The sequence below is a fragment of the Camellia sinensis genome, chromosome 8 (genome assembly GCF_055761805.1).
Source record: "Camellia sinensis isolate YWXY chromosome 8, ASM5576180v1, whole genome shotgun sequence".
NCBI classification, from domain to species: Eukaryota; Viridiplantae; Streptophyta; class Magnoliopsida; order Ericales; family Theaceae; genus Camellia; species Camellia sinensis.
The window spans coordinates 5,960,097-6,104,275 of NC_138968.1; positions in this window are offsets into that span (position 1 = coordinate 5,960,097).

Below are 144,179 nucleotides of genomic sequence, written 5' to 3' on the forward strand. Positions count from 1 at the left end.
GGCGTTTACTTACAATTTCTCGCGCGTTACGTTTCGAACACTCGAACACCTATACGGATTCTCTTACACAGTGGCAGAGATGTAAATACGGCGTTTACTTATAATTTCTCCCGTGTTACGGTTCGAACATTCGAACGCCCATACGCATTCTCCTGCACAGTGGCAGATATGTAAATACGGCGTTTACTTAAAATTTCTCGCGCGTTACGTTTCGAACACTCGAACACCTATACGGATTCTCCTGCTCAGTGGCAGATATGTAAATACGGCGTTTACTTACAATTTCTCGCGCGTTATGTTTCGCACACTCGAACACCTATACGGATTCTCCTGCACAGTGGCAAATACGTAAATACGGTGTTTACTTACAATTTCTCGCGCGTTACGTTTCGAACACTCGAACACCTATACGGATTCTGCTGCACAGTGGCAGAAATGTAAATACGGCGTTTACTTACAATTTCTCGCGCGTTACATTTCGAACACTCGAACACCTATACGGATTCTCCTGCATAGTGGCAGATATGTAAATACGGCGTTTAATTACAATTTCTCACGCGTTACGTTTCGAACACTCGAACACCTATACGGATTCTCCTGCACAGTGGCAGATATGTAAATACGGCGTTTACTTACAATTTCTCGCGCGTTACGGTTCGAACACTCGAACACCTATACGGATTCTCCTGCACAGTGGCAGATATGTAAATACGGCGTTTACTTATAATTTCTCCCGCGTTACGGTTCGAACATTCGAACACCCATACGCATTCTCCTGCACAGTGGCAGATATGTAAATACGGCGTTTACTTAAAATTTCTCGCGCGTTACGTTTCGAACACTCGAACACCTATAAGGATTCTCCTGCTCAGTGGCAGATATGTAAATACGGCGTTTACTTACAATTTCTCGCGCGTTATGTTTCGCACACTCGAACACCTATACGGATTCTCCTGCATAGTGGCAGATACGTAAATACGGTGTTTACTTACAATTTCTCGCGCGTTACGTTTCGAACACTCGAACACCTATACGGATTCTCCTGCATAGTGGCAGATATGTAAATACGGCGTTTACTTACAATGTCTCGCGCGTTATGTTTCGAACACTCGAACACCTATACGGATTCTCCTGCACAGTGGCAGATATGTAAATACGGCGTTTACATACAATTTCTCGCGCGTTACGGTTCGAACACTCGAACACCTATTCGGATTCTCCTGTACAGTGGCAGATATGTAAATACGGCGTTTACTTACAATTTCTTGCGCGTTACGTTTCGAATACTCGAACACCTATACGGATTCTCCTGCACAGTGGCAGATATGTAAATACGGCGGTTACTTACAATTTCTCGCGCGTTACGTTTCGAACACTGGAACACCTATACGGATTCTCCTGTACAGTGGCAGATATGTAAATACGGCGTTTACTTAAAATTTCTCGCGCGTTACGTTTCGCACACTCGAACAGGTGTACGGATTCTCCTGCACAGTGGCAGATATGTAAATACGGCATTTACTTTCAATTTCTCGCGCGTTACGCTTCGAACACTCGAACACCTATACGGATTCTCCTGTAGAGTGGCAGATATGTAAATACGGCGTTTACTTACAATTTCTTACGCGTTACGTTTCGAACACTCGAACACCTATACGGATTCTCCTGCACAGTGGCAGATAGGTAAATACGGCGTTTACTTACAATTTCTCGCGCGTTACGTTTCGCACACTCGAACAGGTGTACGGATTCTCCTGCATAGTGGCAGATATGTAAATACGGCGTTTAATTACAATTTCTCACGCGTTACGTTTCGAACACTCGAACACCTATACGGATTCTCCTGCACAGTGGCAGATATGTAAATACGGCGTTTACTTACAATTTCTCGCGCGTTACGGTTCGAACACTCGAACACCTATACGGATTCTCCTGCACAGTGGCAGATATGTAAATACGGCGTTTACTTATAATTTCTCCCGCGTTACGGTTCGAACATTCGAACACCCATACGCATTCTCCTGCACAGTGGCAGATATGTAAATACGGCGTTTACTTAAAATTTCTCGCGCGTTACGTTTCGAACACTCGAACACCTATACGGATTCTCCTGCACAGTGGCAGATATGTAAATACGGCGTTTACTTACAATTTCTCGCGCGTTATGTTTCGCACACTCGAACACCTATACGGATTCTCCTGCACAGTGGCAGATACGTAAATACGGTGTTTACTTACAATTTCTCGCGCGTTACGTTTCGAACACTCGAACACCTATACGGATTCTCCTGCACTGTGGCAGATATGTAAATACGGCGTTTACTTACAATGTCTCGCGCGTTACGTTTCGCACACTCGAACAGGTGTACGGATTCTCCTGCACAGTGGCAGATAGGTAAATACGGCGTTTACTTACAATTTCTCGCGCGTTACGTTTCGCACACTCGAACAGGTGTACGGATTCTCCTGCATAGTGGCAGATATGTAAATACGGCGTTTAATTACAATTTCTCACGCGTTACGTTTCGAACACTCGAACACCTATACGGATTCTCCTGCACAGTGGCAGATATGTAAATACGGCGTTTACTTACAATTTCTCGCGCGTTACGGTTCGAACACTCGAACACCTATATGGATTCTCCTGCACAGTGGCAGATATGTAAATACGGCGTTTACTTATAATTTCTCCCGCGTTACGGTTCGAACATTCGAACACCCATACGCATTCTCCTGCACAATGGCAGATATGTAAATACGGCGTTTACTTAAAATTTCTCGCGCGTTACGTTTCGAACACTCGAACACCTATACGGATTCTCCTGCTTAGTGGCAGATATGTAAATACGGCGTTTACTTACAATTTCTCGCGCGTTATGTTTCGCACACTCGAACACCTATACGGATTCTCCTGCACAGTGGCAGATACGTAAATACGGTGTTTACTTACAATTTCTCGCGCGTTACGTTTCGAACACTCGAACACCTATACGGATTCTCCTGCACAGTGGCAGAAATGTAAATACGGCGTTTACTTACAATTTCTCGCGCGTTACATTTCGAACACTCGAACACCTATACGGATTGTCCTGCATAGTGGCAGATATGTAAATACGGCGTTTACTTACAATTTCTCGTGCGTTACGGCTTGAACACTCGAACACCTATACGGATTCTCCTGCACAGTGGCAGATATGTAAATACGGCGTTTAAATACAATTTCTCGTGCGTTACGGCTTGAACACTCGAACACCTATACGGATTCTCCTGCACAGTGGCAGATATGTAAATACGGCGTTTAAATACAATTTCTCACGCGTTACGTTTCGAACACTCGAACACCTATACGGATTCTCCTGCACAGTGGCAGATATGTAAATACGGCGTTTACGTACAATTTCTCGCGCGTTACGGTTCGAACACTCGAACACCTATACGGATTCTCCTGCACAGTGGCAGATATGTAAATACGGCGTTTACTTATAATTTCTCCCGCGTTACGGTTCGAACATTCGAACACCCATACGCATTCTCCTGCACAGTGGCAGATATGTAAATACGGCGTTTACTTAAAATTTCTCGCGCGTTACGTTTCGAACACTCGAACACCTATAAGGATTCTCCTGCTCAGTGGCAGATATGTAAATATGGCGTTTACTTACAATTTCTCGCGCGTTACGTTTCGAACACTCGAACACCTATACGGATTCTCCTGCATAGTGGCAGATACGTAAATACGGCGTTTACTTACAATTTCTCGCGCGTTATGTTTCGAACACTCGAACACCTACATGGATTCTCCTGCACAGTGGCAGATATGTAAATACGGCGTTTACTTACAATTTCTCGCGCGTTACGGTTCGAACACTCGAACACCTTTACGGATTCTCCTGCACAGTGGCAGATATGTAAATACGGCGTTTACTTACAATTTCTCGCGCGTTACGCTTCGAACACTCGAACACCTATACGGATTCTCCTGTACAGTGGCAGATATGTAAATACGGCGTTTACTTACAATTTCTTACGCGTTACGTTTCGAACACTCGAACACCTATACGGATTCTCCTGCACAGTGGCAGATATGTAAATACGGCGTTTACTTACAATTTCTCGCGCGTTACGTTTCGCACACTCGAACAGGTGTACGGATTCTCCTACATAGTGGCAGATATGTAAATACGGCGTTTACTTACAATTTCTCACGCGTTACGTTTCGAACACTCGAACACCTATACGGATTCTCCTGCACAGTGGCAGATATGTAATTACGGCGTTTACTTACAATTTCTCGCGCGTTACGGTTCGAACACTCGAACACCTATACGGATTCTCCTGCACAGTGGCAGATATGTAAATACGGCGTTTACTTACCATTTCTCCCGCGTTACGGTTCGAACATTCAACACCCATACGGATTCTCCTGCACAGTGGCAGACATGTAACTACGGCGTTTACTTAAAATTTCTCGCGCGTTACGTTCCGAACACTCGAACACCTATACGGATTCTCCTGCACAGTGGCAGATATGTAAATACGGCGTTTAATTACAATTTCTCGCGCGTTACGGTTCGAACACTCGAACACCTATACGGATTCTCCTGCACAGTGGCAGATATGTAAATACGGCGTTTACTTACAATTTCTACCGTGTTACGGTTCGAACACTCGAACACGTATACGGATTCTCCTGCACAGTGGCAGATATGTAAATACGGCGTTTACTTACAATTTCTCGCGCGTTATGTTTCGAACACTCGAACACCTATACGGATTCTCCTACACAGTGGCAGATATGTAAATACGGCGTTTACTTACAATTTCTCGCGCGTTACGGTTCGAACACTCGAACACCTATACGGATTCTCCTGCACAGTGGCAGATATGTAAATACGGCGTTTACTTACAATTTCTCGCGCGTTACGTTTCGAACACTCGAACACCTATACGGATTCTCCTGCACAGTGGCAGATATGTAAATACGGCGTTTACTTACAATTTCTCGCGCGTTACCTTTCGAACACTCGAACACCTATACGGATTCTCCTGCATAGTGGCAGATATGTAAATACGGCGTTTACTTACAATTTCTCGTGCGTTACGGCTTGAACACTCGAACACCTACACGGATTCTCCTGCATAGTGGCAGATATGTAAATACGGCGTTTAATTACAATTTCTCACGCGTTACGTTTCGAACACTCGAACACCTATACGGATTCTCCTGCACAGTGGCAGATATGTAAATACGGCGTTTACTTACAATTTCTCGCGCGTTACGTTTCGAACACTCGAACACCTATACGGATTCTCCTACACAGTGGCAGATATGTAAATACGGCGTTTACTTATAATTTCTCCCGTGTTACGGTTCGAACATTCGAACACCCATACGCATTCTCCTGCACAGTGGCAGATATGTAAATACGGCGTTTACTTAAAATTTCTCGCGCGTTACGTTTCGAACACTCGAACACCTATACGGATTCTCCTGCTCAGTGGCAGATATGTAAATACGGCGTTTACTTACAATTTCTCGCGCGTTATGTTTTGCACACTCGAACACCTATACGGATTCTCCTGCACAGTGGCAAATACGTAACTACGGTGTTTACTTACAATTTCTCGCGCGTTACGTTTCGAACACTCGAACACCTATACGGATTCTGCTGCACACTGGCAGAAATGTAAATACGGCGTTTACTTACAATTTCTCGCGCGTTACATTTCGAACACTCGAACACCTATACGGATTCTCCTGCACAGTGGCAGATATGTAAATATGGCGTTTACTTACAATTTCTCACGCGTTACGTTTCGAACACTCGAACACCTATACGGATTCTCCTGCACAGTGGCAGATATGTAATTACGGCGTTTACTTACAATTTCTCGCGCGTTACGGTTCGAACACTCGAACACCTATACGGATTCTCCTGCACAGTGGCAGATATGTAAATACGGCGTTTACTTACCATTTCTCCCGCGTTACGGTTCGAACATTCAACACCCATACGGATTCTCCTGCATAGTGGCAGACATGTAAATACGGCGTTTACTTAAAATTTCTCGCGCGTCACGTTCCGAACACTCGAACACCTATACGGATTCTCCTGCACAGTGGCAGATATGTAAATACGGCGTTTAATTACAATTTCTCGCGCGTTACGGTTCGAACACTCGAACACCTATACGGATTCTCCTGCACAGTGGCAGATATGTAAATACGGCGTTTACTTACAATTTCTACCGCGTTACGGTTCGAACACTCGAACACGTATACGGATTCTCCTGCACAGTGGCAGATATGTAAATACGGCGTTTACTTACAATTTCTCGCGCGTTATGTTTCGAACACTCGAACACCTATACGGATTCTCCTACACAGTGGCAGATATGTAAATACGGCGTTTACTTACAATTTCTCGCGCGTTACGGTTCGAACACTCGAACACCTATACGGATTCTCCTGCACAGTGGCAGATATGTAAATACGGCGTTTACTTACAATTTCTCGCGCGTTACGTTTCGAACACTCGAACACCTATACGGATTCTCCTGCACAGTGGCAGATATGTAAATACGGCGTTTACTTACAATTTCTCGCGCGTTACCTTTCGAACACTCGAACACCTATACGGATTCTCCTGCATAGTGGCAGATATGTAAATACGGCGTTTACTTACAATTTCTCGTGCGTTACGGCTTGAACACTCGAACACCTACACGGATTCTCCTGCATAGTGGCAGATATGTAAATACAGCGTTTAATTACAATTTCTCACGCGTTACGTTTCGAACACTCGAACACCTATACGGATTCTCCTGCACAGTGGCAGATATGTAAATACGGCGTTTACTTACAATTTCTCGCGCGTTACGTTTCGAACACTCGAACACCTATACGGATTCTCCTACACAGTGGGAGATATGTAAATACGGCGTTTACTTATAATTTCTCCCGTGTTACGGTTCGAACATTCGAACGCCCATACGCATTCTCCTGCACAGTGGCAGATATGTAAATACGACGTTTACTTAAAATTTCTCGCGCGTTACGTTTCGAACACTCGAACACCTATACGGATTCTCCTGCTCAGTGGCAGATATGTAAATACGGCGTTTACTTACAATTTCTCGCGCGTTATGTTTCGCACACTCGAACACCTATACGGATTCTCCTGCACAGTGGCAAATACGTAAATACGGTGTTTACTTACAATTTCTCGCGCGTTACGTTTCGAACACTCGAACACCTATACGGATTCTGCTGCACAGTGGCAGAAATGTAAATACGGCGTTTACTTACAATTTCTCGCGCATTACATTTCGAACACTCGAACACCTATACGGATTCTCCTGCAGAGTGACAGATATGTAAATACGGCGTTTAATTACAATTTCTCACGCGTTACGTTTCGAACACTCGAACACCTATACGGATTCTCCTGCACAGTGGCAGATATGTAAATACGGCGTTTACTTACAATTTCTCGCGCGTTACGGTTCGAACACTCGAACACCTATACGGATTCTCCTGCACAGTGGCAGATATGTAAATACGGCGTTTACTTATAATTTCTCCCGCGTTACGGTTCGAACATTCGAACACCCATACGCATTATCCTGCACAGTGGCAGATATGTAAATACGGCGTTTACTTAAAATTTCTCGCGCGTTACGTTTCGAACACTCGAACACCTATAAGGATTCTCCTGCTCAGTGGCAGATATGTAAATACGGCGTTTACTTACAATTTCTCGCGCGTTATGTTTCGCACACTCGAACACCTATACGGATTCTCCTGCATAGTGGCAGATACGTAAATACGGTGTTTACTTACAATTTCTCGCGCGTTACGTTTCGAACACTCGAACACCTATACGGATTCTCCTGCATAGTGGCAGATATGTAAATACGGCGTTTACTTACAATGTCTCGCGCGTTATGTTTCGAACACTCGAACACCTATACGGATTCTCCTGCACAGTGGCAGATATGTAAATACGGCGTTTACATACAATTTCTCGCGCGTTACGGTTCGAACAGTCGAACACCTATTCGGATTCTCCTGTACAGTGGCAGATATGTAAATACGGCGTTTACTTACAATTTCTTGCGCGTTACGTTTCGAACACTCGAACACCTATACGGATTCTCCTGCACAGTGGCAGATATGTAAATACGGCGGTTACTTACAATTTCTCGCGCGTTACGTTTCGAACACTGGAACACCTATACGGATTCTCCTGTACAGTGGCAGATATGTAAATACGGCGTTTACTTAAAATTTCTCGCGCGTTACGTTTCGCACACTCGAACAGGTGTACGGATTCTCCTGCACAGTGGCAGATATGTAAATACGGCATTTACTTTCAATTTCTCGCGCGTTACGCTTCGAACACTCGAACACCTATACGGATTCTCCTGTAGAGTGGCAGATATGTAAATACGGCGTTTACTTACAATTTCTTACGCGTTACGTTTCGAACACTCGAACACCTATACGGATTCTCCTGCACAGTGGCAGATAGGTAAATACGGCGTTTACTTACAATTTCTCGCGCGTTACGTTTCGCACACTCGAACAGGTGTACGGATTCTCCTGCATAGTGGCAGATATGTAAATACGGCGTTTAATTACAATTTCACACGCGTTACGTTTCGAACACTCGAACACCTATACGGATTCTCCTGCACAGTGGCAGATATGTAAATACGGCGTTTACTTACAATTTCTCGCGCGTTACGGTTCGAACACTCGAACACCTATACGGATTCTCCTGCACAGTGGCAGATATGTAAATACGGCGTTTACTTATAATTTCTCCCGCGTTACGGTTCGAACATTCGAACACCCATACGCATTCTCCTGCACAGTGGCAGATATGTAAATACGGCGTTTACTTAAAATTTCTCGCGCGTTACGTTTCGAACACTCGAACACCTATACGGATTCTCCTGCACAGTGGCAGATATGTAAATACGGCGTTTACTTACAATTTCTCGCGCGTTATGTTTCGCACACTCGAACACCTATACGGATTCTCCTGCATAGTGGCAGATACGTAAATACGGTGTTTACTTACAATTTCTCGCGCGTTACGTTTCGAACACTCGAACACCTATACGGATTCTCCTGCACAGTGGCAGATATGTAAATACGGCGTTTACTTACAATGTCTCGCGCGTTATGTTTCGAACACTCGAACACCTATACGGATTCTCCTGCACAGTGGCAGATATGTAAATACGGCGTTTACATACAATTTCTCGCGCGTTACGGTTCGAACACTCGAACACCTATTCGGATTCTCCTGTACAGTGGCAGATATGTAAATACGGCGTTTACTTACAATTTCTGGCGCGTTACGTTTCGAACACTCGAACACCTATACGGATTCTCCTGCACAGTGGCAGATATGTAAATACGGCGGTTACTTACAATTTCTCGCGCGTTACGTTTCGAACACTGGAACACCTATACGGATTCTCCTGTACAGTGGCAGATATGTAAATACGGCGTTTACTTAAAATTTCTCGCGCGTTACGTTTCGCACACTCGAACAGGTGTACGGATTCTCCTGCACAGTGGCAGATATGTAAATACGGCATTTACTTTCAATTTCTCGCGCGTTACGCTTCGAACACTCGAACACCTATACGGATTCTCCTGTAGAGTGGCAGATATGTAAATACGGCGTTTACTTACAATTTCTTACGCGTTACGTTTCGAACACTCGAACACCTATACGGATTCTCCTGCACAGTGGCAGATAGGTAAATACGGCGTTTACTTACAATTTCTCGCGCGTTACGTTTCGCACACTCGAACAGGTGTACGGATTCTCCTGCATAGTGGCAGATATGTAAATACGGCGTTTAATTACAATTTCTCACGCGTTACGTTTCGAACACTCGAACACCTATACGGATTCTCCTGCACAGTGGCAGATATGTAAATACGGCGTTTACTTACAATTTCTCGCGCGTTACGGTTCGAACACTCGAACACCTATACGGATTCTCCTGCACAGTGGCAGATATGTAAATACGGCGTTTACTTATAATTTCTCCCGCGTTACGGTTCGAACATTCGAACACCCATACGCATTATCCTGCACAGTGGCAGATATGTAAATACGGCGTTTACTTAAAATTTCTCGCGCGTTACGTTTCGAACACTCGAACACCTATAAGGATTCTCCTGCTCAGTGGCAGATATGTAAATACGGCGTTTACTTACAATTTCTCGCGCGTTATGTTTCGCACACTCGAACACCTATACGGATTCTCCTGCATAGTGGCAGATACGTAAATACGGTGTTTACTTACAATTTCTCGCGCGTTACGTTTCGAACACTCGAACACCTATACGGATTCTCCTGCATAGTGGCAGATATGTAAATACGGCGTTTACTTACAATGTCTCGCGCGTTATGTTTCGAACACTCGAACACCTATACGGATTCTCCTGCACAGTGGCAGATATGTAAATACGGCGTTTACATACAATTTCTCGCGCGTTACGGTTCGAACAGTCGAACACCTATTCGGATTCTCCTGTACAGTGGCAGATATGTAAATACGGCGTTTACTTACAATTTCTTGCGCGTTACGTTTCGAACACTCGAACACCTATACGGATTCTCCTGCACAGTGGCAGATATGTAAATACGGCGGTTACTTACAATTTCTCGCGCGTTACGTTTCGAACACTGGAACACCTATACGGATTCTCCTGTACAGTGGCAGATATGTAAATACGGCGTTTACTTAAAATTTCTCGCGCGTTACGTTTCGCACACTCGAACAGGTGTACGGATTCTCCTGCACAGTGGCAGATATGTAAATACGGCATTTACTTTCAATTTCTCGCGCGTTACGCTTCGAACACTCGAACACCTATACGGATTCTCCTGTAGAGTGGCAGATATGTAAATACGGCGTTTACTTACAATTTCTTACGCGTTACGTTTCGAACACTCGAACACCTATACGGATTCTCCTGCACAGTGGCAGATAGGTAAATACGGCGTTTACTTACAATTTCTCGCGCGTTACGTTTCGCACACTCGAACAGGTGTACGGATTCTCCTGCATAGTGGCAGATATGTAAATACGGCGTTTAATTACAATTTCACACGCGTTACGTTTCGAACACTCGAACACCTATACGGATTCTCCTGCACAGTGGCAGATATGTAAATACGGCGTTTACTTACAATTTCTCGCGCGTTACGGTTCGAACACTCGAACACCTATACGGATTCTCCTGCACAGTGGCAGATATGTAAATACGGCGTTTACTTATAATTTCTCCCGCGTTACGGTTCGAACATTCGAACACCCATACGCATTCTCCTGCACAGTGGCAGATATGTAAATACGGCGTTTACTTAAAATTTCTCGCGCGTTACGTTTCGAACACTCGAACACCTATACGGATTCTCCTGCACAGTGGCAGATATGTAAATACGGCGTTTACTTACAATTTCTCGCGCGTTATGTTTCGCACACTCGAACACCTATACGGATTCTCCTGCATAGTGGCAGATACGTAAATACGGTGTTTACTTACAATTTCTCGCGCGTTACGTTTCGAACACTCGAACACCTATACGGATTCTCCTGCACAGTGGCAGATATGTAAATACGGCGTTTACTTACAATGTCTCGCGCGTTATGTTTCGAACACTCGAACACCTATACGGATTCTCCTGCACAGTGGCAGATATGTAAATACGGCGTTTACATACAATTTCTCGCGCGTTACGGTTCGAACACTCGAACACCTATTCGGATTCTCCTGTACAGTGGCAGATATGTAAATACGGCGTTTACTTACAATTTCTGGCGCGTTACGTTTCGAACACTCGAACACCTATACGGATTCTCCTGCACAGTGGCAGATATGTAAATACGGCGGTTACTTACAATTTCTCGCGCGTTACGTTTCGAACACTGGAACACCTATACGGATTCTCCTGTACAGTGGCAGATATGTAAATACGGCGTTTACTTAAAATTTCTCGCGCGTTACGTTTCGCACACTCGAACAGGTGTACGGATTCTCCTGCACAGTGGCAGATATGTAAATACGGCATTTACTTTCAATTTCTCGCGCGTTACGCTTCGAACACTCGAACACCTATACGGATTCTCCTGTAGAGTGGCAGATATGTAAATACGGCGTTTACTTACAATTTCTTACGCGTTACGTTTCGAACACTCGAACACCTATACGGATTCTCCTGCACAGTGGCAGATAGGTAAATACGGCGTTTACTTACAATTTCTCGCGCGTTACGTTTCGCACACTCGAACAGGTGTACGGATTCTCCTGCATAGTGGCAGATATGTAAATACGGCGTTTAATTACAATTTCTCACGCGTTACGTTTCGAACACTCGAACACCTATACGGATTCTCCTGCACAGTGGCAGATATGTAAATACGGCGTTTACTTACAATTTCTCGCGCGTTACGGTTCGAACACTCGAACACCTATACGGATTCTCCTGCACAGTGGCAGATATGTAAATACGGCGTTTACTTATAATTTCTCCCGCGTTACGGTTCGAACATTCGAACACCCATACGCATTCTCCTGCACAGTGGCAGATATGTAAATACGGCGTTTACTTAAAATTTCTCGCGCGTTACGTTTCGAACACTCGAACACCTATACGGATTCTCCTGCACAGTGGCAGATATGTAAATACGGCGTTTACTTACAATTTCTCGCGCGTTATGTTTCGCACACTCGAACACCTATACGGATTCTCCTGCACAGTGGCAGATACGTAAATACGGTGTTTACTTACAATTTCTCGCGCGTTACGTTTCGAACACTCGAACACCTATACGGATTCTCCTGCACAGTGGCAGATATGTAAATACGGCGTTTACTTACAATGTCTCGCGCGTTATGTTTCGAACACTCGAACACCTATACGGATTCTCCTGCACAGTGGCAGATATGTAAATACGGCGTTTACATACAATTTCTCGCGCGTTACGGTTCGAACACTCGAACACCTATTCGGATTCTCCTGTACAGTGGCAGATATGTAAATACGGCGTTTACTTACAATTTCTTGCGCGTTACGTTTCGAACACTCGAACACCTATACGGATTCTCCTGCACAGTGGCAGATATGTAAATACGGCGGTTACTTACAATTTCTCGCGCGTTACGTTTCGAACACTGGAACACCTATACGGATTCTCCTGTACAGTGGCAGATATGTAAATACGGCGTTTACTTAAAATTTCTCGCGCGTTACGTTTCGCACACTCGAACAGGTGTACGGATTCTCCTGCACAGTGGCAGATATGTAAATACGGCATTTACTTACAATTTCTCACGCGTTACATTTCGAACACTCGAACACCTATACGGATTCTCCTGCACAGTGGCAGATATGTAAATACGGCGTTTACTTACAATTTCTCGCGCGTTACGTTTCGAACACTCGAACACCTATACGGATTCTCCTGCACAGTGGCAGATATGTAAATACGGCGTTTACTTACAATTTCTCGCGCGTTACGTTTCGAACACTCGAACACCTATACGGATTCTCCTGCACAGTGGCAGATATGTAAATACGGCGTTTACTTATAATTTCTCCCGCGTTACGGTTCGAACAATCGAACACCTATACGGATTCTCCTGCACAGTGGCAGATATGTAAATACGGCGTTTACTTACAATTTCTCGCGCGTTACAGTTCGAACACTCGAACACCTATACGGATTGTCCTGCACAGTGGCAGATACGTAAATACGCCGTTTACTTACAATTTCTCGCGCGTTACGGTTCGAACACTCGAACACCTATACGGATTCTCCGGCACGGTGGCAGATATGTAAATACGGCGTTTACTTACAATTTCTCGCGCGTTACGTTTCGAACACTCGAACACCTATACGGATTCTCCTGCACAGTGGCAGAGATGTAAATACGTCGTTTACTTACCATTTCTCAAGCATCACGGTTCGAACACTCGAACGGCTATACGGATTCTCCTGCACAGTTGCAGATATGTAAATACGGCGTTTACTTACCATTTCTCAAGCATTACGGTTCGAACACTCGAACACGTATACAGATTCTCCTGCACAGTGGCAGATATGTAAATACGGCGTTTACTTACAATTTCTCGCGTGTTACGGTTCGAACACTCGAACACCTATACGGATTCTCCTGCACAGTGGCAGATATGTAAATACGGCGTTTACTTACAATTTTTCGCGCGTTACGGTTCGAACACTCGAACACCTATACGGATTCTGCTGCACAGTGGCAGATATGTAAATACGGTGTTTACTTACAATTTCTCAAGCGTTACGGTTCAAACACTCGAACACGTATACGGATTCTCCTGCACAATGGCAGATATGTAAATACGGCGTTTACTTACAATTTCTCGCGCGTTATGTTTCGAACACTCGAACACCTATACGGATTCTCCTGCACAGTGGCAGATATGTAAATACGGCGTTTACTTAGAATTTCTCGCGCGTTACGGTTCGAACACTCGAACACCTATACGGATTCTCCTGCACAGTGGCAGATATGTAAATACGGCGTTTACTTACAATTTCTCGCGCGTTACGTTTCGAACACTCGAACACCTTTACGGATTCTCCTGCACAGTGGCAGATATGTAAATACGGCGTTTACTTTCAATTTCTCGCGCGTTACGCTTCGAACACTCGAACACCTATACGGATTCTCCTGTACAGTGGCAGATATGTAAATACGGCGTTTACTTACAATTTCTTACGCGTTACGTTTCGAACACTCGAACACCTATACGGATTCTCCTGCACAGTGGCAGATAGGTAAATACGGCGTTTACTTACAATTTCTCGCGCGTTACGTTTCGCACACTCGAACAGGTGTACGGATTCTCCTGCATAGTGGCAGATATGTAAATACGGCGTTTAATTACAATTTCTCACGCGTTACGTTTCGAACACTCGAACACCTATACGGATTCTCCTGCACAGTGGCAGATATGTAAATACGGCGTTTACTTACAATTTCTCGCGCGTTACGGTTCGAACACTCGAACACCTATACGGATTCTCCTACACAGTGGCAGATATGTAAATACGGCGTTTACTTATAATTTCTCCCGCGTTATGGTTCGAACATTCGAACACCCATACGCATTCTCCTGCACAGTGGCAGATATGTAAATACGGCGTTTACTTAAAATTTCTCGCGCGTTACGTTTCGAACACTCGAACACCTATACGGATTCTCCTGCACAGTGGCAGATATGTAAATACGGCGTTTACTTACAATTTCTCGCGCGTTATGTTTCGCACACTCGAACACCTATACGGATTCTCCTGCATAGTGGCAGATACGTAAATACGGTGTTTACTTACAATTTCTCGCGCGTTACGTTTCGAACACTCGAACACCTATACGGATTCTCCTGTACAGTGGCAGATATGTAAATACGGCGTTTACTTACAATGTCTAGCGCGTTATGTTTCGAACACTCGAACACCTATACGGATTCTCCTGCACAGTGGCAGATATGTAAATACGGCGTTTACATACAATTTCTCGCGCGTTACGGTTCGAACACTCGAACACCTATTCGGATTCTCCTGTACAGTGGCAGATATGTAAATACGGCGTTTACTTACAATTTCTTGCGCGTTACGTTTCGAACACTCGAACACCTATACGGATTCTCCTGCACAGTGGCAGATATGTAAATACGGCGGTTACTTACAATTTCTCGCGCGTTACGTTTCGAACACTGGAACACCTATACGGATTCTCCTGTACAGTGGCAGATATGTAAATACGGCGTTTACTTAAAATTTCTAGCGCGTTACGTTTCGCACACTCGAACAGGTGTACGGATTCTCCTGCACAGTGGCAGATATGTAAATACGGCATTTACTTACAATTTCTCACGCGTTACATTTCGAACACTCGAACACCTATACGGATTCTCCTGCACAGTGGCAGATATGTAAATACGGCGTTTACTTACAATTTCTCGCGCGTTACGTTTCGAACACTCGAACACCTATACGGATTCTCCTGCACAGTGGCAGATATGTAAATACGGCGTTTACTTACAATTTCTCGCGCGTTACGTTTCGAACACTCGAACACCTATACGGATTCTCCTGCACAGTGGCAGATATATAAATACGGCGTTTACTTATAATTTCTCCCGCGTTACGGTTCGAACAATCGAACACCTATACGGATTCTCCTGCACAGTGGCAGATATGTAAATACGGCGTTTACTTACAATTTCTCGCGCGTTACAGTTCGAACACTCGAACACCTATACGGATTCTGCTGCACAGTGGCAGATATGTAAATACGGTGTTTACTTACAATTTCTCAAGCGTTACGGTTCAAACACTCGAACACGTATACGGATTCTCCTGCACAATGGCAGATATGTAAATACGGCGTTTACTTACAATTTCTCGCGCGTTATGTTTCGAACACTCGAACACCTATACGGATTCTCCTGCACAGTGGCAGATATGTAAATACGGCGTTTACTTAGAATTTCTCGCGCGTTACGGTTTGAACACTCGAACACCTATACGGATTCTCCTGCACAGTGGCAGATATGTAAATACGGCGTTTACTTACAATTTCTCGCGCGTTACGTTTCGAACACTCGAACACCTTTACGGATTCTCCTGCACAATGGCAGATATGTAAATACGGCGTTTACTTTCAATTTCTCGCGCGTTACGCTTCGAACACTCGAAAACCTATACGGATTCTCCTGTACAGTGGCAGATATGTAAATACGGCGTTTACTTACAATTTCTTACGCGTTACGTTTCGAACACTCGAACACCTATACGGATTCTCCTGCACAGTGGCAGATATGTAAATACGGCGTTTACTTATAATTTCTCCCGCGTTACGGTTCGAACATTCGAACACCCATACGCATTCTCCTGCACAGTGGCAGATATGTAAATACGGCGTTTACTTAAAATTTCTCGCGCGTTACGTTTCGAACACTCGAACACCTATACGGATTCTCCTGCACAGTGGCAGATATGTAAATACGGCGTTTACTTACAATTTCTCGCGCGTTATGTTTCGCACACTCGAACACCTATACGGATTCTCCTGCATAGTGGCAGATACGTAAATACGGTGTTTACTTACAATTTCTCGCGCGTTACGTTTCGAACACTCGAACACCTATACGGATTCTCCTGCACAGTGGCAGATATGTAAATATGGCGTTTACTTACAATGTCTCGCGCGTTATGTTTCGAACACTCGAACACCTATACGGATTCTCCTGCACAGTGGCAGATATGTAAATACGGCGTTTACATACAATTTCTCGCGCGTTACGGTTCGAACACTCGAACACCTATTCGGATTCTCCTGTACAGTGGCAGATATGTAAATACGGCGTTTACTTACAATTTCTTGCGCGTTACGTTTCGAACACTCGAACACCTATACGGATTCTCCTGCACAGTGGCAGATATGTAAATACGGCGGTTACTTACAATTTCTCGCGCGTTACGTTTCGAACACTGGAACACCTATACGGATTCTCCTGTACAGTGGCAGATATGTAAATACGGCGTTTACTTAAAATTTCTCGCGCGTTACGTTTCGCACACTCGAACAGGTGTACGGATTCTCCTGCACAGTGGCAGATATGTAAATACGGCATTTACTTACAATTTCTCACGCGTTACATTTCGAACACTCGAACACCTATACGGATTCTCCTGCACAGTGGCAGATATGTAAATACGGCGTTTACTTACAATTTCTCGCGCGTTACGTTTCGAACACTCGAACACCTATACGGATTCTCCTGCACAGTGGCAGATATGTAAATACGGCGTTTACTTACAATTTCTCGCGCGTTACGTTTCGAACACTCGAACACCTATACGGATTCTCCTGCACAGTGGCAGATATATAAATACGGCGTTTACTTATAATTTCTCCCGCGTTACGGTTCGAACAATCGAACACCTCTACGCATTCTCCTGCACAGTGGCAGATATGTAAATACGGCGTTTACTTAAAATTTCTCGCGCGTTACGTTTCGAACACTCGAACACCTATACGGATTCTCCTGCACAGTGGCAGATATGTAAATACGGCGTTTACTTACAATTTCTCGCGCGTTACAGTTCGAACACTCGAACACCTATACGGATTGTCCTGCACAGTGGCAGATACGTAAATACGGCGTTTACATACAATTTCTCGCGCGTTACGGTTCGAACACTCGAACACCTATACGGATTCTCCGGCACGGTGGCAGATATGTAAATACGGCGTTTACTTACAATTTCTCGCGCGTTACGTTTCGAACACTCGAACACCTATACGGATTCTCCTGCACAGTGGCAGATATGTAAATACGTCGTTTACTTACCATTTCTCAAGCATCACGGTTCGAACACTCGAACGGCTATACGGATTCTCCTGCACAGTTGCAGATATGTAAATACGGCGTTTACTTACCATTTCTCAAGCATTACGGTTCGAACACTCGAACACGTATACAGATTCTCCTGCACAGTGGCAGATATGTAAATACGGCGTTTACTTACAATTTCTCGCGCGTTACGGTTCGAACACTCGAACACCTATACGGATTCTCCTGCACAGTGGCAGATATGTAAATACGGCGTTTACTTACAATTTCTCGCGCGTTACGGTTCGAACACTCGAACACCTATACGGATTCTGCTGCACAGTGGCAGATATGTAAATACGGTGTTTACTTACAATTTCTCAAGCGTTACGGTTCAAACACTCGAACACGTATACGGATTCTCCTGCACAATGGCAGATATGTAAATACGGCGTTTACTTACAATTTCTCGCGCGTTATGTTTCGAACACTCGAACACCTATACGGATTCTCCTGCACAGTGGCAGATATGTAAATACGGCGTTTACTTAGAATTTCTCGCGCGTTACGGTTCGAACACTCGAACACCTATACGGATTCTCCTGCACAGTGGCAGATATGTAAATACGGCGTTTACTTACAATTTCTCGCGCGTTACGTTTCGAACACTCGAACACCTTTACGGATTCTCCTGCACAGTGGCAGATATGTAAATACGGCGTTTACTTTCAATTTCTCGCGCGTTACGCTTCGAACACTCGAACACCTATACGGATTCTCCTGTACAGTGGCAGATATGTAAATACGGCGTTTACTTACAATTTCTTACGCGTTACGTTTCGAACACTCGAACACCTATACGGATTCTCCTGCACAGTGGCAGATAGGTAAATACGGCGTTTACTTACAATTTCTCGCGCGTTACGTTTCGCACACTCGAACAGGTGTACGGATTCTCCTGCATAGTGGCAGATATGTAAATACGGCGTTTAATTACAATTTCTCACGCGTTACGTTTCGAACACTCGAACACCTATACGGATTCTCCTGCACAGTGGCAGATATGTAAATACGGCGTTTACTTACAATTTCTCGCGCGTTACGGTTCGAACACTCGAACACCTATACGGATTCTCCTGCACAGTGGCAGATATGTAAATACGGCGTTTACTTATAATTTCTCCCGCGTTACGGTTCGAACATTCGAACACCCATACGCATTCTCCTGCACAGTGGCAGATATGTAAATACGGCGTTTACTTAAAATTTCTCGCGCGTTACGTTTCGAACACTCGAACACCTATACGGATTCTCCTGCACAGTGGCAGATATGTAAATACGGCGTTTACTTACAATTTCTCGCGCGTTATGTTTTGCACACTCGAACACCTATACGGATTCTCCTGCATAGTGGCAGATACGTAAATACGGTGTTTACTTACAATTTCTCGCGCGTTACGTTTCGAACACTCGAACACCTATACGGATTCTCCGGCACAGTGGCAGATATGTAAATACGGCGTTTACTTACAATGTCTCGCGCGTTATGTTTCGAACACTCGAACACCTATACGGATTCTCCTGCACAGTGGCAGATATGTAAATACGGCGTTTACATACAATTTCTCGCGCGTTACGGTTCGAACACTCGAACACCTATTCGGATTCTCCTGCACAGTGGCAGATATGTAAATACGGCGGTTACTTACAATTTCTCGCGCGTTACGTTTCGAACACTGGAACACCTATACGGATTCTCCTGTACAGTGGCAGATATGTAAATACGGCGTTTACTTAAAATTTCTCGCGCGTTACGTTTCGCACACTCGAACAGGTGTACGGATTCTCCTGCACAGTGGCAGATATGTAAATACGGCATTTACTTACAATTTCTCACGCGTTACATTTCGAACACTCGAACACCTATACGGATTCTCCTGCACAGTGGCAGATATGTAAATACGGCGTTTACTTACAATTTCTCACGCGTTACGTTTCGAACACTCGAACACCTATACGAATTCTCCTGCACAGTGGCAGATATGTAAATACGGCGTTTACTTACAATTTCTCGCGCGTTACGTTTCGAACACTCGAACACCTATACGGATTCTCCTACACAGTGGCAGATATGTAAATACGGCGTTTACTTATAATTTCTCCCGCGTTACGGTTCGAACAATCGAACACCTATACGCATTCTCCTGCACAGTGGCAGATATGTAAATACGGCGTTTACTTAAAATTTCTCGCGCGTTACGTTTCGAACACTCGAACACCTATACGGATTCTCCTGCACAATGGCAGATATGTAAATACGGCGTTTACTTACAATTTCTCGCGCGTTACAGTTCGAACACTCGAACACCTATACGGATTGTCCTGCACAGTGGCAGATACGTAAATACGCCGTTTACTTACAATTTCTCGCGCGTTACGGTTCGAACACTCGAACACCTATACGGATTCTCCGGCACGGTGGCAGATATGTAAATACGGCGTTTACTTACAATTTCTCGCGCGTTACGTTTCGAACACTCGAACACCTATACGGATTCTCCTGCACAGTGGCAGATATGTAAATACGTCGTTTACTTACCATTTCTCAAGCATCACGGTTCGAACACTCGAACGGCTATACGGATTCTCCTGCACAGTTGCAGATATGTAAATACGGCGTTTACTTACCATTTCTCAAGCATTACGGTTCGAACACTCGAACACGTATACAGATTCTCCTGCACAGTGGCAGATATGTAAATACGGCGTTTACTTACAATTTCTCGCGCGTTACGGTTCGAACACTCGAACACCTATACGGATTCTCCTGCACAGTGGCAGATATGTAAATACGGCGTTTACTTACAATTTCTCGCGCGTTACGGTTCGAACACTCGAACACCTATACGGATTCTCCTGCACAGTGGCAGATATGTAAATACGGCGTTTACTTACAATTTCTCGCGCGTTACAGTTCGAACACTCGAACACCTATACGGATTGTCCTGCACAGTGACAGATACGTAAATACGGCGTTTACTTACAATTTCTCGCGCGTTACGGTTCGAACACTCGAACACCTATACGGATTCTCCTGCACAGTGGCAGATATGTAAATACGGCGTTTAATTACCATTTCTCAAGCACTACGGTGCGAACACTCGAAAACCTATACGGATTCTCCTGCACAGTGGCAGATATGTAAATACGGCGTTTACTTACCATTTCTCAAGCGTCACGGTTCGAATACTCGAACGGCTATACGGATTCTCCTGCACAGTGGCAGATATGTAAATACGGCGTTTACTTACCATTTCTCAAGCATTACGGTTCGAACACTCGAACACGTATACAGATTCTCCTGCACAGTGGCAGATATGTAAATACGGCGTTTACTTACAATTTCTCGCGCGTTACGGTTCGAACACTCGAACACCTATACGGATTCTCCTGCACAGTGGCAGATATGTAAATACGGCGTTTACTTATAATTTCTTCCGCGTTACGGTTCGAACACTCGAACACCTATACGGATTCTCCTGTACAGTGGCAGATATGTAAATACGGCGTTTACTTACAATTTCTTACGCGTTACGTTTCGAACACTCGAACACCTATACGGATTCTCCTGCACAGTGGCAGATATGTAAATACGGCGTTTACTTACAATTTCTCGCGCGTTACGTTTCGCACACTCGAACAGGTGTACGGATTCTCCTACATAGTGGCAGATATGTAAATACGGCGTTTACTTACAATTTCTCACGCGTTACGTTTCGAACACTCGAACACCTATACGGATTCTCCTGCACAGTAGCAGATATGTAATTACGGCGTTTACTTACAATTTCTCGCGCGTTACGGTTCGAACACTCGAACACCTATACGGATTCTCCTGCACAGTGGCAGATATGTAAATACGGCGTTTAGTTACCATTTCTCCCGCGTTACGGTTCGAACATTCAACACCCATACGGATTCTCCTGCACAGTGGCAGACATGTAAATACGGCGTTTACTTTAAATTTCTCGCGCGTTACGTTCCGAACACTCGAACACCTATACGGATTCTCCTGCACAGTGGCAGATATGTAAATACGGCGTTTAATTACAATTTCTCGCGCGTTACGGTTCGAACACTCGAACACCTATACGGATTCTCCTGCACAGTGGCAGATATGTAAATACGGCGTTTACTTACAATTTCTACCGCGTTACGGTTCGAACACTCGAACACGTATACGGATTCTCCTGCACAGTGGCAGATATGTAAATACGGCGTTTACTTACAATTTCTCGCGCGTTATGTTTCGAACACTCGAACACCTATACGGATTCTCCTACACAGTGGCAGATATGTAAATACGGCGTTTACTTACAATTTCTCGCGCGTTACGGTTCGAACACTCGAACACCTATACGGATTCTCCTGCACAGTGGCAGATATGTAAATACGGCGTTTACTTACAATTTCCCGCGCGTTACGTTTCGAACACTCGAACACCTATACGGATTCTCCTGCACAGTGGCAGATATGTAAATACGGCGTTTACTTACAATTTCTCGCGCGTTACCTTTCGAACACTCGAACACCTATACGGATTCTCCTGCATAGTGGCAGATATGTAAATACGGCGTTTACTTACAATTTCTCGTGCGTTACGGCTTGAACACTCGAACACCTACACGGATTCTCCTGCATAGTGGCAGATATGTAAATACGGCGTTTAATTACAATTTCTCACGCGTTACGTTTCGAACACTCGAACACCTATACGGATTCTCCTGCACAGTGGCAGATATGTAAATACGGCATTTACTTACAATTTCTCGCGCGTTACGTTTCGAACACTCGAACACCTATACGGATTCTCCTACACAGTGGCAGATATGTAAATACGGCGTTTACTTATAATTTCTCCCGTGTTACGGTTCGAACATTCGAACACCCATACGCATTCTCCTGCACAGTGGCAGATATGTAAATACGGCGTTTACTTAAAATTTCTCGCGCGTTACGTTTCGAACACTCGAACACCTATACGGATTCTCCTGCTCAGTGGCAGATATGTAAATACGGCGTTTACTTACAATTTCTCGCGCGTTATGTTTCGCACACTCGAACACCTATACGGATTCTCCTGCATAGTGGCAAATACGTAAATACGGTGTTTACTTACAATTTCTCGCGCGTTACGTTTCGAACACTCGAACACCTATACGGATTCTGCTGCACAGTGGCAGAAATGTAAATACGGCGTTTACTTACAATTTCTCGCGCGTTACATTTCGAACACTCGAACACCTATACGGATTCTCCTGCACAGTGGCAGATATGTAAATACGGCGTTTACTTACAATTTCTCACGCGTTATGTTTCGAACACTCGAACACCTATACGGATTCTCCTGCACAGTGGCAGATATGTAATTACGGCGTTTACTTACAATTTCTCGCGCGTTACGGTTCGAACACTCGAACACCTATACGGATTCTCCTGCACAGTGGCAGATATGTAAATACGGCGTTTACTTACCATTTCTCCCGCGTTACGGTTCGAACATTCAACACCCATACGGATTCTCCTGCACAGTGGCAGACATGTAAATACGGCGTTTACTTAAAATTTCTTGCGCGTTACGTTCCGAACACTCGAACACCTATACGGATTCTCCTGCATAGTGGCAGATATGTAAATACGGCGTTTAATTACAATTTCTCGCGCGTTACGGTTCGAACACTCGAACACCTATACGGATTCTCCTGCACAGTGGCAGATATGTAAATACGGCGTTTACTTACAATTTCTACCGCGTTACGGTTCGAACACTCGAACACGTATACGGATTCTCCTGCACAGTGGCAGATATGTAAATACGGCGTTTACTTACAATTTCTCGCGCGTTATGTTTCGAACACTCGAACACCTATACGGATTCTCCTACACAGTGGCAGATATGTAAATACGGCGTTTACTTACAATTTCTCGCGCGTTACGGTTCGAACACTCGAACACCTATACGGATTCTCCTGCACAGTGGCAGATATGTAAATACGGCGTTTACTTACAATTTCTCGCGCGTTACGTTTCGAACACTCGAACACCTATACGGATTCTCCTGCACAGTGGCAGATATGTAAATACGGCGTTTACTTACAATTTCTCGCGCGTTACCTTTCGAACACTCGAACACCTATACGGATTCTCCTGCATAGTGGCAGATATGTAAATACGGCGTTTACTTACAATTTCTCGTGCGTTACGGCTTGAACACTCGAACACCTACACGGATTCTCCTGCATAGTGGCAGATATGTAAATACGGCGTTTAATTACAATTTCTCACGCGTTACGTTTCGAACACTCGAACACCTATACGGATTCTCCTGCACAGTGGCAGATATGTAAATACGGCGTTTACTTACAATTTCTCGCGCGTTACGTTTCGAACACTCGAACACCTATACGGATTCTCCTACACAGTGGCAGATATGTAAATACGGCGTTTACTTATAATTTCTCCCGTGTTACGGTTCGAACATTCGAACGCCCATACGCATTCTCCTGCACAGTGGCAGATATGTAAATACGGCGTTTACTTAAAATTTCTCGCGCGTTACGTTTCGAACACTCGAACACCTATACAGATTCTCCTGCTCAGTGGCAGATATGTAAATACGGCGTTTACTTACAATTTCTCGCGCGTTATGTTTCGCACACTCGAACACCTATACGGATTCTCCTGCACAGTGGCAAATACGTAAATACGGTGTTTACTTACAATTTCTCGCGCGTTACGTTTCGAACACTCGAACACCTATACGGATTCTGCGGCACAGTGGCAGAAATGTAAATACGGCGTTTACTTACAATTTCTCGCGCGTTACATTTCGAACACTCGAACACCTATACGGATTCTCCTGCATAGTGGCAGATATGTAAATACGGCGTTTACTTACAATTTCTCGTGCGTTACGGCTTGAACACTCGAACACCTATACGGATTCTCCTGCATAGTGGCAGATATGTAAATACGGCGTTTAATTACAATTTCTCACGCGTTACGTTTCGAACACTCGAACACCTATACGGATTCTCCTGCACAGTGGCAGATATGTAAATACGGCGTTTACTTACAATTTCTCGCGCGTTACGGTTCGAACACTCGAACACCTATACGGATTCTCCTGCACAGTGGCAGATATGTAAATACGGCGTTTACTTATAATTTCTCCCGCGTTACGGTTCGAACATTCGAACACCCATACGCAATCTCCTGCACAGTGGCAGATATGTAAATACGACGTTTACTTAAAATTTCTCGCGCGTTACGTTTCGAACACTCGAACACCTATAAGGATTCTCCTGCTCAGTGGCAGATATGTAAATACGGCGTTTACTTACAATTTCTCGCGCGTTATGTTTCGCACACTCGAACACCTATACGGATTCTCCTGCATAGTGGCAGATACGTAAATACGATGTTTACTTACAATTTCTCGCGCGTTACGTTTCGAACACTCGAACACCTATACGGATTCTCCTGCACAGTGGCAGATATGTAAATACGGCGTTTACTTACAATGTTTCGCGCGTTATGTTTCGAACACTCGAACACCTATACGGATTCTCCTGCACAGTGGCAGATATGTAAATACGGCGTTTACATACAATTTCTCGCGCGTTACGGTTCGAACACTCGAACACCTATTCGGATTCTCCTGTACAGTGGCAGATATGTAAATACGGCGTTTACTTACAATTTCTTGCGCGTTACGTTTCGAACACTCGAACACCTATACGGATTCTCCTGCACAGTGGCAGATATGTAAATACGGCGGTTACTTACAATTTCTCGCGCGTTACGTTTCGAACACTGGAACACCTATACGGATTCTCCTGTACAGTGGCAGATATGTAAATACGGCGTTTACTTAAAATTTCTCGCGCGTTACGTTTCGCACACTCGAACAGGTGTACGGATTCTCCTGCACAGTGGCAGATATGTAAATACGGCATTTACTTACAATTTCTCACGCGTTACATTTCGAACACTCGAACACCTATACGGATTCTCCTGCACAGTGGCAGATATGTAAATACGGCGTTTACTTACAATTTCTCGCGCGTTACGTTTCGAACACTCGAACACCTATACGGATTCTCCTGCACAGTGGCAGATATGTAAATACGGCGTTTACTTTCAATTTCTCGCGCGTTACGTTTCGAACACTCGAACACCTATACGGATTCTCCTGCACAGTGGCAGATATGTAAATACGGCGTTTACTTATAATTTCTCCCGCGTTACGGTTCGAACAATCGAACACCTATACGCATTCTCCTGCACAGTGGCAGATATGTAAATACGGCGTTTACTTAAAATTTCTCGCGCGTTACGTTTCGAACACTCGAACACCTATACGGATTCTCCTGCACAGTGGCAGATATGTAAATACGGCGTTTACTTACAATTTCTCGCGCGTTACAGTTCGAACACTCGAACACCTATACGGATTGTCCTGCACAGTGGCAGATACGTAAATACGCCGTTTACTTACAATTTCTCGCGCGTTACGGTTCGAACACTCGAACACCTATACGGATTCTCCGGCACGGTGGCAGATATGTAAATACGGCGTTAACTTACAATTTCTCGCGCGTTACGTTTCGAACACTCGAACACCTATACGGATTCTCCTGCACAGTGGCAGATATGTAAATACGTCGTTTACTTACCATTTCTCAAGCATCACGGTTCGAACACTCGAACGGCTATACGGATTCTCCTGCACAGTTGCAGATATGTAAATACGGCGTTTACTTACCATTTCTCAAGCATTACGGTTCGAACACTCGAACACGTATACAGATTCTCCTGCACAGTGGCAGATATGTAAATACGGCGTTTACTTACAATTTCTCGCGCGTTACGGTTCGAACACTCGAACACCTATACGGATTCTCCTGCACAGTGGCAGATATGTAAATACGGCGTTTACTTACAATTTCTCGCGCGTTACGGTTCGAACACTCGAACACCTATACGGATTCTGCTGCATAGTGGCAGATATGTAAATACGGTGTTTACTTACAATTTCTCAAGCGTTACGGTTCAAACACTCGAACACGTATACGGATTCTCCTGCACAATGGCAGATATGTAAATACGGCGTTTACTTACAATTTCTCGCGCGTTATGTTTCGAACACTCGAACACCTATACGGATTCTCCTGCACAGTGGCAGATATGTAAATACGGCGTTTACTTAGAATTTCTCGCGCGTTACGGTTCGAACACTCGAACACCTATACGGATTCTCCTGCACAGTGGCAGATATGTAAATACGGCGTTTACTTACAATTTCTCGCGCGTTACGTTTCGAACACTCGAACACCTTTACGGATTCTCCTGCACAGTGGCAGATATGTAAATACGGCGTTTACTTTCAATTTCTCGCGCGTTACGCTTCGAACACTCGAACACCTATACGGATTCTCCTGTACAGTGGCAGATATGTAAATACGGCGTTTACTTACAATTTCTTACGCGTTACGTTTCGAACACTCGAACACCTATACGGATTCTCCTGCACAGTGGCAGATAGGTAAATACGGAGTTTACTTACAATTTCTCGCGCGTTACGTTTCGCACACTCGAACAGGTGTACGGATTCTCCTGCGTAGTGGCAGATATGTAAATACGGCGTTTAATTACAATTTCTCACGCGTTACGTTTCGAACACTCGAACACCTATACGGATTCTCCTGCACAGTGGCAGATATGTAAATACGGCGTTTACTTACAATTTCTCGCGCGTTACGTTTCGAACACTCGAACACCTATACGGATTCTCCTGCACAGTGGCAGATATGTAAATACGGCGTTTACTTTCAATTTCTCGCGCGTTACGTTTCGAACACTCGAACACCTATACGGATTCTCCTGCACAGTGGCAGATATGTAAATACGTCGTTTACTTACCATTTCTCAAGCATCACGGTTCGAACACTCGAACGGCTATACGGATTCTCCTGCACAGTTGCAGATATGTAAATACGGCGTTTACTTACCATTTCTCAAGCATTACGGTTCGAACACTCGAACACGTATACAGATTCTCCTGCACAGTGGCAGATATGTAAATACGGCGTTTACTTACAATTTCTCGCGCGTTACGGTTCGAACACTCGAACACCTATACGGATTCTCCTGCACAGTGGCAGATATGTAAATACGGCGTTTACTTACAATTTCTCGCGCGTTACGGTTCGAACACTCGAACACCTATACGGATTCTGCTGCACAGTGGCAGATATGTAAATACGGTGTTTACTTACAATTTCTCAAGCGTTACGGTTCAAACACTCGAACACGTATACGGATTCTCCTGCACAATGGCAGATATGTAAATACGGCGTTTACTTACAATTTCTCGCGCGTTATGTTTCGAACACTCGAACACCTATACGGATTCTCCTGCACAGTGGCAGATATGTAAATACGGCGTTTACTTAGAATTTCTCGCGCGTTACGGTTCGAACACTCGAACACCTATACGGATTCTCCTGCACAGTGGCAGATATGTAAATACGGCGTTTACTTACAATTTCTCGCGCGTTACGTTTCGAACACTCGAACACCTTTACGGATTCTCCTGCACAGTGGCAGATATGTAAATACGGCGTTTACTTTCAATTTCTCGCACGTTACGCTTCGAACACTCGAACACCTATACGGATTCTCCTGTACAGTGGCAGATATGTAAATACGGCGTTTACTTACAATTTCTTACGCGTTACGTTTCGAACACTCGAACACCTATACGGATTCTCCTGCACAGTGGCAGATAGGTAAATACGGCGTTTACTTACAATTTCTCGCGCGTTACGTTTCGCACACTCGAACAGGTGTACGGATTCTCCTGCATAGTGGCAGATATGTAAATACGGCGTTTAATTACAATTTCTCACGCGTTATGTTTCGAACACTCGAACACCTATACGGATTCTCCTGCACAGTGGCAGATATGTAAATACGGCGTTTACTTACAATTTCTCGCGCGTTACGGTTCGAACACTCGAACACCTATACGGATTCTCCTGCACAGTGGCAGATATGTAAATACGGCGTTTGCTTATAATTTCTCCCGCGTTACGGTTCGAACATTCGAACACCCATACGCATTCTCCTGCACAGTGGCAGATATGTAAATACGGCGTTTACTTAAAATTTCTCGCGCGTTACGTTTCGAACACTCGAACACCTATACGGATTCTCCTGCACAGTGGCAGATATGTAAATACGGCGTTTACTTACAATTTCTCGCGCGTTATGTTTCGCACACTCGAACACCTATACGGATTCTCCTGCATAGTGGCAGATACGTAAATACGGTGTTTACTTACAATTTCTCGCGCGTTACGTTTCGAACACTCGAACACCTATACGGATTCTCCTGCACAGTGGCAGATATGTAAATACGGCGTTTACTTACAATGTCTCGCGCGTTATGTTTCGAACACTCGAACACCTATACGGATTCTCCTGCACAGTGGCAGATATGTAAATACGGCGTTTACATACAATTTCTCGCGCGTTACGGTTCGAACACTCGAACACCTATTCGGATTCTCCTGTACAGTGGCAGATATGTAAATACGGCGTTTACTTACAATTTCTTGCGCGTTACGTTTCGAACACTCGAACACCTATACGGATTCTCCTGCACAGTGGCAGATATGTAAATACGGCGGTTACTTACAATTTCTCGCGCGTTACGTTTCGAACACTGGAACACCTATACGGATTCTCCTGTACAGTGGCAGATATGTAAATACGGCGTTTACTTAAAATTTCTCGCGCGTTACGTTTCGCACACTCGAACAGGTGTACGGATTCTCCTGCACCGTGGCAGATATGTAAATACGACATTTACTTACAATTTCTCACGCGTTACATTTCGAACACTCGAACACCTATACGGATTCTCCTGCACAGTGGCAGATATGTAAATACGGCGTTTACTTTCAATTTCTCGCGCGTTACGTTTCGAACACTCGAACACCTATACGGATTCTCCTGCACAGTGGCAGATATGTAAATACGGCGTTTACTTATAATTTCTCCCGCGTTACGGTTCGAACAATCGAACACCTATACGCATTCTCCTGCACAGTGGCAGATATGTAAATACGGCGTTTACTTAAAATTTCTCGCGCGTTACGTTTCGAACACTCGAACACCTATACGGATTCTCCTGCACAGTGGCAGATATGTAAATACGGCGTTTACTTACAATTTCTCGCGCGTTACAGTTCGAACACTCGAACACCTATACGGATTGTCCTGCACAGTGGCAGATACGTAAATACGCCGTTTACTTACAATTTCTCGCGCGTTACGGTTCGAACACTCGAACACCTATACGGATTCTCCGGCACGGTGGCAGATATGTAAATACGGCGTTTACTTACAATTTCTCGCGCGTTACGTTTCGAACACTCGAACACCTATACGGATTCTCCTGCACAGTGGCAGATATGTAAATACGTCGTTTACTTACCATTTCTCAAGCATCACGGTTCGAACACTCGAACGGCTATACGGATTCTCCTGCACAGTTGCAGATATGTAAATACGGCGTTTACTTACCATTTCTCAAGCATTACGGTTCGAACACTCGAACACGTATACAGATTCTCCTGCACAGTGGCAGATATGTAAATACGGCGTTTACTTACAATTTCTCGCGCGTTACGGTTCGAACACTCGAACACCTATTCGGATTCTCCTGTACAGTGGCAGATATGTAAATACGGCGTTTACTTACAATTTCTTGCGCGTTACGTTTCGAACACTCGAACACCTATACGGATTCTCCTGCACAGTGGCAGATATGTAAATACGGCGGTTACTTACAATTTCTCGCGCGTTACGTTTCGAACACTGGAACACCTATACGGATTCTCCTGTACGGTGGCAGATATGTAAATACGGCGTTAACTTACAATTTCTCGCGCGTTACGTTTCGAACACTCGAACACCTATACGGATTCTCCTGCACAGTGGCAGATATGTAAATACGTCGTTTACTTACCATTTCTCAAGCATCACGGTTCGAACACTCGAACGGCTATACGGATTCTCCTGCACAGTTGCAGATATGTAAATACGGCGTTTACTTACCATTTCTCAAGCATTACGGTTCGAACACTCGAACACGTATACAGATTCTCCTGCACAGTGGCAGATATGTAAATACGGCGTTTACTTACAATTTCTCGCGCGTTACGGTTCGAACACTCGAACACCTATACGGATTCTCCTGCACAGTGGCAGATATGTAAATACGGCGTTTACTTACAATTTCTCGCGCGTTACGGTTCGAACACTCGAACACCTATACGGATTCTGCTGCATAGTGGCAGATATGTAAATACGGTGTTTACTTACAATTTCTCAAGCGTTACGGTTCAAACACTCGAACACGTATACGGATTCTCCTGCACAATGGCAGATATGTAAATACGGCGTTTACTTACAATTTCTCGCGCGTTATGTTTCGAACACTCGAACACCTATACGGATTCTCCTGCACAGTGGCAGATATGTAAATACGGCGTTTACTTAGAATTTCTCGCGCGTTACGGTTCGAACACTCGAACACCTATACGGATTCTCCTGCACAGTGGCAGATATGTAAATACGGCGTTTACTTACAATTTCTCGCGCGTTACGTTTCGAACACTCGAACACCTTTACGGATTCTCCTGCACAGTGGCAGATATGTAAATACGGCGTTTACTTTCAATTTCTCGCGCGTTACGCTTCGAACACTCGAACACCTATACGGATTCTCCTGTACAGTGGCAGATATGTAAATACGGCGTTTACTTACAATTTCTTACGCGTTACGTTTCGAACACTCGAACACCTATACGGATTCTCCTGCACAGTGGCAGATAGGTAAATACGGAGTTTACTTACAATTTCTCGCGCGTTACGTTTCGCACACTCGAACAGGTGTACGGATTCTCCTGCGTAGTGGCAGATATGTAAATACGGCGTTTAATTACAATTTCTCACGCGTTACGTTTCGAACACTCGAACACCTATACGGATTCTCCTGCACAGTGGCAGATATGTAAATACGGCGTTTACTTACAATTTCTCGCGCGTTACGTTTCGAACACTCGAACACCTATACGGATTCTCCTGCACAGTGGCAGATATGTAAATACGGCGTTTACTTTCAATTTCTCGCGCGTTACGTTTCGAACACTCGAACACCTATACGGATTCTCCTGCACAGTGGCAGATATGTAAATACGTCGTTTACTTACCATTTCTCAAGCATCACGGTTCGAACACTCGAACGGCTATACGGATTCTCCTGCACAGTTGCAGATATGTAAATACGGCGTTTACTTACCATTTCTCAAGCATTACGGTTCGAACACTCGAACACGTATACAGATTCTCCTGCACAGTGGCAGATATGTAAATACGGCGTTTACTTACAATTTCTCGCGCGTTACGGTTCGAACACTCGAACACCTATACGGATTCTCCTGCACAGTGGCAGATATGTAAATACGGCGTTTACTTACAATTTCTCGCGCGTTACGGTTCGAACACTCGAACACCTATACGGATTCTGCTGCACAGTGGCAGATATGTAAATACGGTGTTTACTTACAATTTCTCAAGCGTTACGATTCAAACACTCGAACACGTATACGGATTCTCCTGCACAATGGCAGATATGTAAATACGGCGTTTACTTACAATTTCTCGCGCGTTATGTTTCGAACACTCGAACACCTATACGGATTCTCCTGCACAGTGGCAGATATGTAAATACGGCGTTTACTTAGAATTTCTCGCGCGTTACGGTTCGAACACTCGAACACCTATACGGATTCTCCTGCACAGTGGCAGATATGTAAATACGGCGTTTACTTACAATTTCTCGCGCGTTACGTTTCGAACACTCGAACACCTTTACGGATTCTCCTGCACAGTGGCAGATATGTAAATACGGCGTTTACTTTCAATTTCTCGCACGTTACGCTTCGAACACTCGAACACCTATACGGATTCTCCTGTACAGTGGCAGATATGTAAATACGGCGTTTACTTACAATTTCTTACGCGTTACGTTTCGAACACTCGAACACCTATACGGATTCTCCTGCACAGTGGCAGATAGGTAAATACGGCGTTTACTTACAATTTCTCGCGCGTTACGTTTCGCACACTCGAACAGGTGTACGGATTCTCCTGCATAGTGGCAGATATGTAAATACGGCGTTTAATTACAATTTCTCACGCGTTATGTTTCGAACACTCGAACACCTATACGGATTCTCCTGCACAGTGGCAGATATGTAAATACGGCGTTTACTTACAATTTCTCGCGCGTTACGGTTCGAACACTCGAACACCTATACGGATTCTCCTGCACAGTGGCAGATATGTAAATACGGCGTTTGCTTATAATTTCTCCCGCGTTACGGTTCGAACATTCGAACACCCATACGCATTCTCCTGCACAGTGGCAGATATGTAAATACGGCGTTTACTTAAAATTTCTCGCGCGTTACGTTTCGAACACTCGAACACCTATACGGATTCTCCTGCACAGTGGCAGATATGTAAATACGGCGTTTACTTACAATTTCTCGCGCGTTATGTTTCGCACACTCGAACACCTATACGGATTCTCCTGCATAGTGGCAGATACGTAAATACGGTGTTTACTTACAATTTCTCGCGCGTTACGTTTCGAACACTCGAACACCTATACGGATTCTCCTGCACAGTGGCAGATATGTAAATACGGCGTTTACTTACAATGTCTCGCGCGTTATGTTTCGAACACTCGAACACCTATACGGATTCTCCTGCACAGTGGCAGATATGTAAATACGGCGTTTACATACAATTTCTCGCGCGTTACGGTTCGAACACTCGAACACCTATTCGGATTCTCCTGTACAGTGGCAGATATGTAAATACGGCGTTTACTTACAATTTCTTGCGCGTTACGTTTCGAACACTCGAACACCTATACGGATTCTCCTGCACAGTGGCAGATATGTAAATACGGCGGTTACTTACAATTTCTCGCGCGTTACGTTTCGAACACTGGAACACCTATACGGATTCTCCTGTACAGTGGCAGATATGTAAATACGGCGTTTACTTAAAATTTCTCGCGCGTTACGTTTCGCACACTCGAACAGGTGTACGGATTCTCCTGCACCGTGGCAGATATGTAAATACGACATTTACTTACAATTTCTCACGCGTTACATTTCGAACACTCGAACACCTATACGGATTCTCCTGCACAGTGGCAGATATGTAAATACGGCGTTTACTTTCAATTTCTCGCGCGTTACGTTTCGAACACTCGAACACCTATACGGATTCTCCTGCACAGTGGCAGATATGTAAATACGGCGTTTACTTATAATTTCTCCCGCGTTACGGTTCGAACAATCGAACACCTATACGCATTCTCCTGCACAGTGGCAGATATGTAAATACGGCGTTTACTTAAAATTTCTCGCGCGTTACGTTTCGAACACTCGAACACCTATACGGATTCTCCTGCACAGTGGCAGATATGTAAATACGGCGTTTACTTACAATTTCTCGCGCGTTACAGTTCGAACACTCGAACACCTATACGGATTGTCCTGCACAGTGGCAGATACGTAAATACGCCGTTTACTTACAATTTCTCGCGCGTTACGGTTCGAACACTCGAACACCTATACGGATTCTCCGGCACGGTGGCAGATATGTAAATACGGCGTTTACTTACAATTTCTCGCGCGTTACGTTTCGAACACTCGAACACCTATACGGATTCTCCTGCACAGTGGCAGATATGTAAATACGTCGTTTACTTACCATTTCTCAAGCATCACGGTTCGAACACTCGAACGGCTATACGGATTCTCCTGCACAGTTGCAGATATGTAAATACGGCGTTTACTTACCATTTCTCAAGCATTACGGTTCGAACACTCGAACACGTATACAGATTCTCCTGCACAGTGGCAGATATGTAAATACGGCGTTTACTTACAATTTCTCGCGCGTTACGGTTCGAACACTCGAACACCTATTCGGATTCTCCTGTACAGTGGCAGATATGTAAATACGGCGTTTACTTACAATTTCTTGCGCGTTACGTTTCGAACACTCGAACACCTATACGGATTCTCCTGCACAGTGGCAGATATGTAAATACGGCGGTTACTTACAATTTCTCGCGCGTTACGTTTCGAACACTGGAACACCTATACGGATTCTCCTGTACAGTGGCAGATATGTAAATACGGCGTTTACTTAAAATTTCTCGCGCGTTACGTTTCGCACACTCGAACAGGTGGACGGATTCTCCTGCACAGTGGCAGATATGTAAATACGGCATTTACTTACAATTTCTCACGCGTTACATTTCGAACACTCGAACACCTATACGGATTCTCCTGCACAGTGGCAGATATGTAAATACGGCGTTTACTTTCAATTTCTCGCGCGTTACGTTTCGAACACTCGAACACCTATACGGATTCTCCTGCACAGTGGCAGATATGTAAATACGGCGTTTACTTATAATTTCTCCCGCGTTACGGTTCGAACAATCGAACACCTATACGCATTCTCCTGCACAGTGGCAGATATGTAAATACGGCGTTTACTTAAAATTTCTCGCGCGTTACGTTTCGAACACTCGAACACCTATACGGATTCTCCTGCACAGTGGCAGATATGTAAATACGGCGTTTACTTACAATTTCTCGCGCGTTACAGTTCGAACACTCGAACACCTATACGGATTGTCCTGCACAGTGGCAGATACGTAAATACGCCGTTTACTTACAATTTCTCGCGCGTTACGGTTCGAACACTCGAACACCTATACGGATTCTCCGGCACGGTGGCAGATATGTAAATACGGCGTTTACTTACAATTTCTCGCGCGTTACGTTTCGAACACTCGAACACCTATACGGATTCTCCTGCACAGTGGCAGATATGTAAATACGTCGTTTACTTACCATTTCTCAAGCATCACGGTTCGAACACTCGAACGGCTATACGGATTCTCCTGCACAGTTGCAGATATGTAAATACGACGTTTACTTACCATTTCTCAAGCATTACGGTTCGAACACTCGAACACGTATACAGATTCTCCTGCACAGTGGCAGATATGTAAATACGGCGTTTACTTACAATTTCTCGCGCGTTACGGTTCGAACACTCGAACACCTATACGGATTCTCCTGCACAGTGGCAGATATGTAAATACGGCGTTTACTTACAATTTCTCGCGCGTTACGGTTCGAACACTCGAACACCTATACGGATTCTGCTGCATAGTGGCAGATATGTAAATACGGTGTTTACTTACAATTTCTCAAGCGTTACGGTTCAAACACTCGAACACGTATACGGATTCTCCTGCACAATGGCAGATATGTAAATACGGCGTTTACTTACAATTTCTCGCGCGTTATGTTTCGAACACTCGAACACCTATACGGATTCTCCTGCACAGTGGCAGATATGTAAATACGGCGTTTACTTAGAATTTCTCGCGCGTTACGGTTCGAACACTCGAACACCTATACGGATTCTCCTGCACAGTGGCAGATATGTAAATACGGCGTTTACTTACAATTTCTCGCGCGTTACGTTTCGAACACTCGAACACCTTTACGGATTCTCCTGCACAGTGGCAGATATGTAAATACGGCGTTTACTTTCAATTTCTCGCGCGTTACGCTTCGAACACTCGAACACCTATACGGATTCTCCTGTACAGTGGCAGATATGTAAATACGGCGTTTACTTACAATTTCTTACGCGTTACGTTTCGAACACTCGAACACCTATACGGATTCTCCTGCACAGTGGCAGATAGGTAAATACGGCGTTTACTTACAATTTCTCGCGCGTTACGTTTCGCACACTCGAACAGGTGTACGGATTCTCCTGCATAGTGGCAGATATGTAAATACGGCGTTTAATTACAATTTCTCACGCGTTACGTTTCGAACACTCGAACACCTATACGGATTCTCCTGCACAGTGGCAGATATGTAAATACGGCGTTTACTTACAATTTCTCGCGCGTTATGTTTCGAACACTCGAACACCTATACGGATTCTCCTGCACAGTGGCAGATATGTAAATACGGCGTTTACTTTCAATTTCTCGCGCGTTACGTTTCGAACACTCGAACACCTATACGGATTCTCCTGCACAGTGGCAGATATGTAAATACGTCGTTTACTTACCATTTCTCAAGCATCACGGTTCGAACACTCGAACGGCTATACGGATTCTCCTGCACAGTTGCAGATATGTAAATACGGCGTTTACTTACCATTTCTCAAGCATTACGGTTCGAACACTCGAACACGTATACAGATTCTCCTGCACAGTGGCAGATATGTAAATACGGCGTTTACTTACAATTTCTCGCGCGTTACGGTTCGAACACTCGAACACCTATACGGATTCTCCTGCACAGTGGCAGATATGTAAATACGGCGTTTACTTACAATTTCTCGCGCGTTACGGTTCGAACACTCGAACACCTATACGGATTCTGCTGCACAGTGGCAGATATGTAAATACGGTGTTTACTTACAATTTCTCAAGCGTTACGGTTCAAACACTCGAACACGTATACGGATTCTCCTGCACAATGGCAGATATGTAAATACGGCGTTTACTTACAATTTCTCGCGCGTTATGTTTCGAACACTCGAACACCTATACGGATTCTCCTGCACAGTGGCAGATATGTAAATACGGCGTTTACTTAGAATTTCTCGCGCGTTACGGTTCGAACACTCGAACACCTATACGGATTCTCCTGCACAGTGGCAGATATGTAAATACGGCGTTTACTTACAATTTCTCGCGCGTTACGTTTCGAACACTCGAACACCTTTACGGATTCTCCTGCACAGTGGCAGATACGTAAATACGGCGTTTACTTTCAATTTCTCGCGCGTTACGCTTCGAACACTCGAACACCTATACGGATTCTCCTGTACAGTGGCAGATATGTAAATACGGCGTTTACTTACAATTTCTTACGCGTTACGTTTCGAACACTCGAACACCTATACGGATTCTCCTGCACAGTGGCAGATAGGTAAATACGGCGTTTACTTACAATTTCTCGCGCGTTACGTTTCGCACACTCGAACAGGTGTACGGATTCTCCTGCATAGTGGCAGATATGTAAATACGGCGTTTAATTACAATTTCTCACGCGTTACGTTTCGAACACTCGAACACCTATACGGATTCTCCTGCACAGTGGCAGATATGTAAATACGGCGTTTACTTACAACTTCTCGCGCGTTACGGTTCGAACACTCGAACACCTATACGGATTCTCCTGCACAGTGGCAGATATGTAAATACGGCGTTTACTTATAATTTCTCCCGCGTTACGGTTCGAACATTCGAACACCCATACGCATTCTCCTGCACAGTGGCAGATATGTAAATACGGCGTTTACTTAAAATTTCTCGCGCGTTACGTTTCGAACACTCGAACACCTATACGGATTCTCCTGCACAGTGGCAGATATGTAAATACGGCGTTTACTTACAATTTCTCGCGCGTTATGTTTCGCACACTCGAACACCTATACGGATTCTCCTGCATAGTGGCAGATACGTAAATACGGTGTTTACTTACAATTTCTCGCGCGTTACGTTTCGAACACTCGAACACCTATACGGATTCTCCTGCACAGTGGCAGATATGTAAATACGGCGTTTACTTACAATGTCTCGCGCGTTATGTTTCGAACACTCGAACACCTATACGGATTCTCCTGCACAGTGGCAGATATGTAAATACGGCGTTTACATACAATTTCTCGCGCGTTACGGTTCGAACACTCGAACACCTATTCGGATTCTCCTGTACAGTGGCAGATATGTAAATACGGCGTTTACTTACAATTTCTTGCGCGTTACGTTTCGAACACTCGAACACCTATACGGATTCTCCTGCACAGTGGCAGATATGTAAATACGGCGGTTACTTACAATTTCTCGCGCGTTACGTTTCGAACACTGGAACACCTATACGGATTCTCCTGTACAGTGGCAGATATGTAAATACGGCGTTTACTTAAAATTTCTCGCGCGTTACGTTTCGCACACTCGAACAGGTGTACGGATTCTCCTGCACAGTGGCAGATATGTAAATACGGCATTTACTTACAATTTCTCACGCGTTACATTGCGAACACTCGAACACCTATACGGATTCTCCTGCACAGTGGCAGATATGTAAATACGGCGTTTACTTACAATTTCTCGCGCGTTACGTTTCGAACACTCGAACACCTATACGAATTCTCCTGCACAGTGGCAGATATGTAAATACGGCGTTTACTTACAATTTCTCGCGCGTTACGTTTCGAACACTCGAACACCTATACGGATTCTCCTGCACAGTGGCAGATATGTAAATACGGCGTTTACTTATAATTTCTCCCGCGTTACGGTTCGAACAATCGAACACCTATACGCATTCTCCTGCACAGTGGCAGATATGTAAATACGGCGTTTACTTAAAATTTCTCGCGCGTTACGTTTCGAACACTCGAACACCTATACGGATTCTCCTGCACAATGGCAGATATGTAAATACGGCGTTTACTTACAATTTCTCGCGCGTTACAGTTCGAACACTCGAACACCTATACGGATTGTCCTGCACAGTGGCAGATACGTAAATACGCCGTTTACTTACAATTTCTCGCGCGTTACGGTTCGAACACTCGAACACCTATACGGATTCTCCGGCACGGTGGCAGATATGTAAATACGGCGTTTACTTACAATTTCTCGCGCGTTACGTTTCGAACACTCGAACACCTATACGGATTCTCCTGCACAGTGGCAGATATGTAAATACGTCGTTTACTTACCATTTCTCAAGCATCACGGTTCGAACACTCGAACGGCTATACGGATTCTCCTGCACAGTTGCAGATATGTAAATACGGCGTTTACTTACCATTTCTCAAGCATTACGGTTCGAACACTCGAACACGTATACAGATTCTCCTGCACAGTGGCAGATATGTAAATACGGCGTTTACTTACAATTTCTCGCGCGTTACGGTTCGAACACTCGAACACCTATACGGATTCTCCTGCACAGTGGCAGATATGTAAATACGGCGTTTACTTACAATTTCTCGCGCGTTACGGTTCGAACACTCGAACACCTATACGGATTCTCCTGCACAGTGGCAGATATGTAAATACGGCGTTTACTTACAATTTCTCGCGCGTTACAGTTCGAACACTCGAACACCTATACGGATTGTCCTGCACAGTGACAGATACGTAAATACGGCGTTTACTTACAGTTTCTCGCGCGTTACGGTTCGAACACTCGAACACCTATACGGATTCTCCTGCACAGTGGCAGATATGTAAATACGGCGTTTAATTACCATTTCTCAAGCACTACGGTGCGAACACTCGAAAACCTATACGGATTCTCCTGCACAGTGGCAGATATGTAAATACGGCGTTTACTTACCATTTCTCAAGCGTCACGGTTCGAATACTCGAACGGCTATACGGATTCTCCTGCACAGTGGCAGATATGTAAATACGGCGTTTACTTACCATTTCTCAAGGATTACGGTTCGAACACTCGAACACGTATACAGATTCTCCTGCACAGTGGCAGATATGTAAATACGGCGTTTACTTACAATTTCTCGCGCGTTACGGTTCGAACACTCGAACACCTATACGGATTCTCCTGCACAGTGGCAGATATGTAAATACGGCGTTTACTTATAATTTCTTCCGCGTTACGGTTCGAACATTCGAACACCCATACGCATTCTCCTGCACAGTGGCAGATATGTAAATACGGCGTTTACTTAAAATTTCTCGCGCGTTACGTTTCGAACGCTCGAACACCTATACGGATTCTCCTGCTCAGTGGCAGATATGTAAATACGGATTTTACTTACAATTTCTCACGCGTTACATTTCGAACACTCGAACACCTATACGGATTCTCCTGCACAGTGGCAGATATGTAAATACGGCGTTTACTTACAATTTCTCGCGCGTTATGTTTCGAACACTCGAACACCGATACGGATTCTCCTGCACAGTGGCAGATATGTAAATACGGCGTTTACTTAAAATTTCTCGCGCGTTACGTTTCGAACACTCGAACACCTATAAGGATTCTCCTGCACAGTGGCAGATATGTAAATACGGCGTTTACTTACAATTTCTCGCGCGTTATGTTTCGCACACTCGAACACCTATACGGATTCTCCTGCATAGTGGCAGATACGTAAATATGGTGTTTACTTACAATTTCTCGCGCGTTACGTTTCGAACACTCGAACACCTATACGGATTCTCCTGCACAGAGGGAGATATGTAAATACGGCGTTTACTTACAATGTCTCGCGCGTTATGTTTCGAACACTCGAACACCTATACGGATTCTCCTGCACAGTGGCAGATATGTAAATACGGCGTTTACATACAATTTCTCGCGCGTTACGGTTCGAACACTCGAACACCTATTCGGATTCTCCTGTACAGTGGCAGATATGTAAATACGGCGTTTACTTACAATTTCTCGCGCGTTACGTTTCGAACACTCGAACACCTATACGGATTCTCCTGCACAGTGGCAGATATGTAAATACGACGGTTACTTACAATTTCTCGCGCGTTACGTTTCGAACACTCGAACACCTATACGGATTCTCCTGTACAGTGGCAGATATGTAAATACGGCGTTTACTTAAAATTTCTCGCGCGTTACGTTTCGCACACTCGAACAGGTGTACGGATTCTCCTGCACAGTGGCAGATATGTAAATACGGCATTTACTTACAATTTCTCACGCGTTACATTTCGAACACTCGAACACCTATACGGATTCTCCTGCATAGTGGCAGATATGTAAGTACGGCGTTTACTTACAATTTCTCGCGCGTTACGTTTCGAACACTCGAACACCTATACGGATTCTCCTGCACAGTGGCAGATATGTAAATACGGCGTTTACTTACAATTTCTCGCGCGTTACCTTTCGAACACTCGAACACCTATACGGATTCTCCTGCACAGTGGCAGATATGTAAATACGGCGTTTACTTATAATTTCTCCCGCGTTACGGTTCGAACAATCGAACACCTATACGCATTCTCCTGCACAGTGGCAGATATGTAAATACGGCGTTTACTTAAAATTTCTCGCGCGTTACGTTTCGAACACTCGAACACCTATACGGATTCTCCTGCACAGTGGCAGATATGTAAATACGGCGTTTACTTACAATTTCTCGCGCGTTACAGTTCGAACACTCGAACACCTATACGGATTGTCCTGCACAGTGGCAGATACGTAAATACGCCGTTTACTTACAATTTCTCGCGCGTTACGGTTCGAACACTCGAACACCTATACGGATTCTCCTGCACGGTGGCAGATATGTAAATACGACGTTTACTTACAATTTCTCGCGCGTTACGTTTCGAACACTCGAACACCTATACGGATTCTCCTGCACAGTGGCAGATATGTAAATACGTCGTTTACTTACCATTTCTCAAGCATCACGGTTCGAACACTCGAACGGCTATACGGATTCTCCTGCACAGTTGCAGATATGTAAATACGGCGTTTACTTACCATTTCTCAAGCATTACGGTTCGAACAATCGAACACGTATACAGATTCTCCTGCACAGTGGCAGATATGTAAATACGGCGTTTACTTACAATTTCTCGCGCGTTACGGTTCGAACACTCGAACACCTATACGGATTCTCCTGCACAGTGGCAGATATGTAAATACGGCGTTTACTTACAATTTCTCGCGCGTTACGGTTCGAACACTCGAACACCGATACGGATTCTGCTGCACAGTGGCAGATATGTAAATACGGTGTTTACTTACAATTTCTCAAGCGTTACGGTTCAAACACTCGAACACGTATACGGATTCTCCTGCACAATGGCAGATATGTAAATACGGCGTTTACTTACAATTTCTCGCGCGTTATGTTTCGAACACTCGAACACCTATACGGATTCTCCTGCACAGTGGCAGATATGTAAATACGGCGTTTACTTAGAATTTCTCGCGCGTTACGGTTCGAACACTCGAACACCTATACGGATTCTCCTGCACAGTGGCAGATATGTAAATACGGCGTTTACTTACAATTTCTCGCGCGTTACGTTTCGAACACTCGAACACCTTTACGGATTCTCCTGCACAGTGGCAGATATGTAAATACGGCGTTTACTTACAATTTCTCGCGCGTTACGGTTCGAACACTCGAACACCTATACGGATTCTCCTGCACAGTGGCAGATATGTAAATACGGCGTTTACTTACAATTTCTCGCGCGTTACAGTTCGAACACTCGAACACCTATACGGATTGTCCTGCACAGTGACAGATACGTAAATACGGCGTTTACTTACAATTTCTCGCGCGTTACAGTTCGAACACTCGAACACCTATACGGATTCTCCTGCACAGTGGCAGATATGTAAATACGGCGTTTACTTACAATTTCTCGCGCGTTACAGTTCGAACACTCGAACACCTATACGGATTCTCCTGCACAGTGGCAGATATGTAAATACGGCGTTTACTTACCATTTCTCAAGCATTACGGTTCGAACACTCGAACACGTATACAGATTCTCCTGCACAGTGGCAGATATGTAAATACGGCGTTTACTTACAATTTCTCGCGCGTTACGTTTCGAACACTCGAACACCTATACGGATTCTCCTGCACAGTGGCAGATACGTAAATACGGCGGTTACTTACAATTTCTCGCGCGTTACGTTTCGAACACTCGAACACCTATACGGATTCTCCTGTACAGTGGCAGATATGTAAATACGGCGTTTACTTAAAATTTCTCGCGCGTTACGTTTCGCACACTCGAACAGGTGTACGGATTCTCCTGCACAGTGGCAGATATGTAAATACGGCATTTACTTACAATTTCTCACGCGTTACATTTCGAACACTCGAACACCTATACGGATTCTCCTGCACAGTGGCAGATATGTAAGTACGGCGTTTACTTACAATTTCTCGCGCGTTACGTTTCGAACACTCGAACACCTATACGGATTCTCCTGCACAGTGGCAGATATGTAAATACGGCGTTTACTTACAATTTCTCGCGCGTTACGTTTCGAACACTCGAACACCTATACGGATTCTCATGCACAGTGGCAGATATGTAAATACGGCGTTTACTTATAATTTCTCCCGCGTTACGGTTCGAACAATCGAACACCTATACGCATTCTCCTGCACAGTGGCAGATATGTAAATACGGCGTTTACTTAAAATTTCTCGCGCGTTACGTTTCGAACACTCGAACACCTATACGGATTCTCCTGCACAGTGGCAGATATGTAAATACGGCGTTTACTTACAATTTCTCGCGCGTTACAGTTCGAACACTCGAACACCTATACAGATTGTCCTGCACAGTGGCAGATACGTAAATACGCCGTTTACTTACAATTTCTCGCGCGTTACGGTTCGAACACTCGAACACCTATACGGATTCTCCTGCACGGTGGCAGATATGTAAATACGGCGTTTACTTACAATTTCTCGCGCGTTACGTTTCGAACACTCGAACACCTATACGGATTCTCCTGCACAGTGGCAGATATGTAAATACGTCGTTTACTTACCATTTCTCAAGCATCACGGTTCGAACACTCGAACGGCTATACGGATTCTCCTGCACAGTTGCAGATATGTAAATACGGCGTTTACTTACCATTTCTCAAGCATTACGGTTCGAACACTCGAACACGTATACAGATTCTCCTGCACAGTGGCAGATATGTAAATACGGCGTTTAATTACAATTTCTCGCGCGTTACGGTTCGAACACTCGAACACCTATACGGATTCTCCTGCACAGTGGCAGATATGTAAATACGGCGTTACTTACAATTTCTCGCGCGTTACGGTTCGAACACTCGAACACCTATACGGATTCTGCTGCACAGTGGCAGATATGTAAATACGGTGTTTACTTACAATTTCTCAAGCGTTACGGTTCAAACACTCGAACACGTATACGGATTCTCCTGCACAATGGCAGATATGTAAATACGGCGTTTACTTACAATTTCTCGCGCGTTATGTTTCGAACACTCGAACACCTATACGGATTCTCCTGCACAGTGGCAGATATGTAAATACGGCGTTTACTTAGAATTTCTCGCGCGTTACGGTTCGAACACTCGAACACCTATACTGATTCTCCTGCACAGTGGCAGATATGTAAATACGGCGTTTACTTACAATTTCTCGCGCGTTACGTTTCGAACACTCGAACACCTTTACGGATTCTCCTGCACAGTGGCAGATATGTAAATACGGCGTTTACTTACAATTTCTCGCGCGTTACGGTTCGAACACTCGAACACCTATACGGATTCTCCTGCACAGTGGCAGATATGTAAATACGGCGTTTACTTACAATTTCTTGCGCGTTACGTTTCGAACACTCGAACACCTTTACGGATTCTCCTGCACAGTGGCAGATATGTAAATACGGCGTTTACTTACAATTTCTCGCGCGTTATGCTTCGAACACTCGAACACCTATACGGATTCTCCTGTACAGTGGCAGATATGTAAATACGGCGTTTACTTACAATTTCTTACGCGTTACGTTTCGAACACTCGAACACCTATACGGATTCTCCTGCACAGTGGCAGATAGGTAAATACGGCGTTTACTTACAATTTCTCGCGCGTTACGTTTCGCACACTCGAACAGGTGTGCGGATTCTCCTGCATAGTGGCAGATATGTAAATACGGCGTTTACTTACAATTTCTCACGCGTTACATTTCGAAGACTCGAACACCTATACGGATTCTCCTGCACAGTCGCAGATATGTAAATACGGCGTTTACTTATAATTTCTCCCGCGTTACGGTTCGAACATTCGAACACCTATACGCATTCTCCTGCACAGTGGCAGATATGTAAATACGGCGTTTACTTAAAATTTCTCGCGCGTTACGTTTCGAACACTCGAACACCTATACGGATTCTCCTGCACAGTGGCAGATATGTAAATACGGCGTTTACTTACAATTTCTCGAGCGTTACAGTTCGAACACTCGAACACCTATACGGATTGTCCTGCACAGTGGCAGATACGTAAATACGGCGTTTACTTACAATTTCTCGCGCGTTACGGTTCGAACACTCGAACACCTATACGGATTCTCCTGCACAGTGGCAGATATGTAAATACGGCGTTTAATTACCATTTCTCAAGCACTACGGTTCGAACACTCGAACACCTATACGGATTCTCCTGCACAGTGGCAGATATGTAAATACGGCGTTTACTTACCATTTCTCAAGCGTCACGGTTCGAATACTCGAACGGCTATACGGATTCTCCTGCACAGTGGCAGATATGTAAATACGGCGTTTACTTACCATTTCTCAAGCATTACGGTTCGAACACTCGAACACGTATACAGATTCTCCTGCACAGTGGCAGATATGTAAATACGGCGTTTACTTACAATTTCTCGCGCGTTACAGTTCGAACACTCGAACACCTATACGGATTCTCCTGCACAGTGACAGATATGTAAATACGGCGTTTACTTATAATTTCTTCCGCGTTACGGTTCGAACATTCGAACACCCATCCGCATTCTCCTGCACAGTGGCAGATATGTAAATACGGCGTTTACTTAAAATTTCTCGCGCGTTACGTTTCGAACGCTCGAACACCTATACGGATTCTCCTCCTCAGTGGCAGATATGTAAATACGGATTTTACTTACAATTTCTCACGCGTTACATTTCGAACACTCGAACACCTATACGGATTCTCCTGCACAGTGGCAGATATGTAAATACGGCGTTTACTTACAATTTCTCGCGCGTTATGTTTCGAACACTCGAACACCTATACGGATTCTCCTGCACAGTGGCAGATATGTAAATACGGCGTTTACTTACAATTTCTCGCGCGTTACGTTTCGAACACTCGAACACCTATACGGATTCTCCTGCACAGTGGCAGATATGTAAATACGGCGTTTACTTATAATTTCTCCCGCGTTACGGTTCGAACAATCGAACACCTATACGCATTCTCCTGCACAGTGGCAGATATGTAAATACGGCGTTTACTTAAAATTTCTCGCGCGTTACGTTTCGAACACTCGAACACCTATACGGATTCTCCTGCACAGTGGCAGATATGTAAATACGGCGTTTACTTACAATTTCTCGCGCGTTACAGTTCGAACACTCGAACACCTATACGGATTGTCCTGCACAGTGGCAGATACGTAAATACGCCGTTTACTTACAATTTCTCGCGCGTTACGGTTAGAACACTCGAACACCTATACGGATTCTCCTGCACGGTGGCAGATATGTAAATACGGCGTTTAATTACCATTTCTCAAGCACTACGGTTCGAACACTCGAACACCTATACGGATTCTCCTGCACAGTGGCAGATATGTAAATACGGCGTTTACTTTCCATTTCTCAAGCATCACGGTTCGAACACTCGAACGACTATACGGATTCTCCTGCACAGTGGCAGATATGTAAATATGGCGTTTACTTACCATTTCTCACGCGTCACGGTTCGAACACTCGAACGGCTATACGGATTCTCCTGCACAGTGGCAGATATGTAAATACGGCGTTTACTTACCATTTCTCAAGCATTACGGTTCGAACACTCGAACACGTATACAGGTTCTCCTGCACAGTGGCAGATATGTAAATACGGCGTTTACTTACAATTTCTCGCGCGTTACGGTTCGAACACTCGAACACCTATACGGATTCTCCTGCACAGTGGCAGATATGTAAATACGGCGTTTACTTACAATTTCGCACGCGTTACGGTTCGAACATTCGAACACCCATACGCATTCTCCTGCACAGTGGCAGATATGTAAATACGGCGTTTACTGAAAATTTCTCGCGCGTTACGTTTCGAACGCTCGAACACCTATACGGATTCTCCTGCTCAGTGGTAGATATGTAAATACGGCGTTTACTTACAATTTCTCGCGCGTTATGTTTCGCACACTCGAACACCTATACGGATTCTCCTGCACAGTGGCAGATACGTAAATACGGTGTTTACTTACAATTTCTCGCGCGTTACGTTTCGAACACTCGAACACCTATACGGATTCTCCTGCACAGTGGCAGATATGTAAATACGGCGTTTACTTACAATTTCTCACGCGTTACATTTCGAACTCTCGAACACCTATACGGATTCTCCTGCACAGTGGCAGATATGTAAATACGGCGTTTACTTACAATTTCTCGCGCGTTATGTTTCGAACACTCGAACACCTATACGGATTCTCCTGCACAGTGGCAGATATGTAAATACGGCGCTTACTTACAATTTCTCGCGCGTTACGTTTCGAACACTCTAACACCTATACGGATTCTCCTGCACAGTGGCAGATATGTAAATACGGCGTTTACTTACAATTTCTCGCGCGTTACAGTTCGAACACTCGAACACCAATACGGATTGTCCTGCACAGTGGCAGATACGTAAATACGCCGTTTACTTACAATTTCTCGCGCGTTACGGTTCGAACACTCGAACACCTATACGGATTCTCCTGCACGGTGGCAGATATGTATAAACGGCGTTTAATTACCATTTCTCAAGCCCTACGGTTCGAACACTCGAACACCTATACGGATTCTCCTGCACAGTGGCAGATATGTAAATACGGCGTTTGCTTTCCATTTCTCAAGCATCACGGTTCGAACACTCGAACGGCTATACGGATTCTCCTGCACAGTTGCAGATATGTAAATACGGCGTTTACTTACCATTTCTCAAGCATTACGGTTCGAACACTCGAACACGTATACAGATTCTCCTGCACAGTGGCAGATATGAAAATACGGCGTTTACTTACAATTTCTCGCGCGTTACGGTTCGAACACTCGAACACCTATACGGATTCTCCTGTACAGTGGCAGATATGTAAATCCGGCGTTTACTTACAATTTCTTACGCGTTACGTTTCGAACACTCGAACACCTATACGGATTCTCCTGCACAGTGGCAGATATGTAAATATGGCGTTTACTTACAATTTCTCGCGCGTTACGTTTCGCACACTCGAACAGGTGCACGGATTCTCCTGCACAGTGGCAGATATGTAAATACGGCGTTTACTTACAATTTCTCACGCGTTACATTTCGAACACTCGAACACCTATACGGATTCTCCTGCATAGTGGCAGATAAGTAAATACGGCGTTTACTTATAATTTCTCCCGCGTTACGGTTCGAACATTCGAACACCTATACGCATTCTCCTGCACAGTGGCAGATATGTAACTACGGCGTTTACTTAAAATTTCTCGCGCGTTACGTTTCGAACACTCGAACACCTATACGGATTCTCCTGCACAGTGGCAGATATGTAAATACAGCGTTTACTTCAAATTTCTCGCGCGTTACAGTTCGAACACTCGAACACCTATACGGATTGTCCTGCACAGTGGCAGATACGTAAATACAGCGTTTACTTACAATTTCTCGCGCGTTACGGTTCGAACACTCGAACACCTATACGGATTCTCCTGCACAGTGGCAGATATGTAAATACGGCGTTTAATTACCATTTCTCAAGCACTACGGTTCGAACACTCGAACACCTATACGGATTCTCCTGCACAGTGGCAGATATGTAAATACGGCGTTTACTTACCATTTCTCAAGCGTCACGGTTCGAACACTCGAACGGCTATACGGATTCTCCTGCACAGTGGCAGATATGTAAATACGGCGTTTACTTACCATTTCTCAAGCATTACGGTTCGAACACTCGAACACGTATACAGATTCTCCTGCACAGTGGCAGATATGTAAATACGGCGTTTACTTACAATTTCTCGCGCGTTACGGTTCGAACACTCGAACACCTATACGGATTCTCCTACACAGTGGCAGATATGTAAATACGGCGTTTACTTACAATTTCTCGCGCATTACGTTTTGAACACTCGAACACCTATACGGATTCTCCTGCACAGTGGCAGATATGTAAATACGGCGTTTACTTATAATTTCTCCCGCGTTACGGTTCGAACATTCGAACACCTATACGGATTCTCCTGCACAGTGGCAGATATGTAAATACGGCGTTTACTTAAAATTTCTTACGCGTTACGTTTCGAACACTCGAACACCTATACGGATTCTCCTGCACAGTGGCAGATATGTTAATACGGCGTTTACTTATAATTTCTCCCGCGTTACGGTTCGAACATTCGAACACCTATACGCATTCTCCTGCACAGTGGCAGATATGTAAATACGGCGTTTACTTAAAATTTCTTACGCGTTACGTTTCGAACACTCGAACACCTATACGGATTCTCCTGCACAGTGGCAGATATGTAAATACGGCGTTTACTTACAATTTCTTACGCGTTACGTTTCGAACAGTCGAACACCTATACGGATTCTCCTGCACAGTGGCAGATATGTAAATACGGCGTTTACTTACAATTTCTCGCGCGTTACGTTTCGCACACTCGAACAGGTGTACGGATTCTCCTGCACAGTGGCAGATATGTAAATACGGCGTTTACTTACAATTTCTCCCGCGTTACATTTCGAACACTCGAACACCTATACGGATTCTCCTGCACAGTGGCAGATAAGTAAATACGGCGTTTACTTATAATTTCTCCCGCGTTACGGTTCGAACATTCGAACACCTATACGCATTCTCCTGCACAGTGGCAGATATGTAAATACGGCGTTTACTTAAAATTTCTCGCGCGTTACGTTTCGAACACTCGAACACCTATACGGATTCTCCTGCACAGTGGCAGATATGTAAATACGGCGTTTACTTACAATTTCTCGCGCGTTACGCTTCGAACACTCGAACACCTATACGGATTCTCCTGTGTAGTGGCAGATATGTAAATACGTCGTTTACTTACAATTTCTAACGCGTTACGTTTCGAACACTCGAACACCTATACGGATTCTCCTGCACAGTGGCAGATATATAAATACGGCGTTTAGTTAAAATTTCTCGCGCGTTACGTTTCGCACACTCGAACAGGTGTACGGATTCTCCTGCACAGTGGCAGATATGTAAATACGGCGTTTACTTACAATTTCTCACGCGTTACATTTCGAACACTCGAACACCTATACGGATTCTCCTGCACAGTGGCAGATATGTAAATACGGCGTTTACTTACAATTTCTCGCGCGTTATGTTTCGAACACTCGAACACCTATACGGATTCTCCTGCACAGTGGCAGATATGTAAATACGGCGTTTACTTACAATTTCTCGCGCGTTACGTTTCGAACACTGGAACACCTATACGGATTCTCCTGCGCAGTGGCAGATATGTAAATACGGCGTTTACTTATAATTTCTCCCGCGTTACGGTTCGAACAACCGAACACCTATACGCATTCTCCTGCACAGTGGCAGATATGTAAATACGGCGTTTACTTAAAATTTCTCGCGCGTTACATTTCGAACACTCGAACACCTATACGGATTCTCCTGCACAGTGACAGATATGTAAATACGGCGTTTACTTATAATTTCTCGCGCGTTACAGTTCGAACACTCGAACACCTATACGGATTGTCCTGCACAGTGGCAGATACGTAAATACGCCGTTTAATTACAATTTCTCGCGCGTTACGGTTCGAACACTCGAACACCTATACGGATTCTCTTGCACGGTGGCAGATATGTAAATACGGCGTTTAATTACCATTTCTCAAGCACTACGGTTCGAACACTCGAACACCTATACGGATTCTCCTGCACAGTGGCAGATATGTAAATACGGCGTTTACTTACCATTTCTCAAGCATCACGGTTCGAACACTCGAACGGCTATACGGATTCTCCTGCACTGTTGCAGATATGTAAATACGGCGTTTACTTACCATTTCTCAAGCATTACGGTTCGGACACTCGAACACGTATACAGATTCTCCTGCACAGTGGCAGATATGTAAATACGCCGTTTACTTACAATTTCTCGCGCGTTACGGTTCGAACACTCGAACACCTATACGGATTCTCCTGCACAGTGGCAGATATGTAAATACGGCGTTTACTTACAATTTCTCGCGCGTTACGGTTCGAACACTCGAACACCTCTACGGATTCTGCTGCACAGTGGCAGATATGTAAATACGACGTTTACTTACAATTTCTCGCACGTTACGGTTCGAACACTCGAACACCTATACGGATTCTCCTGCACAGTGGCAGATATGTAAATACGGCGTTTACTTACAATTTCTCGCACGTTACGGTTCGAACACTCGAACACCTATACGGATTCTCCTGCACAGTGGCAGATATGTAAATACGGCGTTTACTTACAATTTCTCGCGCGTTATGTTTCGAACACTCGAACACCTATACGGATTCTCCTGCACAGTGGCAGATATGTAAATACGGCGTTTACTTACAATTTCTCGCGCGTTACGTTTCGAACACTCGAACACCTATACGGATTCTCCTGCGCAGTGGCAGATATGTAAATACGGCGTTTACTTATAATTTCTCCCGCGTTACGGTTCGAACAATCGAACACCTATACGCATTCTCCTGCACAGTGGCAGATATGTAAATACGGCGTTTACTTAAAATTTCTCGCGCGTTACGTTTCGAACACTCGAACACCTATACGGATTCTCCTGCACAGTGGCAGATATGTAAATACGGCGTTTACTTATAATTTCTCGCGTTACAGTTCGAACACTCGAACACCTATACGGATTGTCCTGCACAGTGGCAGATACGTAAATACGCCGTTTACTTACAATTTCTCGCGCGTTACGGTTCGAACACTCGAACACCTATACGGATTCTCTTGCACGGTGGCAGATATGTAAATACGGCGTTTAATTACCATTTCTCAAGCACTACGGTTCGAACACTCGAACACCTGTACGGATTCTCCTGCACAGTGGCAGATATGTAAATACGGCGTTTACTTACCATTTCTCAAGCATCACGGTTCGAACACTCGAACGGCTATACGGATTCTCCTGCACTGTTGCAGATATGTAAATACGGCGTTTACTTACCATTTCTCAAGCATTACGGTTCGGACACTCGAACACGTATACAGATTCTCCTGCACAGTGGTAGATATGTAAATACGGCGTTTACTTACAATTTCTCGCGCGTTACGGTTCGAACACTCGAACACCTCTACGGATTCTACTGCACAGTGGCAGATATGTAAATACGGCGTTTACTTACAATTTCTCGCGCGTTATGTTTCGCACACTCGAACACCTATACGGATTCTCCTGCACAGTGGCAGATACGTAAATACGGTGTTTACTTACAATTTCTCGCGCGTTACGTTTCGAACACTCGAACACCTATACGGATTCTCCTGCACAGTGGCAGATATGTAAATACGGCGTTTACTTACAATTTCTCACGCGTTACGGTTCGAACACTCGAACACCTATACGGATTCTCCTGCACAGTGGCAGATATGTAAATACGGCGTTTACTTACAATTTCTCGCGCGTTATGTTTCGAACACTCGAACACCTATACGGATTCTCCTGCACAGTGGCAGATATGTAAATACGGCGTTTACTTACAATTTCTCGCGCGTTACGTTTTGAACACTCGAACACCTATACGGATTCTCCTGCACAGTGGCAGATATGTAAATACGGCGTTTACTTATAATTTCTCCCGCGTTACGGTTCGAACAATCGAACACCTATACGCATTCTCCTGCACAGTGGCAGATATGTAAATACGGCGTTTACTTAAAATTTCTCGCGCGTTACGTTTCGAACACTCGAACACCTATACGGATTCTCCTGCACAGTGGCAGATATGTAAATACGGCGTTTACTTATAATTTCTCGCGCGTTACAGTTCGAACACTCGAACACCTATACGGATTGTCCTGCACAGTGGCAGATACGTAAATACGCCGTTTACTTACAATTTCTCGCGCGTTACGGTTCGAACACTCGAACACCTATACGGATTCTCCTGCACGGTGGCAGATATGTAAATACGGCGTTTAATTACCATTTCTCAAGCACTACGGTTCGAACACTCGAACACCTATATGGATTCTCCTGCACAGTGGCAGATATGTAAATACGGCGTTTACTTACCATTTCTCAAGCATCACGGTTCGAACACTCGAACGGCTATACGGATTCTCCTGCACTGTTGCAGATATGTAAATACGGCGTTTACTTACCATTTCTCAAGCATTACGGTTCGGACACTCGAACACGTATACAGATTCTCCTGCACAGTGGCAGATATGTAAATACGGCGTTTACTTACAATTTCTCGCGCGTTACGGTTCGAACACTCGAACACCTCTACGGATTCTGCTGCACAGTGGCAGATATGTAAATACGGCGTTTACTTACAATTTCTCGCGCGTTATGTTTCGCACACTCGAACACCTATACGGATTCTCCTGCACAGTGGCAGATACGTAAATACGGTGTTTACTTACAATTTCTCGCGCGTTACGTTTCGAACACTCGAACACCTATACGGATTCTCCTGCACAGTGGCAGATATGTAAATACGGCGTTTACTTACAATTTCTCACGCGTTACATTTCGAACACTCGAACACCTATACGGATTCTCCTGCACAGTGGCAGATATGTAAATACGGCGTTTACTTACAATTTCTCGCGCGTTATGTTTCGACCACTCGAACACCTATACGGATTCTCCTGCACAGTGGCAGATATGTAAATACGGCGTTTACTTACAATTTCTCGCGCGTTATGTTTCGAACACTCGAACACCTATACGGATTCTCCTGCACAGTGGCAGATATGTAAATACGGCGTTTACTTACAATTTCTCGCGCGTTACGTTTCGAACACTCGAACACCTATACGGATTCTCCTGCACAGTGGCAGATATGTAAATACGGCGTTTACTTATAATTTCTCCCGCGTTACGGTTCGAACAATCGAACACCTATACGCATTCTCCTGCACAGTGGCAGATATGTAAATACGGCGTTTACTTATAATTTCTCCCGCGTTACGGTTCGAACAATCGAACACCTATACGCATTCTCCTGCACAGTGGCAGATATGTAAATACGGCGTTTACTTAAAATTTCTCGCGCGTTACGTTTCGAACACTCGAACACCTATACGGATTCTCCTGCACAGTGGCAGATATGTAAATACGGCGTTTACTTGTAATTTCTCGCGTTACAGTTCGAACACTCGAACTGCACAGTGGCAGATACGTAAATACGCCGTTTACTTACAATTTCTCGCGCGTTACGGTTCGAACACTCGAACACCTATACGGATTCTCTTGCACGGTGGCAGATATGTAAATACGGCGTTTAATTACCATTTCTCAAGCACTACGGTTCGAACACTCGAACACCTGTACGGATTCTCCTGCACAGTGGCAGATATGTAAATACGGCGTTTACTTACCATTTCTCAAGCATCACGGTTCGAACACTCGAACGGCTATACGGATTCTCCTGCACTGTTGCAGATATGTAAATACGGCGTTTACTTACCATTTCTCAAGCATTACGGTTCGGACACTCGAACACGTATACAGATTCTCCTGCACAGTGGTAGATATGTAAATACGGCGTTTACTTACAATTTCTCGCGCGTTACGGTTCGAACACTCGAACACCTCTACGGATTCTACTGCACAGTGGCAGATATGTAAATACGGCGTTTACTTACAATTTCTCGCGCGTTATGTCTCGCACACTCGAACACCTATACGGATTCTCCTGCACAGTGACAGATATGTAAATACGGCGTTTACTTATAATTTCTTCCGCGTTACGGTTCGAACATTCGAACACCCATCCGCATTCTCCTGCACAGTGGCAGATATGTAAATACGGCGTTTACTTAAAATTTCTCGCGCGTTACGTTTCGAACGCTCGAACACCTATACGGATTCTCCTCCTCAGTGGCAGATATGTAAATACGGATTTTACTTACAATTTCTCACGCGTTACATTTCGAACACTCGAACACCTATACGGATTCTCCTGCACAGTGGCAGATATGTAAATACGGCGTTTACTTACAATTTCTCGCGCGTTATGTTTCGAACACTCGAACACCTATACGGATTCTCCTGCACAGTGGCAGATATGTAAATACGGCGTTTACTTACAATTTCTCGCGCGTTACGTTTCGAACACTCGAACACCTATACGGATTCTCCTGCACAGTGGCAGATATGTAAATACGGCGTTTACTTATAATTTCTCCCGCGTTACGGTTCGAACAATCGAACACCTATACGCATTCTCCTGCACAGTGGCAGATATGTAAATACGGCGTTTACTTAAAATTTCTCGCGCGTTACGTTTCGAACACTCGAACACCTATACGGATTCTCCTGCACAGTGGCAGATATGTAAATACGGCGTTTACTTATAATTTCTCGCGCGTTACAGTTCGAACACTCGAACACCTATACGGATTGTCCTGCACAGTGGCAGATACGTAAATACGCCGTTTACTTACAATTACTCGCGCGTTACGGTTCGAACACTCGAACACCTATACGGATTCTCCTGCACGGTGGCAGATATGTAAATACGGCGTTTAATCACCATTTCTCAAGCACTACGGTTCGAACACTCGAACACCTATACGTATTCTCCTGCACAGTGGCAGATAAGTAAATACGGCATTTACTTACAATTTCTCGCGCGTTACGGTTCGAACACTCGAACACCTATACGGATTCTCCTGCACAGTGGCAGATATGTAAATACGGCGTTTACTTACAATTTCTCGCGCATTACGTTTTGAACACTCGAACACCTATAGGGATTCTCCTGCACAGTGGCAGATATGTAAATACGGCGTTTACTTATAATTTCTCCCGCGTTACGGTTCGAACATTCGAACACCTATACGCATTCTCCTGCACAGTGGCAGATATGTAAATACGGCGTTTACTTAAAATTTCTCGCGCGTTACGTTTCGAACACTCGAACACCTATACGGAGTCTCCTGCACAGTGGCAGATATGTAAATACGGCGTTTACTTACAATTTCTCGCGCGTTACAGTTCGAACACTCGAACACCTATACGGATTGTCCTGCACAGTGGCAGAAATGTAAATACGGCGTTTACTTATAATTTCTCCCGCGTTACGGTTCGAACATTCGAACACCCATACGCATTCTCCTGCACAGTGGCAGATATGTAAATACGGTGTTTACTTAAAATTTTTCGCGCGTTACGTTTCGAACGCTCGGACACCTATACGGATTCTCCTGCTCAGTGGCAGATATGTAAATACGGCGTTTACTTACAATTTCTCGCGCGTTATGTTTCGCACACTCGAACACCTATACGGATTCTCCTGCACAGTGGCAGATACGTAAATACGGTGTTTACTTACAATTTCTCGCGCGTTACGTTTCGAACACTCGAACACCTATACGGATTCTCCTGCACAGTGGCAGATATGTAAATACGGCGTTTACTTACAATTTCTCGCGCGTTATGTTTTGAACACTCGAACACCTATACGGATTCTCCTGCACAGTGGCAGATATGTAAATACGGCGTTTACTTACAATTTCTCGCGCGTTACGGTTCGAACACTCGAACACCTATTCGGATTCTCCTGTACAGTGGCAGATATGTAAATACGGCGTTTACATACAATTTCTCGCGCGTTACGTTTCGAACACTCGAACACCTATACGGATTCTCCTGCACAGTGGCAGATATGTAAATACGGCGTTTACTTACAATTTCTCGCGCGTTACGCTTCGAACACTCGAACACCTATACGGATTCTCCTGTACAGTGGCAGATATGTAAATACGGCGTTTACTTACAATTTCTTACGCGTTATGTTTCGAACACTCGAACACCTATACGGATTCTCATGCACAGTGGCAGATATATAAATACGGCGTTTACTTAAAATTTCTCGCGCGTTACGTTTCGCACACTCGAACAGGTGTACGGATTCTCCTGCACAGTGGCAGATATGTAAATACGGTGTTTACTTACAATTTCTCACGCGTTACATTTCGAACACTCGAACACCTATACGGATTCTCCTGCACAGTGGCAGATATGTAAATACGGCGTTTACTTACAATTTCTCGCGCGTTATGTTTCGAACACTCGAACACCTATACGGATTCTCCTGCACAGTGGCAGATATGTAAATACGGCGTTTACTTACCATTTCTCGCGCGTTACGTTTCGAACACTCGAACACCTATACGGATTCTCCTGCCCAGTGGCAGATATGTAAATACGGCGTTTACTTATAATTTCTCCCGCGTTACGGTTCGAACAATCGAACACCTATACGCATTCTCCTGCACAGTGGCAGATATGTAAATACGGCGTTCACTTAAAATTTCTCGCGCGTTACGTTTCGAACACTCGAACACCTATACGGAGTCTCCTGCACAGTGGCAGATATGTAAATACGGCGTTTACTTACAATTTCTCGCGCGTTACAGTTCGAACACTCGAACACCTATACGGATTGTCCTGCACAGTGGCAGATATGTAAATACGGCGTTTACTTATAATTTCTCCCGCATTACGGTTCGAACATTCGAACACCCATACGCATTCTCCTGCACAGTGGCAGATATGTAAATACGGTGTTTACTTAAAATTTTTCGCGCGTTACGTTTCGAACGCTCGAACACCTATACGGATTCTCCTGCACGGTGGAAGATATGTAAATACGGCGCTTAATTACCATTTCTCAAGCACTACGGTTCGAACACTCGAACACCTATACGGATTCTCCTGCACAGTGGCAGATATGTAAATACGGTGTTTACTTTCCATTTCTCAAGCATCACGGTTCGAACACTCGAACGGCTATACGGATTCTCTTGCACAGTTGCAGATATGTAAATACGGCGTTTACTTACCATTTCTCAAGCATTACGGTTCGAACACTCGAACACGTATACAGATTCTCCTGCACAGTGGCAAATATGAAAATACGGCGTTTACTTATAATTTCTCCCGCGTTACGGTTCGAACAATCGAACACCTATACGCATTCTCCTGCACAGTGGTAGATATGTAAATACGGCGTTTACTTAAAATTTCTCGCGCGTTACGTTTCGAACACTCGAACACCTATACGGATTCTCCTGCACAGTGGCAGATATGTAAATATGGCGTTTACTTACAATTTCTCGCGCGTTACAGTTCGAACACTCGAACACCTATACGGATTGTCCTGCACAGTGGCAGATACGTAAATACGCCGTTTACTTACAATTTCTCGCGCGTTACGGTTCGAACACTCGAACACCTATACGGATTCTCCTGCACGGTGGAAGATATGTAAATACGGCGCTTTATTACCATTTCTCAAGCACTACGGTTCGAACACTCGAACACCTATACGGATTCTCCTGCACAGTGGCAGATATGTAAATACGGTGTTTACTTTCCATTTCTCAAGCATCACGGTTCGAACACTCGAACGGCTATACGGATTCTCTTGCACAGTTGCAGATATGTAAATACGGCGTTTACTTACCATTTCTCAAGCATTACGGTTCGAACACTCGAACACGTATACAGATTCTCCTGCACAGTGGCAAATATGAAAATACGGCGTTTACTTACAATTTCTCGCGCGTTACGGTTCGAACACTCGAACACCTATACGGATTCTCCTGTACAGTGGCAGATATGTAAATACGGCGTTTACTTACAATTTCTTACGCGTTACGTTTCGAACACTCGAACACCTATACGGATTCTCCTGCACAGTGGCAGATATGTAAATACGGCGTTTACTTACAATTTCTCGCACGTTACGTTTCGCACACTCGAACAGGTGTACGGATTCTCCTGCACAGTGGCAGATATGTAAATACGGCGTTTACTTACAATTTCTCACGCGTTACATTTCGAACACTCGAACACCTATACGTATTCTCCTGCACAGTGGCAGATAAGTAAATACGGCGTTTACTTATAATTTCTCCCGCGTTACGGTTCGAACATTCGAACACCTATACGCATTCTCCTACACAGTGGCAGATATGTAAATACGGCGTTTACTTACAATTTCTCGCGCGTTACGGTTCGAACACTCGAACACCTATACGGATTCTCCTGCACAGTGGCAGATATGTAAATATGGCGTTTACTTATAATTTCTCCCGCGTTACGGTTCGAACATTCGAACACCCATACGCATTCTCCTGCACAGTGGCAGATCTGTAAATACGGCGTTTACTTAAAATTTTTCGCGCGTTACGGTTCGAACACTCGAACACCTATACGGATTCTCCTGCACGGTGGCAGATATGCAAATACGGCGTTTAATTACCATTTCTCAAGCACTACGGTTCGAACACTCGAACACCTATACGTATTCTCCTGCACAGTGGCAGATAAGTAAATACGGCATTTACTTACAATTTCTCGCGCGTTACGGTTCGAACACTCGAACACCTATACGGATTCTCCTGCACAGTGGCAGATATGTAAATACGGCGTTTACTTACAATTTCTCGCGCATTACGTTTTGAACACTCGAACACCTATAGGGATTCTCCTGCACAGTGGCAGATATGTAAATACGGCGTTTACTTATAATTTCTCCCGCGTTACGGTTCGAACATTCGAACACCTATACGCATTCTCCTGCACAGTGGCAGATATGTAAATACGGCGTTTACTTAAAATTTCTCGCGCGTTACGTTTCGAACACTCGAACACCTATACGGAGTCTCCTGCACAGTGGCAGATATGTAAATACGGCGTTTACTTACAATTTCTCGCGCGTTACAGTTCGAACACTCGAACACCTATACGGATTGTCCTGCACAGTGGCAGATATGTAAATACGGCGTTTACTTATAATTTCTCCCGCGTTACGGTTCGAACATTCGAACACCCATACGCATTCTCCTGCACAGTGACAGATATGTAAATACGGTGTTTACTTAAAATTTTTCGCGCGTTACGTTTCGAACGCTCGGACACCTATACGGATTCTCCTGCTCAGTGGCAGATATGTAAATACGGCGTTTACTTACAATTTCTCGCGCGTTATGTTTCGCACACTCGAACACCTATACGGATTCTCCTGCACAGTGGCAGATACGTAAATACGGTGTTTACTTACAATTTCTCGCGCGTTACGTTTCGAACACTCGAACACCTATACGGATTCTCCTGCATAGTGGCAGATATGTAAATACGGCGTTTACTTACAATTTCTCGCGCGTTATGTTTTGAACACTCGAACACCTATACGGATTCTCCTGCACAGTGGCAGATATGTAAATACGGCGTTTACTTACAATTTCTCGCGCGTTACGGTTCGAACACTCGAACACCTATTCGGATTCTCCTGTACAGTGGCAGATATGTAAATACGGCGTTTACATACAATTTCTCGCGCGTTACGTTTCGAACACTCGAACACCTATACGGATTCTCCTGCACAGTGGCAGATATGTAAATACGGCGTTTACTTACAATTTCTCGCGCGTTACGCTTCGAACACTCGAACACCTATACGGATTCTCCTGTACAGTGGCAGATATGTAAATACGGCGTTTACTTACAATTTCTTACGCGTTATGTTTCGAACACTCGAACACCTATACGGATTCTCATGCACAGTGGCAGATATATAAATACGGCGTTTACTTAAAATTTCTCGCGCGTTACGTTTCGCACACTCGAACAGGTGTACGGATTCTCCTGCACAGTGGCAGATATGTAAATACGGTGTTTACTTACAATTTCTCACGCGTTACATTTCGAACACTCGAACACCTATATGGATTCTCCTGCACAGTGGCAGATATGTAAATACGGCGTTTACTTACAATTTCTCGCGCGTTATGTTTCGAACACTCGAACACCTATACGGATTCTCCTGCACAGTGGCAGATATGTAAATACGGCGTTTACTTACCATTTCTCGCGCGTTACGTTTCGAACACTCGAACACCTATACGGATTCTCCTGCCCAGTGGCAGATATGTAAATACGGCGTTTACTTATAATTTCTTTCGCGTTACGGTTCGAACAATCGAACACCTATACGCATTCTCCTGCACAGTGGCAGATATGTAAATACGGCGTTCACTTAAAATTTCTCGCGCGTTACGTTTCGAACACTCGAACACCTATACGGAGTCTCCTGCACAGTGGCAGATATGTAAATACGGCGTTTACTTACAATTTCTCGCGCGTTACAGTTCGAACACTCGAACACCTATACGGATTGTCCTGCACAGTGGCAGATATGTAAATACGGCGTTTACTTATAATTTCTCCCGCGTTACGGTTCGAACATTCGAACACCCATACGCATTCTCCTGCACAGTGGCAGATATGTAAATACGGTGTTTACTTAAAATTTTTCGCGCGTTACGTTTCGAACGCTCGGACACCTATACGGATTCTCCTGCTCAGTGGCAGATATGTAAATACGGCGTTTACTTACAATTTCTCGCGCGTTATGTTTCGCACACTCGAACACCTATACGGATTCTCCTGCACAGTGGCAGATACGTAAATACGGTGTTTACTTACAATTTCTCGCGCGTTACGTTTCGAACACTCGAACACCTATACGGATTCTCCTGCACAGTGGCAGATATGTAAATACGGCGTTTACTTACAATTTCTCGCGCGTTATGTTTCGAACACTCGAACACCTATACGGATTCTCCTGCACAGTGGCAGATATGTAAATACGGCGTTTACTTACAATTTCTCGCGCGTTACGGTTCGAACACTCGAACACCTATTCGGATTCTCCTGTACAGTGGCAGATATGTAAATACGGCGTTTACATACAATTTCTCGCGCGTTACGTTTCGAACACTCGAACACCTATACGGATTCTCCTGCACAGTGGCAGATATGTAAATACGGCGTTTACTTACAATTTCTCGCGCGTTACGCTTCGAACACTCGAACACCTATACGGATTCTCCTGTACAGTGGCAGATATGTAAATACGGCGTTTACTTACAATTTCTTACGCGTTATGTTTCGAACACTCGAACACCTATACGGATTCTCATGCACAGTGGCAGATATATAAATACGGCGTTTACTTAAAATTTCTCGCGCGTTACGTTTCGCACACTCGAACAGGTGTACGGATTCTCCTGCACAGTGGCAGATATGTAAATACGGTGTTTACTTACAATTTCTCACGCGTTACATTTCGAACACTCGAACACCTATACGGATTCTCCTGCACAGTGGCAGATATGTAAATACGGCGTTTACTTACAATTTCTCGCGCGTTATGTTTCGAACACTCGAACACCTATACGGATTCTCCTGCACAGTGGCAGATATGTAAATACGGCGTTTACTTACCATTTCTCGCGCGTTACGTTTCGAACACTCGAACACCTATACGGATTCTCCTGCACAGTGGCAGATATGTAAATACGGCGTTTACTTATAATTTCTCCCGCGTTACGGTTCGAACAATCGAACACCTATACGCATTCTCCTGCACAGTGGCAGATATGTAAATACGGCGTTCACTTAAAATTTCTCGCGCGTTACGTTTCGAACACTCGAACACCTATACGGATTCTCCTGCACAGTGGCAGATATGTAAATACGGCGTTTACTTATAATTTCTCGCGCGTTACAGTTCGAACACTCGAACACCTATACGGATTGTCCTGCACAGTGGCAGATACGTAAATACACCGTTTACTTACAATTTCTCGCGCGTTACGGTTCGAACACTCGAACACCTATACGGATTCTCCTGCACGGTGGCAGATATGTAAATACGGCGTTTAATTACCATTTCTCAAGCACTACGGTTCGAACACTCGAACACCTATACGGATTCTCTTGCACAGTGGCAGATATGTAAATACGGCGTTTACTTACCATTTCTCAAGCAACACGGTTCGAACACTCGAACGGCTATACGGATTCTCCTGCACTGTTGCAGATATGTAAATACGGCGTTTACTTACCATTTCTCAAGCATTACGGTTCGGACACTCGAACACGTATACAGATTCTCCTGCACAGTGGCAGATATGTAAATACGGCGTTTACTTACAATTTCTCGCGCGTTACGGTTCGAACACTCGAACACCTATACGGATTCTCCTGCACAGTGGCAGATATGTAAATACGGCGTTTACTTACAATTTCTCGCGCGTTACGGTTCGAACACTCGAACACCTCTACGGATTCTGCTGCACAGTGGCAGATATGTAAATACGGCGTGTACTTACAATTTCTCGCACGTTACGGTTCGAACACTCGAACACCTATACGGATTCTCCTGCACAGTGGCAGATATGTAAATACGGCGTTTACTTACAATTTCTCGCACGTTACGGTTCGAACACTCGAACACCTATACGGATTCTCCTGCACAGTGGCAGATATGTAAATACGGCGTGTACTTATAATTTCTCCCGCGTTACGGTTCGAACAATCGAACACCTATACGCATTCTCCTGCACAGTGGCAGATATGTAAATACGGCGTTTACTTAAAATTTCTCGCGCGTTACGTTTCGAACACTCGAACACCTATACGGATTCTCCTGCACAGTGGCAGATATGTAAATACGGCGTTTACTTACAATTTCTCGCGCGTTACAGTTCGAACACTCAAACACCTATACGGCTTGTCCTGCACAGTGGCAGATACGTAAATACGCCGTTTACTTACAATTTCTCGTGCGTTACGGTTCGAACACTCGAACACCTATACGGATTCTCCTGCACGGTGGCAGATATGTAAATACGGCGTTTAATTACCATTTCTCAAGCACTACGGTTCGAACACTCGAACACCTATACGGATTCTCCTGCACAGTGGCAGATATGTAAATACGGCGTTTACTTTCCATTTCTCAAGCATCACGGTTCGAACACTCGAACGGCTATACGGATTCTCCTGCACAGTTGCAGATATGTAAATACGGCGTTTACTTACCATTTATCAAGCATTACGGTTCGAACACTCGAACATGTATACAGATTCTCCTGCACAGTGGCAGATATGAAAATACAGCGTTTACTTACAATTTCTCGCGCGTTACGGTTCGAACACTCGAACACCTATACGGATTGTCCTGCACAGTGGCAGATATGTAAATACGGCGTTTACTTATAATTTCTCCCGCGTTACGGTTCGAACATTCGAACACCCATACGCATTCTCCTGCACAGTGGCAGATATGTAAATACGGTGTTTACTTAAAATTTTTCGCGCGTTACGTTTCGAACGCTCGGACACCTATACGGATTCTCCTGCTCAGTGGCATATATGTAAATACGGCGTTTACTTACAATTTCTCGCGCGTTATGTTTCGCACACTCGAACACCTATACGGATTCTCCTGCACAGTGGCAGATACGTAAATACGGTGTTTACTTACAATTTCTCGCGCGTTACGTTTCGAACACTCGAACACCTATACGGATTCTCCTGCACAGTGGCAGATATGTAAATACGGCGTTTACTTACAATTTCTCGCGCGTTATGTTTCGAACACTCGAACACCTATACGGATTCTCCTGCACAGTGGCAGATATGTAAATACGGCGTTTACTTACAATTTCTCGCGCGTTACGGTTCGAACACTCGAACACCTATTCGGATTCTCCTGTACAGTGGCAGATATGTAAATACGGCGTTTACATACAATTTCTCGCGCGTTACGTTTCGAACACTCGAACACCTATACGGATTCTCCTGCACAGTGGCAGATATGTAAATACGGCGTTTACTTACAATTTCTCGCGCGTTACGCTTCGAACACTCGAACACCTATACGGATTCTCCTGTACAGTGGCAGATATGTAAATACGGCGTTTACTTACAATTTCTTACGCGTTATGTTTCGAACACTCGAACACCTATACGGATTCTCATGCACAGTGGCAGATATATAAATACGGCGTTTACTTAAAATTTCTCGCGCGTTACGTTTCGCACACTCGAACAGGTGTACGGATTCTCCTGCACAGTGGCAGATATGTAAATACGGTGTTTACTTACAATTTCTCACGCGTTACATTTCGAACACTCGAACACCTATACGGATTCTCCTGCACAGTGGCAGATATGTAAATACGGCGTTTACTTACAATTTCTCGCGCGTTATGTTTCGAACACTCGAACACCTATACGGATTCTCCTGCACAGTGGCAGATATGTAAATACGGCGTTTACTTACCATTTCTCGCGCGTTACGTTTCGAACACTCGAACACCTATACGGATTCTCCTGCACAGTGGCAGATATGTAAATACGGCGTTTACTTATAATTTCTCCCGCGTTACGGTTCGAACAATCGAACACCTATACGCATTCTCCTGCACAGTGGCAGATATGTAAATACGGCGTTCACTTAAAATTTCTCGCGCGTTACGTTTCGAACACTCGAACACCTATACGGATTCTCCTGCACAGTGGCAGATATGTAAATACGGCGTTTACTTATAATTTCTCGCGCGTTACAGTTCGAACACTCGAACACCTATACGGATTGTCCTGCACAGTGGCAGATACGTAAATACACCGTTTACTTACAATTTCTCGCGCGTTACGGTTCGAACACTCGAACACCTATACGGATTCTCCTGCACGGTGGCAGATATGTAAATACGGCGTTTAATTACCATTTCTCAAGCACTACGGTTCGAACACTCGAACACCTATACGGATTCTCTTGCACAGTGGCAGATATGTAAATACGGCGTTTACTTACCATTTCTCAAGCAACACGGTTCGAACACTCGAACGGCTATACGGATTCTCCTGCACTGTTGCAGATATGTAAATACGGCGTTTACTTACCATTTCTCAAGCATTACGGTTCGGACACTCGAACACGTATACAGATTCTCCTGCACAGTGGCAGATATGTAAATACGGCGTTTACTTACAATTTCTCGCGCGTTACGGTTCGAACACTCGAACACCTATACGGATTCTCCTGCACAGTGGCAGATATGTAAATACGGCGTTTACTTACAATTTCTCGCGCGTTACGGTTCGAACACTCGAACACCTCTACGGATTCTGCTGCACAGTGGCAGATATGTAAATACGGCGTGTACTTACAATTTCTCGCACGTTACGGTTCGAACACTCGAACACCTATACGGATTCTCCTGCACAGTGGCAGATATGTAAATACGGCGTTTACTTACAATTTCTCGCACGTTACGGTTCGAACACTCGAACACCTATACGGATTCTCCTGCACAGTGGCAGATATGTAAATACGGCGTTTACTTATAATTTCTCCCGCGTTACGGTTCGAACAATCGAACACCTATACGCATTCTCCTGCACAGTGGCAGATATGTAAATACGGCGTTTACTTAAAATTTCTCGCGCGTTACGTTTCGAACACTCGAACACCTATACGGATTCTCCTGCACAGTGGCAGATATGTAAATACGGCGTTTACTTACAATTTCTCGCGCGTTACAGTTCGAACACTCAAACACCTATACGGCTTGTCCTGCACAGTGGCAGATACGTAAATACGCCGTTTACTTAAAATTTCTCGTGCGTTACGGTTCGAACACTCGAACACCTATACGGATTCTCCTGCACGGTGGCAGATATGTAAATACGGCGTTTAATTACCATTTCTCAAGCACTACGGTTCGAACACTCGAACACCTATACGGATTCTCCTGCACAGTGGCAGATATGTAAATACGGCGTTTACTTTCCATTTCTCAAGCATCACGGTTCGAACACTCGAACGGCTATACGGATTCTCCTGCACAGTTGCAGATATGTAAATACGGCGTTTACTTACCATTTATCAAGCATTACGGTTCGAACACTCGAACATGTATACAGATTCTCCTGCACAGTGGCAGATATGAAAATACAGCGTTTACTTACAATTTCTCGCGCGTTACGGTTCGAACACTCGAACACCTATACGGATTCTCCTGCATAGTGCCAGATATGTAAATACGGCGTTCACTTACAATTTCTCGCGCGTTACGGTTCGAACACTCGAACACTTATACGGATTCTGCTGCACAGTGGCAGATATGTAAATACGGTGTTTACTTACAATTTCGCACGCGTTACGGTTCAAACACTCGAACACGTATACGGATTCTCCTGCACAATGGCAGATATGTAAATACGGCGTTTACTTACAATTTCTCGCGCGTTATGTTTCGAACACTCGAACACCTATACGGATTCTCCTGCACAGTGGCAGATATGTAAATACGGCGTTAACTTACAATTTCTCGCACGTTACGGTTCGAACACTCGAACACCTATACGGATTCTCCTGCACAGTGGCAGATATGTAAATACGGCGTTTACTTACAATTTCTCGCGCGTTACGTTTCGAACACTCGAACGCCTTTACGGATTCTCCCGCACAGTGGCAGATATGTAAATACGGCGTTTACTTACAATTTCTCGCGCGTTACGCTTCGAACACTCGAACACCTATACGGATTCTCCTGTACAGTGGCAGATATGTAAATACGGCGTTTACTTACAATTTCTTACGCGTTACGTTTCGAACACTCGAACACCTATACGGATTCTCCTGCACAGTGGCAGATATGTAAATACGGCGTTTACTTAAAATTTTTCGCGCGTTACGTTTCAAACGCTCGAACACCTATACGGATTCTCCTGCTCAGTGGCAGATATGTAAATACGGCGTTTACTTACAATTTCTCGCGCTTTATGTTTCGCACACTCGAACACCTATACGGATTCTTCTGCACAGTGGCAGATACGTAAATACGGTGTTTACTTACAATTTCTCGCGCGTTACGTTTCGAACACTCGAACACCTATACGGATTCTCCTGCACAGTGGCAGATATGTAAATACGGCGTTTACTTACAATTTCTCGCGCGTTATGTTTCGAACACTCGAACACCTATACGGATTCTCCTGCACAGTGGCAGATATGTAAATACGGCGTTTACTTACAATTTCTCGCGCGTTACGGTTCGAACACTCGAACACCTATTCGGATTCTCCTGTACAGTGGCAGATATGTAAATACGGCGTTTATTTACAATTTCTCGCGCGTTACGTTTCGAACACTCGAACACCTATACGGATTCTCCTGCACAGTGGCAGATATGTAAATACGGCGTTTACTTACAATTTCTCGCGCGTTACGCTTCGAACACTCGAACACCTATACGGATTCTCCTGTACAGTGGCAGATATGTAAATACGGCGTTTACTTACAATTTCTTACGCGTTACGTTTCGAACACTCGAACACCTATACGGATTCTCCTGCACAGTGGCAGATATGTAAATACGGCGTTTACTTACAATTTCTCGCGCGTTACGTTTCGCACACTCGAACAGGTGTACGGATTCTCCTGCACAGTGGCAGATATGTAAATACGGCGTTTACTTACAATTTCTCACGCGTTACATTTCGAACACTCGAACACCTATACGGATTCTCCTGCACAGTGGCAGATAAGTAAATACGGCGTTTACTTATAATTTCTCCCGCGTTACGGTTCGAACATTCGAACACCTATACGCATTCTCCTGCACAGTGGCAGATATGTAACTACGGCGTTTACTTAAAATTTCTCGCGCGTTACGTTTCGAACACTCGAACACCTATACGGATTCTCCTGCACAGTGGCAGATATGTAAATACGGCGCTTACTTACAATTTCTCGCGCGTTACAGTTCGAACACTCGAACACCTATACGGATTGTCCTGCACAGTGGCAGATACGTAAATACAGGGTTTACTTACAATTTCTCGCGCGTTACGGTTCGAACACTCGAACACCTATACGGATTCTCCTGCACAGTGGCAGATATGTAAATACGGCATTTAATTACCATTTCTCAAGCACTACGGTTCGAACACTCGAACACCTATACGGATTCTCCTGCACAGTGGCAGATATGTAAATACGGCGTTTACTTACCATTTCTCAAGCGTCACGGTTCGAACACTCGAACGGCTATACGGATTCTCCTGCACAGTGGCAGATATGTAAATACGGCGTTTACTTACCATTTCTCAAGCATTACGGTTCGAACACTCGAACACCTATACAGAATTCTCCTGCACAGTGGCAGATATGTAAATACGGCGTTTACTTACAATTTCTCGCGCGTTACGGTTCGAACACTCGAACACCTATACGGATTCTCCTGCACAGTGGCAGATATGTAAATACGGCGTTTACTTATAATTTCTCCCGCGTTACGGTTCGAACATTCGAACACCCATACGCATTCTCCTGCACAGTGGCAGATATGTAAATACGGCGTTTACTTTGAATTTTTCGCGCGTTACGTTTCGAACGCTCGAACACCTATACGGATTCTCCTGCTCAGTGGCAGATATGTAAGTACGGCGTTTACTTACAATTTCTCGCGCTTTATGTTTCGCACACTCGAACACCTATACGGATTCTCCTGCACAGTGGCAGATACGTAAATACGGTGTTTACTTACAATTTCTCGCGCGTTACGTTTCGAACACTCGAACACCTATACGGATTCTCCTGCACAGTGGCAGATATGTAAATACGGCGTTTACTTACAATTTCTCGCGCGTTATGTTTCGAACACTCGAACACCTATACGGATTCTCCTGCACAGTGGCAGATATGTAAATACGGCGTTTACTTACAATTTCTCGCACGTTACGGTTCGAACACTCGAACACCTATACGGATTCTCCTGCATAGTGGCAGATATGTAAATACGGCATTTACTTACAATTTCTCGCGCGTTACGTTTCGAACACTCGAACACCTTTACGGATTCTTCCGCACAGTGGCAGATATGTAAATACGGCGTTTACTTACAATTTCTCGCGCGTTACGCTTCGAACACTCGAACACCTATACGGATTCTCCTGTACAGTGGCAGATATGTAAATACGGCGTTTACTTACAATTTCTTACGCGTTACGTTTCGAACACTCGAACACCTATACGGATTCTCCTGCACAGTGGCAGATATGCAAATACGGCGTTTACTTACAATTTCTCGCGCGTTACGTTTCGCACACTCGAACAGGTGTACGGATTCTCCTGCACAGTGGCAGATATGTAAATACGGCGTTTACTTACAATTTCTCACGCGTTACATTTCGAACACTCGAACACCTATACGGATTCTCCTGCACAGTGGCAGATAAGTAAATACGGCGTTTACTTATAATTTCTCCCGCGTTACGGTTCGAACATTCGAACACCTATACGCATTCTCCTGCACAGTGGCAGATATGTAACTACGGCGTTTACTTAAAATTTCTCGCGCGTTACATTTCGAACACTCGAACACCTATACGGATTCTCCTGCACAGTGGCAGATATGTAAATACGGCGCTTACTTACAATTTCTCGCGCGTTACAGTTCGAACACTCGAACACCTATACGGATTGTCCTGCACAGTGGCAGATACGTAAATACAGGGTTTACTTACAATTTCTCGCGCGTTACGGTTCGAACACTCGAACACCTATACGGATTCTCCTGCACAGTGGCAGATATGTAAATACGGCGTTTAATTACCATTTCTCAAGCACTACGGTTCGAACACTCGAACACCTATACGGATTCTCCTGCACAGTGGCAGATATGTAAATACGGCGTTTACTTACCATTTCTCAAGCGTCACGGTTCGAACACTCGAACGGCTATACGGATTCTCCTGCACAGTGGCAGATATGTAAATACGGCGTTTACTTACCATTTCTCAAGCATTACGGTTCGAACACTCGAACACCTATACAGAATTCTCCTGCACAGTGGCAGATATGTAAATACGGCGTTTACTTACAATTTCTCGCGCGTTACGGTTCGAACACTCGAACACCTATACGGATTCTCCTGTACAGTGGCAGATATGTAAATACGGCGTTTACTTATAATTTCTCCCGCGTTACGGTTCGAACATTCGAACACCCATACGCATTCTCCTGCACAGTGGGAGATATGTAAATACGGCGTTTACTTAAAATTTTTCGCGCGTTACGTTTCGAACGCTCGAACACCTATACGGATTCTCCTGCTCAGTGGCAGATATGTAAATACGGCGTTTACTTACAATTTCTCGCGCTTTATGTTTCGCACACTCGAACACCTATACGGATTCTCCTGCACAGTGGCAGATACGTAAATACGGTGTTTACTTACAATTTCTCGCGCGTTACGTTTCGAACACTCGAACACCTATACGGATTCTCCTGCACAGTGGCAGATATGTAAATACGGCGTTTACTTACAATTTCTCGCGCGTTATGTTTCGAACACTCGAACACCTATACGGATTCTCCTGCACAGTGGCAGATATGTAAATACGGCGTTTACTTACAATTTCTCGCACGTTACGGTTCGAACACTCGAACACCTATACGGATTCTTCTGCATAGTGGCAGATATGTAAATACGGCGTTTACTTACAATTTCTCGCGCGTTACGTTTCGAACACTCGAACACCTTTACGGATTCTCCCGCACAGTGGCAGATATGTAAATACGGCGTTTACTTACAATTTCTCGCGCGTTACGCTTCGAACACTCGAACACCTATACGGATTCTCCTGTACAGTGGCAGATATGTAAATACGGCGTTTACTTACAATTTCTTACGCGTTACGTTTCGAACACTAGAACACCTATACGGATTCTCCTGCACAGTGGCAGATATGTAAATACGGCGTTTACTTACAATTTCTCGCGCGTTACGTTTCGCACACTCGAACAGGTGTACGGATTCTCCTGCACAGTGGCAGATATGTAAATACGGCGTTTACTTACAATTTCTCACGCGTTACATTTCGAACACTCGAACACCTATACGGATTCTCCTGCACAGTGGCAGATAAGTAAATAAGGCGTTTACTTATAATTTCTCCCGCGTTACGGTTCGAACATTCGAACACCTATACGCATTCTCCTGCACAGTGGCAGATATGTAACTACGGCGTTTACTTAAAATTTCTCGCGCGTTACGTTTCGAACACTCGAACACCTATACGGATTCTCCTGCACAGTGGCAGATATGTAAATACGGCGCTTACTTACAATTTCTCGCGCGTTACAGTTCGAACACTCGAACACCTATACGGATTGTCCTGCACAGTGGCAGATACGTAAATACAGGGTTTACTTACAATTTCTCGCGCGTTACGGTTCGAACACTCGAACACCTATACGGATTCTCCTGCACAGTGGCAGATATGTAAATACGGCGTTTAATTACCATTTCTCAAGCACTACGGTTCGAACACTCGAACACCTATACGGATTCTCCTGCACAGTGGCAGATATGTAAATACGGCGTTTACTTACCATTTCTCAAGCGTCACGGTTCGAACACTCGAACGGCTATACGGATTCTCCTGCACAGTGGCAGATATGTAAATACGGCGTTTACTTACCATTTCTCAAGCATTACGGTTCGAACACTCGAACACCTATACAGAATTCTCCTGCACAGTGGCAGATATGTAAATACGGCGTTTACTTACAATTTCTCGCGCGTTACGGTTCGAACACTCAAACACCTATACGGATTCTCCTGCACAGTGGCAGATATGTAAATACGGCGTTTACTTATAATTTCTCCCGCGTTACGGTTCGAACATTCGAACACCCATACGCATTCTCCTGCACAGTGGGAGATATGTAAATACGGCGTTTACTTAAAATTTTTCGCGCGTTACGTTTCGAACGCTCGAACACCTATACGGATTCTCCTGCTCAGTGGCAGATATGTAAATACGGCGTTTACTTACAATTTCTCGCGCTTTATGTTTCGCACACTCGAACACCTATACGGATTCTCCTGCACAGTGGCAGATACGTAAATACGGTGTTTACTTACAATTTCTCGCGCGTTACGTTTCGAACACTCGAACACCTATACGGATTCTCCTGCACAGTGGCAGATATGTAAATACGGCGTTTACTTACAATTTCTCGCGCGTTATGTTTCGAACACTCGAACACCTATACGGATTCTCCTGCACAGTGGCAGATATGTAAATACGGCGTTTACTTACAATTTCTCGCACGTTACGGTTCGAACACTCGAACACCTATACGGATTCTCCTGCATAGTGGCAGATATGTAAATACGGCGTCTACTTACAATTTCTCGCGCGTTACGTTTCGAACACTCGAACTCCTTTACGGATTCTCCCGCACAGTGGCAGATATGTAAATACGGCGTTTACTTACAATTTCTCGCGCGTTACGCTTCGAACACTCGAATACCTATACGGATTCTCCTGTACAGTGGCAGATATGTAAATACGGCGTTTACTTACAATTTCTTACGCGTTACGTTTCGAACACTCGAACACCTATACGGATTCTCCTGCACAGTGGCAGATATGTAAATACGGCGTTTACTTACAATTTCTCGCGCGTTACGTTTCGCACACTCGAACAGGTGTACGGATTCTCCTGCACAGTGGCAGATATGTAAATACGGCGTTTACTTACAATTTCTCACGCGTTACATTTCGAACACTCGAACACCTATACGGATTCTCCTGCACAGTGGCAGATAAGTAAATACGGCGTTTACTTATAATTTCTCCCGCGTTACGGTTCGAACATTCGAACACCTATACGCATTCTCCTGCACAGTGGCAGATATGTAACTACGGCGTTTACTTAAAATTTCTCGCGCGTTACGTTTCGAACACTCGAACACCTATACGGATTCTCCTGCACAGTGGCAGATATGTAAATACGGCGCTTACTTACAATTTCTCGCGCGTTACAGTTCGAACACTCGAACACCTATACGGATTGTCCTGCACAGTGGCAGATACGTAAATACAGGGTTTACTTACAATTTCTCGCGCGTTACGGTTCGAACACTCGAACACCTATACGGATTCTCCTGCACAGTGGCAGATATGTAAATACGGCGTTTAATTACCATTTCTCAAGCACTACGGTTCGAACACTCGAACACCTATACGGATTCTCCTGCACAGTGGCAGATATGTAAATACGGCGTTTACTTACCATTTCTCAAGCGTCACGGTTCGAACACTCGAACGGCTATACGGATTCTCCTGCACAGTGGCAGATATGTAAATACGGCGTTTACTTGCCATTTCTCAAGCATTACGGTTCGAACACTCGAACACCTATACGGATTCTCCTGCACAGTGGCAGATATGTAAATACAGCGCTTACTTACAATTTCTCGCGCGTTACAGTTCGAACACTCGAACACCTATACGGATTGTCCTGCACAGTGGCAGATACGTAAATACAGGGTTTACTTACAATTTCTCGCGCGTTACGGTTCGAACACTCGAACACCTATACGGATTCTCCTGCACAGTGGCAGATATGTAAATACGGCGTTTAATTACCATTTCTCAAGCACTACGGTTCGAACACTCGAACACCTATACGGATTCTCCTTCACAGTGGCAGATATGTAAATACGGCGTTTACTTACCATTTCTCAAGCGTCACGGTTCGAACACTCGAACGGCTATACGGATTCTCCTGCACAGTGGCAGATATGTAAATACGGCGTTTACTTACCATTTCTCAAGCATTACGGTTCGAACACTCGAACACCTATACAGAATTCTCCTGCACAGTGGCAGATATGTAAATACGGCGTTTACTTACAATTTCTCGCGCGTTACGGTTCGAACACTCGAACACCTATACGGATTCTCCTGCACAGTGGCAGATATGTAAATACGGCGTTTACTTATAATTTCTCCCGCGTTACGGTTCGAACATTCGAACACCCATACGCATTCTCCTGCACAGTGGCAGATATGTAAATACGGCATTTACTTACAATTTCTCGCGCGTTACGGTTCGAACACTCGAACACCTATACGGATTCTCCTGCACAGTGGCAGATATGTAAATACGGCGTTTACTTATAATTTCTCCCGCGTTACGGTTCGAACATTCGAACACCCATACGCATTCTCCTGCACAGTGGGAGATATGTAAATACGGCGTTTACTTAAAATTTTTCGCGCGTTACGTTTCGAACGCTCGAACACCTATACGGATTCTCCTGCTCAGTGGCAGATATGTAAATACGGCGTTTACTTACAATTTCTCGCGCTTTATGTTTCGCACACTCGAACACCTATACGGATTCTCCTGCACAGTGGCAGATACGTAAATACGGTGTTTACTTACAATTTCTCGCGCGTTACGTTTCGAACACTCGAACACCTATACGGATTCTCCTGCACAGTGGCAGATATGTAAATACGGCGTTTACTTACAATTTCTCGCGCGTTATGTTTCGAACACTCGAACACCTATACGGATTTTCCTGCACAGTGGCAGATATGTAAATACGGCGTTTACTTACAATTTCTCGCGCGTTACGTTCCGAACACTCGAACACCTTTACGGATTCTCCCGCACAGTGGCAGATATGTAAATACGGCGTTTACTTACAATTTCTCGCGCGTTACGCTTCGAACACTCGAACACCTATACGGATTCTCCTGTACAGTGGCAGAAATGTAAATACGGCGTTTACTTACAATTTCTTACGCGTTACGTTTCGAACACTCGAACACCTATACGGATTCTCCTGCACAGTGGCAGATATGTAAATACGGCGTTTACTTACAATTTCTCGCGCGTTACGTTTCGCACACTCGAACAGGTGTACGGATTCTCCTGCACAGTGGCAGATATGTAAATACGGCGTTTACTTACAATTTCTCACGCGTTACATTTCGAACACTCGAACACCTATACGGATTCTCCTGCACAGTGGCAGATAAGTAAATACGGCGTTTACTTATAATTTCTCCCGCGTTACGGTTCGAACATTCGAACACCTATACGCAATCTCCTGCACAGTGGCAGATATGTAACTACGGCGTTTACTTAAAATTTCTCGCGCGTTACGTTTCAAACACTCGAACACCTATACGGATTCTCCTGCACAGTGGCAGATATGTAAATACGGCGCTTACTTACAATTTCTCGCGCGTTACAGTTCGAACACTCGAACACCTATACGGATTGTCCTGCACAGTGGCAGATACGTAAATACAGGGTTTACTTACAATTTCTCGCGCGTTGCGGTTCGAACACTCGAACACCTATACGGATTCTCCTGCACAGTGGCAGATATGTAAATACGGCGTTTAATTACCATTTCTCAAGCACTACGGTTCGAACACTCGAACACCTATACGGATTCTCCTGCACAGTGGCAGATATGTAAATACGGCGTTTACTTACCATTTCTCAAGCGTCACGGTTCGAACACTCGAACGGCTATACGCATTCTCCTGCACAGTGGCAGATATGTAAATACGGCGTTTACTTACCATTTCTCAAGCATTACGGTTCGAACACTCGAACACCTATACAGAATTCTCCTGCACAGTGGCAGATATGTAAATACGGCGTTTACTTACAATTTCTCGCGCGTTACGGTTCGAACACTCGAACACCTATACGGATTCTCCTGCACAGTGGCAGATATGTAAATACGGCGTTTACTTATAATTTCTCCCGCGTTACGGTTCGAACATTCGAACACCCATACGCATTCTCCTGCACAGTGGCAGATATGTAAATACGGCGTTTACTTCAAATTTTTCGCGCGTTACGTTTCGAACGCTCGAACACCTATACGGATTCTCCTGCTCAGTGGCAGATATGTAAATACGGCGTTTACTTACAATTTCTCGCGCTTTATGTTTCGCACACTCGAACACCTATACGGATTCTCCTGCACAGTGGCAGATACGTAAATACGGTGTTTACTTACAATTTCTCGCGCGTTACGTTTCGAACACTCGAACACCTATACGGATTCTCCTGCACAGTGGCAGATATGTAAATACGGCGTTTACTTACAATTTCTCGCGCGTTATGTTTCGAACACTCGAACACCTATACGGATTCTCCTGCACAGTGGCAGATATGTAAATACGGCGTTTACTTACAATTTCTCGCACGTTACGGTTCGAACACTCGAACACCTATACGGATTCTCCTGCATAGTGGCAGATATGTAAATACGGCGTTTACTTACAATTTCTCGCGCGTTACGTTTCGAACACTCGAACACCTTTACGGATTCTCCCGCACAGTGGCAGATATGTAAATACGGCGTTTACTTACAATTTCTCGCGCGTTACGCTTCGAACACTCGAACACCTATACGGATTCTCCTACACAGTGGCAGATATGTAAATACGGCGTTTAATTACCATTTCTCAAGCACTACGGTTCGAACACTCGAACACCTATACGGATTCTCCTGCACAGTGGCAGATATGTAAATACGGCGTTTACTTACCATTTCTCAAGCGTCACGGTTCGAACACTCGAACGGCTATACGGATTCTCCTGCACAGTGGCAGATATGTAAATACGGCGTTTACTTACCATTTCTCAAGCATTACGGTTCGAACACTCGAACACCTATACAGAATTCTCCTGCACAGTGGCAGATATGTAAATACGGCGTTTACTTACAATTTCTCGCGCGTTACGGTTCGAACACTCGAACACCTATACGGATTCTCCTGCACAGTGGCAGATATGTAAATACGGCGTTTACTTATAATTTCTCCCGCGTTACGGTTCGAACATTCGAACACCCATACGCATTCTCCTGCACAGTGGCAGATATGTAAATACGGCGTTTACTTACAATTTCTCGCGCGTTACGGTTCGAACACTCGAACACCTATACGGATTCTCCTGCACAGTGGCAGATATGTAAATACGGCGTTTACTTATAATTTCTCCCGCGTTACGGTTCGAACATTCGAACACCCATACGCATTCTCCTGCACAGTGGGAGATATGTAAATACGGCGTTTACTTAAAATTTTTCGCGCGTTACGTTTCGAACGCTCGAACACCTATACGGATTCTCCTGCTCAGTGGCAGATATGTAAATACGGCGTTTACTTACAATTTCTCGCGCTTTATGTTTCGCACACTCGAACACCTATACGGATTCTCCTGCACAGTGGCAGATACGTAAATACGGTGTTTACTTACAATTTCTCGCGCGTTACGTTTCGAACACTCGAACACCTATACGGATTCTCCTGCACAGTGGCAGATATGTAAATACGGCGTTTACTTACAATTTCTCGCGCGTTATGTTTCGAACACTCGAACACCTATACGGATTCTCCTGCACAGTGGCAGATATGTAAATACGGCGTTTACTTACAATTTCTCGCGCGTTACGTTCCGAACACTCGAACACCTTTACGGATTCTCCCGCACAGTGGCAGATATGTAAATACGGCGTTTACTTACAATTTCTCGCGCGTTACGCTTCGAACACTCGAACACCTATACGGATTCTCCTGTACAGTGGCAGATATGTAAATACGGCGTTTACTTACAATTTCTTACGCGTTACGTTTCGAACACTCGAACACCTATACGGATTCTCCTGCACAGTGGCAGATATGTAAATACGGCGTTTACTTACAATTTCTCGCGCGTTACGTTTCGCACACTCGAACAGGTGTACGGATTCTCCTGCACAGTGGCAGATATGTAAATACGGCGTTTACTTACAATTTCTCACGCGTTACATTTCGAACACTCGAACACCTATACGGATTCTCCTGCACAGTGGCAGATAAGTAAATACGGCGTTTACTTATAATTTCTCCCGCGTTACGGTTCGAACATTCGAACACCTATACGCAATCTCCAGCACAGTGGCAGATATGTAACTACGGCGTTTACTTAAAATTTCTCGCGCGTTACGTTTCGAACACTCGAACACCTATACGGATTCTCCTGCACAGTGGCAGATATGTAAATACGGCGCTTACTTACAATTTCTCGCGCGTTACAGTTCGAACACTCGAACACCTATACGGATTGTCCTGCACAGTGGCAGATACGTAAATACAGGGTTTACTTACAATTTCTCGCGCGTTGCGGTTCGAACACTCGAACACCTATACGGATTCTCCTGCACAGTGGCAGATATGTAAATACGGCGTTTAATTACCATTTCTCAAGCACTACGGTTCGAACACTCGAACACCTATACGGATTCTCCTGCACAGTGGCAGATATGTAAATACGGCGTTTACTTACCATTTCTCAAGCGTCACGGTTCGAACACTCGAACGGCTATACGGATTCTCCTGCACAGTGGCAGATATGTAAATACGGCGTTTACTTACCATTTCTCAAGCATTACGGTTCGAACACTCGAACACCTATACAGAATTCTCCTGCACAGTGGCAGATATGTAAATACGGCGTTTACTTACAATTTCTCGCGCGTTACGGTTCGAACACTCGAACACCTATACGGATTCTCCTGCACAGTGGCAGATATGTAAATACGGCGTTTACTTATAATTTCTCCCGCGTTACGGTTCGAACATTCGAACACCCATACGCATTCTCCTGCACAGTGGCAGATATGTAAATACGGCGTTTACTTCAAATTTTTCGCGCGTTACGTTTCGAACGCTCGAACACCTATACGGATTCTCCTGCTCAGTGGCAGATATGTAAATACGGCGTTTACTTACAATTTCTCGCGCTTTATGTTTCGCACACTCGAACACCTATACGGATTCTCCTGCACAGTGGCAGATACGTAAATACGGTGTTTACTTACAATTTCTCGCGCGTTACGTTTCGAACACTCGAACACCTATACGGATTCTCCTGCACAGTGGCAGATATGTAAATACGGCGTTTACTTACAATTTCTCGCGCGTTATGTTTCGAACACTCGAACACCTATACGGATTCTCCTGCACAGTGGCAGATATGTAAATACGGCGTTTACTTACAATTTCTCGCACGTAACGGTTCGAACACTCGAACACCTATACGGATTCTCCTGCATAGTGGCAGATATGTAAATACGGCGTTTACTTACAATTTCTCGCGCGTTACGTTTCGAACACTCGAACACCTTTACGGATTCTCCCGCACAGTGGCAGATATGTAAATACGGCGTTTACTTACAATTTCTCGCGCGTTACGCTTCGAACACTCGAACACCTATACGGATTCTCCTGTACAGTGGCAGATATGTAAATACGGCGTTTACTTAAAATTTCTTACGCGTTACGTTTCGAACACTCGAACACCTATACGGATTCTCCTGCACAGTGGCAGATATGTAAATACGGCGTTTACTTACAATTTCTCGCGCGTTACGTTTCGCACACTCGAACAGGTGTACGGATTCTCCTGCACAGTGGCAGATATGTAAATACGGCGTTTACTTACAATTTCTCACGCGTTACATTTCGAACACTCGAACACCTATACGGATTCTCCTGCACAGTGGCAGATAAGTAAATACGGCGTTTACTTATAATTTCTCCCGCGTTACGGTTCGAACATTCGAACACCTATACGCATTCTCCTGCACAGTGGCAGATATGTAACTACGGCGTTTACTTAAAATTTCTCGCGCGTTACGTTTCGAACACTCGAACACCTATACGGATTCTCCTGCACAGTGGCAGATATGTAAATACGGCGCTTACTTACAATTTCTCGCGCGTTACAGTTCGAACACTCGAACACCTATACGGATTGTCCTGCACAGTGGCAGATACGTAAATACAGGGTTTACTTACAATTTCTCGCGCGTTACGGTTCGAACACTCGAACACCTATACGGATTCTCCTGCACAGTGGCAGATATGTAAATACGGCGTTTAATTACCATTTCTCAAGCACTACGGTTCGAACACTCGAACACCTATACGGATTCTCCTGCACAGTGGCAGATATGTAAATACGGCGTTTACTTACCATTTCTCAAGCGTCACGGTTCGAACACTCGAACGGCTATACGGATTCTCCTGCACAGTGGCAGATATGTAAATACGGCGTTTACTTACCATTTCTCAAGCATTACGGTTCGAACACTCGAACACCTATACAGAATTCTCCTGCACAGTGGCAGATATGTAAATACGGCGTTTACTTACAATTTCTCGCGCGTTACGGTTCGAACACTCGAACACCTATACGGATTCTCCTGCACAGTGGCAGATATGTAAATACGGCGTTTACTTATAATTTCTCCCGCGTTACGGTTCGAACATTCGAACACCCATACGCATTCTCCTGCACAGTGGCAGATATGTAAATACGGCGTTTACTTAAAATTTTTCGCGCGTTACGTTTCGAACGCTCGAACACCTATACGGATTCTCCTGCTCAGTGGCAGATATGTAAATACGGCGTTTACTTACAATTTCTCGCGCTTTATGTTTCGCACACTCGAACACCTATACGGATTCTCCTGCACAGTGGCAGATACGTAAATACGGTGTTTACTTACAATTTCTCGCGCGTTACGTTTCGAACACTCGAACACCTATACGGATTCTCCTGCACAGTGGCAGATATGTAAATACGGCGTTTACTTACAATTTCTCGCGCGTTATGTTTCGAACACTCGAACACCTATACGGATTCTCCTGCACAGTGGCAGATATGTAAATACGGCGTTTACTTACAATTTCTCGCGCGTTACGGTTCGAACACTCGAACACCTATACGGATTCTCCTGCGCAGTGGCAGATATGTAAATACGGCGTTTACTTACAATTTCTCGCGCGTTACGTTTCGAACACTCGAACACCTTTACGGATTCTCCCGCACAGTGGCAGATATGTAAATACGGCGTTTACTTACAATTTCTCGTGCGTTACGCTTCGAACACTCGAACACCTGTACGGATTCTCCTGTACAGTGGCAGATATGTAACTACGGCGTTTACTTACAATTTCTTACGCGTTACGTTTCGAACACTCGAACACCTATACGGATTCTCTTGCACAGTGGCAGATATGTAAATACGGCGTTTACTTACAATTTCTCGCGCGTTACGTTTCGCACACTCGAACAGGTGTACGGATTCTCCTGCACAGTGGCAAATATGTAAATACGGCGTTTACTTACAATTTCTCACGCGTTACATTTCGAACACTCGAACACCTATACGGATTCTCCTGCACAGTGGCAGATAAGTAAATACGGCGTTTACTTATAATTTCTCCCGCGTTACGGTTCGAACATTCGAACACCTATACGCATTCTCCTGCACAGTGGCAGATATGTAACTACGGCGTTTACTTAAAATTTCTCGCGCGTTACGTTTCGAACACTCGAACACCTATACGGATTCTCCTGCATAGTGGCAGATATGTAAATACGGCGCTTACTTACAATTTCTCGCGCGTTACAGTTCGAACACTCGAACACCTATACGGATTGTCCTGCACAGTGGCAGATACGTAAATACAGCGTTTACTTACAATTTCTCGCGCGTTACGGTTCGAACACTCGAACACCTATACGGATTCTCCTGCACAGTGGCAGATATGTAAATACGGCGTTTAATTACCATTTCTCAAGCACTACGGTTCGAACACTCGAACACCTATACGGATTCTCCTGCACAGTGGCTGATATGTAAATACGGCGTTTACTTACCATTTCTCAAGCGTCACGGTTCGAACACTCGAACGGCTATACGGATTCTCCTGCACAGTGGCAGATATGTAAATACGGTGTTTACTTACCATTTCTCAAGCATTACGGTTCGAACACTCGAACACCTATACAGAATTCTCCTGCACAGTGGCAGATATGTAAATACGACGTTTACTTACAATTTCTCGCGCGTTACGGTTCGAACACTCGAACACCTATACGGATTCTCCTGCACAGTGGCAGATATGTAAATACGGCGTTTACTTATAATTTCTCCCGCGTTACGGTTCGAACATTCGAACACCCATACGCATTCTCCTGCACAGTGGCAGATATGTAAATACGGCGTTTACTTAAAATTTTTCGCGCGTTACGTTTCGAACGCTCGAACACCTATACGGATTCTCCTGCTCCGTGGCAGATATGTAAATACGGCGTTTACTTACAATTTCTCGCGCTTTATGTTTCGCACACTCGAACACCTATACGGATTCTCCTGCAGAGTGGCAGATACGTAAATACGGTGTTTACTTACAATTTCTCGCGCGTTACGTTTCGAACACTCGAACACCTATACGGATTCTCCTGCACAGTGGCAGATATGTAAATACGGCGTTTACTTACAATTTCTCGCACGTTATGTTTCGAACACTCGAACACCTATACGGATTCTCCTGCACAGTGGCAGATATGTAAATACGGCGTTTACTTACAATTTCTCGCGCGTTACGGTTCGAACACTCGAACACCTATTCGGATTCTCCTGTACAGTGGCAGATATGTAAATACGGCGTTTATTTACAATTTCTCGCGCGTTACGTTTCCAACACTCGAACACCTATACGGATTCTCCTGCACAGTGGCAGATATGTAAATACGGCGTTTACTTAATATTTCTCGCGCGTTACGCTTCGAACACTCGAACACCTATACGGATTCTCCTGTACAGTGGCAGATATGTAAATATGGCGTTTACTTACAATTTCTTACGCGTTACGTTTCGAACACTCGAACACCTATACGGATTCTCCTGCACAGTGGCAGATATGTAAATACGGCGTTTACTTACAATTTCTCGCGCGTTACGTTTCGCACACTCGAACAGGTGTACGGATTCTCCTGCACAGTGGCAGATATGTAAATACGGCGTTTACTTACAATTTCTCACGCGTTACATTTCGAACACTCGAACACCTATACGGATTCTCCTGCACAGTGGCAGATAAGTAAATACGGCGTTTACTTATAATTTCTCCCGCGTTACGGTTCGAACATTCGAACACCTATACGCATTCTCCTGCACAGTGGCAGATATGTAACTACGGCGTTTACTTAAAATTTCTCGCGCGTTACGTTTCGAACACTCGAACACCTATACGGATTCTCCTGCACAGTGGCAGATATGTAAATACGGCGTTTACTTACCATTTCTCAAGCGTCACGGTTCGAACACTCGAACGGCTATACGCATTCTCCTGCACAGTGGCAGATATGTAAATACGGCGTTTACTTACCATTTCTCAAGCATTACGGTTCGAACACTCGAACACCTATACAGATTCTCCTGCACAGTGGCAGATATGTAAATACGGCGTTTACTTACAATTTCTCGCGCGTTACGGTTCGAACACTCGAACACCTATACGGATTCTCCTGCACAGTGGCAGATATGTAAATACGGCGTTTACTTATAATTTCTCCCGCGTTACGGTTCGAACATTCGAACACCCATACGCATTCTCCTGCACAGTGGCAGATATGTAAATACGGCGTTTACTTAAAATTTTTCGCGCGTTACGTTTCGAACGCTCGAACACCTATACGGATTCTCCTGCTCAGTGGCAGATATGTAAATACGGCGTTTACTTACAATTTCTCGCGCTTTATGTTTCGCACACTCGAACACCTATACGGATTCTCCTGCACAGTGGCAGATACGTAAATACGGTGTTTACTTACAATTTCTCGCGCGTTACGTTTCGAACACTCGAACACCTATACGGATTCTCCTGCACAGTGGCAGATATGTAAATACGGCGTTTACTTACAATTTCTCGCGCGTTATGTTTCGAACACTCGAACACCTATACGGATTCTCCTGCACAGTGGCAGATATGTAAATACAGCGTTTACTTACAATTTCTCGCGCGTTACGGTTCGAACACTCGAACACCTATTCGGATTCTCCTGGACAGTGGCAGATATGTAAATACGGCGTTTATTTACAATTTCTCGCGCGTTACGTTTCGAACACTCGAACACCTATACGGATTCTCCTGCACAGTGGCAGATATGTAAATACGGCGTTTACTTACAATTTCTCGCGCGTTACGCTTCGAACACTCGAACACCTATACGGATTCTCCTGTACAGTGGCAGATATGTAAATACGGCGTTTACTTACAATTTCTTACGCGTTACGTTTCGAACACTCGAACACCTATACGGATTCTCCTGCACAGTGGCAGATATATAAATACGGCGTTTACTTAAAATTTCTCGCGCGTTACGTTTCGCACACTCGAACAGGTGTACGGATTCTCCTGCACAGTGGCAGATATGTAAATACGGCGTTTACTTACAATTTCTCACGCGTTACATTTCGAACACTCGAACACCTATACGGATTCTCCTGCACAGTGGCAGATATGTAAATACGGCGTTTACTTACAATTTCTCGCGCGTTATGTTTCGAACACTCGAACACCTATACGGATTCTCCTGCACAGTGGCAGATATGTAAATACGGCGTTTACTTACAATTTCTCGCGCGTTACGTTTCGAACACTCGAACACCTATACGGATTCTCCTGCACAGTGGCAGATATGTAAATACGGCGTTTACTTATAATTTCTCCGGCGTTACGGTTCGAACAATCGAACACCTATACGCATTCTCCTGCACAGTGGCAGATATGTAAATACGGCGTTTACTTAAAATTTCTCGCGCGTTACGTTTCGAACACTCGAACACCTATACGGATTCTCCTGCACAGTGGCAGATATGTAAATACAGCGTTTACTTATAATTTCTCGAGCGTTACAGTTCGAACACTCGAACACCTATACGGATTGTCCTGCACAGTGGCAGATACGTAAATACGTCGTTTACTTACAATTTCTCGCGTGTTACGGTTCGAACACTCGAACACCTATACGGATTCTCCTGCACGGTGGAAGATATGTAAATACGGCGTTTAATTACCATTTCTCAAGCACTACGGTTCGAACACTCGAACACCTATACGGATTCTCCTGCACAGTGGCAGATATGTAAATACGGCGTTTACTTACCATTTCTCAAGCATCACGGTTCGAACACTCGAACGGCTATACGGATTCTCCTGCACTGTTGCAGATATGTAAATACGGCGTTTACTTACCATTTCTCAAGCATTACGGTTCGAACACTCGAACACGTGTACAGATTCTCCTGCACAGTGGCAGATATGTAAATACGGCGTTTACTTACAATTTCTCGCGCGTTACGGTTCGAACACTCGAACACCTATACGGATTCTCCTGCACAGTGGCAGATATGTAAATACGGCGTTTACTTACAATTTCTCGCGCGTTACGGTTCGAATACTCGAACACCTATACGGATTCTGCTGCACAGTGGCAGATATGTAAATACGGTGTTTACTTACAATTTCTCACGCGTTACGGTTCAAGCACTCGAACACGTATACGGATTCTCCTGCACAATGGTAGATATGTAAATACGGCGTTTACTTACAATTTCTCGCGCGTTATGTTTCGAACACTCGAACACCTATACGGATTCTCCTGCACAGTGGCAGATATGTAAGTACGGCGTTTACTTACAATTTCTCGCACGTTACGGTTCGAACACTCGAACACCTATACGGATTCTCCTGCACAGTGGCAGATATGTAAATACGGCGTTTACTTATAATTTCTCCCGCGTTACGGTTCGAACAATCGAACACCTATACGCATTCTCCTGCACAGTGGCAGATATGTAAATACGGCGTTTACTTAAAATTTCTCGCGCGTTACGTTTCGAACACTCGAACACCTATACGGATTCTCCTGCACAGTGGCAGATATGTAAATACGTCGTTTACTTACAATTTCTCGCGCGTTACAGTTCGAACACTCGAACACCTATACGGATTGTCCTGCACAGTGGCAGATACGTAAATACGCCGTTTACTTACAATTTCTCGCGCGTTACGGTTTGAACACTCGAACACCTATACGGATTCTCCTGCACCGTGGCAGATATGTAAATACGGCGTTTAATTACCATTTCTCAAGCACTACGGTTCGAACACTCGAACACCTATACAGATTCTCCTGCACAGTGGCAGATATGTAAATACGGCGTTTACTTTCCATTTCTCAAGCATCACGGTTCGAACACTCGAACGGCTATACGGATTCTCCTGCACAGTTGCAGATATGTAAATACGGCGTTTACTTACCATTTCTCAAGCATTACGGTTCGAACACTCGAACACGTATACAGATTCTCCTACACAGTGGCAGATATGAAAATACGGCGTTTACTTACAATTTCTCGCGCGTTACGGTTCGAACAACCGAACACCTATACGGATTCTCCTGCACAGTGCCAGATATGTAAATACGGCGTTTACTTACAATTTCTCGCGCGTTACGGTTCGAACACTCGAACACTTATACGGATTCTGCTGCACAGTGGCAGATATGTAAATACGGTGTTTACTTACAATTTCGCTCGCGTTACGGTTCAAACACTCGAACACGTATACGGATTCTCCTGCACAATGGCAGATATGTAAATACGGCGTTTACTTACAATTTCTCGCGCGTTATGTTCCGAACACTCGAACACCTATACGGATTCTCCTGCACAGTGGCAGATATGTAAATACGGCGTTTACTTACAATTTCTCGCACGTTACGGTTCGAACACTCGAACACCTATAAGGATTCTCCTGCACAGTGGCAGATATGTAAATACGGCGTTTACTTACAATTTCTTGCGCGTTACGTTTCGAACACTCGAACACCTTTACGGATTCTCCTGCACAGTGGCAGATATGTAAATACGGCGTTTAATTACAATTTCTCGCGCGTTACGCTTCGAACACTCGAACACCTATACGGATTCTCCTGTACAGTGGCAGATATGTAAATACGGCGTTTACTTACAATTTCTTACGCGTTACGTTTCGAACACTCGAACACCTATACGGATTCTCCTGCACAGTGGCAGATATGTAAATACGGCGTTTACTTACAATTTCTCGCGCGTTACGTTTCGCACACTCGAACAGGTGTACGGATTCTCCTGCACAGTGGCAGATATGTAAATACGGCGTTTACTTACAATTTCTCACGCGTTACATTTCGAACACTCGAACACCTATACGGATTCTCCTGCACAGTGGCAGATAAGTAAGTACGGCGTTTACTTATAATTTCTCCCGCGTTACGGTTCGAACATTCGAACACCTATACGCATTCTCCTGCACAGTGGCAGATATGTAACTTCGGCGTTTACTTAAAATTTCTCGCGCGTTACGTTTCGAACACTCGAACACTTATTCGGATTCTCCTGCACAGTGGCAGATATGTAAATACGGCGTTTACTTACAATTTCTCGCGCGTTACAGTTCGAACACTCGAACACCTATACGGATTGTCCTGCACAGTGGCAGATACGTAAATACAGCGTTTACTTACAATTTCTCGCGTGTTACGGTTCGAACACTCGAACACCTATACGGATTCTCCTGCACAGTGGCAGATATGTAAATACGGCGTTTAATTACCATTTCTCAAGCACTACGGTTCGAACACTCGAACACCTATACGGATTCTCCTGCACAGTGGCAGATATGTAAATACGGCGTTTACTTACCATTTCTCAAGCGTCACGGTTCGAACACTCGAACGGCTATACGGATTCTCCTGCACAGTGGCAGATATGTAAACACGGCGTTTACTTACCATTTCTCAAGCATTACCGTTCGAACACTCGAACACGTATACAGATTCTCCTGCACAGTGGCAGATATGTAAATACGGCGTTTACTTACAATTTCTCACGCGTTACGGTTCGAACACTCGAACACCTATACGGATTCTCCTGCACAGTGGCAGATATGTAAATACGGCGTTTACTTACAATTTCTCGCGCATTACGTTTTGAACACTCAAACACCTATAGGGATTCTCCTGCACAGTGGCAGATATGTAAATATGGCGTTTACTTATAATTTCTCCCGCGTTACGGTTCGAACATTCGAACACCTATACGCATTCTCCTGCACAGTGGCAGATATGTAAATACGGCGTTTACTTAAAATTTCTCGCGCGTTACGTTTCGAACACTCGAACACCTATACGGATTCTCCTGCACAGTGGCAGATATGTAAATACGGCGTTTACTTACAATTTCTCGCGCGTTACAGTTCGAACACTCGAACACCTATACGGAATGTCCTGCAGAGTGGCAGATACGTAAATACAGCGTTTACTTACAATTTCTCGCGCGTTACGGTTCGAACACTCGAACACCTATACGGATTCTCCTGCACAGTGGCTGATATGTAAATACGGCGTTTAATTACCATTTCTCATGCACTACGGTTCAAACACTCGAACACCTATACGGATTCTCCTGCACAGTGGCAGATATGTAAATACGGCGTTTACTTACCATTTCTCAAGCGTCACGGTTCGAACACTCGAACGGCTATACGGATTCTCCTGCACAGTGGCAGATATGTAAATACGGCGTTTACTTACCATTTCTCAAGCATTACGGTTCGAACACTCGAACACGTATACAGATTCTCCTGCACAGTGGCAGATATGTAAATACGGCGTTTACTTACAATTTCTCGCGCGTTACGGTTCGAACACTCGAACACCTATACGGATTCTCCTGCACTGTGGCAGATATGTAAATGCGGCGTTTACTTATAATTTCTCCCGCGTTACGGTTCGAACATTCGAACACCCATACGCATTCTCCTGCACAGTGGCAGATATGTAAATACGGCGTTTACTTAAAATTTTTCGCGCGTTACGTTTCGAACGCTCGAACACCTATACGGATTCTCCTGCTCAGTGGCAGATATGTAAATACGGCGTTTACTTACAATTTCTCGCGCGTTATGTTTCGCACACTCGAACACCTATACGGATTCTCCTGCACAGTGGTAGATACGTAAATACGGTGTTTACTTACAACTTCTCGCGCGTTACGTTTCGAACACTCGAACACCTATACGGATTCTCCTGCACAGTGGCAGATATGTAAATACGGCGTTTACTTACAAATTCTCGCGCGTTATGTTTCGAATACTCGAACACCTATACGGATTCTCCTGCACAGTGGCAGATATGTAAATACGGCGTTTACTTACAATTTCTCGCGCGTTACGGTTCGAACACTCGAACACCTATTCGGATTCTCCTGTACAGTGGCAGATATGTAAATACGACGTTTACTTACAATTTCTCGCGCGTTACGGTTCGAACACTCGAACACCTATTCGGATTCTCCTGTACAGTGGCAGATATGTAAATACGGCGTTTATTTACAATTTCTCGCGCGTTACGTTTCGAACACTCGAACACCTATACGGATTCTCCTGCACAGTGGCAGATATGTAAATACGGCGTTTACTTACAATTTCTCGCGCGTTACGCTTCGAACACTCGAACACCTATACGGATTCTCCTGTACAGTGGCAGATATGTAAATACGGCGTTTACTTACAATTTCTTACGCGTTACGTTTCGAACACTCGAACACCTATACGGATTCTCCTGCACAGTGGCAGATATATAAATACGGCGTTTACTTAAAATTTCTCGCGCGTTACGTTTCGCACACTCGAACAGGTGTACGGATTCTCCTGCACAGTGGCAGATATGTAAATACGGCGTTTACTTACAATTTCTCACGCGTTACATTTCGAACACTCGAACACCTATACGGATTCTCCTGCACAGTGGCAGATATGTAAATACGGCGTTTACTTACAATTTCTCGCGCGTTATGTTTCGAACACTCGAACACCTATACGGATTCTCCTGCACAGTGGCAGATATGTAAATACGGCGTTTACTTACAATTTCTCGCGCGTTACGTTTCGAACACTCGAACACCTATACGGATTCTCCTGCACAGTGGCAGATATGTAAATACGGCGTTTACTTATAATTTCTCCGGCGTTACGGTTCGAACAATCGAACACCTATACGCATTCTCCTGTACAGTGGCAGATATGTAAATACGGCGTTTACTTAAAATTTCTCGCGCGTTACGTTTCGAACACTCGAACACCTATACGGATTCTCCTGCACAGTGGCAGATATGTAAATACGGCGTTTACTTATAATTTCTCGCGCGTTACAGTTCGAACACTCGAACACCTATACGGATTGTCCTGCACAGTGGCAGATACGTAAATACGTCGTTTACTTACAATTTCTCGCGCGTTACGGTTCGAACACTCGAACACCTATACGGATTCTCCTGCACGGTGGAAGACATGTAAATACGGCGTTTAATTACCATTTCTCAAGCACTACGGTTCGAACACTCGAACACATATACGGATTCTCGTGCACAGTGGCAGAAATGTAAATACGGCGTTTACTTACCATTTCTCAAGCATCACGGTTCGAACACTCGAACGGCTATACGGATTCTCCTGCACTGTTGCAGATATGTAAATACGGCGTTTACTTACCATTTCTCAAGCATTACGGTTCGAACACTCGAACACGTGTACAGATTCTCCTGCACAGTGGCAGATATGTAAATACGGCGTTTACTTACAATTTCTCGCGCGTTACGGTTCGAACACTCGAACACCTATACGGATTCTCCTGCACAGTTGCAGATATGTAAATACGGCGTTTACTTACAATTTCTCGCGCGTTACGGTTCGAACACTCGAACACCTATACGGATTCTGCTGCACAGTGGCAGATATGTAAATACGGTGTTTACTTACAATTTCTCACGCGTTACGGTTCAAGCACTCGAACACGTATACGGATTCTCCTGCACAATGGTAGATATGTAAATACGGTGTTTACTTACAATTTCTCGCGCGTTATGTTTCGAACACTCGAACACCTATACGGATTCTCCTGCACAGTGGCAGATATGTAAGTACGGCGTTTACTTACAATTTCTCGCACGTTATGGTTCGAACACTCGAACACCTATACGGATTCTCCTGCACAGTGGCAGATATGTAAATACGGCGTTTACTTATAATTTCTCCCGCGTTACGGTTCGAACAATCGAACACCTATACGGATTCTCCTGCACAGTGGCAGATATGTAAGTACGGCGTTTACTTACAATTTCTCGCACGTTATGGTTCGAACACTCGAACACCTATACGCATTCTCCTGCACAGTGGCAGATATGTAAATACGGCGTTTACTTAAAATTTCTCGCGCGTTACGTTTCGAACACTCGAACACCTATACGGATTCTCCTGCACAGTGGCAGATATGTAAATACGTCGTTTACTTACAATTTCTCGCGCGTTACAGTTCGAACACTCGAACACCTATACGGATTGTCCTGCACAGTGGCAGATACGTAAATACGCCGTTTACTTACAATTTCTCGCGCGTTACGGTTCGAACACTCGAACACCTATACGGATTCTCCTGCACCGTGGCAGATATGTAAATACGGCGTTTAATTACCATTTCTCAAGCACTACGGTTCGAACACTCGAACACCTATACGGATTCTCCTGCACAGTGGCAGATATGTAAATACGGCGTTTACTTTCCATTTCTCAAGCATCACGGTTCGAACACTCGAACGGCTATACGTATTCTCCTGCACAGTTGCAGATATGTAAATACGGCGTTTACTTACCATTTCTCAAGCATTACGGTTCGAACACTCGAACACGTATACAGATTCTCCTGCACAGTGGCAGATATGAAAATACGGCGTTTACTTACAATTTCTCGCGCGTTACGGTTCGAACAACCGAACACCTATACGGATTCTCCTGCACAGTGCCAGATATGTAAATACGGCGTTTACTTACAATTTCTCGCGCGTTACGGTTCGAACACTCGAACACTTATACGGATTCTGCTGCACAGTGGCAGATATGTAAATACGGTGTTTACTTACAATTTCGCTCGCGTTACGGTTCAAACACTCGAACACGTATACGGATTCTCCTGCACAATGGCAGATATGTAAATACGGCGTTTACTTACAATTTCTCGCGCGTTATGTTCCGAACACTCGAACACCTATACGGATTCTCCTGCACAGTGGCAGATATGTAAATACGGCGTTTACTTACAATTTCTCGCACGTTACGGTTCGAACACTCGAACACCTATACGGATTCTCCTGCACAGTGGCAGATATGTAAATACGGCGTTTACTTACAATTTCTCGCGCGTTACGTTTCGAACACTCGAACACCTTTACGGATTCTCCTGCACAGTGGCAGATATGTAAATACGGCGTTTACTTACAATTTCTCGCGCGTTACGCTTCGAACACTCGAACACCTATACGGATTCTCCTGTACAGTGGCAGATATGTAAATATGGCGTTTACTTACAATTTCTTACGCGTTACGTTTCGAACACTCGAACACCTATACGGATTCTCCTGCACAGTGGCAGATATGTAAATACGGCGTTTACTTACAATTTCTCGCGCGTTACGTTTCGCACACTCGAACAGGTGTACGGATTCTCCTGCACAGTGGCAGATATGTAAATACGGCGTTTACTTACAATTTCTCACGCGTTACATTTCGAACACTCGAACACCTATACGGATTCTCCTGCACAGTGGCAGATAAGTAAGTACGGCGTTTACTTATATTTTCTCCCGCGTTACGGTTCGAACATTCGAACACCTATACGCATTCTCCTGCACAGTGGCAGATATGTAACTTCGGCGTTTACTTAAAATTTCTCGCGCGTTACGGTTCGAACACTCGAACACCTATACGGATTCTCCTGCACCGTGGCAGATATGTAAATACGGCGTTTAATTACCATTTCTCAAGCACTACGGTTCGAACACTCGAACACCTATACAGATTCTCCTGCACAGTGGCAGATATGTAAATACGGCGTTTACTTTCCATTTCTCAAGCATCACGGTTCGAACACTCGAACGGCTATACGGATTCTCCTGCACAGTTGCAGATATGTAAATACGGCGTTTACTTACCATTTCTCAACCATTACGGTTCGAACACTCGAACACGTGTACAGATTCTCCTGCACAGTGGCAGATATGTAAATACGGCGTTTACTTACAATTTCTCGCGCGTTACGGTTCGAACACTCGAACACCTATACGGATTCTCCTGCACAGTGGCAGATATGTAAATACGGCGTTTACTTACAATTTCTCGCGCGTTACGGTTCGAATACTCGAACACCTATACGGATTCTGCTGCATAGTGGCAGATATGTAAATACGGTGTTTACTTACAATTTCTCACGCGTTACGGTTCAAGCACTCGAACACGTATACGGATTCTCCTGCACAATGGTAGATATGTAAATACGGCGTTTACTTACAATTTCTCGCGCGTTATGTTTCGAACACTCGAACACCTATACGGATTCTCCTGCACAGTGGCAGATATGTAAGTACGGCGTTTACTTACAATTTCTCGCACGTTACGGTTCGAACACTCGAACACCTATACGGATTCTCCTCCACAGTGGCAGATATGTAAATACGGCGTTTACTTATAATTTCTCCCGCGTTACGGTTCGAACAATCGAACACCTATACGCATTCTCCTGCACAGTGGCAGATATGTAAATACGGCGTTTACTTAAAATTTCTCGCGCGTTACGTTTCGAACACTCGAACACCTATACGGATTCTCCTGCACAGTGGCAGATATGTAAATACGTCGTTTACTTACAATTTCTCGCGCGTTACAGTTCGAACACTCGAACACCTATACGGATTGTCCTGCACAGTGGCAGATACGTAAATACGCCGTTTACTTACAATTTCTCGCGCGTTACGGTTCGAACACTCGAACACCTATACGGATTCTCCTGCACCGTGGCAGATATGTAAATACGGCGTTTAATTACCATTTCTCAAGCACTACGGTTCGAACACTCGAACACCTATACAGATTCTCCTGCACAGTGGCAGATATGTAAATACGGCGTTTACTTTCCATTTCTCAAGCATCACGGTTCGAACACTCGAACGGCTATACGGATTCTCCTGCACAGTTGCAGATATGTAAATACGGCGTTTACTTACCATTTCTCAAGCATTACGGTTCGAACACTCGAACACGTATACAGATTCTCCTACACAGTGGCAGATATGAAAATACGGCGTTTACTTACAATTTCTCGAGCGTTACGGTTCGAACAACCGAACACCTATACGGATTCTCCTGCACAGTGCCAGATATGTAAATACGGCGTTTACTTACAATTTCTCGCGCGTTACGGTTCGAACACTCGAACACTTATACGGATTCTGCTGCACAGTGGCAGATATGTAAATACGGTGTTTACTTACAATGTCGCTCGCGTTACGGTTCAAACACTCGAACACGTATACGGATTCTCCTGCACAATGGCAGATATGTAAATACGGCGTTTACTTACAATTTCTCGCGCGTTATGTTCCGAACACTCGAACACCTATACGGATTCTCCTGCACAGTGGCAGATATGTAAATACGGCGTTTACTTACAATTTCTCGCACGTTACGGTTCGAACACTCGAACACCTATAAGGATTCTCCTGCACAGTGGCAGATATGTAAATACGGCGTTTACTTACAATTTCTTGCGCGTTACGTTTCGAACACTCGAACACCTTTACGGATTCTCCTGCACAGTGGCAGATATGTAAATACGGCGTTTAATTACAATTTCTCGCGCGTTACGCTTCGAACACTCGAACACCTATACGGATTCTCCTGTACAGTGGCAGATATGTAAATACGGCGTTTACTTACAATTTCTTACGCGTTACGTTTCGAACACTCGAACACCTATACGGATTCTCCTGCACAGTGGCAGATATGTAAATACGGCGTTTACTTACAATTTCTCGCGCGTTACGTTTCGCACACTCGAACAGGTGTACGGATTCTCCTGCACAGTGGCAGATATGTAAATACGGCGTTTACTTACAATTTCTCACGCGTTACATTTCGAACACTCGAACACCTATACGGATTCTCCTGCACAGTGGCAGATAAGTAAGTACGGCGTTTACTTATAATTTCTCCCGCGTTACGGTTCGAACATTCGAACACCTATACGCATTCTTCTGCACAGTGGCAGATATGTAACTTCGGCGTTTACTTAAAATTTCTCGCGCGTTACGTTTCGAACACTCGAACACTTATTCGGATTCTCCTGCACAGTGGCAGATATGTAAATACGGCGTTTACTTACAATTTCTCGCGCGTTACAGTTCGAACACTCGAACACCTATACGGATTGTCCTGCACAGTGGCAGATACGTAAATACAGCGTTTACTTACAATTTCTCGCGCGTTACGGTTCGAACACTCGAACGCCTATACGGATTCTCCTGCACAGTGGCAGATATGTAAATACGGCGTTTAATTACCATTTCTCAAGCACTACGGTTCGAACACTCGAACACCTATACGGATTCTCCTGCACAGTGGCAGATATGTAAATACGGCGTTTACTTACCATTTCTCAAGCGTCACGGTTCGAACACTCGAACGGCTATACGGATTCTCCTGCACAGTGGCAGATATGTAAACACGGCGTTTACTTACCATTTCTCAAGCATTACCGTTCGAACACTCGAACACGTATACAGATTCTCCTGCACAGTGGCAAATATGTAAATACGGCGTTTACTTACAATTTCTCGCGCGTTACGGTTCGAACACTCGAACACCTATACGGATTCTCCTGCACAATGGCAGATATGTAAATACGGCGTTTACTTACAATTTCTCGCGCATTACGTTTTGAACACTCAAACACCTATAGGGATTCTCCTGCACAGTGGCAGATATGTAAATATGGCGTTTACTTATAATTTCTCCCGCGTTACGGTTCGAACATTCGAACACCTATACGCATTCTCCTGCACAGTGGCAGATATGTAAATACGGCGTTTACTTAAAATTTCTCGCGCGTTACGTTTCGAACACTCGAACACCTATACGGATTCTCCTGCACAGTGGCAGATATGTAAATACGGCGTTTACTTACAATTTCTCGCGCGTTACAGTTCGAACACTCGAACACCTATACGGAATGTCCTGCAGAGTGGCAGATACGTAAATACAGCGTTTACTTACAATTTCTCGCGCGTTACGGTTCGAACACTCGAACACCTATACGGATTCTCCTGCACAGTGGCTGATATGTAAATACGGCGTTTAATTACCATTTCTCAAGCACTACGGTTCAAACACTCGAACACCTATACGGATTCTCCTGCACAGTGGCAGATATGTAAATACGGCGTTTACTTACAATTTCTCAAGCGTCACGGTTCGAACACTCGAACGGCTATACGGATTCTCCTGCACAGTGGCAGATATGTAAATACGGCGTTTACTTACCATTTCTCAAGCATTACGGTTCGAACACTCGAACACGTATACAGATTCTCCTGCACAGTGGCAGATATGTAAATACGGCGTTTACTTACAATTTCTCGCGCGTTACGGTTCGAACACTCGAACACCTATACGGATTCTCCTGCACTGTGGCAGATATGTAAATGCGGCGTTTACTTATAATTTCTCCCGCGTTACGGTTCGAACATTCGAACACCCATACGCATTCTCCTGCACAGTGGCAGATATGTAAATACGGCGTTTACTTAAAATTTTTCGCGCGTTACGTTTCGAACGCTCGAACACCTATACGGATTCTCCTGCTCAGTGGCAGATATGTAAATACGGCGTTTACTTACAATTTCTCGCGCGTTATGTTTCGCACACTCGAACACCTATACGGATTCTCCAGCACAGTGGCAGATACGTAAATACGGTGTTTACTTACAACTTCTCGCGCGTTACGTTTCGAACACTCGAACACCTATATGGATTCTCCTGCACAGTGGCAGATATGTAAATACGGCGTTTACTTACAATTTCTCGCGCGTTATGTTTCGAATACTCGAACACCTATACGGATTCTCCTGCACAGTGGCAGATATGTAAATACGGCGTTTACTTACAATTTCTCGCGCGTTACGGTTCGAACACTCGAACACCTATTCGGATTCTCCTGTACAGTGGCAGATATGTAAATACGACGTTTACTTACAATTTCTCGCGCGTTACGGTTCGAACACTCGAACACCTATTCGGATTCTCCTGTACAGTGGCAGATATGTAAATACGGCGTTTATTTACAATTTCTCGCGCGTTACGTTTCGAACACTCGAACACCTATACGGATTCTCCTGCACAGTGGCAGATATGTAAATACGGCGTTTACTTACAATTTCTCGCGCGTTACGCTTCGAACACTCGAACACCTATACGGATTCTCCTGTACAGTGGCAGATACGTAAATACGGCGTTTACTTACAATTTCTTACGCGTTACGTTTCGAACACTCGAACACCTATACGGATTCTCCTGCACAGTGGCAGATATATAAATACGGCGTTTACTTAAAATTTCTCGCGCGTTACGTTTCGCACACTCGAACAGGTGTACGGATTCTCCTGCACAGTGGCAGATATGTAAATACGGCGTTTACTTACAATTTCTCACGCGTTACATTTCGAACACTCGAACACCTATACGGATTCTCCTGCACAGTGGCAGATATGTAAATACGGCGTTTACTTACAATTTCTCGCGCGTTATGTTTCGAACACTCGAACACCTATACGGATTCTCCTGCACAGTGGCAGATATGTAAATACGGCGTTTACTTACAATTTCTCGCGCGTTACGTTTCGAACACTCGAACACCTATACGGATTCTCCTGCACAGTGGCAGATATGTAAATACGGCGTTTACTTATAATTTCTCCGGCGTTACGGTTCGAACAATCGACCACCTATACGCATTCTCCTGTACAGTGGCAGATATGTAAATACGGCGTTTACTTAAAATTTCTCGCGCGTTACGTTTCGAACACTCGAACACCTATACGGATTCTCCCGCACAGTGGCAGATATGTAAATACGGCGTTTACTTATAATTTCTCGCGCGTTACAGTTCGAACACTCGAACACCTATACGGATTGTCCTGCACAGTGGCAGATACGTAAATACGTCGTTTACTTACAATTTCTCGCGCGTTACGGTTCGAACACTCGAACACCTATACGGATTCTCCTGCACGGTGGAAGATATGTAAATACGGCGTTTAATTACCATTTCTCAAGCACTACGGTTCGAACACTCGAACACCTATACGGATTCTCGTGCACAGTGGCAGAAATGTAAATACGGCGTTTACTTACCATTTCTCAAGCATCACGGTTCGAACACTCGAACGGCTATACGGATTCTCCTGCACTGTTGCAGATAGGTAAATACGGCGTTTACTTACCATTTCTCAAGCATTACGGTTCGAACACTCGAACACGTGTACAGATTCTCCTGCACAGTGGCAGATATGTAAATACGGCGTTTACTTACAATTTCTCGCGCGTTACGGTTCGAACACTCGAACACCTATACGGATTCTCCTGCACAGTGGCAGATATGTAAATACGGCGTTTACTTACAATTTCTCGCGCGTTACGGTTCGAACACTCGAACACCTATACGGATTCTGCTGCACAGTGGCAGATATGTAAATACGGTGTTTACTTACAATTTCTCACGCGTTACGGTTCAAGCACTCGAACACGTATACGGATTCTCCTGCACAATGGTAGATATGTAAATACGGCGTTTACTTACAATTTCTCGCGCGTTATGTTTCGAACACTCGAACACCTATACGGATTCTCCTGCACAGTGGCAGATATGTAAGTACGGCGTTTACTTACAATTTCTCGCACGTTACGGTTCGAACACTCGAACACCTATACGGATTCTCCTGCACAGTGGCAGATATGTAAATACGGCGTTTACTTATAATTTCTCCCGCGTTACGGTTCGAACAATCGAACACCTATACGCATTCTCCTGCACAGTGGCAGATATGTAAATACGGCGTTTACTTAAAATTTCTCGCGCGTTACGTTTCGAACACTCGAACACCTATACGGATTCTCCTGCACAGTGGCAGATATGTAAATACGTCGTTTACTTACAATTTCTCGCGCGTTACAGTTCGAACACTCGAACACCTATACGGATTGTCCTGCACAGTGGCAGATACGTGAATACGCCGTTTACTTACAATTTCTCGCGCGTTACGGTTCGAACACTCGAACACCTATACGGATTCTCCTGCACCGTGGCAGATATGTAAATACGGCATTTAATTACCATTTCTCAAGCACTACGGTTCGAACACTCGAACACCTATACGGATTCTCCTGCACAGTGGCAGATATGTAAATACAGCGTTTACTTTCCATTTCTCAAGCATCACGGTTCGAACACTCGAACGGCTATACGGATTCTCCTGCACAGTTGCAGATATGTAAATACGGCGTTTACTTACCATTTCTCAAGCATTACGGTTCGAACACTCGAACACGTATACAGATTCTCCTGCACAGTGGCAGATATGAAAATACGGCGTTTACTTACAATTTCTCGCGCGTTACGGTTCGAACAACCGAACACCTATACGGATTCTCCTGCACAGTGCCAGATATGTAAATACGGCGTTTACTTACAATTTCTCGCGCGTTATGTTCCGAACACTCGAACACCTTTACGGATTCTCCTGCACAGTGGCAGATATGTAAATACGGCGTTTACTTACAATTTCTCGCGCGTTACGCTTCGAACACTCGAACACCTATACGGATTCTCCTGTACAGTGGCAGATATGTAAATACGGCGTTTACTTACAATTTCTTACGCGTTACGTTTCGAACACTCGAACACCTATACGGATTCTCCTGCACAGTGGCAGATATGTAAATACGGCGTTTACTTACAATTTCTCGCGCGTTACGTTTCGCACACTCGAACAGGTGTACGGATTCTCCTGCACAGTGGCAGATATGTAAATACGGCGTTTACTTACAATTTCTCACGCGTTACATTTCGAACACTCGAACACCTATACGGATTCTCCTGCACAGTGGCAGATAAGTAAGTACGGCGTTTACTTATATTTTCTCCCGCGTTACGGTTCGAACATTCGAACACCTATACGCATTCTCCTGCACAGTGGCAGATATGTAACTTCGGCGTTTACTTAAAATTTCTCGCGCGTTACGTTTCGAACACTCGAACACCTATTCGGATTCTCCTGCACAGTGGCAGATATGTAAATACGGCGTTTACTTACAATTTCTCGCGCGTTACAGTTCGAACACTCGAACACCTATACGGATTGTCCTGCACAGTGGCAGATACGTAAATACAGCGTTTACTTACAATTTCTCGCGCGTTACGGTTCGAACACTCGAACACCTATACGGATTCTCCTGCACAGTGGCAGATATGTAAATACGGCGTTTAATTACCATTTCTCAAGCACTACGGTTCGAACACTCGAACACCTATACGGATTCTCCTGCACAGTGGCAGATATGTAAATACGGCGTTTACTTACCATTTCTCAAGCGTCACGGTTCGAACACTCGAACGGCTATACGGATTCTCCTGCACAGTGGCAGATATGTAAACACTGCGTTTACTTACCATTTCTCAAGCATTACGGTTCGAACACTCGAACACGTATACAGATTCTCCTGCACAGTGGCAGATATGTAAATACGGCGTTTACTTACAATTTCTCGCGCGTTACGGTTCGAACACTCGAACACCTATACGGATTCTCCTGCACAGTGGCAGATATGTAAATACGGCGTTTACTTACAATTTCTCGCGCATTACGTTTTGAACACTCAAACACCTATAGGGATTCTCCTGCACAGTGGCAGATATGTAAATATGGCGTTTACTTATAATTTCTCCCGCGTTACGGTTCGAACATTCGAACACCTATACGCAATCTCCTGCACAGTGGCAGATATGTAAATACGGCGTTTACTTAAAATTTCTCGCGCGTTACGTTTCGAACACTCGAACACCTATACGGATTCTCCTGCACAGTGGCAGATATGTAAATACGGCGTTTACTTACAATTTCTCGCGCGTTACAGTTCGAACACTCGAACACCTATACGGAATGTCCTGCAGAGTGGCAGATACGTAAATACGGCGTTTACTTACAATTTCTCGCGCGTTACGGTTCGAACACTCGAACACCTATACGGATTCTCCTGCACAGTGGCTGATATGTAAATACGGCGTTTAATTACCATTTCTCAAGCACTACGGTTCAAACACTCGAACACCTATACGGATTCTCCTGCACAGTGGCAGATATGTAAATACGGCGTTTACTTACCATTTCTCAAGCGTCACGGTTCGAACACTCGAACGGCTATACGGATTCTCCTGCACAGTGGCAGATATGTAAATACGGCGTTTACTTACCATTTCTCAAGCATTACGGTTCGAACACTCGAACACGTATACAGATTCTCCTGCACAGTGGCAGATATGTAAATACGGCGTTTACTTACAATTTCTCGCGCGTTACGGTTCGAACACTCGAACACCTATACGGATTCTCCTGCACTGTGGCAGATATGTAAATGCGGCGTTTACTTATAATTTCTCCCGCGTTACGGTTCGAACATTCGAACACCCATACGCATTCTCCTGCACAGTGGCAGATATGTAAATACGGCGTTTACTTAAAATTTTTCGCGCGTTACGTTTCGAACGCTCGAACACCTATACGGATTCTCCTGCTCCGTGGCAGATATGTAAATACGGCGTTTACTTACAATTTCTCGCGCGTTATGTTTCGCACACTCGAACACCTATTCGGATTCTCCTGCACAGTGGCAGATACGTAAATACGGTGTTTACTTACAACTTCTCGCGCGTTACGTTTCGAACACTCGAACACCTATACGGATTCTCCTGCACAGTGGCAGATATGTAAATACGGCGTTTACTTACAATTTCTCGCGCGTTATGTTTCGAATACTCGAACACCTATACGGATTCTCCTGCACAGTGGCAGATATGTAAATACGGCGTTTACTTACAATTTCTCGCGCGTTACGGTTCGAACACTCGAACACCTATTCGGATTCTCCTGTACAGTGGCAGATATGTAAATACGGCGTTTACTTACAATTTCTCGCGCGTTACGTTTCGAACACTCGAACACCTATACGGATTCTCCTGCACAGTGGCAGATATGTAAATACGGGGTTTACTTACAATTTCTCGCGCGTTACGCTTCGAACACTCGAACACCTATACGGATTCTCCTGTACAGTGGCAGATATGTAAATACGGCGTTTACTTACAATTTCTTACGCGTTACGTTTCGAACACACGAACACCTATACGGATTCTCCTGCACAGTGGCAGATATGTAAATACGGCGTTTACTTAAAATTTCTCGCGCGTTACATTTCGCACACTCGAACACCTATACGTATTCTCCTGCACAGTGGCAGATATGTAAATACGGTGTTTACTTGCAATTTCTCGCGCGTTATGTTTCGAACACTCGAACACCTATACGGATTCTCCTGCACAGTGGCAGATATGTAAATACGGCGTTTACTTACAATTTCTCGCGCGTTACGTTTCGAACACTCGAACACCTATACGGATTCTCCTGCACAGTGGCAGATATGTAAATACGGCGTTTACTTATAATTTCTCCCGCGTTACGGTTCGAACAATCGAACACCTATACGCATTCTCCTGCACAGTGGCAGATATGTAAATACGGCGTTTACTTAAAATTTCTCGCGCGTTACGTTTCGAACACTCGAACACCTATACGGATTCTCCTGCACAGTGGCAGATATGTAAATACGGCGTTTACTTATAATTTCTCGCGCGTTACAGTTCGAACACTCGAACACCTATACGGATTGTCCTGCACAGTGGCAGATACGTAAATACGCCGTTTACTTACAATTTCTCGCGCGTTACGGTTCGAACACTCGAACACCTATACGGATTCTCCTGCACGGTGGCAGATATGTAAATACGGCGTTTAATTACCATTTCTCAAGCACTGCGGTTCGAACACTCGAACACCTATACGCATTCTCCTGCACAGTGGCAGATATGTAAATACGGCGTTTACTTACCATTTCTCAAGCATCACGGTTCGAACACTCGAACGGCTATACGGATTCTCCTGCACTGTTGCAGATATGTAAATACGGCGTTTACTTACCATTTCTCAAGCATTACGGTTCGAACACTCGAACACGTATACAGATTCTCCTGCACAGTGGCAGATATGTAAATACGCCGTTTACTTATAATTTCTCGCGCGTTACGGTTCGAACACTCGAACACCTATACGGATTCTCCTGCACCGTGGCAGACATGTAAATACGGCGTTTACTTACCATTTGTCGCGCGTTACGGTTCGAACACTCGAACACCTATACGGATTCTGCTGCACAGTGGCAGATATGTAAATACGGCGTTTACTTACCATTTCTCAAGCATCACGGTTCGAACACTCGAACGGCTATACGGATTCTCCTGCACAGTGGCAGATATGTAAATACGGCGTTTACTTACCATTTCTCAAGCATTACGGTTCGAACACTCGAACACGTATACAGATTCTCCTGCACAGTGGCAGATATGTAAATACGGCGTTTACTTACAATTTCTCGCGCGTTACGGTTCGAACACTCGAACACCTATACGGATTCTCCTGCACAGTGGCAGATATGTAAATACGGCGTTTACTTACAATTTCTCGCGCGTTACGTTTCGAACACTCGAACACCTATACGGATTCTCCTGTACAGTGGCAGATATGTAAATACGGTGTTTACAGACAATTTCTCGCACGTTACGGTTCGAACACTCGAACACCTATACGGATTCTCCTGCACAGTGGCAGATATGTAAATACGGCGTTTACTTACAATTTCTCGCGCGTTACGTTTCGAACACTCGAACACATCTACGGATTCTCCTGCACAGTGGCAGATATGTAAATACGGCGTTTACTTACAATTTCTTACGCGTTACATTTCGAACACTCGAACACCTATACGGATTCTCCTGCACAGTGGCAGATATGTAAATACGGCGTTTACTTACAATTTCTCCCGCGTTACGGTTCGCACACTCGAACACCTATACGGATTCTCCTGCACAGTGGCAGATATGTAACTGCGGCGTTTACTTACAATTTCTCGCGCGTTACATTTCGAACACTCGAACACATTTACGGATTCTCCTGTACAGTGGCAGATATGTAAATACGGCGTTTACTTACAATTTCTCGCGCGTTACAGTTCGAACACTCGAACACCTATACGGATTCTCCTGCACAGTGGCAGATATGTAAATACGACGTTTACTTACAATTTCTCGCGCGTTACAGTTCGAACACTCGAACACCTATACGGATTCTCCTGCATAGTGGCAGATATGTAAATACGGCGTTTACTTACAATTTCTCCCGCGTTACGGTTCGCACACTCGAACACCTATACGGATTCTCCTGCACAGTGGCAGATATGTAACTACGGCGTTTACTTACAATTTCTCGCGCGTTACGTTTCGAACACTCGAACACATTTACGGATTCTCCTGCACAGTGGCAGATATGTAAATACGGTGTTTACTTACAATTTCTCGCGCGTTACAGTTCGAACACTCGAACACCTATACGGATTGTCCAGCACAGTGGCAGATACGTAAATACGGCGTTTACTTACAATTTCTCGCGCGTTACGGTTCGAACACTCGAACACCTATACGGATTCTCCTGCACAGTGGCAGATATGTAAATACGGCGTTTAATTACCATTTCTCAAGCACTACGGTTCGAACACTCGAACACCTATACGGATTCTCCTGCACAGTGGCAGATATGTAAATACGTCGTTTACTTACCATTTCTCAAGCGTCACGGTTCGAACACTCGAACGGCTATACGGATTCTCCTGCACAGTGGCAGATATGTAAAGACGGCGTTTACTTACCATTTCTCAAGCATTACGGTTCGAACACTCGAACACGTATACAGATTCTCCTGCACAGTGGCAGATATGTAAATACGGCGTTTACTTACAATTTCTCGCGCGTTACGGTTCGAACACTCGAACACCTATACGGATTCTCCTGCACAGGGGCAGATATGTAAATACGGCGTTTACTTACAATTTCTCGCGCATTACGTTTTGAACACTCGAACACCTATACGGATTCTCCTGCACAGTGGCAGATATGTAAATACGTCGTTTACTTATAATTTCTCCCGCGTTACGGTTCGAACATTCGAACACCTATACGCATTCTCCTCCACAGTGGCAGATATGTAAATACGGCGTTTACTTAAAATTTCTCGCGCGTTACGTTTCAAACACTTGAACACCTATACGGATTCTCCTGAACAGTGGCAGATATGTAAATACGGCGTTTACTTACAATTTCTCGCGCGTTACAGTTCGAACACTCGAACACCTATACGGATTGTCCTGCACAGTGGCAGATACGTAAATACGCCGTTTACTTACAATTTCTCGCGCGTTACGGTTCGAACACTCGAACACCTATACGGATTCTCCTGCACAGTGGCAGATATGTAAATACGGCGTTTAATTACCATTTCTCAAGCACTACGGTTCGAACACTCGAACACCTATACGGATTCTCCTGCACAGTGGCAGATATGTAAATACGGCGTTTACTTACCATTTCTCAAGCATCACGGTTCGAACACTCGAACGGCTATACGGATTCCCCTGCACAGTGGCAGATATGTAAATACGGCGTTTACTTACCATTTCTCAAGCATTACGGTTCCAACACTCGAACACGTATACAGATTCTCCTGCACAGTGGCAGATATGTAAATACGGCGTTTACTTACAATTTCTCGCGCGTTACGGTTCGAACAGTCGAACACCTATACGGATTCTCCTGCACAGTGGCAGATATGTAAATACGGCGTTTACTTGCATTTTCTCGTGCGTTACGGTTCGAACACTCGAACACCTATACGGATTCTGCTGCACAGTGGCAGATATGTAAATACGGTGTTTACTTACAATTTCTCACGCGTTACGGTTCAAACACTCGAACACGTATACGGATTCTCCTGCACAATGGCAGATATGTAAATACGGCGTTTACTTACAATTTCTCGGGCGTTATGTTTCGGACACTCGAACACCTATACGGATTCTCCTGCACAGTGGCAGATATGTAAATACGGCGTTTACTTACAATTTCTCGCGCGTTACGGTTCGAACACTCGAACACCTATACGGATTCTCCTGCACAGTGGCAGATATGTAAATACGGCGTTTACTTACAATTTCTCGCGCGTTACGTTTCGAACACTCGAACACCTATACGGATTCTCCTGCACAGTGGCAGATATGTAAATACGGCGTTTACTTACAATTACTCGCGCGTTATGCTTCGAACACTCGAACACCTATACGGATTCTCCTGTACAGTGGCAGATATGTAAATACGGCGTTTACTTACAATTTCTTACGCGTTACGTTTCGAACACTCGAACACCTATACGGATTCTCCTGCACAGTGGCAGATATGTAAATACGGCGTTTACTTACAATTTCTCGCGCGTTACGTTTCGCACACTCGAACAGGTGTACGGATTCTTCTGCACAGTGGCAGATATGTAAATACGGCGTTTACTTACAATTTCTGACTTGTTACATTTCGAACACTCGAACACCTATACGGATTCTCCTGCACAGTGGCAGATATATGTAAATACGGCGTTTACTTATAATTTCTCCCGCGTTACGGTTCGAACATTCGAACACCTATACGCATTCTCCTGCACAGTGGCAGATATGTAAATACGGCGTTTACTTAAAATTTCTCGCGCGTTACGTTTCGAACACTCGAACACCTATACGGATTCTCCTGCACAGTGGCAGATATGTAAATACGGCGTTTACTTACGATTTCTCGCGCGTTACAGTTCGAACACTCGAACACCAATACGGATTGTCCTGCACAGTGGCAGATACGTAAGTACGCCGTTTACTTATAATTTCTCGCGCGTTACGGTTTAAACACTCGAACACCTATACGGATTCTCCTGCACCGTGGCAGATATGTAAATACGGCGTTTAATTACCATTTCTCAAGCACTACGGTTCGAACACTCGAACACCTATACGGATTCTCCTGCACAGTGGCAGATATGTAAATACGGCGTTTACTTACCATTTCTCAAGCATCACGGTTCGAACACTCGAACGGCTATACGGATTCTCCTGCACAGTGGCAGATATGTAAATACAGCGTTTACTTACCATTTCTCAAGCATTACGGTTCGAACACTCGAACACGTATACAGATTCTCCTGCACAGTGGCCGATATGTAAATACGGCATTTACTTACAATAACTCGCGCGTTACGGTTCGAACACTCGAACACCTATACGGATTCTCCTTCACAGTGGCAGATATGTAAATACGGCGTTTACTTACAATTTCTCGCGCGTTACGTTTCGCACACTCGAACAGGTGTACAGATTCTCCTGCACAGTGGCAGATATGTAAATACGGCGTTTACTTACAATTTCTGACGCGTTACATTTCGAACACTCGAACACGTCTACGGATTCTCCTGCACAGTGGCAGATATGTAAATACGGCGTTTACTTATAATTTCTCCCGCGTTACGGTTCGAACATTCGAACACCTATACGCATTCTCCTGCACAGTGGCAGATATGTAAATACGGCGTTTCCTTAAAATTTCTCGCGCGTTACGTTTCGAACACTCGAACACCTATACGGATTCTCCTGCACAGTGGCAGATATGTAAATACGGCGTTTACTTACAATTTCTCGCGCGTTACTTTTCGAACACTCGAACACCTATACGGATTCTCCTGCACAGTGGCAGATATGTAAATACGGCGTTTACTTACAATTTCTCGCGCGTTACGTTTCGAACACTCGAACACCTATACGGATTCTCCTGCACAGTGAAAGATATGTAAATACGGCGTTTACTTACAATTTCTCGCGCGTTACGTTTCGAACACTCGAACACCTATACGGATTCTCCTGCACAGTGGCAGATATGTAAATACGGCGTTTACTTATTATTTCTCCCGCGTTACGGTTCGAACACTCGAACACCTATACGGATTCTCCTGCACGGTGGCAGATATGTAAATACGGCGTTTAATTACCACTTCTCGAGCACTACGGTTCGAACACTCGAACACCTATACGGATTCTCCTGCACAGTGGCAGATATGTAAATACGGCGTTTACTTACCATTTCTCAAGCATCACGGTTCGAACACTCGAACGGCTATACGGAGTCTCCTGCACAGTTGCAGATATGTAAATACGGCGTTTACTTACCATTTCTCAAGCATTACGGTTCGAACACTCGAACACGTATACAGATTCTCCTGCACAGTGGCAGATATGTAAATACGGCGTTTACTTACAATTTCTCGCGCGTTACGGTTCGAACACTCGAACACCTATACGGATTCTCCTGCACAGTGGCAGATATGTAAATACGGCGTTTACTTACAATTTCTCGCGCGTTACAGTTCGAACACTCGAACACCTATACGGATTCTGCTGCACAGTGGCAGATATGTAAATACGGTGTTTACTTACAATTTCTCACGCGTTACGGTTCAAACACTCGAACACGTATACGGATTCTCCTGCACATTGCAGATATGTAAATACGGCGTTTACTTACAATTTCTCGCGCGTTATGTTTCGAACACTCGAACACCTATACGGATTCTCCTGCACAGTGGCAGATATGTAAATACGGCGTTTACTTACAATTTCTCGCGCGTTACGGTTCGAACACTCGAACACCTATACGGATTCTCCTGCACTGTGGCAGATATGTAAATACGGCGTTTACTTACAATTTCTCGCGCGTTACGTTTCGAACACTCGAACACCTATACGGATTCTCCTGCACACTGGCAGATATGTAAATACGGCGTTTACTTACAATTTCTCGCGCGTTACGCTTCGAACACTCGAACACCTATACGGATTCTCCTGTACAGTGGCAGATATGTAAATACGGCGTTTACTTACAATTTCTTACGCGTTACGTTTCGAACACTCGAACACCTATACGGATTCTCCTGCACAGTGGCAGATATGTAAATACGGCGTTTACTTACAATTTCTCGCGCGTTACGTTTCGAACACTCGAACACCTATACGGATTCTCCTGCACAGTGGCAGATATGTAAATACGGCGTTTACTTACAATTTCTCGCGCGTTACGTTTCGAACACTCGAACACCTATACGGATTCTCCTGGACAGTGGCAGATATGTAAATACGGCGTTTACTTATTATTGCTCCCGTGTTACGGTTCGAACACTCGAACACCTATACGGATTCTCCTGCACGGTGGCAGATATGTAAATACGGCGTTTAATTACCATTTCTCAAGCACTACGGTTCGAACACTCGAACACCTCTACGGATTCTCCTGCACAGTGGCAGATATGTAAATACGGCATTTACTTACCATTTCTCAAGCATCACGGTTCGAACACTCGAACGGCTATACGGATTCTCCTGCACAGTGGCAGATATGTAAATACGGCGTTTACTTACCATTTCTCAAGCATTACGGTTCGAACACTCGAACACGTATACAGATTCTCCTGCACAGTGGCAGATATGTAAATACGTCGTTTACTTACAATTTCTCACGCGTTACGGTTCTAACACTCGAACACCTATACGGATTCTCCTGCACAGTGGCAGATATGTAAATACGGCGTTTACTTACAATTTCTCGGGCGTTACGTTTCGAACACTCGAACACCTATACGGATTCTGCTGCACAGTGGCAGATATGTAAATACGGTGTTTACTTACAATTTCTCACGCGTTACGGTTCAAACACTCGAACACGTATACGGATTCTCCTGCACAATGGCAGATATGTAAATACGGCGTTTACTTACAATTTCTCGCGCGTTATGTTTCGAACACTCGAACATCTATACGGATTCTCCTGCACAGTGGTAGATATGTAAATACGGCGTTTACTTACAATTTCTCCCGCGTTAAGGTTCGAACACTAGAACACCTATACGGATTCTCCTGCACTGTGGCAGATATGTAAATACGGCGTTTACTTACAATTTCTCGCGCGTTACGTTTCCAACACTCGAACACCTATACGGATTCTCCTGCACACTGGCAGATATGTAAATACGGCGTTTACTTAAAATTTCTCGCGCGTTACGCTTCGAACACTCGAACACCTATACGGATTCTCCTGTACAGTGGCAGATATGTAAATACGGCGTTTACTTACAATTTCTTACGCGTTACGTTTCGAACACTCGAACACCTATACGGATTCTCCTGCACAGTGGCAGATATGTAAATACGGCGTTTACTTACAATTTCTTACGCGTTACGTTTCGCACACTCAAACAGGTGTACGGATTCTCCTGCACAGTGGCAGATATGTAAATACGGCGTTTACTTACAATTTCTCACGCGTTACATTTCGAACACTCGAACACCTATACGGATTCTCGTGCACAGTGGCAGATATGTAAATACGGCGTTTACTTACAATTTCTCGCGCGTTACGGTTCGAACACTCGAACACCTATACGGATTCTCCTGCACAGTGGCAGATATGTAAATACGGCGTTTACTTACAATTTCTCGCGCGTTACGTTTCGAACACTCGAACACCTCTACGGATTCTCCTGCACAGTGGCAGATATGTAAATAAGGCGTTTACTTATTATTTCTCCCGCGTTACGGTTCGAACATTCGAACACCTATACGCATTCTCCTGCACAGTGGCAGATATGTAAATACGGCGTTTACTTAAAATTTCTCGCGCGTTACGTTTCGAACACTCGAACACCTATACGGATTCTCCTGCACAGTGGCAGATATGTAAATACGGCGTTTACTTACAATTTCTCGCGCGTTACAGTTCGAACACTCGAACACCTATACGGATTGTCCTGCACAGTGGCAGATACGTAAATACGTCGTTTACTTACAATTTCTCGCGCGTTACGGTTCGAACACTCGAACACCTATACGGATTCTCCTGCACAGTGGCAGATATGTAAATACGGCGTTTACTTACAAATTCTCGCGCGTTACATTTCGAACACTCGAACACATATACGGATTCTCCTGCACAGTGGGAGATATGTAAATACGGCGTTTACTTACAATTTCTCGCGCGTTACGTTTCGAACACTCGAACACCTATACGGATTCTCCTGCACAGTGGTAGATATGTAAATACGGCGTTTACTTACAATTTCTCGCGCGTTACGTTTCGAACACTCGAACACCTATACGGATTCTCCTGCACAGTGGCAGATATGTAAATACGGCGTTTACTTATTATTTCTCCCGCGTTACGGTTCGAACACTCGAACACCTATACGGATTCTCCTGCACGGTGGCAGATATGTAAATACGGCGTTTAATTACCATTTCTCAAGCACTACGGTTCGAACACTCGAACACCTATACGGATTCTCCTGCACAGTGGCAGATATGTAAATACGGCGTTTACTTACCATTTCTCAAGCATCACGGTTCGAACACTCGAACGGCTATACGGATTCTCCTGCACAGTTGCAGATATGTAAATACGGCGTTTACTTACCATTTCTCAAGCATTACGTTTCGAACACTCGAACACCTATACGGATTCTCCTGCACAGTGGCAGATATGTAAATACCGCGTTTACTTACAATTTCTCGCGCGTTACGTTTCGAACACTCGAACACCTATACGGATTCTCCTGCACAGTGGCAGATATCTAAATACGGCGTTTACTTATTATTTCTCCCGCGTTACGGTTCGAACACTCGAACACCTATACGGATTCTGCTGCACAGTGGCAGATATGTAAATACGGCGTATAATTACCATTTCTCAAGCACTACGGTTCGAACACTCGAACACGTATACGGATTCTCCTGCACAGTGGCAGATATGTAAATAGGGCGTTTACTTACCATTTCTCAAGCATAACGGTTCGAACACTCGAACACCTATACGGATTCTCCTGCACAGTGGCAGATATGTAAATACGGCGTTTACTTACAATTTCTCGCGCGTTACGGTTCGAACACTCGAACACGTATACAGATTCTCCTGCACAGTGGCAGATATGTAAATACGGCGTTTACTTACAATTTCTCGCGCGTTACGGTTCGAACACTCGAACACCTATACGGATTCTCCTGCACAGTGGCAGATATGTAAATACGGCGATTACTTACAATTTCTCGCGCGTTATGGTTCGAACACTCGAACACCTATACGGATTCTGCTGCACAGTGGCAGATATGTAAATACGGTGTTTTCTTACAATTTCTCACGCGTTACGGTTCAAACACTCGAACACGTATACGGATTCTCCTGCACAATGGCAGATATGTAAATACGGCGTTTACTTACAATTTCTCGCGCGTTATTTTTTCGAACACTCGAACACCTATACGGATTCTCCTGCACAGTGGCAGATATGTAAATACGGCGTTTACTTACAATTTCTCGCGCGTTACGGTTCGAACACTCGAACACTTATACGGATTCTCCTGCACAGTGGCAGATATGTAAATACGGCGTTTACTTACAATTTCTCGCGCGTTACGTTTCGAACACTCGAACACCTATACGGATTCTCCTGCACACTGGCAGATATGTAAATACGGCGTTTACTTACAATTTCTCGCGCGTTACGTTTCGAACACTCGAACACCTAGACGGATTCTCCTGCACAATGGCAGATATGTAAATACGGCGTTTACTTATTATTTCTCCCGCGTTACGGTTCGAACACTCGAACACCTATACGGATTCTCCTGCACGGTGGCAGATATGTAAATACGGCGTTTAATTACCATTTCTCAAGCACTACGGTTCGAACACTCGAACACCTATACGGATTCTCCTGCACAGTGGCAGATATGTAAATACGGCGTTTACTTACCATTTCTCAAGCATCACGGTTCGAACACTCGAACGGCTATACGGATTCTCCTGCACAGTTGCAGATATGTAAATACGGCGTTTACTTACCATTTCTCAAGCATTACGGTTCGAACACTCGAACACGTATACAGATTCTCCTGCACAGTGGCAGATATGTAAATACGGCGTTTACTTACAATTTCTCGCGCGTTACGGTTCGAACACTCGAACACCTATACGGATTCTCCTGCACAGTGGCAGATATGTAAATACGGCGTTTACTTACAATTTCTCGCGCGTTACGGTTCGAACACTCGAACACCTATACGGATTCTGCTGCACAGTGGCAGATATGTAAATACGGTGTTTACTAACAATTTCTCACGCGTTACGGTTCAAACACTCGAACACGTATACGGATTCTCCTGCACAATGGCAGATATGTAAATACGGCGTTTACTTACAATTTCTCGCGCGTTATGTTTCGAACACTCGAACATCTATACGGATTCTCCTGCACAGTGGCAGATATGTAAATACGGCGTTTACTTACAATTTCTCCCGCGTTAAGGTTCGAACACTCGAACACCTATACGGATTCTCCTGCACGGTGGCAGATATGTAAATACGGCGTTTACTTACAATTTCTCGCGCGTTACGTTTCCAACACTCGAACACCTGTACGGATTCTCCTGCACACTGGCAGATATGTAAATACGGCGTTTACTTACAATTTCTCGCGCGTTACGCTTCGAACACTCGAACACCTATACGGATTCTCCTGTACAGTGGCAGATATGTAAATACGGCGTTTACTTACAATTTCTTACGCGTTACGTTTCGAACACTCGAACACCTATACGGATTCTCCTGCACAGTGGCAGATATGTAAATACGGGGTTTACTTACAATTTCTCACGCGTTACGTTTCGCACACTCAAACAGGTGTACGGATTCTCCTGCACAGTGGCAGATATGTAAATACGGCGTTTACTAACAATTTCTCACGCGTTACATTTCGAACACTCGAACACCTATACGGATTCTCGTGCACAGTGGCAGATATGTAAATACGGCGTTTACTTACAATTTCTCGCGCGTTACGGTTCGAACACTCGAACACCTATACGGATTCTCCTGCACAGTGGCAGATATGTAAATACGGCGTTTACTTACAATTTCTCGCGCGTTACGTTTCGAACACTCGAACACCTATACGGATTCTCCTGCACAGTGGCAGATATGTAAATAAGGCGTTTACTTATTATTTCTCCCGCGTTACGGTTCGAACATTCGAACACCTATACGCATTCTCCTGCACAGTGGCAGATATGTAAATACGGCGTTTACTTAAAATTTCTCGCGCGTTACGTTTCGAACACTCGAACACCTATACGGATTCTCCTGCACAGTGGCAGATATGTAAATACGGCGTTTACTTACAATTTCTCGCGCGTTACAGTTCGAACACTCGAACACCTATACGGATTGTCCTGCACAGTGGCAGATACGTAAATACGCCGTTTACTTACAATTTCTCGCGCGTTACGGTTCGAACACTCGAACACCTATACGGATTCTCCTGCACAGTGGCAGATATGTAAATACGGCGTTTACTTACAATTTCTCGCGCGTTACATTTCGAACACTCGAACACATATACAGATTCTCCTGCACAGTGGGAGATATGTAAATACGGCGTTTACTTACAATTTCTCGCGCGTTACGTTTCGAACACTCGAACACCTATACGGATTCTCCTGCACAGTGGCAGATATGTAAATACGACGTTTACTTACAATTTCTCGCGCGTTACGTTTCGAACACTCGAACACCTATACGGATTCTCCTGCACAGTGGCAGATATGTAAATACGGCGTTTACTTATTATTTCTCCCGCGTTACGGTTCGAACACTCGAACACCTATACGGATTCTCCTGCACGGTGGCAGATATGTAAATACGGCGTTTAATTACCATTTCTCAAGCAGTACGGTTCGAACACTCGAACACCTATACGGATTCTCCTGCACAGTGGCAGATATGTAAATACGGCGTTTACTTACCATTTCTCAAGCATCACGGTTCGAACACTCGAACGGCTATACGGATTCTCCTGCACAGTTGCAGATATGTAAATACGGCGTTTACTTACCATTTCTCAAGCATTACGTTTCGAACACTCGAACACCTATACGGATTCTCCTGCACAGTGGCAGATATGTAAATACGGCGTTTACTTACAATTTCTCGCGCGTTACGTTTCGAACACTCGAACACCTATACGGATTCTCCTGCACAGTGGCAGATATCTAAATACGGTGTTTACCTATTATTTCTCCCGCGTTACGGTTCGAACACTCGAACACCTATACGGATTCTGCTGCACAGTGGCAGATATGTAAATACGGCGTATAATTACCATTTCTCAAGCACTACGGTTCGAACACTCGAACACGTATACGGATTCTCCTGCACAGTGGCAGATATGTAAATAGGGCGTTTACTTACCATTTCTCAAGCATCACGGTTCGAACACTCGAACACCTATACGGATTCTCCTGCACAGTGGCAGATATGTAAATACGGCGTTTACTTACAATTTCTCACGCGTTACGGTTTGAACACTCGAACACGTATACAGATTCTCCTGCACAGTGGCAGATATGTAAATACGGCGTTTACTTACAATTTCTCGCGCGTTACGGTTCGAACACTCGAACACCTATACGGATTCTCCTGTATAGTGGCAGATATGTAAATACGGCGTTTACTTACAATTTCTCGCGCGTTACGGTTCGAACACTCGAACACCTATACGGATTCTGCTGCACAGTGGCAGATATGTAAATACGGTGTTTTCTTACAATTTCTCACGCGTTACGGTTCAAACACTCGAACACGTATACGGATTCTCCAGCACAATGGCAGATATGTAAATACGGCGTTTACTTACAATTTCTCGCGCGTTATTTTTTCGAACACTCGAACACCTATACGGATTCTCCTGCACAGTGGCAGATATGTAAATACGGCGTTTACTTACAATTTCTCGCGCGTTACGGTTCGAACACTCGAACACCTATACGGATTCTCCTGCACAGTGGCAGATATGTAAATACGGCGTTTACTTACAATTTCTCGCGCGTTACGTTTCGAACACTCGAACACCTATACGGATTCTCCTGCACACTGGCAGATATGTAAATACGGCGTTTACTTACAATTTCTCGCGCGTTACGGTTCGAACACTCGAACACCTATACGGATTCTCCTGCACAGTGGCAGATATGTAAATACGGCGTTTACTTACAATTTCTCGCGCGTTACGTTTCGCACACTCGAACAGGTGTACGGATTCTCCTGCACAGTGGCAGATATGTAAATACGGCGTTTACTTATTATTTCTCCCGCGTTACGGTTCGAACACTCGAACACCTATACGGATTCTCCTGCACGGTGGCAGATATGTAAATACGGCGTTTAATTACCATTTCTCAAGCACTACGGTTCGAACACTCGAACACCTATACGGATTCTCCTGCACAGTGGCAGATATGTAAATACGGCGTTTACTTACAATTTCTCGCGCGTTACGGTTCGAACACTCGAACACCTATACGGATTCTCCTGCACAGTGGCAGATATGTAAATACGGCGTTTACTTAAAATTTCTCGCGCGTTACGGTTCGAACACTCGAACACCTATACGGATTCTGCTGCACAGTGGCAGATATGTAAATACGGTGTTTACTTACAATTTCTCACGCGTTACGGTTCAAACACTCGAACACGTATACGGATTCTCCTGCACAATGGCAGATATGTAAATACGGCGTTTACTTACAATTTCTCGCGCGTTATGTTTCGAACACTCGAACACCTATACGGATTCTCCTGCACAGTGGCAGATATGTAAATACGGCGTTTACTTACAATTTCTCGCGCGTTACGGTTCGAACACTCGAACACCTATACGGATTCTCCTGCACAGTGGCAGATATGTAAATACGGCGTTTACTTACAATTTCTCGCGCGTTACGGTTCGAACACTCGAACACGTATACGGATTCTCCTCCATAATGGCAGATATGTAAATACGGCGTTTACTTACAATTTCTCACGCGTTACGGTTCAAACACTCGAACACGTATACAGATTCTCCTGCACAATGGCAGATATGTAAATACGGCGTTTACTTACAATTTCTCGCGCGTTATGTTTCGAACACTCGAACACCTATACGGATTCTCCTGCACAGTGGTAGATATGTAAATACGGCGTTTACTTACAATTTCTCGCGCGTTATGGTTCGAACACTCGAACACCTATACGGATTCTCCTGCACAGTGGCAAATATGTAAATACGGCGTTTACTTACAATTTCTCGCGCGTTACGTTTCGAACACTCGAACACCTATACGGATTCTCCTGCACACTGGCAGATATGTAAATACGGCGTTTACTTACAATTTCTCGCGCGTTACGCTTCGAACACTCGAACACCTATACGGATTCTCCTGTACAGTGGCAGATATGTAAATACGACGTTTACTTACAATTTCTTACGCGTTACGTTTCGAACACTCGAACACCTATACGGATTCTCCTGCACAGTGGCAGATATGTAAATACGGCGTTTACTTACAATTTCTCGCGCGTTACGTTTCGCACACTCAAACAGGTGTACGGATTCTCCTGCACAGTGGGAGATATGTAAATACGGCATTTACTTACAATTTCTCACGCGTTACATTTCGAACACTCGAACACCTATACGGATTCTCCTGCACAGTGGCAGATATGTAAATACGGCGTTTACTTACAATTTCTCGCGCGTTATGTTTCGAACACTCGAACACCTATACGGATTCTCCTGCACAGTGGCAGATATGTAAATACGGCGTTTACTTACAATTTCTCGCGCGTTACGGTTCGAACACTCGAACACCTATACGGATTCTCCTGCACAGTCGCAGATATGTAAATACGGCGTTTACTTACAATTTCTCGCGCGTTACGGTTCGAACACTCGAACACGTATACGGATTCTCCTGCACAATGGCAGATATGTAAATACGGCGTTTACTTACAATTTCTCACGCGTTACGGTTCAAACACTCGAACACGTATACGGATTCTCCTGCACAATGGCAGATATGTAAATACGGCGTTTACTTACAATTTCTCGCGCGTTATGTTTCGAACACTCGAACACCTATACGGATTCTCCTGCACAGTGGCAGATATGTAAATACGGCGTTTACTTACAATTTCTCGCGCGTTACGGTTCGAACACTCGAACACCTATACGGATTCTCCTGCACAGTGGCAGATATGTAAATACGTCGTTTACTTACAATTTCTCGCGCGTTACGTTTCGAACACTCGAACACCTATACGGATTCTCCTGCACACTGGCAGATATGTAAATACGGCGTTTACTTACAATTTCTCGCGCGTTACGCTTCGAACACTCGAACACCTATACGGATTCTCCTGTACAGTGGCAGATATGTAAATACGACGTTTACTTACAATTTCTTACGCGTTACGTTTCGAACACTCGAACACCTATACGGATTCTCCTGCACAGTGGCAGATATGTAAATACGGCGTTTACTTACAATTTCTCGCGCGTTACGTTTCGCACACTCAAACAGGTGTACGGATTCTCCTACACAGTGGCAGATAAGTAAATACGGCATTTACTTACAATTTCTCACGCGTTACATTTCGAACACTCGAACACCTATACGGATTCTCCTGCACAGTGGCAGATATGTAAATACGGCGTTTACTTACAATTTCTCGCGCGTTATGTCTCGAACACTCGAACACCTATACGGATTCTCCTGCACAGTGGCAGATATGTAAATACGGCGTTTACTTACAATTTCTCGCGCGTTACGGTTCGAACACTCGAACACCTATACGGATTCTCCTGCACAGTGGCAGATATGTAAATACGGCGTTTACTTACAATTTCTCGCGCGTTACGGTTCGAACACTCGAACACCTATACGGATTCTGCTGCACAGTGGCAGATATGTAAATACGGTGTTTACTTACAATTTCTCACGCGTTACATTTCGAACACTCGAACACCTATACGGATTCTCCTGCACAGTGGCAGATATGTAAATACGGCGTTTACTTACAATTTCTCACGCGTTACATTTCGAACACTCGAACACCTATACGGATTCTCCTGCACAGTGGCAGATATGTAAATACGGCGTTTACTTACAATTTCTCGCGCGTTATGTTTCGAACACTCGAACACGTATACGGATTCTCCTGCACAGTGGCAGATATGTAAATACGGCGTTTACTTACAATTTCTCGCGCGTTACGGTTCGAACACTCGAACACCTATACGGATTCTCCTGCACAGTGGCAGATATGTAAATACGGCGTTTACTTACAATTTCTCGCGCGTTACGGTTCGAACACTCGAACACCTATACGGATTCTCCTGCACAGTGGCAGATATGTAAATACGGCGTTTACTTATTATTTCTCCCGCGTTACGGTTCGAACATTCGAACACCTATACGCATTCTCCTGCACAGTGGCAGATATGTAAATACGACGTTTACTTAAAATTTCTCGCGCGTTACGTTTCGAACACTCGAACACCTATACGGATTCTCCTGCACAGTGGCAGATATGTAAATACGGCGTTTACTTACAATTTCTCGCGCGTTACAGTTCGAACACTCGAACACCTATACGGATTGTCCTGCACAGTGGCAGATATGTAAATACGCCGTTTACTTACAATTTCTCGCGCGTTACATTTCGAACACTCGAACACCTATACGGATTCTCCTGCACAGTGGCAGATATGTAAATACGGCGTTTACTTACAATTTCTCACGCGTTATATTTCGAACACTCGAACACCTATACGGATTCTCCTGCACAGTGGCAGATATGTAAATACGGCGTTTACTTACAATTTCTCGCGCGTTATGTTTCGAACACTCGAACACCTATACGGATTCTCCTGCACAGTGGCAGATATGTAAATACGGCGTTTACTTACAATTTCTCGCGCGTTACGGTTCGAACACTCGAACACGTATACGGATTCTCCTGCACAATGGCAGATATGTAAATACGGCGTTTACTTACAATTTCTCACGCGTTACGGTTCAAACACTCGAACACGTATACGGATTCTCCTGCACAATGGCAGATATGTAAATACGGCGTTTACTTACAATTTCTCGCGCGTTATGTTTCGAACACTCGACCACCTATACAGATTCTCCTGCACAGTGGCAGATATGTAAATACGGCGTTTACTTACAATTTCTCGCGCGTTACGGTTCGAACACTCGAACACCTATACGGATTCTCCTGCACAGTGGCAGATATGTAAATACGTCGTTTACTTACAATTTCTCGCGCGTTACGTTTCGAACACTCGAACACCTATACGGATTCTCCTGCACAATGGCAGATATGTAAATACGGCGTTTACTTACAATTTCTCACGCGTTACGGTTCAAACACTCGAACACGTATACGGATTCTCCTGCACAATGGCAGATATGTAAATACGGCGTTTACTTACAATTTCTCGCGCGTTATGTTTCGAACACTCGAACACCTATACAGATTCTCCTGCACAGTGGCAGATATGTAAATACGGCGTTTACTTACAATTTCTCGCGCGTTACGGTTCGAACACTCGAACACCTATACGGATTCTCCTGCACAGTGGCAGATATGTAAATACGTCGTTTACTTACAATTTCTCGCGCGTTACGTTTCGAACACTCGAACACCTATACGGATTCTCCTGCACACTGGCAGATATGTAAATACGGCGTTTACTTATAATTTCTCGCGCGTTACGCTTCGAACACTCGAACACCTATACGGATTCTCCTGTACAGTGGCAGATATGTAAATACGACGTTTACTTACAATTTCTTACGCGTTACGTTTCGAACACTCGAACACCTATACGGATTCTCCTACACAGTGGCAGATATGTAAATACGGCGTTTACTTACAATTTCTCGCGCGTTACGTTTCGCACACTCAAACAAGTGTACGGATTCTCCTACACAGTGGCAGATATGTAAATACGGCATTTACTTACAATTTCTCACGCGTTACATTTCGAACACTCGAACACCTATACGGATTCTCCTGCACAGTGGCAGATATGTAAATACGGCGTTTACTTACAATTTCTCGCACGTTATGTTTCGAACACTCGAACACCTATACGGATTCTCCTGCACAGTGGCAGATATGTAAATACGGCGTTTACTTACAATTTCTCGCGCGTTACGGTTCGAACACTCGAACACCTATACGGATTCTCCTGCACAGTGGCAGATATGCAAATACGGCGTTTACTTACAATTTCTCGCGCGTTACGTTTCGAACACTCGAACACCTATACGGATTCTCCTGCACAGTGGCAGATATGTAAATACGGCGTTTACTTACAATTTCTCGCGCGTTACGGTTCGAACACTCGAACACCTATACGGATTCTCCTGCACAGTGGCAGATATGTAAATATGTCGTTTACTTACAATTTGTCGCGCGTTACGGTTCGAACACTCGAACACGTATACGGATTCTCCTGCACAATGGCAGATATGTAAATACGGCGTTTACTTACAATTTCTCACGCGTTACGGTTCAAACACTCGAACACGTATACGGATTCTCCTGCACAATGGCAGATATGTAAATACGGCGTTTACTTACAATTTCTCGCGCGTTATGTTTCGAACACTCGAACACCTATACGGATTCTCCTGCACAGTGGCAGATATGTAAATACGGTGTTTACTTACAATTTCTCGCGCGTTACGGTTCGAACACTCGAACACCTATACGGATTCTCCTGCACTGTGGCAGATATGTAAATACGGCGTTTACTTACAATTTCTCGCGCGTTACGTTTCGAACACTCGAACACCTATACGGATTCTCCTGCACACTGGCAGATATGTAAATACGGCGTTTACTTACAATTTCTCGCGCGTTACGCTTCGAACACTCGAACACCTATACGGATTCTCCTGCACAGTGGCAGATATGTAAATACGTCGTTTACTTACAATTTCTCGCGCGTTACGTTTCGAACACTCGAACACCTATACGGATTCTCCTGCACAATGGCAGATATGTAAATACGGCGTTTACTTACAATTTCTCACGCGTTACGGTTCAAACACTCGAACACGTATACGGATTCTCCTGCACAATGGCAGATATGTAAATACGGCGTTTACTTACAATTTCTCGCGCGTTATGTTTCGAACACTCGAACACCTATACAGATTCTCCTGCACAGTGGCAGATATGTAAATACGGCGTTTACTTACAATTTCTCGCGCGTTACGGTTCGAACACTCGAACACCTATACGGATTCTCCTGCACAGTGGCAGATATGTAAATACGGCGTTTACTTACAATTTCTCGCGCGTTACGTTTCGAACACTCGAACACCTATACGGATTCTCCTGCACACTGGCAGATATGTAAATACGGCGTTTACTTATAATTTCTCGCGCGTTACGCTTCGAACACTCGAACACCTATACGGATTCTCCTGTACAGTGGCAGATATGTAAATACGACGTTTACTTACAATTTCTTACGCGTTACGTTTCGAACACTCGAACACCTATACGGATTCTCCTACACAGTGGCAGATATGTAAATACGGCGTTTACTTACAATTTCTCGCGCGTTACGTTTCGCACACTCAAACAAGTGTACGGATTCTCCTACACAGTGGCAGATATGTAAATACGGCATTTACTTACAATTTCTCACGCGTTACATTTCGAACACTCGAACACCTATACGGATTCTCCTGCACAGTGGCAGATATGTAAATACGTCGTTTACTTACAATTTCTCGCGCGTTACGTTTCGAACACTCGAACACCTATACGGATTCTCCTGCACAATGGCAGATATGTAAATACGGCGTTTACTTACAATTTCTCACGCGTTACGGTTCAAACACTCGAACACGTATACGGATTCTCCTGCACAATGGCAGATATGTAAATACGGCGTTTACTTACAATTTCTCGCGCGTTATGTTTCGAACACTCGAACACCTATACAGATTCTCCTGCACAGTGGCAGATATGTAAATACGGCGTTTACTTACAATTTCTCGCGCGTTACGGTTCGAACACTCGAACACCTATACGGATTCTCCTGCACAGTGGCAGATATGTAAATACGTCGTTTACTTACAATTTCTCGCGCGTTACGTTTCGAACACTCGAACACCTATACGGATTCTCCTGCACACTGGCAGATATGTAAATACGGCGTTTACTTATAATTTCTCGCGCGTTACGCTTCGAACACTCGAACACCTATACGGATTCTCCTGTACAGTGGCAGATATGTAAATACGACGTTTACTTACAATTTCTTACGCGTTACGTTTCGAACACTCGAACACCTATACGGATTCTCCTACACAGTGGCAGATATGTAAATACGGCGTTTACTTACAATTTCTCGCGCGTTACGTTTCGCACACTCAAACAAGTGTACGGATTCTCCTACACAGTGGCAGATATGTAAATACGGCATTTACTTACAATTTCTCACGCGTTACATTTCGAACACTCGAACACCTATACGGATTCTCCTGCACAGTGGCAGATATGTAAATACGGCGTTTACTTACAATTTCTCGCACGTTATGTTTCGAACACTCGAACACCTATACGGATTCTCCTGCACAGTGGCAGATATGTAAATACGGCGTTTACTTACAATTTCTCGCGCGTTACGGTTCGAACACTCGAACACCTATACGGATTCTCCTGCACAGTGGCAGATATGCAAATACGGCGTTTACTTACAATTTCTCGCGCGTTACGTTTCGAACACTCGAACACCTATACGGATTCTCCTGCACAGTGGCAGATATGTAAATACGGCGTTTACTTACAATTTCTCGCGCGTTACGGTTCGAACACTCGAACACCTATACGGATTCTCCTGCACAGTGGCAGATATGTAAATATGTCGTTTACTTACAATTTGCCGCGCGTTACGGTTCGAACACTCGAACACGTATACGGATTCTCCTGCACAATGGCAGATATGTAAATACGGCGTTTACTTACAATTTCTCACGCGTTACGGTTCAAACACTCGAACACGTATACGGATTCTCCTGCACAATGGCAGATATGTAAATACGGCGTTTACTTACAATTTCTCGCGCGTTATGTTTCGAACACTCGAACACCTATACGGATTCTCCTGCACAGTGGCAGATATGTAAATACGGTGTTTACTTACAATTTCTCGCGCGTTACGGTTCGAACACTCGAACACCTATACGGATTCTCCTGCACTGTGGCAGATATGTAAATACGGCGTTTACTTACAATTTCTCGCGCGTTACGTTTCGAACACTCGAACACCTATACGGATTCTCCTGCACACTGGCAGATATGTAAATACGGCGTTTACTTACAATTTCTCGCGCGTTACGCTTCGAACACTCGAACACCTATACGGATTCTCCTGTACAGTGGCAGATATGTAAATACGGCGTTTACTTACAATTTCTTACGCGTTACATTTCGAACACTCGAACACCTATACGGATTCTCCTGCACAGTGGCAGATATGTAAATACGGCGTTTACTTACAATTTCTCGCGCGTTACGTTTCGCACACTCAAACAGGTGTACGGATTCTCCTGCATAGTGGCAGATATGTAAATTCGGCGTTTACTTACAATTTCTCACGCGTTACATTTCGAACACTCGAACACCTATACGGATTCTCCTGCACAGTGGCAGATATGTAAATACGGCGTTTACTTACAATTTCTCGCGCGTTACGTTTCGAACACTCGAACACCTATACGGATTCTCCTGCACAGTGGCAGATATGTAAATACGGCGTTTATTTACAATTTCTCGCGCGTTACGTTTCGCACACTCAAACAGGTGTACGGATTCTCCTGCACAGTGGCAGATATGTAAATACGGCATTTACTTACAATTTCTCACGCGTTACATTTCGAACACTCGAACACCTATACGGATTCTCCTGCACAGTGGCAGATTTGTAAATACGGCGTTTACTTACAATTTCTCGCGCGTTATGTTTCGAACGCTCGAACACCTATACGGATTCTCCTGCACAGTGGCAGATATGTAAATACGGCGTTACTTACAATTTCTCGCGCGTTACGGTTCGAACACTCGAACACCTATACGGATTCTCCTGCACAGTGGCAGATATGTAAATACGGCGTTTACTTACAATTTCTCGCGCGTTACGGTTCGAACACTCGAACACGTATACGGATTCTCCTGCACAATGGCAGATATGTAAATACGGCGTTTACTTACAATTTCTCACGCGTTACGGTTCAAACACTCGAACACGTATACGGATTCTTCTGCACAATGGCAGATATGTAAATACGGCGTTTACTTACAATTTCTCGCGCGTTACGGTTCGAACACTCGAACACCTATACGGATTCTCCTGCACAGTGGCAGATATGTAAATACGGCGTTTACTTACAATTTCTCGCGCGTTACGGTTCGAACACTCGAACACGTATACGGATTCTCCTGCACAATGGCAGATATGTAAATACGGCGTTTACTTAGAATTTCTCGCGCGTTACGGTTCAAACACTCGAACACGTATACGGATTCTCCTGCACAATGGCAGATATGTAAATACGGCGTTTACTTACAATTTCTCGCGCGTTATGTTTCGAACACTCGAACACCTATACGGATTCTCCTGCACAGTGGCAGATATGTAAATACGGCGTTTACTTACAATTTCTCGCGCGTTACGGTTCGAACACTCGAACACCTATACGGATTCTCCTGCACAGTGGCAGATATGTAAATACGGCGTTTACTTACAATTTCTCGCGCGTTACGTTTCGAACACTCGAACACCTATACGGATTCTCCTGCACACTGGCAGATATGTAAATACGGCGTTTACTTACAATTTCTCGCGCGTTACGCTTCGAGCACTCGAACACCTATACGGATTCTCCTGTACAGTGGCAGATATGTAAATACGACGTTTACTTACAATTTCTCGCGCGTTACGTTTCGAACACTCGAACACCGATACGGATTCTCCTGCACAGTGGCAGATATGTAAATACGGCGTTTACTTACAATTTCTCGCGCGTTACGTTTCGCACACTCAAACCGGTGTACGGATTCTCCTGCACAGTGGCAGATATGTAAATACGGCATTTACTTACAATTTCTCACGCGTTACATTTCGAACACTCGAACACCTATACGGATTCTCCTGCACAGTGGCAGATATGTAAATACGGCGTTTACTTACAATTTCTCGCGCGTTATGTTTCGAACACTCGAACACCTATACGGATTCTCCTGCACAGTGGCAGATATGTAAATACGGCGTTACTTACAATTTCTCGCGCGTTACGGTTCGAACACTCGAACACCTATACGGATTCTCCTGCACAGTGGCAGATATGTAAATACGGCGTTTACTTACAATTTCTCGCGCGTTACGGTTCGAACACTCGAACACGTATACGGATTCTCCTGCACAATGGCAGATATGTAAATACGGCGTTTACTTACAATTTCTCACGCGTTACGGTTCAAACACTCGAACACGTATACGGATTCTCCTGCACAATGGCAGATATGTAAATACGGCGTTTACTTACAATTTCTCGCGCGTTATGTTTCGAACACTCGAACACCTATACGGATTCTCCTGCACAGTGGCAGATATGTAAATACGGCGTTTACTTACAATTTCTCGCGCGTTACGGTTCGAACACTCGAACACCTATACGGATTCTCCTGCACAGTGGCAGATATGTAAATACGGCGTTTACTTACAATTTCTCGCGCGTTACGTTTCGAACACTCGAACACCTATACGGATTCTCCTGCACACTGGCAGATATGTAAATACGGCGTTTACTTACAATTTCTCGCGCGTTACGCTTCGAGCACTCGAACACCTATACGGATTCTCCTGTACAGTGGCAGATACGTAAATACGACGTTTACTTACAATTTCTCGCGCGTTACGTTTCGAACACTCGAACACCGATACGGATTCTCCTGCACAGTGGCAGATATGTAAATACGGCGTTTACTTACAATTTCTCGCGCGTTACGTTTCGCACACTCAAACAGGTGTACGGATTCTCCTGCACAGTGGCAGATATGTAAATACGGCATTTACTTACAATTTCTCACGCGTTACATTTCGAACACTCGAACACCTATACGGATTCTCCTGCACAGTGGCAGATATGTAAATACGGCGTTTACTTACAATTTCTCGCGCGTTATGTTTCGAACACTCGAACACCTATACGGATTCTCCTGCACAGTGGCAGATATGTAAATACGGCGTTACTTACAATTTCTCGCGCGTTACGGTTCGAACACTCGAACACCTATACGGATTCTCCTGCACAGTGGCAGATATGTAAATACGGCGTTTACTTACAATTTCTCGCGCGTTACGGTTCGAACACTCGAACACGTATACGGATTCTCTTGCACAATGGCAGATATGTAAATACGGCGTTTACTTACAATTTCTCACGCGTTACGGTTCAAACACTCGAACACGTATACGGATTCTCCTGCACAATGGCAGATATGTAAATACGGCGTTTACTTACAATTTCTCGCGCGTTATGTTTCGAACACTCGAACACCTATACAGATTCTCCTGCACAGTGGCAGATATGTAAATACGGCGTTTACTTACAATTTCTCGCGCGTTACGGTTCGAACACTCGAACACCTATACGGATTCTCCTGCACAGTGGCAGATATGTAAATACGTCGTTTACTTAGAATTTCTCGCGCGTTACGTTTCGAACACTCGAACACCTATACGGATTCTCCTGCACCCTGGCAGATATGTAAATACGGCGTTTACTTACAATTTCTCGCGCGTTACGCTTCGAACACTCGAACACCTATACGGATTCTCCTGTACAGTGGCAGATATGTAAATACGACGTTTACTTACAATTTCTTACGCGTTACGTTTCGAACACTCGAACACCTATACGGATTCTCCTACACAGTGGCAGATATGTAAATACGGCGTTTACTTACAATTTCTCGCGCGTTACGTTTCGCACACTCAAACAGGTGTACGGATTCTCCTACACAGTGGCAGATATGTAAATACGGCATTTACTTACAATTTCTCACGCGTTACATTTCGAACACTCGAACACCTATACGGATTCTCCTGCACAGTGGCAGATATGTAAATACGGCGTTTACTTACAATTTCTCGCATGTTATGTTTCGAACACTCGAACACCTATACGGATTCTCCTGCACAGTGGCAGATATGTAAATACGGCGTTTACTTACAATTTCTCGCGCGTTACGGTTCGAACACTCGAACACCTATACGGATTCTCCTGCACAGTGGCAGATATGCAAATACGGCGTTTACTTACAATTTCTCGCCCGTTACGTTTCGAACACTCGAACACCTATACGGATTCTCCTGCACAGTGGCAGATATGTAAATACGGCGTTTACTTACAATTTCTCGCGCGTTACGGTTCGAACACTCGAACACCTATACGGATTCTCCTGCACAGTGGCAGATATGTAAATACGTCGTTTACTTACAATTTGTCGCGCGTTACGGTTCGAACACTCGAACACGTATACGGATTCTCCTGCACAATGGCAGATATGTAAATACGGCGTTTACTTACAATTTCTCACGCGTTACGGTTCAAACACTCGAACACGTATACGGATTCTCCTGCACAATGGCAGATATGTAAATACGGCGTTTACTTACAATTTCTCGCGCGTTATGTTTCGAACACTCGAAAACCTATACGGATTCTCCTGCACAGTGGCAGATATGTGAATACGGCGTTTACTTACAATTTCTCGCGCGTTACGGTTCGAACACTCGAACACCTATACGGATTCTCCTGCACTGTGGCAGATATGTAAATACGGCGTTTACTTACAATTTTTCGCGCGTTACGTTTCGAACACTCGAACACCTATACGGATTCTCCTGCACACTGGCAGATATGTAAATACGGCGTTTACTTACAATTTCTCGCGCGTTACGCTTCGAACACTCGAACACCTATACGGATTCTCCTGTACAGTGGCATATATGTAAATACGGCGTTTACTTACAATTTCTTACGCGTTACGTTTCGAACACTCGAACACCTATACGGATTCTCCTGCACAGTGGCAGATATGTAAATACGGCGTTCACTTACAATTTCTCGCGCGTTACGTTTCGCACACTCAAACAGGTGTACGGATTCTCCTGCACAGTGGCAGATATGTAAATACGGCGTTTACTTACAATTTCTCACGCGTTACATTTCGAACACTCGAACACCTATACGGATTCTCCTGCACAGTGGCAGATATGTAAATACGGCGTTTACTTACAATTTCTCGCGCGTTACGTTTCGAACACTCGAACACCTATACGGATTTTCCTGCACAGTGGCAGATATGTAAATACGGCGTTTACTTACAATTTCTCGCGCGTTACGTTTCGCACACTCAAACAGGTGTACGGATTCTCCTGCACAGTGGCAGATATGTAAATACGGCATTTACTTACAATTTCTCACGCGTTACATTTCGAACACTCGAACACCTACACGGATTCTCCTGCACAGTGGCAGATATGTAAATACGGCGTTTACTTACAATTTCTCGCGCGTTATGTTTCGAACACTCGAACACCTATACGGATTCTCCTGCACAGTGGCAGATATGTAAATACGGCGTTACTTACAATTTCTCGTGCGTTACGGTTCGAACACTCGAACACCTATACGGATTCTCCTGCACAGTGGCAGATATGTAAATACGGCGTTTACTTACAATTTCTCGCGCGTTACGGTTCGAACACTCGAACACGTATACAGATTCTCCTGCACAATGGCAGATATGTAAATACGGCGTTTACTTACAATTTCTCACGCGTTACGGTTCAAACACTCGAACACGTATACGGATTCTCCTGCACAATGGCAGATATGTAAATACGGCGTTTACTTACAATTTCTCGCGCGTTACATTTCGAACACTCGAACACCTATACGGATTCTCCTGCACAGTGGCAGATATGTAAATACGGCGTTTACTTACAATTTCTCGCGCGTTACGGTTCGAACACTCGAACACCTATACGGATTCTCCTGCACAGTGGCAGATATGTAAATACGTCGTTTACTTACAATTTCTCGCGCGTTACGTTTCGAACACTCGAACACCTATACGGATTCTCCTGCACACTGGCAGATATGTAAATACGGCGTTTACTTACAATTTCTCGCGCGTTACGCTTCGAACACTCGAACACCTATACGGATTCTCCTGTACAGTGGCAGATATGTAAATACGACGTTTACTTACAATTTCTTACGCGTTACGTTTCGAACACTCGAACACCTATACGGATTCTCCTACACAGTGGCAGATATGTAAATACGGCGTTTACTTACAATTTCTCGCGCGTTACGTTTCGCACACTCAAACAGGTGTACGGATTCTCCTACACAGTGGCAGATATGTAAATACGGCATTTACTTACAATTTCTCACGCGTTACATTTCGAACACTCGAACACCTATACGGATTCTCCTGCACAGTGGCAGATATGTAAATACGGCGTTTACTTACAATTTCTCGCATGTTATGTTTCGAACACTCGAACACCTATACGGATTCTCCTGCACAGTGGCAGATATGTAAATACGGCGTTTACTTACAATTTCTCGCGCGTTACGGTTCGAACACTCGAACACCTATACGGATTCTCCTGCACAGTGGCAGATATGTAAATACGGCGTTTACTTACAATTTCTCGCGCGTTACGTTTCGAACACTCGAACACCTATACGGATTCTCCTGCACACTGGCAGATATGTAAATACGGCGTTTACTTACAATTTCTCGCGCGTTACGCTTCGAGCACTCGAACACCTATACGGATTCTCCTGTACAGTGGCAGATATGTAAATACGACGTTTACTTACAATTTCTCGCGCGTTACGTTTCGAACACTCGAACACCGATACGGATTCTCCTGCACAGTGGCAGATATGTAAATACGGCGTTTACTTACAATTTCTCGCGCGTTACGTTTCGCACACTCAAACAGGTGTACGGATTCTCCTGCACAGTGGCAGATATGTAAATACGGCATTTACTTACAATTTCTCACGCGTTACATTTCGAACACTCGAACACCTATACGGATTCTCCTGCACAGTGGCAGATATGTAAATACGGCGTTTACTTACAATTTCTCGCGCGTTATGTTTCGAACACTCGAACACCTATACGGATTCTCCTGCACAGTGGCAGATATGTAAATACGGCGTTACTTACAATTTCTCGCGCGTTACGGTTCGAACACTCGAACACCTATACGGATTCTCCTGCACAGTGGCAGATATGTAAATACGGCGTTTACTTACAATTTCTCGCGCGTTACGGTTCGAACACTCGAACACGTATACGGATTCTCCTGCACAATGGCAGATATGTAAATACGGCGTTTACTTACAATTTCTCACGCGTTACGGTTCAAACACTCGAACACGTATACGGATTCTCCTGCACAATGGCAGATATGTAAATACGGCGTTTACTTACAATTTCTCGCGCGTTATGTTTCGAACACTCGAACACCTATACAGATTCTCCTGCACAGTGGCAGATATGTAAATACGGCGTTTACTTACAATTTCTCGCGCGTTACGGTTCGAACACTCGAACACCTATACGGATTCTCCTGCACAGTGGCAGATATGTAAATACGTCGTTTACTTAGAATTTCTCGCGCGTTACGTTTCGAACACTCGAACACCTATACGGATTCTCCTGCACCCTGGCAGATATGTAAATACGGCGTTTACTTACAATTTCTCGCGCGTTACGCTTCGAACACTCGAACACCTATACGGATTCTCCTGTACAGTGGCAGATATGTAAATACGACGTTTACTTACAATTTCTTACGCGTTACGTTTCGAACACTCGAACACCTACACGGATTCTCCTGCACAGTGGCAGATATGTAAATACGGCGTTTACTTACAATTTCTCGCGCGTTATGTTTCGAACACTCGAACACCTATACGGATTCTCCTGCACAGTGGCAGATATGTAAATACGGCGTTACTTACAATTTCTCGCGCGTTACGGTTCGAACACTTGAACACCTATACGGATTCTCCTGCACAGTGACAGATATGTAAATACGGCGTTTACTTACAATTTCTCGCGCGTTACGGTTCGAACACTCGAACACGTATACGGATTCTCCTGCACAATGGCAGATATGTAAATACGGCGTTTACTTACAATTTCACACGCGTTACGGTTCAAACACTCGAACACGTATACGGATTCTCCTGCACAATGGCAGATATGTAAATACGGCGTTTACTTACAATTTCTCGCGCGTTATGTTTCGAACACTCGAACACCTATACGGATTCTCCTTCACACTGGCAGATATGTAAATACGGCGTTTACTTACAATTTCTCGCGCGTTACGGTTCGAACACTCGAACACCTATACGGATTCTCCTGCACAGTGGCAGATATGTAAATACGTCGTTTACTTACAATTTCTCAAGCGTCACGGTTCGAACACTCGAACGGCTATACGGATTCTCCTGCACAGTGGCTGATATGTAAATACGGCGTTTACTTACCATTTCTCAAGCATTACGGTTCGAACACTCGAACACGTATACGGATTCTCCTGCACAGTGGCAGATATGTAAATACGGCGTTTACTTACAATTTCTCGCGCGTTACGGTTGGAACACTCGAACACCTATACGGATTCTCCTGCACTGTGGCAGATATGTAAATACGGCGTTTACTTACAATTTCTCGCGTGTTACGTTTCGAACACTCGAACACCTATACGGATTCTCCTGCACACTGGCAGATATGTAAATACGGCGTTTACTTACAATTTCTCGCGCGTTACGCTTCGAACACTCGAACACCTATACAGATTCTCCTGTACAGTGGCAGATATGTAAATACGGCGTTTACTTACAATTTCTTACGCGTTACGTTTCGAACACTCGAACACCTATACGGATTCTCCTGCACAGTGGCAGATATGTAAATACGGCGTTTACTTACAATTTCTCGCGCGTTACGTTTCGCACACTCAAACAGGTGTACGGATTCTCCTGCACAGTGGCAGATATGTAAATACGGCGTTTACTTACAATTTCTCACGCGTTACATTTCGAACACTCGAACACCTATACGGATTCTCCTGTACAGTGGCAGATATGTAAATACGGCGTTTACTTACAATTTCTCGCGCGTTACGTTTCGAACACTCGAACACCTATACGGATTCTCCTGCACAGTGGCAGATATGTAAATACGGCGTTTACTTACAATTTCTCGCGCGTTACATTTCGAACACTCGAACACCTATACGGATTCTCCTGCACAGTGGCAGATATGTAAATACGGCGTTTACTTACAATTTCTCGCGCGTTACGTTTCGAACACTCGAACACCTATACGGATTCTCCTGCACAGTGGCAGATATGCCAATACGGCGTTTACTTATTTTTTCTCCCGCGTTAGGTTCGAACATTCGAACACCTATACGCATTCTCCTGCACAGTGGCAGATATGTAAATACGGCGTTTACTTAAAATTTCTCGCGCGTTACGTTTCGAACACTCGAACACCCATACGGATTCTCCTGCACAGTGGCAGATATGTAAATACGGCATTTACTTACAATTTCTCGCGCGTTACAGTTCGAACACTCGAACACCTATACGGATTGTCCTGCACAGTGGCAGATACGTAAATACGCCGTTTACTTACAATTTCTCGCGCGTTACGGTTCGAACACTCGAACACCTATACGGATTCTCCTGCACAGTGGCAGATATGTAAATACGGCGTTTAATTACCATTTCTCAAGCACTACGGTTCGAACACTCGGACACCTATACGGATTCTCCTGCACAGTGGCAGATATGTAAATACGGCGTTTACTTACAATTTCTCAAGCGTCACGGTTCGAACACTCGAACGGCTATACGGATTCTCCTGCACAGTGGCAGATATGTAAATACGGCGTTTACTTACCATTTCTCAAGCATTACGGTTCGAACACTCGAACACGTATACAGATTCTCCTGCACAGTGGCAGATATGTAAATACGGCGTTTACTTACAATTTCTCGCGCGTTACGGTTCGAAAACTCGAACACCTATACGGATTCTCCTGCACAGTGGCAGATATGTAAATACGGCGTTTACTTACAATTTCTCGCGCGTTACGGTTCGAACACTCGAACACCTGTACGGATTCTGCTGCACAATGGCAGATATGTAAATACGGTGTTTACTTACAATTTCTCACTCGTTACGGTTCAAACACTCGAACACGTATACGGATTCTCCTGCACAATGGCAGATATGTAAATACGGCGTTTACTTACAATTTCTCGCGCGTTACGTTTCGAACACTCGAACACCTATACGGATTCTCCTGCACAGTGGCAGATATGTAAATACGGCGTTTACTTACAATTTCTCGCGCGTTACGGATCCAACACTCGAACACCTATACGGATTCTCCTGCACAGTGGCAGATATGTAAATACGGTGTTTACTTACAATTTCTCACTCGTTACGGTTCAAACACTCGAACACGTATACGGATTCTCCTGCACAATGGCAGATATGTAAATACGGCGTTTACTTACAATTTCTCGCGCGTTACGTTTCGAACACTCGAACACCTATACGGATTCTCCTGCACAGTGGCAGATATGTAAATACGGCGTTTACTTACAATTTCTCGCGCGTTACGGATCCAACACTCGAACACCTATACGGATTCTCCTGCACAGTGGCAGATATGTAAATACGGCGTTTACTTACAATTTCTCGCGCGTTACGTTTCGCACACTCAAACAGGTGTACGGATTCTCCTGCACAGTGGCAGATATGTAAATACGGCGTTTACTTACAATTTCTCACGCGTTACATTTCGAACACTCGAACACCTATACGGATTCTCCTGCACAGTGGCAGATATGTAAATACGGCGTTTACTTACAATTTCTCGCGCGTTACGGTTCGAACACTCGAACACCTATACGGATTCTCTTGCACAGTGGCAGATATGTAAATACGTCGTTTACTTACAATTTGTCGCGCGTTACGGTTCGAACACTCGAACACGTATACGGATTCTCCTGCACAATGGCAGATATGTAAATACGGCGTTTACTTACAATTTCTCACGCGTTACGGTTCAAACACTCGAACACGTATACGGATTCTCCTGCACAATGGCAGATATGTAAATACGGCGTTTACTTACAATTTCTCGCGCATTATGTTTCGAACACTCGAACACCTATACGGATTCTCCTGCACAGTGGCAGATATGTAAATACGGCGTTTACTTACAATTTCTCGCGCGTTACGGTTCGAACACTCGAACACCTATACGGATTCTCCTGCACTGTGGTAGATATGTAAATACGGCGTTTACTTACAATTTCTCGCGCGTTACGTTTCGAACACTCGAACACCTATACGGATTCTCCTGCACACTGGCAGATATGTAAATACGGCATTTACTTACAATTTCTCGCGCGTTACGCTTCGAACACTCGAACACCTATACGAATTCTACTGTACAGTGGCAGATATGTAAATACGGCGTTTACTTACAATTTCTTACGCGTTACGTTTCGAACACTCGAACACCTATACGGATTCTCCTGCACAGTGGCAGATATGTAAATACGGCGTTTACTTACAATTTCTCGCGCGTTACGTTTCGCACACTCAAACAGGTGTACGGATTCTCCTGCACAGTGGCAGATATGTAAATACGGCGTTTACTTACAATTTCTCACGCGTTACATTTCGAACACTCGAACACCTATACGGATTCTCCTGCACAGTGGCAGATATGTAAATACGGCGTTTACTTACAATTTCTCGCGCGTTACGTTTCGCACACTCAAACAGGTGTACGGATTCTCCTGCACAGTGGCAGATATGTAAATACGGCATTTACTTACAATTTCTCACGCGTTACATTTCGAACACTCGAACACCTATACGGATTCTCCTGCACAGTGGCAGATATGTAAATACGGCGTTTACTTACAATTTCTCGCGCGTTAGGTTTCGAACACTCGAACACCTATACGGATTCTCCTGCACAGTGGCAGATATGTAAATACGGCGTTACTTACAATTTCTCGCGCGTTACGGTTCGAACACTCGAACACCTATACGGATTCTCCTGCACAGTGGCAGATATGTAAATACGGCGTTTACTTACAATTTCTCGCGCGTTACGGTTCGAACACTCGAACACGTATACGGATTCTCCTGCACAATGGCAGATATGTAAATACGGCGTTTACTTACAATTTCTCACGCGTTACGGTTCAAACACTCGAACACGTATACGGATTCTTCTGCACAATGGCAGATATGTAAATACGGCGTTTACTAACAATTTCTCGCGCGTTATGTTTCGAACACTCGAACACCTATACGGATTCTCCTGCACAGTGGCAGATATGTAAATACGGCGTTTACTTACAATTTCTCGCGCGTTACGGTTCGAACACTCGAACACCTATACGGATTCTCCTGCACAGTGGCAGATATGCAAATACGGCGTTTACTTACAATTTCTCGCGCGTTACGTTTCGAACACTCGAACTCCTATACGGATTCTCCTGCACAGTGGCAGATATGTAAATACGGCGTTTACTTACAATTTCTCGCGCGTTACGGTTCGAACACTCGAACACCTATACGGATTCTCCTGCACAGTGGCAGATATGTAAATACGTCGTTTACTTACAATTTGTCGCGCGTTACGGTTCGAACACTCGAACACGTATACGGATTCTCCTGCACAATGGCAGATATGTAAATACGGCGTTTACTTACAATTTCTCACGCGTTACGGTTCAAACACTCGAACACGTATACGGATTCTCCTGCACAATGGCAGATATGTAAATACGGCGTTTACTTACAATTTCTCGCGCGTTATGTTTCGAACACTCGAACACCTATACGGATTCTCCTACACAGTGGCAGATATGTAAATACGGCGTTTACCAACAATTTCTCGCGCGTTACGGTTCAAACACTCGAACACCTATACGGATTCTCCTGCACTGTGGCAGATATGTAAATACGGCGTTTACTTACAATTTCTCGCGCGTTACGTTTCGCACACTCAAACAGGTGTACGGATTCTCCTGCACAGTGGCAGATATGTAAATACGGCGTTTACTTACAATTTCTCACGCGTTACATTTCGAACACTCGAACACCTATACGGATTCTCCTGCACAGTGGCAGATATGTAAATACGGCGTTTACTTACAATTTCGCGCGCGTTACGTTTCGCACACTCAAACAGGTGTACGGATTCTCCTGCACAGTGGCAGATATGTAAATACGGCATTTACTTACAATTTCTCACGCGTTACATTTCGAACACTCGAACACCTATACGGATTCTCCTGCACAGTGGCAGATATGTAAATACGGCGTTTACTTACAATTTCTCGCGCGTTAGGTTTCGAACACTCGAACACCTATACGGATTCTCCTGCACAGTGGCAGATATGTAAATGCGGCGTTACTTACAATTTCTCGCGCGTTACGGTTCGAACACTCGAACACCTATACGGATTCTCCTGCACAGTGGCAGATATGTAAATACGGCGTTTACTTACAATTTCTCGCGCGTTACGGTTCGAACACTCGAACACGTATACGGATTCTCCTGCACAATGGCAGATATGTAAATACGGCGTTTACTTACAATTTCTCACGCGTTACGGTTCAAACACTCGAACACGTATACGGATTCTTCTGCACAATGGCAGATATGTAAATACGGCGTTTACTTACAATTTCTCGCGCGTTATGTTTCGAACACTCGAACACCTATACGGATTCTCCTGCACAGTGGCAGATATGTAAATACGGCGTTTACTTACAATTTCTCGAGCGTTACGGTTCGAACACTCGAACACCTATACGGATTCTCCTGCACAGTGGCAGATATGTAAATACGTCGTTTACTTACAATTTCTCGCGCGTTACGTTTCGAACACTCGAACACCTATACGGATTCTCCTGCACACTGGCAGATATGTAAATACGGCGTTTACTTACAATTTCTCGCGCGTTACGCTTCGAACACTCGAACACCTATACGGATTCTCCTGTACAGTGGCAGATATGTAAATACGACGTTTACTTACAATTTCTTACGCGTTACGTTTCGAACACTCGAACACCTATACGGATTCTCCTACACAGTGGCAGATATGTAAATACGGCGTTTACTTACAATTTCTCGCGCGTTTCGTTTCGCACACTCAAACAGGTGTACGGATTCTCCTACACAGTGGCAGATATGTAAATACGGCATTTACTTACAATTTCTCACGCGTTACATTTCGAACACTCGAACACCTATACGGATTCTCCTGCACAGTGGCAGATATGTAAATACGGCATTTACTTACAATTTGTCGCACGTTATGTTTCGAACACTCGAACACCTATACGGATTCTCCTGCACAGTGGCAGATATGTAAATACGGCGTTTACTTACAATTTCTCGCGCATTACGGTTCGAACACTCGAACACCTATACGGATTCTCCTGCACAGTGGCAGATATGCAAATACGGCGTTTACTTACAATTTCTCGCGCGTTACGTTTCGAACACTCGAACACCTATACGGATTCTTCTGCACAGTGGCAGATATGTAAATACGGCGTTTACTTACAATTTCTCGCGCGTTACGGTTCGAACACTCGAACACCTATACGGATTCTCCTGCACAGTGACAGATATGTAAATACGTCGTTTACTTACAATTTGTCGCGCGTTACGGTTCGAACACTCGAACACGTATACGGATTCTCCTGCACAATGGCAGATATGTAAATACGGCGTTTACTTACAATTTCTCACGCGTTACGGTTCAAACACTCGAACACGTATACGGATTCTCCTACACAATGGCAGATATGTAAATACGGCGTTTACTTACAATTTCTCGCGCGTTATGTTTCGAACACTCGAACACCTATACGGATTCTCCTGCACAGTGGCAGATATGTAAATACGGCGTTTACCTAAAATTTCTCGCGCGTTACGGTTCAAACACTCGAACACCTATACGGATTCTCCGGCACAGTGGCAGATATGTAAATACGGCGTTTACTTACCATTTCTCAAGCATTACGGTTCGAACACTCGAACACGTATACGGATTCTCCTGCACAGTAGCAGATATGTAAATACGGCGTTTACTTACAATTTCTCACGCGTTACGGTTCGAACAGTCGAACACCTATACGGATTCTCCTGCACAGTGGCAGATATGTAAATACGGCGTTTACTTACAATTTCTCGCGCGTTACGGTTCGAACACTCGAACACCTATACGGATTCTGCTGCACAGTGGCAGATATGTAAATACGGTGTTTACTTACAATTTCTCACGCGTTACGGTTCAAACACTCGAACACGTATACGGATTGTCCTGCACAATGGCAGATATGTAAATACGGCGTTTACTTACAATTTCTCACGACTTACGATTCGAGCACTCGAACACCTATACGGATTCTCCTGCACTGTGGCAGATATGTAATTACGGCGTTTAGTTACAATTTCTCACGCGTTACGGTTCGAACACCCGAACACCTAGACGGATTCCCCTGCACAGTGGCAGATATGTAAATACGGCGTTTACTTACAATTTCTCGCGCGTTACGTTTCGAAAATTCGAACACCTATACGGATTCTCCTGCATAGTTGCTGATATGCAAATACGGCGTTTACTTAAAATTTCTCGCGTATTACGGTTCGAACACTCGAACTCCTATACGGATTCTCCTGCACAGTGGCAGAAATGTAAATACGGCGTTTACATACCATTTCTCAAGCATTACGGGTCGAAAACTCGAACACCTATACGGATTCTCCTGCACAGTGGCAGATATGTAAATACGGCGTTTGCTTACAATTTCTAACGCGTTACGGTTCGAACACTCGAACACGTATACGGATTCTCCTGCACAGTGGCAGATATGTAAATACGGCGTTTACCTACAATTTCTCACGCGTTACGGTTCGTACACTCGAACACCTATATGGATTCTTCGGCACAGTGGCAGATATGTAAATACGGCGTTTACTTACGATTTCTCACGCGTTGCGGTTCTAACACTCGAACACCTATACGGATTCTCCTGCACAGTGGCAGATACGTAATTACGACGTTTACTTACAATTTCTCACGCGTTACGGTTCGAACACTCGAACACCTAGACGGATTCTCCTGCACAGTGGCAGATATGTAAATACGGCGTTTACTTACAATTTCTCGCGCGTTACGTTTCGAAAATTCGAACACCTATACGGATTCTCCTATATAGTGGCAGATATGTAAATACGGCGTTTACTTACAATTTCTCGCGCGTTACGGTTCGAACACTCGAACACCTATACGGATTCTCCGGCACAGTGGCAGATATGTAAATACGGCGTTTACTTACCATTTCTCAAGCATTACGGTTCGAACACTCGAACACGTATACGGATTCTCCTGCACAGTAGCATGTATGTAAATACGGCGTTTACTTACAATTTCTCACGCGTTACGGCCCGAACACTCGAACACCTGTGTGGATTCTCCTACACAGTGGCATATATGTAAATACGGCGTTTACCTACAATTTCTCGCGCGTTACAGTTCGAACACTCAAACACCTATACGGATTCTCCTGCATAGTGGCAGATATGTAAATACGGCGTTTACTTACAATTTCTCGCGCGTAACGGTCCGAACACTCGAACACCTATACGAATTCTCCTGCACAGTGGCTGATATGTAAATACGGCGTTTACTTACCATTTCTCAAGCATTACGGTTCGAACACTCGAACACCTATACGGATTCTCCTGCACAGTGGCAGATATGTAAATACGGCATTTACTTACCATTTCTCAAGCATTACGGTTCGAACACTCGAACACGTATACGGATTCTCCTGCACAGTGGCAGATATGTAAATATGGCGTTTACGTACAATTTCTCACGCGTTACGGTTCGAACACTCGAACACCTATACGGATTCTCCTACACAGTGGCAGATATGTAAATACGGCGTTTACTTACAATTTCTCACGCGTTACGGTTCGAACACTCGAACACCTATACGGATTCTCCTGCACAGTGGCAGATATGTAAATACGGCGTTTACTTACCATTTCTCAAGCGTCACGGTTCGAACACTCGAACGACTATACGGATTCTCCTGCACAGTGGCAGATATGTAAATATGGCGTTTACTTACCATTTCTCAAGCATTACGGTTCGAACACTCAAACACGTTTACGGATTCTTCTACACAGTGACAGATATGTAAATACAGCGTTTACTTACAATTTCTCGCGCGTTACAGTTTGAACACTCGAACACGTATACGGATTCTCCTGCACAGTGGCAGATACGTAAATATGCCGTTTACTCATAATTTCTCGCGCGTTACGGTTCGAACACTCGAACACCTATACGGATTCTCCTGCACAGTGGCAGATATGTAAATACGGCTTTTAATTACCATTTCTCACGCGTTGCGGTTCGAACACTCGAACACCTATACGGATTCTCCTACACAGTGGCAGTTATGTAAATACGGCGTTTACTTACAATTTCTCACGCGTTACGGTTCGAACACTTGAACACCTATACGGATTCTCCTGCACAGTGACGGATATGTAAATACGGCGTTTACTTACAATTTCTCA